Below are 130,381 nucleotides of genomic sequence, written 5' to 3'. Positions count from 1 at the left end.
TTCGTCTTGTAGAAACCGCAGGCTAGCGTCGCGTTCGTTGCAGCTCGAGACGGGCTGGAGGCGATGGTGGCGCAAGCCAGGTGGCGCTGCGTATATCGACTACACTCCGTGTCACAATATTCCGTCTCACTGAAACCGTGCAGTACAGCCAAAACTGCAGGCGGGAAAGGGTGTCCCAATCTGTACAAGAGAAGGGAAACGAAGAACAGAAGAGAAAGGCTGGGAATCCCAGACTCTCGCTCCTGTTGCTCGTTTCCCTCATCTTGAAGAGGTCGGGACACGCTCTCTGCCCTGTAGCTATGGCTGTACTGCACGGTTTCAGTGAGACGGTGAATAGTGAGTTGCATGCAGTACAAGTGATGCAAGGCAACGCCAGGCGAGTGGAGAAAGGGCACCAGGAAGGCATGGGAGGAGGAGAGAATCGCCCTCTCTTCTCTAGCGTTCCTAGTGCCCTCTCTTTCTCCGCTTGGCCTTTACAGCCCCCCTCTCCTGTCCCGCCTACCTAGTGCTCGCCCTTTCTCTCTTTGTCTGCCGTTGCCTTCGCCTGCACTGCACACAACTATAGACCGACACGCGGAGCGTCTCTGTTTACCAACACGGACGGAAGGCCGCGCATGCGCGGAAGCTACATGTGGACAAAAGCGCCTGGCTCTTCGTGTTTTCGCCATTGCGTTGTGTGGCGTGCGCTCGTTGTTGACGTTGAATGGACGCTTCTAGCTTTATTTGTGCGTCGTATTTCCTGAAAATGTATGCCGTACGTTATGCCCGACTATTGGAGCTCGCCACCCCAGCCTGAAAGGCAGCGGTATCGAGACATACTGTGCGCCGACGGCGTTGCCAATAGACGATCCGCACGCCGCAAACAAGGCCTGCTGGACTTCCGACATGAAGTTGCTGCCAACGGAGTCGACGGCTCACGTCGCCGTTTATTTAGTCTTTTCGCCAAGCCAGTTGATGGCCGACACGGTGCAGGTCTCTCGAGGCCTACGATTACTTCGAGTCGGTTTCCGCACCGTCGGCGGGATCAGCAGACTGTGGGTCTGTGGAAGTGTACTTCTTAATTGAATAAATACACACAGCGTCTTCAAGTCAAGGTATGATATTTTTCCTACCCTCATGACCACAAGGCATGACAAGCAGTAACGCTCTGTCCGTTCTGCGGTCTTGGCGGTAACACGTTACAACTAACGGCGTTACCAGGAACGTGTTACTTTTTTCAGTAACATAGTAACCTACTCGTTGCTATTTCAAGTAACGTAGTTACGTTACTCGTTACTACTTCCCAAGTCTTAAAGAAATTACACTTCAATCTTCCGTGTTAGGCGTCAAGCCATGTTAATTTCTGAGTTTGCTGCGCTTTTCTTTGCGTTTTTTCTCGTGAGTATTTAGTTGAAACCGTAAAAAGAGATAAAGTAATTATGTTCAGTTTCTGAATGAACATAATGTTTCTTGATATATAAGCTTATGCATACCTGTATCGTCAAAACTGTAAAACGTGCTAAATCATAATTTAAAAAGTAACGCAGAAGTGCCGTGCGTTACTTTTTATCGGTAGCAGTAACGCGTACCTTCTCTTTGCAAGTAACGAGTAACGTATTTCGTTACTTTTTTTTCTATAACACCTATAACACTGCCGTTATGTCGCCGATCCCCTTCTGCTGGGTAGCACGGGCGTAGCGAGCCTTCGACAAGAGCTTGGCTGGTGCTTTGTGCGCGAACACCGTGGGAACAAAATCCGGGTGGTCTCGATCAAACGACGATTTCCCTGCAGATAAGCAAGCCTCGGGACGAAGCTTGAAACGGAAGCCGCACTTGCCTTCAAGAAAGTGCTTGCCGCACAAACAGTCGTTCGCGCGAGGTGACCATTCTTTTCGATCCACGGATAATATCCACCTTCTGTGCCTTTCAGAGTCTGCCGGGAACTTGTGGAAACTCATTCCGCTACTTTCTTTTTGAACCTTTGGCTGCAATTAACGGCAACACAGCTTCGCGGCATGCTGAAATGCTATGACGCCCATGCTAAACGCGCGCCGTTCTGCCCACACCACCCGGCACCGGCGCGATCGCGGCGCCGCCGCAGCTCCGTGACGTCAATTCCGCGTGTCGGTCTTGCAAGTCAAGAAGGTCGGGCAAGGGAAAGGAAGGCAGGGAGCATAAAGCAGACCGAACGCTGGAAAGGAGAGAGGAAAACCTCCTCCTCTCTCCAACGTTATCTCCGCTTCCTCCTCCCCGACCTCCCTTTCCCTCGCCCTACCTTCTTGAGTTGCAACGAGCTGGTTTCAACTCTAGGTCACGTGGTTTATGAGCCGCGTTAGACAATGTGCGAGAGGGTGAGCAAAGCGTCGAACGTCTATAAGTTTTGCTTGGCCACTCCGTTCGTTACACTCGTCGCCGCGAGGCAACGCATGCATGCGCGTGAACAACCAATCCCTGCAGGAGGTGTTCGCCATTAAACAGCACGCGCTCTCCGTGGTTTGAGTTGCCCCCTCTCTTAGATCTAGTGGCGTAGTTGCATTCATGGCAAATGCCACCAGGTGGTGTTCTCGTCTTTGACGTCCCGGAAAATTTCCGGATGAACAAAGCCCACCTTAACACCGCTGCTTAAAATTTCGATGAAACGTTTAACCACCAATTCTCCAGGTGAACGCCAAAAGAAGGAACGAAGAAGCGCGAGCTCTTTTAAACTTTTTCGAATAGTCTTGCAAACCAACTTGACTTTTCAGAGACGCTAAATTGCACAACCGAAGGCCCTCGTTAAATCTCCAACTTTGTTGTTCGTGTAGCATTTATGCTTTCTAGCACAGGTGACAAAAGCAAGCTCGACATGCTTGCAAGGACGGTGCGACCGCAAGTCGCTGGGGACGCAAGCGGCGGTTCATGTTTGTAAAGAGTAAAATGGTCTTGTATACGCCATTCCAATATCTACAATTCCTCGGCCCACTGCACGATCTCATCAGCCCAGCACACGCATGTTCGACGCTTCGGAAAGCGAGTAAATCACGTGCCATAGGCACGAACAGTGCTAATGGAACCGGCCAGGAGCCCTTTTTGGGAAAGGTATATAACCTCTCCAAAAAAGAGTGTGTGGCCGGTGCCATCTTGAGTGTTCATGCGTATGGCGCGTGCTTTCCTCGCTTTCCGAACAGACGAACACGCACGTGCTGACCTATGAAGATCGCACGCTGGACTGTGATGCTGTAAACATTAGAAAGATCTATAGTCACGGGCAAGGAAAGAAAGGCAAAGAGGAGGCTTCACTTGTCCCGCCTCCCGCGCGAGCTTCGTATACCTTCGACAATGCGTCGGGCTTCTCGCGCACGTTGTCGCACGAACGCCAGGCACGTGCTTGGCGTTCGAAAAGCATGCCCAGCTGTTCTTATTCTGCCAAGGACTATAAAAAAATGACCGCATGTCCATGTGGTGAATGATGTTGATTGAGGCGAAGCTCTGGTCGGGTAGACGCCCTACGATGGACTAAGGGCAAAAGCTACGGACCGCCAGATCCAATCACGAGCCACTTAGAACTTGCGTCGTATTGCGCTTTGATGCACGTATCAGTGCCCGCGTCTTGGATCAGTGATGGGGATGGCGGACAGTGGTTCGAATCGAATAGCAGCGAGTGACTCAACAATTTTACTTTGCAAAGAAGCCGCGAAGTACAGGCTCTTTGCAGCCTCGAAGCTATAGAAATGATGCAGCGTTTTTGGGTTCGGAGCATTATTCGTCCACCCCTAATCAAAGGTAGGCATGTCATAGTTTAGCGTAGAACGTGATTGGACCTGGCGGCCCGTGGCTTTGGCCTTTAGTCCATCGTGGGATGAGACAAAGTATACATGCAACGTTTCATCCACGACATCCCTAGGTCTTAAGTTACTAGGCCCGTAGCTCTCAAGTTTTGAGCAGCGCTCCAGGCGAGCGCAAAATAGAATATTTGGTTCGGGTTTCGAACATGCGTCAATACGCTTCCCCACTAGAGTTTTTATCTACTCCGTTTTAATCTAAGTGCCAGCGTAGCAGAAGCTACAAGAGCGAGCTGCGAGCTTTCAGCGTCCCTGTCAAGCACGCGCGCTCGTGCAGTGCGAGCATCTTTCAGGAGGACGTGCTTTTGCGAGTAGCATCGGCTTCGCTATCACGTAAAGTGAAACATACGTGCTCGCGGAAGCTATGAAAGACGGCAAAGATAGGCAAAGATGAAAGGAATGTGTAATGGGACGCTACGGCCGCGAGCTGCATAATTTTTTTTTTAATTTTTATTTTTTTAGAGGTTTTGTTATCGCGCATCTTCAGATGCTTGCATTCAAACGTGGCACGTGCAAAATCGAACGTTACAAAGCCACCTAGATGGTTCAGCCATCATAACATGATCGCGTCTTGCGGATGCGCTCGTGCCCCCTGCCCCAGGGCAACGGGTCTCTACCACACCTCAGAGCCCACTACTCGTCCCGCAGTCGCGGCCGAGCGGTTAAGGCGATGGACTAGAAACCCATTGGGGTCTCCCCGTACAGGTTCGAATCCTGTCGACTGAGCAAGCATTCTTTTTTCTTTTTTTAAGAAGACAGATGGATGGCAATCGATGTAAGCACGGACGCCGGACGGATAAAGGCTATACCCCAAGGAGCTTCGCCCCTAAAAATATTTACAAGGAACTAGAATTAGAAAGACCGTAGCGAAGAAAACAATAAATAAAACTGTTACTATATAAGAACCGCATGCAGGAGAGGCTGCTCTCACAGAAACAACGCCCCGCCTCATTCCCGATGCGACTAAACTCCGTTCACCCATAAGCTGACAGAGCGGTGGGAGCAACGCACCGGCCGGACCTATCAACAGCCTCACTTTCATCGCCTGACGCCGCTCTCTGTATACGTGTGGGTGTGAGCGGTAGCGTGACCACGCGGCGAAAGATGGACATTTACGATTGGTTCAACGAGCAGGTATCTTCCACCACACTGTCATGCTCGGGGGCGAACAGAGTTCATAGGTGCATTGGGCGTTAAGCCTCCATTCCGATGCTCATCCATCATACAGAAGACACGTTGTCCGCAAGACACGAAGACAAACTAATCTGGTGGCATGCTTCAGGCATGTTCAAAATATGTTTGCTTCGTACATATGTGCGCTCCGAACGTGTCTGCAGGCAGTTTTTGTCCGATCAGGAAAAAGTACGCTTCAGACAGTCTTGTGTATGACGTGACCGCTGCTTTAGCTGGAGCTTTGTTTCCCTGCGCACCAATCGTGGAAAAAAAGTGCTGACGGTTTTCCGTGACACCAGAAAAATTGCGCGCTCTTATCGGAGTGGCGTGGTGACGTCATTTCTCTCTGGGAACACGGGGGACGAAACTTTCCTGAAAAAAAAATGTACCGCGACAGACTATACGTCTAATCACTGTCAGTCCGAGAAACGCAGGGCTTGACTGGTTTCGAGCATCTCATGATCTCACCGAAACCAGTGAGATTGCTACTTCAGCCGACAAGGAAGAACCAATCACAAAACAAGAAGCGTGACGATCATCAAGGCACGCTATACGTGGCTTGCATTGACGCCACGTCAGCAGTCATCGTGGTAGCTTTTGCTTTGTAGGAGCGTCGTAATCAGCAATTAAAATTTCGACGTATATATAGCTCTGCTCGTTGTGACGCGCTCGAGTACAGGAGAGCGGGAGACCGGAGAGGAAAAAACTAGCAAAAAAAGACGTCACGGGTGGGATCAGATGACCCTTCCTCTCAACTACACTGGGATGAGAACGATGACGTCACGACGGTTTGGACAGGTAACAGGCGGCAGAAAGGATCCTCCCATGCTCTGCTGCAATCGCTGCACGCATTTTTTCGCACCGAATGCGGTTTACGTTTAGTTCTGCCCAAATTAAGTGCGGTAACTGAATTCATGGGACAAAAAACTATACAAGTCCGCTCGTAAGTCAGATTTCTCAAGTCATTGCGGAGGGCAAGTCATCTGCCTCTTGCGCAGGGGTTCCATGACATCAGAACGACGCCGAGCTTTGATAGGCTTTGATTCAAATGATAGTCTGAAGATCTCAATGCCTTGAGGTCTACCCACTATTTTTTTTTGCAATCAGCCAATAAGAGCTCAGCGTTCTGACATCATCGCAACCCATGTGCAGGGAGGAGACGAACTTCCGCTCCGCATAGGGAGTTTTCGTAGATCGCGATTCCGCCTCCGCTAAGCCCTCCGCAACGAAGAGGCCGCTACTTAGCCTTTGACTTTAGAGTTCCGGGTATCGTAGTGGGGTGCGGAGTGCGTTGCGGGAAGGCGAAAACGATCTACGAAAACTCCCTAATGAGGTTGAAACACTAGCCAGTAAGAACGTCGAAGAACCAAATATGATCTTAAGGGGCCACGCTCTGTATGTCTTGACTGTAGCGGAGAAACCCTTTGCAATATATTAGAACGACTCTCAATCGGCAGGTGAAGCAATCTGGAGTCTCCTCCCCTGCCCGGAATATGGTGATCATCTTGGGAGTTGGATTCACCCATTTTAATGGGTCTTGCGCGAGTAAAACGCGTGCCTTTTAATACTCCGTTTCACGCATGTTCACACTCCCAACTGTTTCTTTTAAATATTTTTTGCCTGTTTGATCTCGCCCATGTACTCTCTTTATATTACCCTTTAGGATCGTTATAGAGAACTAACATGTCATATATGCATCGGATACTTTGCGTATATGGTGATGAATAGGGTCTAAGTGTTATTTTTTTACAAAAGCCCGCGCGGCGCCAATTACTAAGCCAAAACTTGCAGCCTAGTTGTGAACAAGCTGAAGATATCTCAGTAGTCAAAATGAGTACGCAAATATTTTGTTTGGTTTTTGAATTCGATGGCGAATTTCATCCCAAACCTTTATTCAGACAGTGCATATAGTACAAACTTCTTAATTATTCTGAAGCATAATGTCGCGTTATCTCCGGTGAAAATGTTTTTGGCCTTCGCTAGTGTTTTTATATGTCTGCGTAAGCGGATTCGTAGATATATTAGTCGGCGAGGGACGATTTTCGTAGCAGAAAGTTTATTGCCGGCAATTATTGATAACATAACACAGACATAATACATAAAATAAAACCGCTTTGTATAACACCTATATCTCTGCGTACCTTCCGAAATCTACTAAACTCAAGAAGAGAAAACCGAAGCATTTCATGTGATCGATACACATCTCTCTGTGACAGTTAGTAAGATAAATATTCTTCACGAAGCTTTTCTTAAATGTAGCTCAACTATAGTCAGCAATTCTCATGTCTACGTAAGCGCACTCACAGGTCAAGTATTTGTTGTTGAAAAAGCTTTTCATATTCTCCATTGGGCCTGTACATAACGACCCAATCCGTGGCAGCACTTGAGTATTATAGCACCTAGGACCGTTTGCTCGATGCTAGTTACCTTTAACTGCGGCAAAAAGTTAACCGCCTTTCCCTACAAGGTACATGCAAGTACCTAGCCAAGTTTGACGAGAGCTGGATGCGCGATGCCTCCGTGTTGTATTATATGGGGTGGTAGCTCGTCAAATCATTCCGTGTTTGACAAATTATTCGATGCCTGGCTGTACGGACTCGAGAAAAGCCTCGTTGAAATTTTCTTCCCTGTGCGAAATATGACGCACGACGAAGTTTCACTGCTCACTTCTGAGCGAAGTTCAGAAGTGAGCAGTGAAAGGCGCGCGACAAACCGGCAGCATGGTCGGCCAGCATGTAATACCTGTACTAAAAACCTTCTCCATAAAAATATCGAGAGCTTCGGGATTGGTACGCGGTCTGCTTCTGCGTGCCATCAATGATTGCCCGATCGAGTCAAGACAATTCATTAGGATTCCAAAGATGTTGCCATGTCGACAATTACCGCGTCCCTTTAGGCCTAGGAATGGCCAGAATCAAAAAACGAGCTAAAAAAATGAGTTGATATCATGGCTCATTATTTACAATTTTAATGAGGTAATGCAAAGCAAAAGCGTACTGCACCGTTTATTGCTGATGAACGTGGCCGATAGTGCAGCGACAGCAACATATTAGTTCCAAAGCGAGCAACGCTCGCTGGGAGGGGCACCACCATGTTTCCCCGCCGTCCCTACTCTGCAGATCACGTGACCTCAAAAATTCCCCCTCGAATGGAAATGCGGTTAACTTTCTGCCGCGATTAATGTTAACCGGCTTCGAGCGAACGGGCTCTGGGACAGCACAGTGTTAGGCGAAGAAAACGAAACGTGTTCTTTTGCCGTGTAAAAATGAACTACCTACTAATTCCTGAAAACTGAGGTTTCGCCAGAATGTAGCGCTAATGCTTAGGACAACGCGCGCACACACATAAACACACACACAAAAAAAAAGCTATGGTGACCTGTGCAAAAATTTAGAACCATAAAGCTTACTTTAACTAACGGATAAATTCTATAACCAAAGACGCCGTCGCGAGCCGCAGAAGCAGACGGAGCACTTCAGTATTCTCCGTTTACCTTTCAAATGGCGCAACTGCAGATCACAAGCAAAGGTAAACTAGGACGTCGTTCGCCTGCTCACGTCCTCCTGTTCCACTCGTCATTGACCGTGGCGCAGTCTGCGAGGTGCGCCAGAAAACAGCAGCAATATTCCGCCTGCTTTTACAGCCCGACGGCGCTTTCCTGAAGAAAAGGACGATTTCTTTTTTATTTCATAATTTATAATTTTAGCCTTTTCGGACTTTGACATCCTATTCCAACCGCTAGCACTACACTCCAGAAAAATCCGAGCTTTCGGCGATGCGTAGTTTATCTTTACACGAAGAAAATACGTGTTTTATTTGCTTTTCGCGCCTTTCATCACCCTGTACTTCCGAGATACACACTCCGGCTTTCGATCTCCGATAAGCTCGTTTTTCCTACATGACAAGCAAGGTCATCTATACACTTTAAAAAAAAAGTCTGTGGGTTCGCTTCCATGCAGAGCATAGGGTAATGAGCAAGTGAATCGTTAGGCCCATTTTCCCTGAGCACAGCGCATATTCACGGTCTAATCGCATTATGAGCTTCGTCGTTTGCTGGGGTTCTTAGCCGTGATTGGCTGTCTCGGGTTCTGGAGGAAAGCGAACTCAGACCTCGTTTTAGAGTGGGTATATTTGTCCGGCCCTGTTCCTTCCAATAAATAACTAGAGTTCAAAGTGCGCTTCTCTGTGTGACAAACAGTTTAATAGTATTTAATTAAAAACACCTAACAACGAAAAACTAAGAACAAAAAATAATAAAGAAAAATAAATGTTGTAGTGCATACAGGGTGAACCCGATGGCGAGTTGGCTGTTGGCACAAGTCGGTTAAATAACGATTGCGCTACAATTTACTACGCTGAGGCACCCAATAGTGGTGAATGTATTATTTTGAAAGAATAAAAACATTAATTCACATTAGTAAACAAAAGGAAACCATTTTTCTCTTATGTACAAGCGTCCAGCTGTCTTTTATCTTTGTAAAATCATCAAGTGGCGTTCTGGGCCACTGCAACGCATATTAAACCGAAAAAAAAAAAACATCGAAAGTTTGGTTGACATTTTCTTTTTATTTATTGTTATTTAGACAAAATAAACGTCCCACTCACCTACACTGGATCGTTCGATGGTTTCACACAAATAAGTCTCAAAGAAAACGAAGCTGTTCTCTTCGTCACTTTTTTACTCTGGCGAAATCATCCCTCCATATTTAAAAAAATAATAATAATAATAATATTATTACACGGTTGTGATAATCTCCAAAGACTGCAATGTAAACTGCATCGCAATCTGCACGCCGTCCCTTGAAAAAAAAAACAACGCGTCAAAGGATTCACCCCGTAGTACAACGGAAGAGTCCAAATCAAAGTGACAAAACTCTAGCCAGTAACAGGATGATAAAGACAGGGAGGAGTTTCGGTTGCCCTGCCTCCAGCGCGAGCCTTTGATAACGCTTGGACTTCTCGTGGGCCTCGAGCGTGCACACGCAGCCAAAGCACGCTGGAAGGCAAGAAGCGCGCGTGCGCCGGAGGCCGTCCCTTTTAAAGAGACGCCGTGCCGTTCTTACCTTGTGAGCGACTACACATGTTATGAGTGCCAAATCACTCTACACGAGAGTGTAAAGCCACCAATCTGCAAACGTACAGCTCATAACAACATTGGCTGGAGTTCGCACTCAGTGTTGCATGTGAAGGCTGGTTCACACGTTTGCAAAGGTTGCGTTCGCATGCAACCGAAACGACTGTAACTACCGAAACACCGCAACAACCGTGACTCATACGGATTGCTTCGCGAAGCTATCCGCTTGCCATGCTGTGTACGGAGAACATGTGTCCCGTTGACTTTGTCGTTACGGTAGTATCGACTGCGTGCGAACGCAACGAACGCAGATGTGTGAACCAGCCTTTAGATGACGTTTTGAAAAAAAGCTCCTTCCCTCCCTCCTTATCAGATTTTGAGCTTCAATCTTGCACCAACATGCTTCTGGCTGTTGGGTGCGTTCTGCTGCTTTACATAGTGTTATTCGAATTTTCTTGCAACTATGCTGGTAGAAACTGGGGGAGAGGAGGAAATGAGAGCGCCGAGCTCTGACTGAGATGATCAGTGGGTGATCGCAGTGTTCGAACGCGTTCGAGCACTGCAACATTGATTGCAATGATTAGTCTCTCTACTCAGTGTTCGAACGCGGACACCGAACACCGGATACCGGCGCTTGACGTCCGAATGCGTTCGGACAGCGAGTAGACACAAAGGCAGCCAGCTTTGCGTGTACCCACTAATCACTTTAACCAGAGCTCAGCGCTCAGGCGTCCCCGCGCGAATTCCTCTCCTCCTCTCCCTCATTTTCTCCTCGCAAAGCAGGTCGACGATTTGATGGCTTGGATGGATGCATGCGGTTGAACCCTTTGAATGGGTGGTAAGTAACGCCACCAAGAGAGTATTTTCTTCTTTTTTTTAACGTTGTAAACCGTTTGCGTTCATTTTGTCAGATATATCTCTAAATCAAACGATGAAAGGCAACGAATCGCAGATGGCACTGACTCTGAACAATCTGGTGTTCCCAGGGAATAAACGTCCTGGTGCAGGAAGTAACAACGTCATGAAAAGAAACGCTTTTTGTTCAAAAATGAAGAGACCTCTTTCACGCATGCAGGTCAAAAAGTTTGCAGCGTGGGAACGTTGTGCCCCACAGATCATCACGTATTCACACTGTCTCTCTTCGCCGTACCACTTCTCTTTTTTTTATTATAGCGTCACCTTCTTTTTTTTTTAATGTTTCTTTGCTTGACGTTTGTGAGTTTTTGCCTTAGAAAATCGGTACAAGCTTTGTTGCGACGGCGCGGTGTCAATATATCTAGGCATATGATAACTGTGACTACGTTAGTATTTTCTTTTTTTCTCTCTGCAGCGGGGTGGAAAAACACTTTAACAAGTCTGGAGCGTTTACCTCCCTGCAAGAGCTTGGGAGAGAAAATCACTGCTTTCGGAGAATAGGACTGGGTTAAATGTACGTTTAAACCTCAAAAAGAAAAAAAAAAAAAAGCACTTTGCTTTGCGACACCGAGCGTGATGCTTCACAATACTCAATTTCACAGCGCAAACAGTTTTTTTTAAACAAAAATCTAGACATATTTTTTGAACTCGTCATTCGCCAGGTTTCCAGGTTCCACCATTTCTTTGTGTGAAAGTGGACGCCCTAGGTTCGCGTTCACACTGCCTGTACATCGTACAAAAGACACTCTGCCCACACTGTCTGAGGAGTGCTTCTTCTTTGTACAGGGTGTCACAAAAGAAAATTTACGCAGTCTTTTTTATGGCAAAAATAAACTGAGCATCGCCGAACACTCACTCTCCGCCCAAAAGTAGCGCTAGAGGTCACGACCAGATGCCAAAGTTTCATCCCGATCCAATAACTTAATCAAAAGTTATGTGATTTTCTGAAAATTTCAATAGGAAAATGGAGCCCATTTTTGCCCGTTTCGGTTTCTGGCACCATAGAGCACCACCTGTTTGAAAACTCCATCGGCAGCCATTTTCCCATTGAAATATTCAGAAAATCACTTATAACTTGTGATTAAGTTATCGGATCAGGCTGAAACTTTGGCATCTGGTTGTGACGTCTAGCGCTACCTTTGGGCGGAGAATGAGCGTTCGGCGATGCCTAGTTTAGTTTTGCGGTATAAAAGACCGTGTAAATTTTCTTTTGTGACACCCTGTATATACGACGGTCCTCTTACATTGATGGTGCAAAGAACTGTTTGCCGACATGTTCGAACGTACCACATACTTATGAAGCACCCAAGCTTAGCGACACCGTGTCTTTTGTCTGGTGTATAAGCGGCGTGAGTGAGGCTTGAGGGCTGAGCTCCCTGGAACGAAAAAACAGACGAATTTCGCCCGGAGGCGTTTGCTCTGCGCGCGGCGTCCGAAGAGGGATATATCAACAGTAGGTTGGCCCAGGTAGTCTTCGCACGTATCTCGTTTCTAAGAAAGATGTTGTGACCTTGATGTCGGACCTAAAGCTTACTCCGAAACCGGCAGAGCACCGTGGGCTTTCTTTCTTTCCGGGGTTGTTTCTTGGGACGAGACCGCGCTGTGGTGGACGTGTTGGCCACAGCCGGAGGTCATAGCTGACTGAAATCTCCGCCGTTTCTGGTGTGCACGCCATTGGTCCCTGCAATAGACCTTTCGCTAAATCACTTAAGCACCAAGGAGCATGCTGCGAGCGTAGTTACACGCGCTGCACGTGCTGGCACCTGCAGCAGTGTAATTGTCCTAAAGCAAAAGCCTAACACAAATGGCACCTTGCACGCGCGTTCGTCGACACCTTATTTCGGTTATTAATTTCAATTCTTTTATACGGGGAAGCATACGGTGCGTAGAGCTACATTCAAAGAATTCTCCCTAATGATTGTGTAATTAAGAAATAGGTCTATTCATTAATTCAACTTTTACAACACTTATGCACTAGTCCCACTAAAGCGACAAACAGAGACAACCGACACCGACAAACCGCAAGCAGATTCAGCAAGTACGGCAAGGTATCTTTGGCAGGTTTCTAATTATTCGCGCTTACTAAAGTCCCTGGATCCCGGGAAAGTAGCGCCATTGCCTTCCTTACCTGCAAGCAAAACACAAACAGAACATACAGACGACCAAAACCTCGCAACGCGATTGGCTGATCGGTCTTTGTTGCCATGGCAATTGCCCTTTGGATCATTTTGAATCTTCGAATCTTCAAAGGGAACGTTCTGAACCAGCCGCGATAAGATCGCTCTGGAGCGCCATCGTATTGAAAGAATTCAGTGCAAGTATAACCGTCTTTGGCTTTGTGTATCAAATCAACTTATCAATCATGCTTATCTCCACAGATCTTTTATGATTTCTCATGCTTATACTCACAGATCGCTTACGCCCTCGAAAAAGGTGCCTTCATGGATACGACAAAAGATTTAATGGGATTGTTCTTATTGCATATTTCAAAAGACAAAAACTTTTTTTTTTTTTTTCATGTTTTGACGAATGATGCGTTGGCGGTTCGAAGATGTGCGCTTCTGTCGCATGCGTGTGAATAACAACATGTTGATATAAAAGAAAGGTGGTTATGATGCTGCCTGTCAAGCCATTTTGATTGGTTCACGAAAAGTGAAATGATCAACGAGAAACTGCATATTCAATAGACCACACTCTAAAAAAAGTCTGTGCGTCTATTTTCACGCACACCACTCGGAGAGCCAATCACCGCAACTTACGGAGGCAGATCAACGAATGACGATGCCGAAACACATGATAAGACAAAAAAAAACGCAGTCTGAGTTGTGACATTAAGCAATGCAAGCGTGACGTTTTGCATTGCTTAATGTCACAACTCAGACTGCGCTTTTTGATTTAAACATATGTTTCCGCATCGTCATTCGCTGAGCTGGCTCCGTAAGTTGCGATGATTGGCTCTGCGAGTGTTGTGCGTGAAAGTAGACGCAAAAACTTTTTTTAGAGTTCAAAATGGCGACCACTTTGGTTTCCCAGGATCCAATAACTTTAGTAGTTACTTCAAGAGCACACGTGAAACTGCAGGCTTCTGGAGGCGACACGACGCAACCGGAGGTGAAGCCGGGGGAGACGTGCGTTTTGGGGTGAACACAACTCTAAACGACGACCAGAAACGAACAAAACTAAAAGACGCTATTGGACGGGAAGGGCCGCTGATTTGGCACCAACAGCGGTTTTGGTGATCCTTGGGAGCGTTCCAACAAACAACGACCTTTACTTCCGGCTTCATTTGGTATTTTCTCGTTTTGCTGGCTTGAGCTGGTAAGTCGCCTCCTCTTGTTCCTACCTTTATGCATATCGGTGTCGGAATTGTTTGTCTGTCACTCTACTGGGACTAGGGCATTACAACCATGGCACTCTCCACCATGTACTACAGACTATACAACGCTTAACGTGCCAAAGATCGGCGGCTGAGCAGGTGGGCCTTGTGAATGGGGCCAGCTGAACATGAAAAACACACAGAGAAAAAATATAACATTCGCACCGCTGGACTAGAGACATTTAATTAACATTAACATTGAGGTGGCCCTGTTTGACACTCAAGTGCGTGTGCTATCGCTCAAATTATACGCTCGATAAAGTCGCGCAGTCGCGCTTACACAGTCTGTGTAACAGTTAATCACCAAGTTCGAATTGTTTTTTCTTTTTGGTTATTTCGATGGGGAAGGACAACGGTTGACTCAAGTCTGGATACGAGTAATTTGTATGCATAAAAAAACTATATATAACATAAAGAGCAGCAAGGAGCCAGTCAAAACAAGATAAAAAAAAAAAGGTCTTCTGCTGACTTGTTGCCAGACCTCAAGCGCGTCGTTTAGTGTTGTTCGTTGGTACATCAACGCTAGTTTGTCCGAGCGCATGCGATTTCACCGCTACGCAAATGCAAAGTGACGTACACTTGGTCACACTGTTAGCGCGAACACTACAGCGGTGCTTTTCGCATGTTATTTCGACGAGACATTGGCGGGCATCAAATTCTACCGCTTCTTTAATTGCCCCAAACATTATCGCTTTCCATCATACCAGTATGTTTTGATATCATCATTTTGATATTTAAAAAGAAAATGAATATCGTTAATTTTTTTTTTTATCATTGGCGCGTTTTAATCATATAGGTGCTATATGTCCGAATCAGACCGAATGCACAATGTCGGCTTGCAATATATATGCAAGCCGACATTTTGCCGCTAGAGAGCAGGCAGACGCGACGCCCGACCTAGAAGCAATCAAATATGCGACGTCCGGCCGATACCTGGGCGACAGTCCGATCTGTACAGTACTCACACGACGTCACGCCGATACTGGGCCGGTGGCAAAATAACGGCACGCCAATACCAGCCGGATAAGGGGTCGTGGCGAAAAACTCAACATTAGGTAGATGTTAGGACCAATTTCCGACCGACCCTGACACGGCACTGTATCGCCGTGCTGTTTGGGATACATTCCACGACAGCAGAAAACACCAAAGAGAACGTTTCGTTGCGGCATGTCCTTTTCCTTCTGAGGTATCTGCGAGTTTTCCATGTGAATTTCTGTATCAAGCATTAATCGTGGCACTTCAGCCCCAATTCGCCTGCACCCATGTCCATTTTATCGCTCAGATATATCAGATATGGCACGCAGGCGCTTTATAAGATGACCCCAGGACGTCAACTGCTGAAAGGCGCCCTGATTAACGAAATTAGGAAAAAGTCTTCGTTCATAACCAAATTCCTCTCAAACTTTTGGACCGTGTGCTCGAAAGTTACCCGTATGTGCCGGAGTGCTTGTTCCGTTAACCCGTCCCTTCGGTGCTGAGACGTGCGCCGTGCCCAGGGTGCCGTTCTTGCCGTTGGTGTGACCGACGGACACGGTTCCGATGTCTCGACCGGAAGCCAGGGCCCCTCGTCCCCCCGATGGCTTCCTGAAGACTCGCGTCTTGAGCAGCATGCTTCCAAGACGAGTGAATGGCATCTCCACGGTCACGTAGAACACGGCCGAGATGAGCAGCGTCGTTAGGAAGTGGCCGCAGAAGGCGTACACCTGCCGTGACAGACAGCAGGCCATAATTGGTAAGAACCCGCTCACGCACTAGCGTTTGCTTAGGACCGAGCTCTTGCGATCTGTTACGACGAAAGAACACACTGGCACGCAGGCGCCATATAAGATGACCCAAAAACTGCATTTAACTATAATCAAAAATTTTGCAGTGTTGGCGAATTTAAATGTGCGTACTATCTACGAGAAATGGCCGTTTATAATATTGTCAAATAGTGTTTCGCGCAAAAATAAAAACGATGCGCGAAAAAAGAACACGTAAATATCCGGTAACTGCAAGTGTTCCACGGCTAGCAACTAATGGCGCGAGTGTGTTTTCTGGTGGTAAAAGATCTTAGGAGATTTTAAGGCACACTGTTTGTAAGCAGTCGAAAGTGTGTGAACTAGCAATAACGCCCTGTCCACACAAAGCCTTCCATTCGACATCCGAAATCCACCAAACCTGACGGACGGGCATGGCGCTGAGCAGTCGTCTGCCGTCTGCCATCCACCTGCAACCTTTCTGTGGTAGACGAACCATTTATGTCGTCTCTCATCTGCCATTGGTGGATGGCTGTCGACCCATGGCAGCCATATGAAGAAAACGTCTGTACTGTCCTTTTAGAGCGCAGCTCTTAGGCGCCCGTTTCCGGCTTGAGCGGCGTCGGCGTAACCGCACGGTGCACTATGGGACGCGTGACGTCACTGATGACGTCATCAGTGGCGTCATCGGCATTGATATTGTCATCGTCACTGATGACGTCATCAGTGAGGTCACTGATGACGTCATCTGCATCGTCGTCGTCACTGATGACGTCATTAGTGATGTCACTGATGACGTTATCGGCATTCGAATCGTCATCGTCATCGTCACTGATGACTTTAGTGATGACGTTACCAGTGATGAGACGTCACCAGTGACGGCACTGGTGACGTCATTGTCATCGTCATGTGACCTCATAGGGGTCACGTGACCCCGGTGACGTCACATGACGCCCGTAAGGTCACGTGACCCGCCTTGACGTCACACGACCCCCCCCCCCCAAGTTCACGTGACCTCAAGGAGTCACCTATCCCTCAGTACGCTTCCATCCTCCTCCTCAGGAGCTGCGCTCTAATCCGGCGTTACAGGGAATTGTAAACGGATTTCATTTTTTTACGTGTCTTTTTTTTCCCCTTCCCTGTCTCGGGTTCAGTCATGTCAAGTATTAAGAAGTCCGCCTGCGCACACTCTTTTTTCTGATTAGGAAGTTTCTCTTCTGCTTGTGAGGCCTTCATTTTGTTTGCTTGCGAAGCATTTTGAGCTGAACTACCAGTCTCCGTTCAGCTGTTGAGCTCTCGAGGGTGCTACCCACTGCGACAGATCCCTTCTTCATCTATTCCTCTCTTCCTTCGAAACACCACTGTGTATCCTGAAAAATACTTCTTTCGAAAATGGGACCGAGGCTTTTCACTTAAAATTATCTAAAACTTTTAATATTTTTGTGCACTCCCAAAATCGGCGCCAGAGTATTCTGGTGACCAAAAGTCCGAGACTAAATGACTATTGTATTTATATAAACAGCTCATAACGTAAATCTTTATTCTCTAGTAGAGGGCGTCGGCCTCGCAGCTGCAGAAATCTTCACTTTGACATTTTTAACTTGAACAAATATATGTTCTCTCTTGGTTCAAGTTAAAAAAAGTATGTCGGGAAATTACAGCATGGTACCAAAAATGAACAAGAACACTTTCGCAAGGAGCAGCTGCGCATTCATCCCCCCCCCCCCCCCACCAAAAAAATAAATAATAAAAACAAATAAAAGTAATATAAAACGTACGCTACTATATAATATGCATTCAAGCTCAAAGCATGCAGAGAGCACTGGTACAATACGTTCCACACGCGGGTTGCCTGAGCACCGGAAGGACAGGTGGATCTGTCGCCATGGGTACAGTGTTTGTATAACGCGTCTCTGAGAGGTGCGTTCACCGCGTCTGTATCCCGTGCTGTTGGTTTCCAGATTAACGACGTCACAGCCGTGTAAAACAGCGGTCACACTGCCAACGCAACATGCAAACGACAAGCATAGATGTGTATATACATCGAATAGGCTTGAGGAGTGTCCACAGGTAATTTGGGCGCAGTATCTGCAACGAACACCATGTATTTTGTATGGAGCAGAGGGATCGCTGCTTACTGCTCGCTGTGATTGACGTGTTCGGCGGACACTGTGCCCTATGCGGCGCGCACCTTCTCGTACTGGCTGTAGTAGATGAGGTCCCTCGTCCTGCTGGAGTGGTACAGGATGACCAGAGGGTGAATCAGGTAAGCCATGTACGCCAGGTTGCCCAGAGCATTGAAGGGTTTCCACGATAGCAGAGCCTCGAGGAAGCCTGCATGCAGTATCCAGGGTCGAATTTCACTTCATTTACAACACATGGGAACAGTGAGCCACCTTAGTGTTGAAACCAATGGAGAGTTTTAGAATAGGCCGCCATTCTGCCCCGAGCATCTTGGGGCGTGGCACTGCGCAAGCGCAGAACTCCCATGAGCTCTGTTACGCCCCAAGCTGCACGGGGCAACCAAAGCCTCGGGGCCCGATATTCTACTAGAACTATCTAATGTGGTGCGCAAGTACGAGCGACGTGGACGTAAAAATAGATGTGGTAGGTCCGTAGTTGCACGTGCTTGCTCATACGAGTAGCGACATAGCGGGCGATGGCAATGTCAATGGCATGGAGACAATGTCAGGTATGTACATTTGGCAAATGAGCAAATGTATACATGAACAAAATCAGACCTCTCAAGCACAGCTGCGAGTTTATTAGAGGACCGGTTTTAAAGGAGTAAGCTTAAATTCACGGGCATAAATAACTCTAATGTTTCAGATGTAATTACCGATTCTTGAGGCAAATAAATATGCCAATAATTGACTGGAGTGGCCCTTTACCGCAACTCTAAAAGAAGAGTCCTACTAAGACACCGAGCGTGACATCCCCCCACATACACTAACATCTCGCTTCACACGCGTACTATTACAATATCTCATCTAAGAAACATATTCGAACGTTATCATTGAACATGCTAACTGACTCTGTGTCGCAATAATCGACGGCTGATGTTCCAAGAACGGTAGAAAAGTATCTCTAGACTGCCGCGACGTCACTTCCCATGTCGGGCTAAACTGTTCTGACAGTTCCAAAGCGTCCTCCTGCGTCGAATTGATACCGCAGGGCACCTCATGGCTCAAACGCAGTAACGGACGACTACCGAGTAAATGTAAAACTACTGATACAGCTATCTCGATGACTCAAGATTAACGTAAAGGAAGCACACATAGGTACCATCGATCTTTATCCTATTACCAAGGTTATAATATGCGCATTTTAAGCTCAAATTCGTCGTATGGCGGGAAGATAGCCCGTATTAAAATGACATCCGTTGAATCCGCTGGTAGAGAGGGGGTGTCTAACCTAGGATCTTTAGCGTGAATCACGCAGTATAGGGAGTACACGACCGCGTGCAAAGGCTACAGTGCTCTCAATTATCGCAACCAGCACTGGCTCTTTGTATACCTGAAAAACGCGTGGAGTAGCCGGTTCTAGATCCACTTCACTGAGCAAAGAATTGTCATTAGCCGCAGTCACATCGTATACAAAAGACACTTCGTTCGCTGCAGACATTATCAGGAGCCTGCTTCACACGTGCTTTGAACATGCCTGCAGGCCATCTTTTGTACGATGTACTAGAAGTGTGACCGCGGCCATATGGCAACTCGCCGCTTCCAAATAAGCCCCCGCGAGGTGCGGACAAACACGCAGTTACCAGGCGAGGTGTGGGCACTGCGCATGCGCACGAACCAGATTCGCGTCAAGTGATGCGTCTGCACACGCACCCTGCAGAGCCACTTCAGCGGCGTGACTTTGGAGCCGCGTGTTGGTGAATAGGATTTTCTTTTTCTTCTTAACGATCGAAGAAGCAAGGATAATAATGGTCGACTCACAAGCGCTCCGTTTGCTTACGTTATACGTTGCTTCGAAAGCGACACTCGAGGCACGAATGTTCCGGTGTCTTATAACGTACAACGTATGGGGAAGCGTAAGCAAACGCTCCTGGGTGAACGGGCCTTCTTGTGAACAAATGGCGCTCGCACCTCCGTGGCCCGTGACGCAGGCGAACGTGAGCCAGCTGAGGGCGACGCACCAGGCGACGCGGTGGGTGGCCGCGTACAGCGCCGCCACGGGAGGAGGCGGCAGGTCTGAGTTCCAGCGGTACGCCGCCCACAGTACGGCCACGCCTACGGCGAACGAGCTGCACCAGCCCGTGACCTGTGTGAGCTGGGAGATGAAACACACAAGGAGTAAAGAACTTGTAGTCCTCATTAAGAAAATCACAGACAGCTAAGATAACAAATGGCGCGGCGATATAGACGCTTTGCAGCAGCTGTGCATGGGCGCCGCCATAACTGAACTTCAGTTTTTGTTTCCTCTTACTACATTTTCTTCACTTCATCATTACCATAGCAGGCCAGGTTTTTGCCATCTTAAATTCTATTGCGTCCTTCCACCCAGCATTGGAGTTTCTGAAGGCTCGTCAAAAGCCGTTTCAGTGACTCGGTATCTCCATAAAACAAAAAATGGTCAGCAATGGCGGCTGTAATCTGGCGCGTGTGTAAAGCGTCTATAGTCCCAAAGCCAAGGCGCTTGCGGGATTCGACACTAAGAACATCAAAGAGCAAGCCACGAAGCATGAACATAATAGTGCACATTCTCTGTGCTTTAAGCCGTTGATGACTATGGAGAAATATCAACAATAATTTAAGCCCCGTTGTGAATTGTTGGGTTTTCGAGTTCGCACGGTACTATGTCGCGAGAAAACAAAGAAGAAGGTCGATCGAGAGCCAGGAGGGGCAAGGACCACCACCGATCGGACCAGCTTCTGTATAAATATCTCGCAGTTATTAAATACGAGTGTTTTGTTTTGGCAACCTGACCTAAAACAATTAACTCCGCGAATTTTGTAACAAGCCTGTTGCAAAAAAAATCTGAAGTATTTGCTCTTGTTCGGAAGTTCGGAAGCACGGTCTTGAAAGACCGTGCTACGATGGACGAAGAGGACACCGTCTGTCTGACCTGGGATTTCGCAAACTCTCTTACGTTCTTACGCTGTGTTGAATCGGATTTATTGCCACGGTTATGGATGGTTTGAAGTCAATGACGTATTGGTCCATGGGGAAGTTTCTGAGGACAGGGTAGGTTTAAGCGAGAATAAATTTACTTCCACCCGAAATGGAGCGCATCTTGGACCTATAGTGTGCACTCCAATATAATTTGCCCGGTCCGCGGGTTTTGACCCCGGGACTCCTTCAATACTATATATAGTCAATAACAAGTTAAAAAACACAGACGTGTGAACATAATGGAGCACGCCCTGTCATTCTTCGTTCGAATAGTTCCCCAATAACGCTTTGTCAAAAACATTAACGAGCGGGTACCTTCCCAAGAGTCACTAAGAACGTTCGGGGTCGTCCACCCAAAGAAACGTCACAGTGAAAAAAAAAAAAAAAAGTTCGCTCGTTTACCGTTTTGCAGAGCCACTGTCTTCTACGAAGCGCGTCAAGTGGACGACGAAACCTGAAGACACTTTGAACGTCGCAAAAAAGCTGTCTGCGCAGAAACAATCCGATTGGCATTAAATTTTATATTTGTTCTTGCACATATCGTGTTTCCCAAATCCATCTTGCTTTTTTTTTTTTTGCTTTTTTTGTGTGTGTGTGTGTGTGTGCGATTTGTTTTTGTTGGGCGCTCATCAAGAATTGCTGTGATTGGACCACCACACTCTAAAAACAAGCTCGTGCGTTTACTTTCCCGCAGAATACTCGGAGAGCCAATCACCGTAACTTACGGAGGCAGCTCAGCGAATGACGATGCCGAAGCATAACCTAAAAACGTAGTCTGAGTTGTGACACTAAGCAATGCAAGCGTGACGTTTTGCATTGCTTAATGTAACAACTCCGTGTGCGGTTCTTTGGCCTAAACATATAATTCGGCATCGTCATTCGCTGAGCTGCCTTTGTAAGTTGCGGGGATTGGCTCTTCAAGTGTTGTGCGTTAAAGTAGACGCACGGGCTTTTCTCAGAGTGCACGTGCTCCGCTGAAAAACATACGCGCAGTTATTACTGTTATATTATTTATTTCTTTTATGATTGTACGCGTTACAAAAACGTGGTTCGCAAGAACAGAACGTGTCACCTAGAGGGAACGGCCAAACTGAATGCGCCGCCACGCGTACCGGTTTGAGCTTGACGTTGCGGAACTTGACGATGGAGTAGCCGAGGAATATGCCGACGCAGAAGGCGCCGATGTGGTTGTACGGTTTGTGGTACACGTACGTCACCAGGTTAGACACGGTGCTGCGAGAAATGAAACAAAGGTGCACGCAAACACTTTGGTACACGTCACCCCTTCACCGTCCACGCAATTGTAACGGAGATTCCAGTTCATGTTAAATTCCAAAAAGGCATATCATGTGTGGGGGCATGTACCGAAGAAAACCAACCTGTTTTAATGTCGTTTTTTTTAAACTGATGTAAAGCGCGCTTGACTCTTGCCTTCTTACCTAATTTGCCAGTAAGCTACCATATGCTTATTAGAATAATGTGGTAATTAATGAGCGAGAAGGTATATTATTCTATCGTTCTGCGCTTGCAGGAAAAGGACCCCCTATTCGTAGACCCACACTTAATATAAATAATAACGGCATGGAGCTATAAAGCGTTCGAGTTAAAACATTGTCAACTTAGCCCAAGAAACGTAGGAGTTTGTTTAAAAGATGGCGATATAATTGTATACGATGATTTCAGATGAGGTCGGCCGACCATGGCCGATAACCTTTTTTTTTATTATTATTTTGATGAAAAAAAAAAAGATTTTGTTGACTCAATGCCAATCAAAATAAAACTAACTTTAGTTTTACGAAAGAAAAATATTTGTCTTCGGAAACAAACAATTAGAAGCACACCCTCATTTCGAAGCGCTTTCTCCGGGTTGCGCAAAGTTGGCATTTCGGGCACCTTCCCCGAAACAACTGCTGCGTCTTTAGGTCTAAAAATATTTACTGACAAACTAGGCATACGGGGGATTGACAGAAAGTGTTTACCATGGAGTCTACGAATATACCCGAGGTATTTACCACGAACTTAGCGAGCAAAAATCGTAAACACCGCAGATTGCGCAATAATGCTTAGCGTTGATCATTTTTTTTTATATCTATAAATCATAAGACTCCACTTTCATTTTTGCGCTAAATATCGATGTCCCGGCTAACGGGGCAAATTTACGACAGACGCTCAAATGGGACCATTTGACAAAAGACGGATTATTTTGAAAATCAATTTTAAAAAAGGCCATCTTCGATTTCTTTTGAACTCTTCCACTTTAAGCTCATTGATATGTAATAAAGGAATCTTCAAAGTCATGTTGCATTATTTTCGCGTAATTTATGTTAAATAGCAGAAAATCTAGCCTAATTGAGGCTGCTGCCGTGCCGAACATGCATGCTCATAATTGACAGTTCGAAATTTTCACTGAGCTCAAAAATGCACAGGGGCTGTCAGAAAGAAACAACTTGACGTCACAAAGGCGGACGGGGTTTTTAAAGCCACAATTCTTAGTGCGTCATTTTGTATTAAAGTAGCAGAAAACGCGCACGGTTCCCGCGATCGAGATGCGCCATCATGTTGCATGCTTCGCAGGCCCTGTTTTCAATATCCGGCGTATCGCATGATCCTATAGCGTCCTGGTGTACGCAACGAAAATTCAATGGGGTGACTAGCTGGGACTCCACACTCAAGTCGGACTCCTGACCCGAGGAGCGACATATGCACGCGCCAGAGATATTCGACGCCATCCGAGAGCACGAGCTGCGTGGCAGAATATACACATGGCAGCTCCCCCCGCGAAGGTCTCGTCGAATGAGCAGAGGAGTGCGCGACGAGAAAGACGACATCCTAGACTTGTAACTAATAAACGTTAATTAGATTAATAAATCATATCTTTTATAGAAACGACAGCAATCCCTATAGATAACACTAGAGCAGCCGCGGTGCCTCCACGCGCGGTAATAGAACAACCGCCACGGTGGGCCGCGAAACGCGAAAAGAAGAAAAACATAAAATAAAATAATTCTGGTTCTTTTTTAAAGTAATCTTCTACTGTTTTTTTTTTTACGGGGACAATCGGTCGGACTCGTCCTGAGCATCGCATACCGCATCCGTCCATACATCTTTCATCCATAAGCTGGCAATGTAGTATGAGCTACGCGCTCGCCGGAGTATTCAACCGCCTCGTTTTCACGATCCAATGCGTTCGGGCAGTCTCTGGCTTTTTCATACCGTAGGAAATCCAGGACTGCATGATATGACTCTAAGACTTAAGGTTCGTTCACACAGCTGCGTCGACTGCGTTGCGCTGCATTGCGTCGTGCAGCAGAACGCGTCCCTATTGGCTCGTCGTAAGGGTCGCCATAGCAACAGCTTGACGAAGCCAAACGCGGTCAAACGTAACTGTGTGGACGAGTCTTTAGAGTGTACCAGGTGCTGGGAGAGTCGGTCCTTCGGTACGAAATATGGTTCACGCTCTAATTATCGTGAAAGAAATTTAGACAATATTTTACATTACGTATAGTCAGGAATATTTCGTATGGAACGAAATTTGACGAGTTAGAAACCGGTGTAAACAGGCGGACGCTACAAATTTTCCCGCTTTGAAAAGTTGTATTTTTTGTTTGCATGCTAATACTAATAAAGAATTATTTTAATAGCAGATATAAACAGCCACTAGACAAGCAAATAGTCTTAAAAAGAACGGAAAGGTTTTTTGAACCAAAAGTGCTTACAAATTACTGAAACAAAGAAAGGTCTTTTTGCGTACCTCATTACTATAATATGTTGCCTGCTGAGCTTCTACAATTTCAGTCGCTTAGAGCTGTCAAAAAAAGCTGAGATAATGGTGCATAAACTACGATTTCTAATTTGTTTCATGGACGGTTCCATTTATACTGTGTTTTATAAACTGCGATTTGTGAATTTTGTGTGTGTGTGTGTGTGTGTGTGTGCATCTGGATGTTTCCCTTCGGTGGTTTTGTTCCACCTTGCAAATATGTGTGTGTGTATGTGTGTTTGTGTATTTTGTATACTTATTGCTCATTAGCTATAGCATCTCCGCTGGCTGTCATGCCCCGCGCATAAGCATCTCCTTGCGGGCCTGTGTGTGATTTTGTATTTATTCACGGTGTAATAAAATATTATTATGGTCATTATTATTACCTGAGCCCGCTCTCTCTGCGTGGGTTTGACCAGGATCGTTATCACATGGCGATAGAGAGAGGTATCAATGTTAAATCTTTCACCACACCGCCAGCTTAGAAGTGGACGGAGTCAGAGCCGTTTATACTGAGAGAGTTTTTTTTTTTTTTCTTCAATTTTTATTGGCCTTCATAAAGAGATTTTGACAGCCTGACAACCACAGCAGCCTAGTCGGACAACCCGGGGAGGACTACTTCCGTCCGCCATTTTGTGGCTCTGACTGATGGAACTCTATGTGATTTCTGAGGAATAAACAAGACGAAGTAACGCCATTTTGTGTTATCGCGAAATCCGCTGGTTCTAGCGGGCAACGAGCTTCGCCCATTGGCCGAACTCTCTCAGTATAAACGGCTCTGAACGGAGTATAGCGTTCCCTGCGTTCCCTTGGCTGAAGCTATTTGTATTTAGCGCCCCCCTTATCTCCCTCCCTACATCCTTTCCCTTCCCCACCCTCTCTCAGATGTCAGGAGACAGGGGATTAGAAAGAATCATTTATATAAAAACATGCTTAATTATATTAAAAAGTTTTGCGGCACACCGCAACGGCGGCTCTATCGCAGCGCGGAGGCGCCGCCGGTTCTGTCGAGCCGTATCATAGAGATAAACTGAGATAAACATGTGCAGAGCGGAGGGTCGCTTTTTTTGCGTGGCGTGCGCAGAGACGCTGTACGGCGGCTATTTAAAACAGGCCCTGAGAAGCATGCGGCATGAGAGCGCCTCTCGTTTACTCCTGCGCGTATGCATTTACTGCAACTCGAGTACAAAAACGAACAAAAAATTCCCCCTTAAATCAAAACCACCGTCCGCCTCTGTGCCGTATATTTATTAATTTCTCACCAGCCGTGTGCATTTTTACGTTTTAAAATAATAAATGTGGAAACTATAGGTAGGCGCACGGCACTGCGGTAGCCTAAATTTGGCCATATTTCTCGCTTTAGAAATTTGAAAACTAAAAAATAAAGCAATATGCTTTTTTTTTTCAGATTATGATAGTATACATATTATTCAACCATTGGATTGGAGGAGCTTTAAAAAGAAATTAAAGATGGTCCTTTTTTATTTTTAAAATAATTCGTATTTAGTAAAATGACCCCTTTCGAGCGTTTCTAGCAAATATGTCCCGCTAACCTGGACAACAACATATATATAGAGAAAAAAAAAAGAATAAAATACAGGGCAATACGCTGGCAAAATTTGAAAATTGTAAATGCTAAGCGTTATTCCCCAATGAGCCGTGTTTGCGATCTTTATTTTAAAACTAACAATGTCATTACTCCGTGGAAAATACTTTGGGTCAATCCTCCGTATCTGCATTTTGTCAGAAGATATTTTTAGACCCGTAGACGCGGCAGTTGTTTTGGTGGGAGGTGCCTGAACTGCCAACTTTGCGCAATCCGCAGAAAGCGTTTCTGTTTGAGCTTGTATTTTTTTTCCCACAAAAGCACACAATTGTATTGCAAAACAAAAGCCGCGATTATTTTTTGGTGGGCGTTGATACACAAAATAGTTTTTTTTTTTGCGTCAAAACTATGCAAATCACGTGTCTTACGGCCGAACGAGAGCGTTGGCAAGAACGACTGACGCATGCACTCTAAACACAAAATGCAACGCATATTTTTGCCGTTCTCATTATACGATCCGTATACTGGATATACACACTATGGCGCTTGGAACGCGTCTTCGACTGCTGTTGTTTACCACATCCTCAAACGGGGTCCTTCGATTTACCCCCGATGAAGTATAGAAGTTTTTGTTGCCTGCCGCGATCTTGACGGTGGCAAAACAGCGGAGGTGCCCGTCCTGCCGTAGGTCGCTCTGCGGGCAGACAGTTCGCGGAAGCTTAAACATGCAGCCAGGAGTTGGGACGCTGCGATCACAAGGGGGGCTCCCCGCGTCCGGCCGTCTTCCTTGCCAGCATTTCAAAGACCAACCGTCAGGATCGCGACATTCGACAGCGTGACTCGCCAGCTCCTGTGACGTCATTTGTTGCCGGTTCGGAACACCTTCGGTGCACGGGCGGGACGAAGTGCTAAACGCACCAGTCGCGGACGCGTTCCGGGCACCTTAATGCAGAGGCACTTCCGAGCAAGTAAGGATGCTTTCGCGCTCCCATTTTCACGAACGAGCGACGTTCGGTCGCGAATTAAAGAAGAGCGCAGCAGTCGACGGGGAGTATCCCGCCAGCGGGGGCAGATATCAGAGGTCACGTGCTCACTCGAGGTCCGGGTAGAAGATGAGTCCCGGCGGCAGCTTGGCCACGAACGTGATGACTCCGGAGGCCACGCTTCCCGCCAGCAGCAGCAACAGGTTGATGAAGATGCCGACCCGGGGCCAGCTGCCCCAGGGAATAGAGCGTGTGTCGAGCAACCGTCGCGCTGTTTACAAACAAGTCCTCGTTTGCCCGCACGAGGTGTGGGCACAACGCATGCGCATAAGCCAGCTTTGCGTAAAAACGAGAATCTGCGCATGCGCTCTAGTGGCGTAATGTCAGAGCCACGCGTCGGCGAATGGATTTGCGCGACAACTCGAGCGATAAAATTAAAGCCAGACATGCTCCGAAACCGTCCCTTCGAGTCCGTGGCTCCCATATTGGTGTGCGGGACAACACCAATCGCTGGTCCTTCTTTAACCGGGTCGACCAATGAGAAGGACGATCGGTATCATGCACTGTCTATGAGGTCGCTGTGCCAAGAGGATGACCACGATTATTGGTGTCTCGAGTGCGCAGCGGGTAGTGTACACATAGGCTGCATTTACGTGTATGCGACCGTGGCGCGTCGAATCGAGATTTTATTATTTTGACCAATAGCAGGGTGGTAGAAGAGGAATAGGTAGGAAGTCAAGGATGCGTGTGGGGATCGGTCTCTGTTTCAATCGATGCGCTATGATCGCATCCGTGTAAGCCCAGCCATACAGGAGCTCCTGCAGGGTTCGTAGATTCTCCCGAGTACGTAGATTCCCCGTAGAAAACCCCGGCTTTCTCACCGCACAAATAAACTACGCATCACAAGACGCTCTTTGTCCGCCTAAATGTAGCACTAACAGTTCAAACCAATTGCCTTGTTTTTTTTTTTAACTTACCATTATGAGATCCATAAGGTACGAGAGATTTTCGCAGTTTTGAATGAGAAAATAGCGGTCAACGGAGCTTGTGAATACATAAAAGTTAATGCCGTCTGCAACCGTGAAGGCCCACTATCTTACTGATTTTTTTTACAGCGGAGCTGTTAAGGGCTAGGCTCCCCGGGATCGTGTCCGGTACCAAAGAAATGTCGACACAAACCTACGCGCCATCTATAACCGACAGCAGCAACCAGGCGACCAGTCTGGTTGCCGCCGTCGCTCATAGATGGCGCCAACCTTTCCAGATATAATAGAAAAATGTATAGTTGGCAGAGTTGGTGGGAATTCATCGTAGGAACAGCGCGAAAAAAAGACGAGGACGAAGAAGAAACGCACGTGACGAGCGCAGCGCACGTCACGTGTGTTTCTTCTTCGGCCTCGTCTGTTTTGCGCGCTGTTTCCTACGCCCTTATCAGTTTCGGTTTGGACTCACGATAGGTCGGCCACGTGCCCTTTCTTCGGGAAAAGAAGACCGAGTGAGGAAGGAGCGGCGACGTACGCAGCAACGCGAATGGGTCCGCAACCGCCGCGTGCGCCGAGCGCTTCAGATTCTCTTGTGAAAGAAGAGAAATCGCTCGCCTGGAAAGCCGCCGCCGAGAACAGAAGTTACAGCGCCGCTGCTCTTCCTTCTTCACCAGAGTGGAAAGGCTGAAAGCTTTTTTATCGCTTATAGCTATAGAATAAAATAGCGGTAAGATCTTAACATTTGCCATGTATACAGTCCCAACGCAGTTACACTAGGACGGAAAACGAGCGTCCGGAAATGTGTTGTTCATTTTTGCGGGGAAAAAACACGCGGGTCTGTATTTCCAAACGTCCGGTGCTTTCGAGCAAAATTACTTGCATTCTGGGTTTGTCGAATCATTCTGACGTACAATTCCTCTGGCGCACACTTTAGAGGAAACAGAAGGACAAAAGGGTGCCTGCGTGAGGCAAAACGGTTGGTAGTGCGATTCTCACGCGCTGCGTGCCGCGATTCAGAGCGGGGTGCGGTGCCCCGGGGCGTGACCGTACGACGCCACGGTTCGCCGACACCACCCCGTAACAGTTCGAGAGATTCGCACGCCATCTCGTGTGTTGCTCGCTCAATCGACACTCGTCATGCGTACGGCCCCACACACCTGCGAAAGGATGACAATAAGACCTCTTCCTAACACTAGAAGACTTTTCTACACTCACACCTAGGAACTATTAGCGCCGAGATGTTTTAGTGGTGCCCCCTAAAGCCGGGGTCACATCGTACATCATACAAAAGACAGTCTGCATTCAGACTCCAACCTGAGTCACCGCGAGATCTGTGCTTCGAATGCAACGTGCCAATCGGTTCAAGGAGGAAACTTGGCACACGGCATCTGAACCACGGATATTGCAGAAGGGTATGCACTAGTTGGTGACCCATGTTTGTGAGGGTAAAAGCGCTAAAAACAACGGACGAGTAAAAGAAGCCAACAACACAGAGCGCTACTTGCAACTGAAGTTCATTCTCAGAAAAAACACACATATATATATACACCGTGAAATTGCGACATGTACTACAGAAATGCGACAACACCCAATCAGTGACCGCCTGTCCGCTGTCTACTTTACGAAAGGTTTTAAAAACGCCACCTCAGAGCCAAAGAGGGCTATAGAAGGAGAGCTGACACACGTTCCTTCAACGCACTCAGATATGAAAAAAGCTTCGGATATCTTCCTTGTCATTTTGTTTCGGTTTCGGGCCAAGATAATGGTGTTGTCAAACTTCGGGACACACCCGCATCTGTCACAGTGCACAGCCAGATTTCACGAGGGAAGTATCAAAGTATACATAGGCCAATCGGGGCGTTGTATAAATGATATATGCTCAGGGAGCATGCACTGTCAGTTCGACCGTCGCCCTCAGGAACTCTGGCTGTGCACTGTGACGGATGTGGGTGTGCCCCGAAGTTTGACAACACCATTATCTTGGCCCGAAACCGAAACAAAATGACAAGGGAGATATCCGAAGCTTTTTTCATATCTGAGTGCATTGAAGTAACGTGTGTCAGCGCTCCTTCTATAGCCCTGTTTGGCTCTGAGGTGGCGTTTTTAAAACCTTTTGTAAAGTATATAGCGGACAGATGAACACTGATTGGGTGTTGTAGCATTTCTGTAGTACATGTCGGGATTTCACGGTGTATATATATGTGTGTTTTCTGAGAATAAACTTCAGTTGCAAGTAGCGCTCTGTGTTTTTCGTTTCTTTTACTCATCCGTTGTTTTTAGCGCTTTTACCCTCACAAACACGGATATTAGCGGCGAGATGTTTCGGTGGCGCCCTCCTATGGTTCCCCCTTGTGACGTCATTACCTTGCGAACAACAAGTTCGATGGTGTTTGTAAATAGCATGGTGGAAGCCTGAAATCATTGCGCTCTCAAAGCAACACTGCCAACACCGTCGAAATTAAAGTTCTTTCATTCCTCTTATTTCCGTCGATGGTATACCCTTTCCGACGTCATAGTCAGCTTTTGGGCCAATCGTGGAAGGCCGACCACAGCGACGCTTTCGGTCGCGCACGTCGCCAATTGCGGTGACTCGTGTTTGCAGACTGTCGTTTGTATTATGTATGAGTTGTGTAACCCCGGTTTTATGGTTTCCATCTGTGACATCCCGATCAGGATTTGCCTCGCCATGACGCCACGAGTTGTGATGCTGACTGCTTATCATCCGTTGGGACGACAAGCTTCATGGCATATGTAAAAAGCAACGGTAGAAGCTAGGAGAAATCGCGTTCTTAAACTAACACCGTGGAACTTGACAGTCTGTCACTGCTGTTATGACCGTCGTTTGGCCCATCGCGGAACGCCGACCAAAGCGAGGCTTTTGGTCGTGCACAACCTTACGTCCAGACCACGGTGTAAGATAATACTCTTCAGGTGGGGACAGCGCGCTCCTCGCGCAGTGCAGATGAAGTTCGCTTTTCACTCTCCCTCTTTCTCTCTCTCACTATGGTTTCAAGCGGCGCCGGCAGATGACTCGTCGACCCGTGGGCACGGCAAAGGCGGCTCGTGCCGCCTCATCCTCCTCACGCGCAGAGCTCCAGCGAAGTTGTCCCACGTGCAGAAAGACCACGGTGTACGGGCAACGAGATAATTTTTTTCGCTCTCACACAGTTTCGCCGTTTGGCCGCCGGCGACACTGTCAGCCGCGGGCACGTAGAGTGCCTTCATACACACGCGCGCTTTTGCTTGAGTGGTGACATCTCAGCCATTTTCACGCCCAATCGTTTTTTTGTGCATTTTGAAGTGCGCCCAATACGGTGTTACTCAGCTCGAGCGTGCAGCTTTGGCTAATGCATAGACGCCATTTTATCGCCCAAGTCACGCACCAAGTGCGCGAGAGTGTCACGCGCTGGCACATTCAGTGCAACAATGGATGTCTTCACCCTGAGACAGACAGACATGTAGGCACCCTACGGGCACGGTGCACGGCAACGGAATAATGCGGCCTTTCGGATGCCCGTCGAACGAACACTATCTGATTCCTCGCGCCCCGCGTTCAGCCCCGCCGTGTCCACACCTAAAGAGTATATCTTACACCGTGGTCCAGACGCAGACGATGCTACAAGACCGAGCAAAAGGCCCTGAGCCGTGCTTGCACTGCACGAGCGCGCGTGCTTGCAGGGACGCTGAAAGCCCGGAGCTCGCTCTTGTAGCTTCTGCTACGCTCACACTTAAATTGAAACGGTGTAGACGGTGACAGATTAAGATTGGAGTAGGAGCTCCGCCTCCAGCACGTGCTCATTGAAACAAAAATTGGGTTGTGTGTATGGTTATGCAGCCTAGAACCTGGTCTGCCTTAACGGGCGACGAGACTCCCAAGTGTAGATGAGAAATTTAGCCAGTGCAGTACAACCGCTAACCTGGGGTCCTTAACGTGCATCACACATTAGTGATACACGACCGCACTTCGGTACGATGCTCATCCAGATCGAAACGGGCAGGGGTGGCGATAGACCGATCTCACCAAGCGTTCGGCGCACGCGTGACGCCGCCATAGCTTTAGTTCGCAGGAGGCAGGCAGCAGTGCACAAGACAGCTCGTGCCGCCTCATGTTCCACACGTGCAGAGCTCCAGCGAGGTTGTCGCACGTGCAGAAAGACTAAAGCTCCATCGATGCATTGCGGCAGTGGTGGCGTCACTGATCTCTACTATAGGGGGCTGGATGGCGCTTAGCTTCTCTCCGAGCCTGGCGCAAGTGAAGCCACCGGAAGTTCGATGCTTGTCCCGGAAGTCGGGCGTTCGCTGGGCTTTCTAGTGCATTCGGTCGATATTTTGGACCATGCTCTTTTAAGTTTTTGATTGGGTTATTATACTCCCGTTCTGGACTAAATCCCGAGAATGAGGCATTTGAACTTGGGACATAATTACACTCGATCAACTAGAATCGCAAAATGTCTATATTGCATGACTTACCATGATACTTCTCGGGTCTGCATGCGCTCTTACTGCGCAACAAGCAGGCTTTCTTGAGGGAACGAGCGAAAATCCAGCGCCCTCGACACTTTTCAATCCAGCACTCGGAAGGGTTACAAAGCCTGCCAAGCGCTCACTTCCGGGACAAGGCGCTTACTTCCGGTGGCTTCATACCTGTTTGCTCAATGTAGGGTGCCTACATGTCTGTCTGTCTCAGGGTGAAGACATCCATTGTTGCCCTGAATCTGCCAGCGCGTGACTCTCTCGCGCACTCGGTGCGTGACTTGGGCGGTAAAATGGCGTCTATGCATTAGCCAAAGCTACGCGCTCGAGCTGAGTGACAGCAGATTGCGCGCGCTCCAAAATGCATAAAAGAACGATTGGGTGGAAAAATGGCTGAGATGTCACCACTCAAGCAAAAGCGCGCGTGTGTATGAAGGCACTCTAGCTCAATGCTCAATGCGCCATCCAGCCCCCTCTAGTGGAGATCAGTGGGTGGCGTAGTCAAACTCGCTGGTGAGATTGGTCTATTAAACCCAGTATCCTGGGTTCTGCAGCGCCAGCTTTCGCTCTACGTGCTCCGAGCTGGTGTGCGCTAGTTCACTCGGCCATCGATCCCCCTCGTGCTCACTACCTTTTGCCGGACTTTGGCTGCGCGTCCGTCCAAGCGCTGGAAAAGTTAGAAACCTCGCGCTTGGGGTGGAGCTTCAACTGCTTTGCAGGCTTTCGCGCTCCTGCTTATTCGCCACTCTAGAGGTGGCAACGCTAACTACGGGAAAAGGTTTAAAGGAGAGGAAAGGGGAGCCACTGCCTATCCAAGTGTGCAGTGAAAACTGGTGCGGTCCGGCGGACGAAATGTGAAGCAAAAGATATGGGATTAAATGCGTGGCCTTTGAGTTGTCATTATCGGAGGCTATGTATTACCTGTATGCTGCTGCTGGTCAACAGCGTCCTCTCGTTTTGTCTGCTAAGAACTCGAATTCAACTTTTCTTTTTTGTGTGTGTGTTTGGGGAAGGTAGGGGAAAATGGAGGAAGGAACCGATGTCTTCCGTATCCATCCCCATTAATGGCGTGTTCACAAGTATTTTTTCTGGCTGTGGCATTTGGTTGCTTATGGATGAAGTGAAGAAGAGGCAGCTGACTGTGGTATAATATATTTATGTCTTCAAACAGCGTTCGTGCGTGAGAGCTTGCGTGTTCGCCTAGTGCCGACAAAGTGCACGTTTGATACGCTGTTGTTTACTTGTCAATGTATGGGCTAACTTATTCCGTCGATATTTAGAATCAAAAAAATATTACTCGAACAATCAACAAATGTGACGCTTTTCGTGACCCAAAGAAAACATCGAATGTTTACTTGATTATTACTGCCACAGTGTTTTCCAATAAACATTTCCGTTGGTGTTACACAATTCAGGTTGCTTTTGTATTATCGTTCGTGTTTATAATCGTTTATCTTGCTTCGAAATATGGGACAGGACACAAACGAATACTTCGCTCATGTCTCGAATACACGTAAGGCAATGTTGCCAACTAATATTTTGTTGGCAGGAGTACAGTGCATCATTGTGACAATACACACATTTCACATGCGTGAACGCAGAGCTGATCCAAATGTTGTGCGGTTTGTCAGCGCGAGCTTGTTGCTTTAACCTAAATATCTTCGACAAAAAAAAAAAAAAAATGTTGGGCTGCTGGAAAGCCCCTTGATGCTCCACCTGAACCAAAATTACTTTAAAAAGACCAATTTTCCGCGTGTACGATTCTTGTATTTCACGACAAGTGGAAATCCAGGATAGCTAGGTGCAATATATGCAGCCTAATTACACGAAAATACAGATGTTAGTACTTACTTATAGAGCGGAATGATGATGAATACAGAGAGGATGAAGAACTGGAAGTTGCATGCCAGGTACCATGTGGCCACAAGGCACTGATAGAAAGACAAAGATATACCGTGAATTGTTCGCAGAAGGTACTCGGCCTCCATACAAGCCCCCGACCGAACAGTGTAGAAATTCAGCCTTGGGCAGTGCGGAAGGAATCATTCATTGCCAAGAAAAGAGCTCGAGCGCGCGTTCATATCAAATTGAAAGACCTTCTAACCTCAGGCATGTGCCGCGCTGACATATACATGTTTGTTTTACACAGTACTAAAGGAAACGAACCCCATGGGAAATTTTCTAGACAGCCCAGACAGCTGAGACAGTTAGGGAAGAAGCTTCCCTAAAGCCGCAGTCCCATCTCTCGTAGATTTATACAAAAAAAACAGGATGTCCTCTGCAGACATGACGAAAGCATTATTTGCAGACGGTTCTCAAGCATGTTCGAAGCCTGCTAGCTTCATAGTTTATGCAAACGTAAGCTTCGAACCAGGGGTGGGCAGTATTTCAAATACAAGTATTTGAAATACGTATTTCAAATACTTTGTGTATTTTGCATTTGTATTTAATTACAAATTGGGTAATGTATTTGACGTGTGCATTTAGATACTAAAACGTGGGTATTTCAAATACAAGTGTAATTAAATACAATTTTGTGGGCAAAAATACATCCCTCAAATTTATTGTCGCGACTCATTTTGCTCATCCTAAGACGTGTCCAGAGCAGGAAGAAAACTACTTTCTGCACCAAATGCAGTGTCTCTCAATCAAGCACAAGCGTCTAGTGACTTTGTGATTACGGTGATAGTCCAGGGCAAGGATAGTGACGAAATCGACGTTCACAGGCAGACTGGCTAAACAAGTGCCTGTGACAACTTGTGATACTTTCAGCCTGATTTCCATTCATATTTTTGCCTGGAACATTCTAAATGTGCGGGTCGTCCAGATTTTCGTAACTGGTGCGAGTTGCAACAATAACAAATTCTCTGGCTAGTGCTGCGCGTCTTGGTCGTCTCAGTTCTTTGTTGGTCTAAACCAAAATATAATGGCCAAAGAAAGCTGCTTAGAGCTCTGTAATTTTTTCACCTATTACGTCCAAGCTGATTGCATTTTTTTAGTTATATTTCTATTACGTTACTAGAGCCTCGCACACTAACTCCAGAGTGTGCGATGCAAAATTAAAATGAGATACCCAGAAACCCATTGCAGGTGCCCTGAGGTCGCTGACGCAAATTTTGATGAATGTATTTGGAAAAATATTTGGAGGAGACCAAATACATTTGGTTGTATTTGTATCTTGTACTTAAATGATTTTTGGAGATGTAATTAGATTTGTAATTAAATACATTTTTGACGAAGTATTTTGTATTTGTATTTCGATACATATCTGCATGTGTTTTGCTCATCCCTGCTTCGAACATATGTCTTCAGGCAGTCCTGGAAGGATGATAATGAATATTTCATTAACCTTTATGAAATATCATAACCGTAAGCTTTATGAAATATCATTTATCATTCTTTCTTACTTATGCCTATTTTTTAAAATCTGGTATCATTATTCATTCACGTGTCAAGACACATTAGCACTTTCAGCATTATTTTTTCAGCTCCTCAAAAACAAGGCTGACGTTGGTCAATGCAACGCGAGTGATTTTCGTTTTATTTTATTATGTATTATTCCTTTCTTCCTTCTTCGGACTTCTGCAGTTTGGAATCACCTCGCCCCACAAAATGCTACGATTAAGGACACAATGTGCTTTCAAAGTGTTTTCGTTACACTTTTCTTGTTTTCTTTTCATTGGAACCTTAACTGAGTGTTCGTTTTGTCCCAGGTGTCGTGCTCTATATGGCATATGATCCTGAAGCATAATAAATAAATCGTACACCTCACTGACTAAATTGATAATCTACTCCGTCAATCTGCATTGCCACATCTCAAAGGCATGCCGACCTTTTACTGCGTAAATATTTCACACCTAATTTGCATTTTGCTGGTCTCAGACATGACAAATGAAAGCCATTTTACTTGCATAGACCGCTCCTCTAAGCATGCCACCGACCTGCAATAAGAAAACGTAGATACTAGCGGGTAGTATCACTAAAGTGTGGACAGGAGCACAGCACGACCCTGGTCTTATCTGAGAGAAGCATTAAAATAAAAAAGGATTAAGGGCGACTATACCTTCCGTCCCCGTCTCCGACTCGCCTTTGAAGAGCGTTAAGTTTACTTTCTGATAACGATGGTACAAATATTTTGCCCAATTTTCGGACGTCCTGTTAGATACGGTTCCGCCGATTGGCTGCAAGACACAAATAACATTCCGTGCCCACCTTTGCCCGGACATTAACGAGACCAAATATTGAGAAGTGCAATCAAATAAGGACAGTCAAAAGAATTCCCTCATATCGGTAAAGCCGGAAATAGAGCGCAGTGGTGTGTACACAAAGACACCATTCAGCTGAAATGTACATAACACACAGAATGTTCACTTAGGAAACTGCCTGCGTTTATGGATATACCTGTCTCGCGCGGTGCTTGTGGTCCTGCCATCTTCTAGAGCCTTTCAAAACTCTAAGCAAAAGCATCTGACTTTTGAGAGACGCCCTATCGCCTCCCGTCTCCAGTGCTTCCAGTTGCTACCGCTAGGAGAGCAAACTCTTTAACTTAAACGTTCTAACAATCCGATTGTTGACTTGCCGTTCGAGTGGCCCTTTGAGTGGCCCTTTGACTTTCCATTGATTCCATCCTCTACTAATTGTCGTTTTCTTCTTTCCCTTTGCTAGAGCACAGCGGTGCACTGGTATTTGAAACGTAGTGGTGGTTGTTCACCATCTCCTTGGACTGCCAGAAGTTGTTGATGAAGAGCAAGTTGGACCACCAGGCTCGCTCGCACAGCTCAATCTCGGTGCCCATGATGTCCGTCCAGAAGGGACCGTCGCCCAGCACGGGCATCAGGAACAGCAGGCCTAGCGAGAGCAGTAGCGGAGGGGCCATCCTGCGCGAAGTCGTTGGGCACCATCACCACCGAGCGCTATCATCGAGGAAATCAACTTCTACCATCATCGTCATCACCCTGTTCGTACTCATCGTAGACACCGTCATTATTATGGACGTGGGCTTTGTGAATATCATTATTAGCGTCTTCATTTATCTTCTTTGGGGTCTCGTACTCGCAATATGCATGGAAGTGGGACCCGTCAATTAAATAACAAAAAAAAAAAAAGCCTCTTCAAACCAGCAGAGGCTGCGCGAACATAAAATCTACTTAACTCCGACGTAACAGTGGCCCTAGATGCCAGAACTACAGAGTACGAGAGGACATCGAGCATGCGCTGCTCAAAAGTACGCGGCAGGTCCCAACGATATTGGGTCGGAATGCTCCTTACTTTAAACAACTCTACTCAGTCTAGTGTGGCCCAAGTACACTGGCACGCCACACCACTCACTGGCCAAAGAGCTCATCGGTCGCGGAGTAATTTCAAGGATAAAAACAATTTTTTTCTTTCACTTCTTCCTTCGTAAAACATAAAGTCTAGCGGATATCGGTGTTGACGTAGTAACGGGAGTTACTTATGGGAATGATAGTAACATGAGGCTCAAAAATTAAATAAGAGCGAGAACTTGATCTAGGCTAGTGACGAATGCCTTGACGAGTATAGTGGCTTCGGGTAGTGGCTCGTCTCCAATGGCTGTAATGGCTGCAATCACGGAAATAATCAAACCCTTTAACTCAGGCTGCATTTACATGAATTCGACCGTAGCGCATCGAATCGAGATTTGACAATTTTTATTTGTAGCAGGTGGGTAGAATAAGAAGTAGGAAGACAGGCTGCGTGCGATTGGCCCATGCACGATTTTATGCGCTACAATCGCATCCGTGTAAACGTAGTCGGGAACCCTGCACGTATTTTGTGCTTTGTCTATTCCAGCGCGTGACAATCGGCTAAAAATGAAAACGTAAGAGAGCGGGCGACCTGATGGTAGTTTCTCATAACGCGCCATACCCGAAACTGTGGTAAGAAAAAAGCGGAGTCGAAAAAGAAAAGATACAGGAGGAAAACGTCTCAGACTGCTTCCTCCCGTGTATTTTTCTTTCTCTCCTCGCACCTTGTACGCACCCATAACCACGCACCCATAAACCACGCGACCCCGATCTAGCAGTTGGAAACACTCTCAAATAGAGAGAAAGGGGAAGAAAGAGAATAAACTTTAATAAACGACTCAAGTCTGAGCCGTTTTTAGCCTTCATTGGAGGATGAGGGTGCGTTGTCCTCGTCCTTCTTGGGGTCGGTGGGTTTGGCGTCCGAGGATGGAGTTATTTTTCCAATGTGGGGACGAGAAATGACCACATGGTTGCTTGCAGATCTTTTGGGGGAGCAGCCCAGCTCGCCCAGGAATAGGGGACTGAGGAGGGAAGGAGGGAGGGAGAGAGACGCGGTGAGGGAGATTGAGGCCCCGGGACAGGACCAGTATGTCTGCTCATTGGAGTGGTAGCCTCCGCAGTCATTGCAGGTGGGGCAACCAGATCGGAACTGGATGATGTGCATATAGTTCTCTATAGGACGAGCGAAGGTTTGTACTTGTTGGAAAACAGAGGCCTCCTGTCTGGAGTGGGACCAGGAAGGGGAGGCGCTGGGACCTGAAGCTGGCCATATGTGCAGTTCGTTCCTTGTGATGTTGGGAGCGGTCCTCGCGGAGATGGTATGGTTCCGGCCAGGATGTTGGGGGGCCCTGAGGTTCGCTGTCGCGGGCCAGAGTGTGTACTTGCTCGTTTCCTTGAATCCATTCTAGATAAACTCTAAGTTGTGAACCGGTTCGCATGTATTCGTGGAAAGAAGTGTGGATGTGACTAGTCAGTGCTTGCACCTCAAAGCTGCGGAGAGCTCCCTGACTGTCCGTCTACACAGTGATGGTTTCCGTGGCGTGTTGGTGCAGGATAATTGCTTCTACGATGGCTTGTGTTTCCGCCTCCGCTACTGAAGGAACCCCGGAGTGTAGCCGCGTGGTGGAGGTGGAGAGTTTGACCGTCGTCGTCACGGCCTTGTCGTCGATGACTTGAGCGTCAGTGTAGTATTTGTCATGCGCCGGTTCATGGAGATGGTCCGCTCTGTCTTGCCTGCGTTGCGCGTCTGTAGTGCAATTCATGTTGCGGGGTATAGGGTGAACGACGAAACGGGTAACGTCATCCCAAGGAGGTGGAGTCGGGGGAATGGGAGGTGTGTGTGTGTGGGGGGGGGGGGGGGGGGGGGCAGGTGGTTTTTTCAGCGCCCTAGCAAATGTAGGATGGCTCTGCCATGTGCGAACTTTGTGAGTCGGTGAAGTTAGGCGCAGTGGTGGTTTTCTATCCGCCCATCGAGGGAGTTGAAAAGGGACATGTCTTCTATTTCGAAATTGGGGGTGTAGAAAGGGACTTCGAGGATGTTGCTGGTGCACTTACGAAAAGCCGCTTCTAGGCGCCGGAGTTGCGTGGCCGTGAGCTTCCGGCAAGGGTGTGCGTATTAACGCGCGAGTAGACCATGGTTTCGATTACCTTGCGCAGTTCATGTTCCTTGAGGCCTTGGCGTTGCCGGGTGATGCGCCGGATCATCTAATTCACTTGCTTGATCTGTTTGATAATCAGAGGAGTCCACACCGACTGCAGCCGTTTTGCTGAAAGATGAAGCCAATGCCCTGGATGGGTGGGCGTCGAAGAATCGGTGAGACGTTGATCTGAAGCATGAGGTCTCAATAGGTCTGGGTGATTATGCGTGGATCTTTTAAAACCACAACGTATTCCCTCTTGTTGGGCGAGCTTGTAAGGCTGATGGTCTGGGCGTGAGCGTGAACTACGACGAGACATTTCTGCAGGGTGTCCTCCTGCTCTTCATGGAAGCCTGTGCAGCGCTAAAGGATGATATCATCTTCATAGATTGTGTGATGGAGGTCTGGGATGGCGGATAGCTGGGCTGGAAGATTTTTCAGGGTAAGATCGAAGAACTGGGGTGACAGTATTGAGCCCTGGAAAATCCCTCGCCGCAGCGCAGATGGTTGTGACGGGTTTCCGTCTGGGTCGATGATGAACAGCGTTCGGTCCGTGAGAAAATTCTTGACGTAGTTGAAGAGGCGGCATCCCGGCTGGGTCTCGTCGAGGTTTTGGAGCATGGCGGCAGGATCTACGTTGTCGAAGGCCTTGTGGATGTCCACCCCGACGATCGTACGTTGGTGAGTCGTGCTTTTGTAGTCGTAGAAATCCGTGCGGATGCGGCGGGCAACGTCTTGTGTGCTCATATGCTGGCGGAAGCCTACCATAGTTGGGGCAAAGTGTCCGTGGAGCTCTCGGTGCTACGCGAGCCGTTGGAGGACCATCTTCTTCTTCAGCTCACCAAGACAGGACGTCATGGATATAGGGCGGAGGTTTGTGACCATGCTGGTAGCCTTGCCTGGCTTGGATATAGTGACGACTTGGGCTTCCTTTCATCCTGAGGGTATAGAGCCTGTTTCCCACGCTTCATTGATTAAGACGAGCAATCCTTCCAGCTTTACGTCTGGCAAGTTAGGAAGCATCCCATAGGTAATAAGGTCGGGGCCCGGTGCCGTGTTCCGTTTGAGTTGGCGGAGGGCTGCTGTAAGTACTTGGGCAGAAAAAATGTTGAGTTTATGCCGCCGTCCGGTTCTTTGCCAGGTTGGACGGTGTAGCAAAGGTGTTGAATATTCTGAACGGCCAGAGGATAAAAGGTGTCCCGAATCTACTTTGACATCGTGTTTGACGGTGCATTCAGCGCCATCTGAAGCTTCTTTAACGTTTTATTTACGAGGCTTGTTTTGTCCGAGGAGAGTGCGCATGGTTTGCCAAGACCGGGGAGTGCGGAGTCGACCGTTCATGTCGTCGCAGCTCTAGAGCCAGTTGTGTGTTTGGAGATAGTCTGCGTGATCCTGGGCCGCTGCGCTGAATTCCTCGAGAGCATGACGGAGTCGCCTTTTGTCGGTGCTCCGTTTCCAGACCTTCACCGCGCGTCGACGGCGCTACCACAGGGTCAGGAGGTGCTTGTCCACGTAGAGGTGGTCTTTCCTACGGTGAATTTGTCTATAGTGTGGGCTTGGATAATTGAGAAGAATGAGCGACTCCACGTCTTGTAGCCCTGGTGAACCGTATCGGTGCGTTGCAGTGCCATGCGTGCTTTGGTCCTCGATGGTGGGGCTGGTGCGTGCGAATTGAGGCCTGGGTCGTTTGGCACGGTGCCTGGGTGTGAGTGGTACTCGGACGATGCGGTGGCTGCTGCCTGACTTTTCCGTGGTGTTATCCCAGCAGGCGCCGTGATCGCCGCGGATCCACGTGAGGTCAGGGTTGGTGTCCGTTCCTTGTGTAGTGCCCTGACGTGTAGGATATGACGCGTCGTTGAGGAAGGACATGCGGCGGGTGTTTGAGAAGGCTTCCAATTTTCGTCCCATGACTGTGGTTCGATTGTATCCCCAGCTGTGATTGGGACAATTGAAATCGCCTCAAAGAAGGGTGGTGTCTTGGCCTTCCGTGGGTTCCTGTATGCTGTAGAGGAGGGAACGTGCGGCTGCGGAGACTTCGGTGTCCAGTAGGCGCCCACTACGGCTATACGCTCTCCGCCCATTCGGGCGTGGGTGACGACGTTCTCTTGGTAGGGGGAGTTAAGGTGCGTTAAATCCTGTTGGATGGTGGCTAGGTGTGTTTTTATGTGCGTAGCCACCATGGTGATGGGGGGCGGTGCTGTGGCCGTCCCCCGGGGCCTGTTGGCAATACTCGGCTGCGTGAACTTTTCGTACCCCGGGATAGCAAAGTCGACGTGGGTCTCTTGCAGGGCTATAACGTCGGGTTGGGGGTCGGTACCGCGCATGTATTGAATGAGCGTGTTTTTCTTGAGCTCAAAGCCTCGACAATTCTGGTGCCAGATAAGAAAGCTGTTCTTGGCGTCTCGATGCTATCTGGTTGGGCGTTTATCCATAGTAGGGTGCAGGAGCAGTAGTATTTAGAATTATCTAATGAGTGGAATGACCGTTCGAAAAAGAGCAAGGATGCTTCTTGCCCATTCTGCGTCAACAGATTCCAGCAAAGTGCAGATCAGGCTAGTTGCTGTTTGGAGAAGCAGAAGCAACCCATTTACTAAAGATGTCTCCGTTGGAACGGATGGTGTGTTTTGTTCTGATGAATTGCGCTTACTTGAATCAATTGGGACAGGCTCTATCACTTTGGAAACAATGTGATGTGGTAACTGAGGTGAAGTCGGGCGTGAGTTTGTTTTGTTTTCCTTTGAACCCCTAGCGACTGCAACGTACGAAGCCCTCTTTGAAGGTTGTTTCTCGGGCGTGCTACTCAAGTTTATTTGTGGAGTAGGCAAGCGCTCTTCACCTTTTCTGGCTAGCCCGGGCCATTCGGTTTCATAAACCGCGGATCTAGCAGTGCGCAAATCGACTGCGTGTTGTCTGGCGTAATTCCTGGTTACTGTCTCTGTTTGCCGTTTTAAACATGAAGGTGATGTAGCCATGTGAGCGTCTTCGCAGTTGAAGCACTTTTTCTTGTGCAGAACAGCTGTCTGTGTTGTCACGTGTGACAGTGCAGCGGCTGCATTCTGAATTTTGCTTGCAGGCTGCTCCTCGATGTCCATAACGACCACACTTGCGGCGCTGTATTAGGCCCTCCTTGAATAAAGTCCCTGGTTACCAGACGTGGTCGATGTAAACGAAGCTTGGCAGCGCCGATCCAGAGAAAAAAATCTTTACCACTGAACTTTTGCCTAACCTTTGTAGTCGCGCAACTTTGTTTTCTGGAGACATTAATTTATCGGCGATCTGTGCATCAATGACCACGGTGTCGACGTCCCTGATTACTCCAGTGGCGTAATGTCTAGAAAGGGGTTCGTAAGCTCAGATCTTGACTCCACAGAGCTCAGTGTAGCCTAGGAGTGCTCGCGTTGTCTGGCCATTTCTTGTGTCGATGGCAATGAGAATGAGACGTCTGTTATATCTGTTCTCAAGGATATATTCCGTGCACATATTCTCCAGGGTGAGGGACACCTTTAGGCTGCTTAGCAGTATAAGTATTGTGTTCTGCTCGGCCGGTGTGAATATGACAGTAAGCCGTTCAGGCATTACTGTACCGCTGCAGATAGTTTCAGCGCTATAGGCTGGAACTTGGGCTGTTTCACCTTCGTTTTTTTCTTGACTTGGGCTTGATCCACTCTCTGCTGTCAAGATCACGAAGTTTCATGTCACTAGATGGGTTAATGATTCGCCGTCATGATGTTATGGCACATTGCTGACCTGAGTGATGTCCGCAGTCAAGTTCATGGCTGAGTCTTCTGATTAGGCGATTGAACTGCCACGGGTGGAAGAAGGCTTGATGCAGTGATAGGTGGAAGCGTGTTGATTCGAGTGCAGCGACGTTAAGCCAGCAGACATGGCAAGGTCGATTCATTTGCACTAAGGAAAAAATCATAGTGCTGCAAACCACACCTCCTAAGGCGTGGTCAACTTCCGAACGATGTCAGTTTGTACAGTTCGAACCGGCGGATTATATATAATATTCTGAAATAACAGAGCAAGCGTAGAAAAATCACAACCTTCTTCAAAGATTTCTTCAAACCCACTTCTCTTCAAAAATACGCGGACATCCTCGCTCATTACCGCCACGAACGACGACAGTTCCCGCCACCGCACCCCTACCTATCCAGAGCCGAAGCGACCGCTTTTCTTCGGCTACAAACTAACTCGTATTCCCACGGCACTCTACTGCACGCCATGTACCCCACACTATATCCTGCTGCCTGCAACTTTTGCTCCCAGCCTAGTACCCTGTACCACATGGTCTGGGAGTGTCAGCAAACCCCATCCCTTGCCCCCAACCCTCACGCAACCTACGAGCAGTGGGTGGACCAGCTGACCAGTTCCGACCAAAGGCTCTGGTTCCGACCTCTCAGCCCAGCGTAGCCTGGTGGAGAGAGCCCGGAAAGCCAGCGCGGACCAGGGCTTCCCGGACTAAAGGAGGCCCCACACCGGGCGGGCGCCCAACCATCAGCGCCTGAAGCTCTATTTATTAAAAATTTATTCCTCCTCCTCCTCCTTCTTCAAAGAACTTTGTCTTCTTCTCTCAAAGGATAAATACTAGAGTGCTGCAGCGGAAAACATCTGCTTCAGGCAGCCAACGACGTCTTTTCAAACGATATCAGTCTTTTCTTTTTCTTTTTTGTTGTGGCTCAGTGTTTACTTTGGGAACCTTTATATATATATATATATATATAAAGAGAGAGAGAGAAAGAGAGAGGGAGGGAGATATTTAAACAAACTTGGGCAGTCAGTACTTTACCTTAATAAGAAAGAAAAAAACACGACGGGGTCGTTCTTACGAAGAGCATATAATTGATGTCTTACCTCCAGTACTTGTTAAAGAAGAACCGGAACACGTTGAGCCTTCCCTTGGACTCTTTGAGCTCTTTCCAGTTGGTGTAGACGACGAGTAAACCGCTGAAATGAGGAAGCACCGTTTAGGCCATTCAGACTGCGTCACGGTTCGCTCAATAGTTCGTCATATACTGCAAAACTTTCGAAACAAAAGAAGAAAAAAATCCCGAGTGGCTACCGCCTAACATCATAGTATTTTAATAAAGATACACTCTCTGGTACGTTTATTTTACACATTATTACTTATTAAGGTACAAAAAAGTGGAAATACGCTGTATTAGAACATAACATTAGTATGCATAATACGTACAAGTTATTATAAACCAATAAGATAGAAAATTTTTGTGAGCCCCGTCTTTATTATCAACCGTATTGATAGTTGTGATCATGAGACTGATATTTTAGTTTAACATTTTTATGTTAGAACCGTCCGTACAGCAATTTAAAATAATATTAATTTTAACGTGTAAACCAAATTAAATAATTATGAAAGGTCCTAGCTTTTTTATCCCTTCTGTACGTTACACAAATATTACGCAGATGTGTGGCTCGTCGTTCTTTAAAAAACGAAGATTTACATACTTATCGCACAGAAATAAACGTCTGCAGAGCATTTTTAGCTGAATTTGAGTTGCCCCATATATATATTTTGTATCGTGTTTTCTTAATCAAAAAGCTGGAGCGATAAAAAGAAATTGATTTCAGATGTTGCTGTAATAATCACACTGCATATTTTTTTATTCAATACATCTGCAGCGTTTAGGGGTAATCAGCTGTACTGAATGTAAACAGCGCGACACTTTTCTAAATTACTTCGAAGGAGTACCGGCGGGCATCAAAATGTATGGCTTAGGTTGGTGCATTAAAGGGGCACTTCCAACCACGATACTCGTTTCAATTACATTCCTTTGGTTTGAAAAGAAAACAGAAATAACCGGCGATCGCTTGATCGTTCTGACAGTGACGCGCCATGTACCCTACCCGCCACAGTTGGCCTAAACACATCCACGCTTTTTCGAATTTTTTCCAGAAAAGTTATAGTGATAAACACGAAGTACGCACGTCAGTGTTCAGGGTGTGCACATTGCCCCAAAATAAAGAAAAAAAAACTTGGAAGATTAAGGGCAGGTTTTCAGTCGTTGTAAAAAAAAATCTTGAAAAACGACTACTTGCTTTGAAGTTTGTCGCGCTCTGCAGGGATGAATTTTTTCCAGAAAACTCCCTCACTTTCCCCACACACACACAAAAAAAAAATGTCGACATTTTTTTTTTTTATTTCTCAATAACTTAATATAAAATTACCTTTCCGGGTTTTTCTACAAAATGTTTCAAGCTGGAATTACGAACTAATACTGACTTGAAAAATGACGTGCGAAATCAATTTTTCAGCAAAACCTTTGCCCAGCAAATCTGAAGCCTTTTGCAGAGGCTATGAGCACCACCCACCTGATCAGAAAGAAAGAATCCACGGCCAGCGTGAAGTTGATGATTCCGGAGAAGAAAAAATTTTCCGAGTACATGCCGTGACCGTTGAAGAGTCCGCCTGCGCAAACACTCGTACATCACACAAAAATCAATAAAGGCATGCATCAATAACTATAACCAAGACAGAAATATAACCGCGAACGTTACACGTTATTTTAATAATAACCTGCGTGCTGCCATTTTCGTCTACTAAGCTGTGGGTCACTTTCTTACCATGCGCAATAGTTTTCTTTAGTGAAATATTGTTCGCCACGCCTACAAACACAGATCAGTTAACAGGACTTCACGGCGGTGGTGAGCGTTGAGAAGATCTAGGGACCAACTCTCACTACACATAAAAAAAGATGCTTTCGACAAGGTGGTGCCATACAGTCGCTTTCTCTTTAAACTTTCTTCGTTAGAAATGCATTGAATTTTTTCTTAGTCATCGCTCTCAATTTGTTTTCGCCAAAAACGCCGGCCATCTTTCTATCTCTCGTCTCTCATGGCGTACCTTAAGGAACGGTACTCGGCACTTTATTCTTTTTAATTTACATTATTGACCTCCTTTCCTCTTGACATTTCATCTTCAGTTCGTCTTTTGGCGAAGGACAGTGTTGTTTACCAAATAATAAGTATCCCATTGACCACCTCTCACTCGAAAATGACATTGACAAATTTGCTGCCTGGTAGCGTACTGGAAGATATCTTTGAATATTAATAGGCGCATGCACATTTGTTTTCCGAACTTCTCCTTCCACCTCGCAAGCAACATTAATACTTACACTGTTCAGACTACAAACCACAACTAATATATTAGTGCTTCTTTAACTAATAATATATTTTGGAATGTTCGTGTTGACAAAGTAATATCCTCATCTAATCGCTTTCTTGGTTATATTCGTCGTAATTTTAAAGCGGCCCTTTTCAACCCCAGAAGGCTCCTTTACGTCACTCTTGCTCGATCTGAAGAATACGCTCTATCTATCTGGCATCTCCACCAATCTGTTCACTGTAACGCAATTGAAGCCATCCAAAATCGTGCAGCTCGCTCGTTTTTTCCGATTACTCCCCTTTGTTTAGTGTCACTGCAGTGACATCTCAACTACCATATTTGCTCTAGTAATAGCCGCACTGTTCATGAAGAAAACTTGAAGGTTCACTTTTCCGCGGAGCACGCGAATTGCCAATCACTGCAATCGACAGCACGATTCCAGCGGCTTACAGGACAGAGATAACGTCTTCGCGCGAAGATACCATCTGTAAAGATTGCATTTGTATGGAGAATCGTATTCTCGATCTAGTTATTCGGTTTGTAATTTATTCGCAACGCGATGACTGCGTGTATATGTGTTTTGCGGGAAAGCAGGTGCAAGGGCCTTGTTCATAAATGGTGCGGCTATTACTCGAGTAAATACGGTAACCCTTTCTGATATTTCCTTGTGTCGTGAAATTTTTAGGGTTTGCCTCTTTCAGAAAGTGTATTACTCCCCCTTTCTAAGACAATCTCTTCTTAGCCCACCCACCCGTGTTTCTTCAAGTGTACCACGTAGACAAGATCGCCCGACCCAAGGCCAAATCCACAGCCTATCGGCATTCCCCTCTATCCGAATCCGTCGTGGACTGGAATGTCCTTCCCGGTGGCATCGTCACCACCATCGATAACACCAAGATTTGCCTCGCGCTATCAGCGCCGAGATGTTTCGGTGGCGCCCTCTGATGGTTTCCTTTCCCGACGTCACGACCAGGGTTTGCCTCGCCGCGATTGGCAGGATTTACATCTGCCTTGTCGTGATTGGGAGGATTTGCTTGGCAGTGAACCGGCGATCGGGCATGCAATATATTAATACAGGAAGGAATTGTTTTGGTCAATCGCGAACTTCAATTACAGCAACGCTCTTGGTCGCACGCGTCGCTAATAGTGCGAAACAAAACTTGGCGTTATCGATGATGGTGACGATGCCATCGGGAACGCCGTTCCAGTATGACAGATTCAAGTGGGTGTGAATGTTGATAGGCTGTGGATACGGTCTTGGATCGGGCGATCGTGCATGAGTGGTCTAGTCTTGAAGATACATGGGCGGGTGGGCTAAGGAAAGACTGTCTTAAGAAATGGAGATTAATACACTTTGTGAAGGAGCAAAGCCTATGCCCCTAGGGCTCCTGGGGGTATTTGTAAATAAATGAACAAGCGCATGTTCATATTAGTTGCAGGAACCTGTGATTTGAAGAGAGAAGCATTATATAGCCACCTACATATACACGAACACGCTGTGAACAAACAAGAGTGCGTTTGTTCACACCAGTTGTGGGCAATGCGCGCGCGCAGAAGCCAGATTCCAGTCAGAAAAAGCGTCCGCGCATGCCCAGTGCCGATAGCAGCGCCACCGCGGTAGCAAGACGTCGGAGTGCTGAGTTGATGTATAGGAGGCCCGTGAACATACGCACGCTCCGATCCAGTGCCACTAAGAGTTGGCGCATAAAGAAACTTCATACGGAAGGGCTGGACGTGTTCGATGAAGAAGTAGGTATGTCCGAAGATGATCCACGTCATGGACAGGAAGCGGATGCCGTGCAGCGCCCCGAGACTGCCCGCCTTGTCCTCCGGCATGAGCAGCTTGCGGGCGTTGGTGTGCGCCGAGAAGCACAGCAGACAGTCCAGCAGGACCCCTGCGCCACCGGAGGTGTGAGACGGCGTGCGCGTCGCCATCCCCCCAAAAACGACAACAAGGGGGTGTGCTTATGTTTGTTAGTACACTTATGGCCGTTGTTACACTGCTCATACATCAAGCAAAAGACGCTCTGCAGACACTGCTTGAAGTCTGTTCCTTCCTCGTGTGACGGCCCCGTCACAATGGTCATAAAACCACTGCTGGCAGACAAGTTCGAAGCATAAATAGGTATAAAAAAAAACATAGTTCGCGCATGCTTGAGATATGTCCGTACATGATTCTGTCACCATGTCCGCAGCGAACGCCGTTTCTTTTGGACGGCTTATATGAGTAGCATGACTGCGGCATTATAGAATGCTCACTTGCCAGCGACTCCAGGTGGCGCTGTCTTTCAACGTATGTCATTTTAAAAAGCAAAAAAAAAAAAGATACTATCGACCATACGGGCGCAGCTGTTCCGGCTGGTTTGGTATATTAAGCAAATCAAGGTTGTTTTACTGCGCATGTATGTAAGAGAAATTTGAGATTTTTGTTCGCAAGTGATATGGTGTTTCGCGAAGTCTAAACATTTTTAGCGTCTTTCGGATACACGCATACTTGTGGCGTCTGTCCCCTCAATCCGCTTTATTTGCGTGTCTTTAGAAAATTAGTAGGAAGTTACTGCCTTAGTGAGCGAGTAGTTAAAACATCCTCACGAAAATAGTAGTTTATTCTTATTTTCTTTAGCGTCAATATGCCGGACCGTAAGAGAATCGTAAACAAAAAGTCCGTACATTGGAACCTCTGTGGTGGTCGCCCTTCATAGGTGTTCCCTCGAAGTTTGCGAAGCGACAACTGGATCGCTTGAAATCGCTGCTACACTACTGAGAAAAGTATGTAAAGTTCACTCTAGACACTTATGGGAATGAATGTCGAGTTGTTTATTGCAAAACAAAATCCTCATCAACAGTTGGATAAACGTAGTTACACTGGTGGAGTTTAGTATGTGCTGAAGAAAACTTTTCATCTACAGGGTGTCTAAAAATAACGTAAAAGTTTTTGTTTTGTTTTTCACTGCATATTAAACTACGCTTCGCCGAACGCTCATTCTCCGCCCCAAATGTAGCGCCAGTGCTTCGAAGTAGATGCCACCACACCTATGTATTTTATTTTCAAGTGCATTTTATTGTGTATATCTCCTGCCTTGGCTGCATATTAGCGGCCGGCAGTATCAATAAATAAAAAAAAAAGTTCCAGAAGTAACCGTTTTCTTCTTCACAAATTATAAGGGCTGTTCTGGAAATGTCAATGGGAAAATGGTGGCCGATGGGACTCTCGAATACGTGAGCTGAATAGGCGCCAGTTACCTCAAATGGGCTCTAGTAAAATGCAGTTCCAGGGAAATATCATAGACGGCACCAGCGAACCAGTGTGTTATCTCGCCGTAAGAAATCACAAGAGCTTGGTCGTAAGCAAACGCCGGTGCGTGAATGAGCTTAAAAATGTGCTCATGGCGTGATCTGCGAGTATTGCTCGTTGTTAGTTTGCCCAGTAAGAACCTGAGGGTCACTAGAGGATACGTGTGCGTCCAGAGGTCGATTGTTGTACATCCAAACAACCCTGCAGTAGTTTTTAGAAACAAAGTCCAGTGACCTTTACCTACCACGCTCGGATGAGGAGGGAACCTTTTCTTGAACTTGGCGCTCCTTCAGGAAAACGTCAACGGAGCTTCCTATTACTGTCAGCGACAGGAAGACGAGCAGAAGAACTCTGGATGTATAAGGAACATACGAAAAGATGAAACTAATTATAGTCAATATTTTCGAACTACACGCTTTTTTCTTTTCTTTTTTTTCCATTTACGGAAGGCACATACGTTCAGAGATTCCTGAAGTAAAAAGACCAGGTCAAAATTTTATTTCAAAATATATTTGCTTTATTTTAGCGCAGCGATAACTATACGCTGTTATGTTCAAGTTCTTGGGAAAAACTAAACTGGCCAAGAACACACTTAAAACTGAAGCGAGGGTTTTAATGAATGCGTCGTTCTTGGCCATTGCGTAAATTTCGTTACGAGTAACAACGAGTCCAACGCACTGCCACCGTGCGCGTACTGTGAACTATTTGTATTACTAGCCGTTTATCTGAACAACGAGGCTTCCATATCACCGGTACCTCCCCTCAATGATTTGCTGGAACTTTCTCGGTGTGGGTACGCTGAACTTCTGACAAATATGTATAGCCAGCCCAGGGATCCTGGGTTCGAGCCCCACCCCTGCCCGTTTCGATCTGGATGAGCATCGTACCGGCGTGCGGTCGTATATCACTACTGCGTGATGCACGTTAAAGACCCCAGGCTAGCGGCTGTACCGCACTGGCTAAATTGCTCATCTACAGCTGGGAGACTCGTCGCCCCTGTGAGGCAGACCAAGTTCTAGGCTGTATAAACACACACACAACCCCCAATTTTTTTTATATGTATAGCCACCAAATATGCGAATGCAGTTACCCATTCCAGAGAGGCTTCGTAGCATTGTCAGGCGAAACAGACAGAGTGGAATTAATTGCGACGAGAAATCAAGGATAAAACTTTTATGGGATGCCTATTATAGTTTTTAGAAGGTAATATTCTCCTACATTTCTTTATTTTATAAAAAATGACGCCTTAAATAAAAAAGAACGAAATTAATGATGCATTTACCTTACGTGCTTTACCTAATAAATAATGACGAACATTAAACCCACATAAGCCAGAAACTTCACGTTTTATTAATAATTTAATTTTCTTGATTTTTTTTTTGTTTTTTTTCTTTGTTTAAAGAGTTTGAGCGCGGCCAACGCTATACGAACAAAAAAAGAACAGCTTCTTTCCAAAACCGCACTGCGGTTTTCATTGCTGTTATTATTGGTTTTGGCTAAAATCTGAGCTCTGAAATTCACGTCAAAATATACATATCCAGCACTCAATGAAAGTTTCACAACGTACGCGGATCGCGAGCGAGATAGCGGCCGTAGCAGTTCTGTTGGTGCTAAGGACGAGCTATAGGCGAGCTGACGCCGAGTTTTCACGCTGATTTTTCAACATGTAAATCCCGCACAATCAAGGTTGTCAGTCTTATCAGCATGTAAGTGCGAACTATATGTGTCCGATGAATACCCCCTATACCAGCATGGCGGCGGTGTCTCAACGCCGTAGGCGGATCTGGTATTGGAAGCCCCCTGGTCGCAAAAAGCAAACACGTGAACTGCAGAAAATCCCGATACTGTCTTCAGTCCGCTAAACAAAGAGTATATGTCTCCAGTCAGCAACAGGCGTTAACGTACATGACCGTGATCTGGATGGGTGTCAGCTTCTTGCCGCCGTCTCGCTGGAGGCACTCGGTCACCTCGGCCTTCATGTCGATCTGCTTGACGGCTGACAAACAAAAAATAACACCCAATGATCCCATTCGCGTTGACACCTGGAGAAACACAAAGAGTGACCCGGCCAAAGGGTTTGACAGTCACGCACGTGATGGCGTGGTCCTGTTCGTTAACAGGTGTGATGCAAATTTTAAAAGAAACGTAAATGGGGCCTTCGAGTGGAAGCTACCTTCTGCCAGGAGGCTTGGCTCCATGGCGAAGTGTCCTTTGCCACTCTGAGGCTTCCAAGAGGTTTCTTTTCACGCTCCATTGAGGTTCGATTTCGTGCAGCGGCAGCAGCTCCCGAACCTAAAAGGCAACGGTCGGAGCTAAGCGGTGTTCTGTATATCAGCTAGTCTGAACGCCGCGGTTTCCCCTGTCCGCGCGATAGAGTGAACACACAGCCCCGTAGGAAACAGTGGGTAAAAAAAAAAAAACGCAAATGCCCTGGCTATGAATTCTGGAGAAGCTCTTACACACTTTTTGCTGTTTTAGTGCGCGATGTCGTTATATCGTGTTATCGTCATTTGACCTTCATAAGCTACCCTTTGGGCAACATATTACATATCAGTCATATAAATCATACACTGCCGCACATTCCAAGTTTCCGTGGATTTCACTTGGTAAGCAGCAGTAGCTTACGGATTATGCGACGCAATCCGAAGGGAAACCCACATTTATGCACTAAATCCGGTGTACTCCTTGCGTAGCATTATGGCAGAAGTTTCGGAAACGAGCGAAAATGGTTTTAACCTGCCTTTCTATTTTATACAATCTAGCCAGTGTTGGCGGTAACGCGTTACAAGTAATGGCGTTACCGGTAACACGTTACTTTTTCTCATAACGTTGTAACGCTGTCGTTATATTTTCAAAATTGTGACGGGTGCCGTACTTACGTTACATATTTCGAGTAACATGAAACGTAGTTACGTTACTCGTTACATGTTCCCTTCCCAAAGCTTCAAAAACTCACACTTAATTTTTTTTTTTTTCACGTTTCTAGGCCCCAAGCAAATTATATTTTTGAGTTCTTTTACAGTTTTTGTTTAGTATTTAGATTGAAGCGTAAAAAATATAAGTAATTATGTTCAGTCTCCGGATGGACATAATGTTTCTCGAAATACGCCTTATGCATACCTGTAACATTAGAAGAGTAAAACATGCTAATTCATAATTCAAAAAAGTAACGCAAAGGTAAAGTGCGTTACTTTTTAACGGTAACGCTTTCCTTTTATTTTCAGGTAACGTAGATCGTAACGCGTTTCTTTTCTTTGCTAGTAACGAGTGCCGTAATTCGCAACTTTTTTTTTTGGTAACGCCTACGACATTAGTTCTTGCATAAAGTTAACAAAGCTCAATTTCTGATTTTTTTTTTTTGTAATCAAATATTAGATTGGTATCAAATAAAATAGCATTCGTGTACGCCCCAACTCTGAATCGCGTCGACAATTTTTTGCACGTGCTCACTGTACTTGACGATCTTCTCGATGTCCTCCCTGGAGCACGTGGAGGGCACGCAGAGGCCGATCCGGAACACCACGTGGTTGCCGGGGATACGAAGCGCATTCTTCAGCATCTGGAAGCAGAGGACCAAGAACTTAGCCATTTCGAGCCATTTCGCATACGTCTCGCGATAAAAATCACCAAAAGCGAAAAACTCGGAATACCAATCACTTCTCATCAGTGGCGTAGACTTTCCGTTTTCCCGGGGGGGGGGGGGGGGGGGGAGTGCTGCGCGTTACTTTTTCGCCAGAACTGGAGATTGAAGCTAACGAAAGCACGCTGGGATTCCATTTCCCATGTATTTTTTCAATAAAGGCAACGTGGGTGTGTGTTATTTTGTTTACATGCCACTACTATAGAAGCTCATTACATGGCACGTAAACAGCATCTCGTTAACGATCATGGCCCGGGCCCGAGGGGGAGTGGGGGGAGGGGCTCTGCCTTCTCGGACCTCACCAGGGTGGGCACGAGCCCCGATGGACCCCGAAGTCTACGCCGATGCTCGTCAGGACTAGAACCAAGAATAAGAATTAGCGGTGTCATATGCTCCATGGTCATGTGGCCTCAGTGGCAGAAATGGTGAATGCCTTTTTGTCCTCTGAGATGTGTGTCCAAGGCGCTTGCTTATGAGAGCTTTGTTTTTCTTTGTTTTTACTTTTCGTTTAGTCTTGGCGGGATTTGGCGTAAAAGGTCGTCGTTTAATATATTTCTACGAAGATCTCATTATTTTGTTTAAAACTTGATTTAAAACGTACCCAAGCGAAGCGAAGAACGGAGCACAAAAGCTTGCAGCCCGTTTCCGTCATCCCTGACAACATTCTTATGCGCAGGCCACTTAACGGTAACCACGTGGTCAAAGAACCACGTCACGTGACTACTATCACGCTGATGGCGCACTCTCTGTGTCGTTTTTCTGCATCAGTCTTCATTCGTACATAGCCTCCCCTTCAATGCACTCGAAGTTGTGACAAGGGGAGGCGTTATAGCAGCGGCGTAGACTTTCCATTTTCCCGGGGGGGGGGGGGGGGGGGGGGGGGGGGGGGGGCAGGCTGAGAAGTTTTCCGGGGGGCGGGTGCTTTTCTGCGCAACTTTTTTTTTTTACACCGGCAATTATCAGTAGTTTATTTTAGGGGGTACATTTTACAGCATATGTATATCGCCATGTGTCCGTCGCTGTGTGTTAATTCACGTGCGAGCGTAGCCGTGTGTTCATCGCAGGTACCACGGTGCACGCGCCGGCGAGCACAAATCTGAAATCTTTAGTTTTTTGCTAAACGGACTTTTGGAACAGCTCCGGATGGAGTAGGCCTTCCGGTTGCTTCGTTTTTCTTTTTTTTTTGGTGGGACATTGCAAGATGGCGGCTGCTAAGGAAGCAGACCAAGCGGACGTAGAAGTGTTCGATGCCTCGTTACCTTCTCGCCATAACTGGAAATTGAAGCTAACGAAAGTACGCTGGGATTCCATTTCCCATGTGTTTTGCCAATAAAGGCAACGTGGGCGTTATATTGTCTACATGCCACTACTACAAGCTTGTTACATGACACGTGAACAGCGTTTCGGTATGCTCGGTAAGGGTCAAGGCTCGGAGGCGGGAAGGGGGGAGGGGGGCACGAGCCCTGATGCTTTCCTGTAATCTACGCCTATGCGTTATAGTATATGTCCGTAGTCCCGAGTGCCGCCATTTTGCTGCGCGATGTGCGACCGATCTTCGAGTCCAAATCATATCCTTGGTTACTAGGCTGGTGATCCCTCAGTGAGGTGTCCCACTCGCGATGGCCAAGTGCACGTTTTGAAGTGCGGAGGCTCGCGAGTGTGAAACAGAGCTCACGGCTTTCTTGGGCAGATAGGAGGCGAGCTCCCGGTGCGCCTCGGAGTCGTTGTGGAAGAGGTCGTTGAGGGCCCACTTGGGCGCCACCTGGGCCGTGCAATACTGGCCCCGGAAGAAGAGCCGCTCCGGGAGGGTCTCGTCCAGAACCACGGTGTCCAGGCACTCATCGAAGGCCCCTAAGAAGGCCAGGGTTCCCTCCAGCAGGCCGTCCACGGGCTTGCCGGAAGAGTCCACCACTGCACCGATGAAGACACAAACGCCCTGAAAGTCAGTAACGTCACTGAAACGATGAGGCACTATCGCGCATCACTGAAGCCTCACGAACTATAGCAATCACGAGTTATACAAACCTCGAGATTTTGAACAAGCTCTTACCCAGAGTAAAGTTCCTTGATTAAAGATGCACTTCGTGCTTCCTACAAGTGACGTCATTCTTTGAAGCGTCGATTACTGACGGGCATGTTTTAGGAAGCAAATGCCAGGGCACAGCAGCAGAATGAATATACTCCATTCTGTTTCAGCGGAATGGGCTTAGTCATGCGTGTAGGTGGTCGTTACTAGTAGAAGAAAGTATAAAGGGACTTTAATCTAGATTAGAGCCAGAATGTGAAACTTTAGGTATCAGTCTCTGAACTCTGACTAGACGAGATATGATGCAGCTTCTGGGTATCGAAAATATTACGAAGAACCAGATGCAATGTTACAGCTCCTATTGTACTGTATTCTTTCCTTGCGTCTGCTTTCCTTCAATGCACGCGTCGCGGGTATACCAGGTAAAGTGCTCTCCTCGCCTTGGCTTTGTAAGCGGGTGCGCCACGTCGTGTGGAGCTTGGAACTTGCGCTCCGCGTGCTGCTTAGAAAATGCTGTGCCATTGGCCTTCCTAGTTTCAACGCAAAAGTGCTCGGAACAAAACAGATGTCTATTTTGTTCAGAACGCTTTTGTTCACGCACCACACTGCCCCATAGTACGTGAACGCGAAGCCGATTACCAACGATTTCGCCGTGACGTGTCGCAGCTATCGCTGTGACTGCTGTACTCTGAATCAACGCAAAACTGCTCAATTATTTTTTTTCTTTCAGTCGCCTCGTGTAGACGGCGGAGACGCTGTCGTCAGAGGGTGCTCGGGCGCGCGCCAAGAGGACTTCATCTGGTTGATCGCGTCGCAGCGTTCGCCGTGATGTGTGTCCTCACCTTCATGCGGAATAAGTAATTTTAATTCGAAGATTTTTTAAGGGGGTGGCAGTTAGATTAGTGATATCTTCATCCATGCATTTAGCAACCTCGGCGGACATTAAACAAGGAGGTAATCGTCATGGTAAGCTGTCTATTTGAGTAAACCTTTGAGTAAACACCAATAGTTAACTATTTAATGATTGTTTTTGGGGTCATATGAGAATTGCTGTATACGACGGCAATTGCTGTTAATGACCAGACCAATTTAAATAATTTGTGAAAGGGTAATGGTTATTTTAGATATTAATCAATTAATATTTCACATTTTTTCGCCTGATTTATGAACTGCGCTTAAAAAGAGCGTCGCAAGCCCTGCCAACAATGACGCTTGGAAGAGTGACGCCTTTTCCTTCAATCCTATCGTCACAATCTCGACACCGTGTCCTTGGTGGGCGCGCCGGCGACACAAGCGACCAAGTGACCCAAACGACTTTGTCACTCTTCCACGTATAATTGTCGGCAGCGCTAGATGCGCTCTTTATGCGCAATTTTTAAGAAGGACAAAAAATTAGGAAATGTGTTGGTTAATATCCAAAAACAAAAAAATGCATTTTGGCAAAAACTTTAAATTGGTCTAGCCTCTAATAGTAGTCGCCGCGTATACTGCAATTTTAACATGACGTTTAAAACCAAAAATTAGAAACTTAATTACGAATTTTAGTTCATCAGCCAGTTTACTATACGACGATTATCCCCTCATCTAATGTCTGCCGAGTCTGTATATTCTCGCGAATTAAGGCGACGAGAAGGTGAACAGTGAACTGAAAAATGAAGGTTTAATGGGCGAACTTGTGCCAACCAAAAATAAGTAAAGAAAGAGCGTCGAGGTAGCAGAAAAGCAGGCGGCAATTCGGCGGCGAATCCCGAGAGCACGAGTGACGAGCGAGACTGACCCGACAAGGTTGCGAGTAGCTGCTTATCTACCGCGCGTCACCAGAGAGTTTTAGTAGATCGTTCCGATACCTCCGATAGCCCCGATAACGATACTATGCATGCGCAAGGGAGGCGGTGGCGGAGTATCGGGTATCGTTATCGGAGTCACGGGAACGATCTACTAAAACTCTCAGTATCTCGAAAGTTCGGCAAAGAAGGCTCGAGCGTGGCGCGCTCAGGGCGAGGATGAACTGGCACTTTCGAGATTAACAAAGCAGAGGGAAAGTTACGTCTGGTGCGAGAATGAACGGGAATCTTTTAGAAGACCGTGACCAAGCGTTCCTTTCTCGGCTCTGCGGGCAGCAATATGTACTGTACATGGTAAAGATGGCACTCGTCAAACCGCGCCATGGCCCCCCCCCTCTCCCTTTTTTTTTTCTTTTTACAGCGGAGCTGCTAAGGGCTAGTTTCCCAAGGATCGTGTCCAGCGCAAAGAAATGTCGACACAAAACTCTGGTTGCCGCCATCGCTCATAGATGGCAGTAGCTGTCCAGAGTGTTGTGTTTGCCGGTTGTCCGCTTGCCGCCGTCGCTCAAAGATATCGCAACCTTTCAAACTTTTTCACTTTGGCTTGCAGACTTGCGGCCGGCCATTATTTCATTCCCACCATAGTACAGCTTGGCTGGTCTTCCATCTTCACCAAAGTGGAAAGGCTAAAAGCTTTTTTTATTTAGTTTGTTCTAATTAAAGGTAAACACCGTATATCCTACACTGTGGTCCGCACGCAGCTGACACTACGAGCTGGTGGGACCAATCATACAGCGTCAAAAGCGCACCAACATGGTGTCCGTCATGCTTCTGTAGTTCGTGATCTGTCATCGCTAAACCAACCAGGCACAAGGAGGCGGGCACAATGGCTTGCGCTCTTGGCGTTCTTTCATTAGTCCCATCAGCTGGTAGCGTCGGCCGTGTCCGAACGTAAGCTGAACGAAGTGCAGGCTTTATGGCGCATTAACATCCATAGGTCGCCCTCCGTAGATCGCTCTTGTTCCTTCAATGTGTGCTCAGTGGAAACGTAAATGAAAGAGTTGTTTTTTTTTTCCTTAAAATGGTACGTTCACTTTTAGAAAAGTAACGCGTTCCATTACTCTTGACTCGTTTAATAGGTACTGAAGTTCTCAACTCGAACGTGTTAAGGCTTGTTCTCACAAACGGATCTGCTACCGTTTTTGTTTTTTTATGTAATGTTTTTTCATGATGGCCATTTGTTTTGAGGAAAAATGACGCAGTACCGTTACTCCTTTACTCGTTTGAAAAGTACCGAAGTTTTCCTCGAACGCGTTAAAGGTGTACGGAAACAAAATGACGTGACTGCGAGCTCTCTAAAATCTCGCTTCAAAGTGTGCCAGCGAGAAGCGCAATGCGTATCACGCTCGTGACGTCAAGAGTTACTGCTTCGCCAGGGGTAGTGGCGAGCGTTGCCGCTTGGTGGCGTCAACGCGTGACCATCTCGCCTAGTAGTAATATCCGAGGACTGTACGTCCTATGGCCTACACGTAGCTTGTCCGGAACGTCATTTGCGGCCATGTCGCTATTTTTAGGGTGCATCAATGCCCTTCTGTTTAGGGTGATGCCACCGTTTGTAGGTAGGTAGGTAGGTAGAAAACGTTTATTGGAAACCAAGAACTACGAATAGAGAGATTATCCGCGCCGCGGTGATCCTCGGATCTGGCAGCCTCGTTCTTGCGTGATTATGGGTGATGAGGGATGACTGTGCGGTGGGTCATGAAGGGTGTTTTCATATGGAGTCCCCAAGATCTGACTTGGCTACGAAGTCCAGAAGCGACTGGAGGATCCTCGTCCGGCGTTGGGCTTCGCCCTGCGGGTGCGTCCAATCCACGAGTCTCTTGGGTCTTTCTTCCTCGGGTAGCGTCTTGATGGCTTCCACTCTGCACAAGGCTAGAGCTTGGCATTCCCATAGGAGATGGTCGAGCCTGGGAATGGCTTCTGGATCCTTGCATCTCTGACATCGCGGGTCCAGAGGGACCGCGTACGGCTGAGTCCGTCGCAATTGCGAGAGGTTGATGTGGTACTTGAGCCTTGGCGTGACCGCGCCTCCGGTACGGATGCGCCGAAGTTGAACCGTTTCCGTTCGCTTGAAGGTTTTCGCCGGAAGCGGGTAGTCTTCGGGCTGCCACTTTTCCGCTAGCTGAATCTTTCGCATCTTGCGACATTTACGCAGCTCTTCGACGGGGTCGTAGCATGCCGTATTTTCTGGCTGTTCGACTGACTCTTCGCAGTTGGACGCCTGTTGGGATGGCAGCTGAGGAATTCTTCTCATCCCGCACTGTGCCGCTGCGTGAGCCATGTCGTTTCCTGAGATCTCCTGGTGTCCCGGGACCCATCGTACACTGATTCTTGTGCCGTGCTCCCGGTATAGGCTGAGCGCCGTGTCGAAGAAGGCGTGTACCGTCGGGCTTGCAGTTGCCTTGAGCTTGTACATGTTTCGTACCGCCTCCTGGGAGTCCGTATAGATAATGAGGTTTCTCGTCTTGCCGGGGAGGTGCCCGTATACTCCCAACGTGAACAGAAGAGCCGCTTCTTCTACCGTGTCTGATGTGACCTCCGTGCCCAGTCCGCAGCTAGTGGCAATTTCAAAGGGAGTTGCCCCCTCGCCTCTGTAGAAGACTGCTCCTGCGGCATACTCCTTCCCTTTTGTTGCTCCATCGACGTACACCACTGTGTTGTGCTGGCTTGCCAACAGCTCCTTGACCTCCTTCTTGTGCTGTTGGGCGTACCTTTTCCTGCGGGCTTTGTGTCGCTCCGGGTCCATATTTCTTGGAAGGGGCTTCGCACCTTGCGTGACGCTAATCACATCCCACGGTGCCTTGCTTGGGGGGAGGGGGTCTAGGGTCTCCGGTAGCTTGATGCCTATGTAGCTTGCCACTGCTCGGCCTTCCTCTGTGTGATGCACACCCGCCGTGTGCGTCACTGTCTGCTGCACCAGTAGGTCCTCAATTTCTGGCAAAAAGATGAGTTGCCTCATCCTCTCCGTTTTTGTACTTCTTGGTAGCCCCAAGATGGCTCTTCGTGCGTCATTGAGCATAGCTCGGAACTGGTTCTTGTGACACGACCGTAATGAATAAAATCGCGCCGCATATGTGATTTTCGAGACCAGTGTGGCCATTACTAACTTCCTTGCCGTTGCTTCTCCGGCTCCTCCAGGTCGATGGGAGATTTTTCTGACCAGGTTGAGGCCTTGCTTCCGCTTCTTTCTCATCTCGGCCATCCACTTGTCAGTGATGCTGGGTGAGTTTCCGAAGGTGACCCCTAAAAGCTTGATGCTCTCTTCTCGAACGATTGGGTCCACGGCAAAGGTGAGCTGCAGGTTTCTTTGGACGTTACCGGCCCCGAACACGGTGTATTTAGTCTTTTCTGGGGATGGTCTCATCCCTACTTCTTTCAAAAAGTCGCCGATGGTATTTAGTCCTTCTTGCAGTGCTGCCTCCTGTTGCTCTGGCGTACCTTCATGCGTCCATATAGTGACGTCGTCTGCATACGCCGTCGCTTTCAGCTTCTCGATCTTGTAGAGCCGCCAGAGCAGTGGTGCCATAACTATGTTAAATAGCGTTGGCGAGAGAACTGCTTCTTGCGGCACGCCGATGTTGTTTTCGCTAGTGGGGCCTTCTCGCGCTTCCTTTCCGTAACCTGCCTTTATTCTGTACTTGCGGTTCGCAAGGAAAGACTTCACAAAATCCAATTGTTTGCCAGTGAGCCCCTGCTCTTCCATCTTGCCGACGACAGATTCGTGGGGGACGCTGTCAAACGCTTTCTTGATGTCAATTGATACGATTACTCTCAGACTTCCATCGCTTCGCGGCCGATCGATAACATCGTTGTATATCATAAGCAGGCTGTCGTGGGTACTTAGGTTATCCCGAAACCCAGTCTGCGTGGGGTGGAGTATTCCTTTGTGGCGTATGTTGTGCTGGATTCTGGCCAGGACCATTCTCTCCATGAGCTTTCCCATGATAGAGGTGAGGAAGATCGGCCGTACGTTCGACGGATCTGTCGCGGGTTTCCCAGCTTTCGGAATCGGCGTCACCACGGATATCCTCCATTCTTCCGGGAAATCGCCAGTGTCCCAGATTTGGTTGAACCATTGCAACATTGCTCACCTGGCTGACTCCGGAGCGTTCTTAAGCATGGGGGCGGTGATCCCATCAGGTCCAGGTGTACTCTTTGATCGGCATTGCTTGATTGCTGCATCCATCTCCCATTCCGTGAAAGGCTGATCTTCGGATTGCCTGGACGGTCCGGTATGCTTCCTCCAGTAGGTGCTCGGGTCGGGCTTTTTGGTGGGTTGAGGGAAAAACACCTCCCCGAGCTGCTTGAGGATGTCCTCCATCTTCTCGTTTGACATTAGGGTTATCACGGGAACGGGACTGACTCCCTTTTTTTTACCGTACATTGAGTTGAAAGTCCGCCATACGTCTCCCATGTTTGTGAGTCTATCAAAGGTCTCACAATATTCTATCCATCTGTCGAAGCCAAGCTGGCTTGCGTACTGGCTTGCCTCTTTGGTGAGCTTGTTCACTTTTATGAGATGCTTTCTCAGCTTCTTCTTTCTGTAGGTTGTGAGTGCTGCCGTTCTTCTGTCCCATAATGAGAGAAGATGCGTATCTGGCGTTGGAGTGTCCTCGTCCACTTGGCGCTCGTCAACGGCTATCCTGGCCGCTGTCGTCAGGAGGGTTGCGACGTGTTGGAACCCAAAGTCTTCTCCCTGGTCTTCGATGCTCTTCCGAAAGTCATCCCAGATGATCGTTTTGGTCTGTTTTTTGCCTGGGATGCTCTTGGCTCCGATGTCCAGCTCCATGACAATGGGGAAATGGTCGCTTCCCCAGGCGTCGTCTAATATGGACCACTGTAACTTCCGTGCGGTGCTTGCAGGCGCTATCGTGACGTCGATGATGGAGTCTCTGTGCCCTGCTCCCGTTGCATACCTCGTTGCTCTGCTGAAGTCGTTTATTAGGGCCATATCCGCCTGCTCTGTGATGTCGCGCAGGTCTGCGGCCCCCCTTGCCGTGTCGCCTATCGCCCAGTGTTCTACGTGTGTTTTGAGATCGCCTCCCAGGACCATGAAGTCATCAGAATATTCTTTGCGTAGGTGCCTGATCCAAGAAAAGTCCTTCGTAGTGTGCGGCCTGTTGTACGCCGGGGCTACCGTGAGCCTCTTGCTCGTGGATTGCAGCGCTACGCGTAGCGCCACAACTTCTTGGAGTTCCATACACCACTGGGATGTGTCGATGGTGATGTGTGGTAGCTTCGCCTGCACAAAAACAGCCGCTTGTGCCTGGATTTTCTTTTCCTTCCTGTAGGTGTGCGTGATAGATGGCATGTAATATTGTTTGAATCCTGGTAATGTGATCTGATCCGACTTCGTTTCTTGCAATAAAAGAATGTCAAAAGTTTCATTCTTGAGTCGTTGGACGAGCTCTGCCCTTCTGCTTGCGAGACCGCGACAATTCCATTGTAAGATTCTTAGCGCTTCCTTGCTTGCATCATTGTTGGCTATCTTGTGGCGTGGGGCAGCTGGTCGGTAGAGCCTGCTGGGACGTCAGCATCTGTTGCATTTGTAACATTTGCTGTTGTATCTGTTGCATCTGGGCTTGCATTCGCTGTAATGCCACTTGCCATCCCGTAGGTTGCTGCGGTGTTAAGCTGCTTGCAGTCGCCGTCCCTTCGGTCCTCTCCTCGCGAATTGGATCTCTTCCCCGAGAAGCTGGGCTGTCTGCCTGCTGCTCACGCTGTTTTCTTTGCTGCTCTTGTTGTGTCTTCCTGGCCTCTATTGCTGTCTTGATGTGACCTAAAATGGTGCTTTTTCGTGCCTCGCGACGCCTGCTTTCTTCCTCGATCTTCTGTCGAAGTTGCAGTAGTTCAGTCTCGAGGCGCCTGCATTTGTCGGCGTCCGCTTGATTTCTTGCTTCGATGGCTCGGAGCTCTGTTTGCCATGCCTTGACCTCGTCGTCGTCATCGGCGTAGTAGCCTTTCGGTTTCTTCGCGGCTTCGGCATAGCTTTTGTCATTGTTGCGAACCCGTCGAGCTGACGGTGACCTTCCTTCCGCGCAACGTGATGGTTTGTTTTTCGCTACGTGACGCGCTTCGCGACGCCTTCCTGCCATTCCTGGTGCTACCAGCTGCGGCGCTCCTGCTTCTACTCTTGCGCGCTGGTGAATTTCTCTTGAGTGCACTACTTCTTGCTTCTAGCGGTGGAAATTCGTCTATGGTCACGTGGGGCGGTTCTACCTCCGTCCTCTGCCCCGTCGCCGTGGCTGCTTGCCTACTTGACGGCCCGCCCTTTCTGGTCTTCTGCTGCAGCATCTTGTCTGCCCGAATTTTCGCCGGGCATTTGTTGTCCGTCGCTAGATGCGTGAGCGATCGGCAGTTTACGCAGTACTTGCGCTGGCAAACGTGGCCGTCTTGAATAATGCAGCCGCACTCGGTGCACCTTGGTTTCCTAGTGCACACCATTTCCTTGTGACCCAAGCCTTGACACCGACGACAAACCACTGTAGTAGGCTTGTACAGAGCCACCTTCGTGATGAAGCCATGGTACAGTATCGTCCTCGGTGGACGTTTTCCCTGGAATGTGACCAGTGCAAGCCCTCTGCTGCCCAGTGGCCTGGCGTAGAGAATTTCTTGTGTCCTGCAGTGGAGTGCCTCGTGCAGTTCGCCCGCAGTCTCCTTCGGGTCTACTCCGTGTGCCACCCCTCTACATGTGTCCTCCGGGGGTATTTCGTGGGCGATCACTGTCACTGCCTTGTCTGACGCCTTGAGGCTTCTAATCTTCAGCAAGGTTTGTGCCTGCAGGCGGTCCCGAACTATGGCCGAAATTGTATTCGTGACTTTTGACGTCCTGAATGTCGGCAGTTCTTCCCTTGTGCACTGTGCCTGCTTGATGTTCAGTGCGGTGTAGAAGTTTCTTTGAAGTGTGCTAGTAGGAATACTCGTGAGGTCGTATCGTTCTTGGGCCCTGAAGACGACCACATAGCGTTCCTCTTGATTCGTTAGCCTCTTCGCGCTTGTCGTAGCAAGCGTGTCGACGTCCATCGTTTCTTGCCTTGCCTTGCGCTTTCGGTAATACACTTCTTGCCATGGCTCACCCTCGTAATCAGGACCTCCATAGGTCTTGGATTCCCCTCTTGAACCGCCCTCTGTCTCGTTGACTTCCATGGAGTTCTCGGTGCTGTCCTCCGGTACTTCCGACGTTATGGTGTCGATACTCTCGGCACTCGGTCTTCGAATTCGTTTGTGAAGCCCCTCCCCCGCTTCGCTTATCGCGACCCGCCGTCGAGCAGACTTAACATACGTGGGCCTCGTACCATTTAGCCTGGCTTCAAGGTGGCTTTCACTCGTTGCTCGGGGATCTTCGCTTCCAGGAGCTTCGATGGACCCCCATTGGGATCCGTTGCTTGCTTGCGTAGGGCCTCCGTCTTTTCCGCAGCTGACACCAGCTGCAACGTCGAGTCCGTCCAGCTCTGCCGACACCAGACTTGTCTGGCTCTAGGCCTAACAGACCCCGACTTCTCGATCCGTCCGAAAAGACTTGTCCAGGTTCAGGCGGCGGAAACTAACTTCGTCCGTCAGTGCCAACTTACTAATCGCCTTCGCAGTAATCGCATTTCTGTTCTAGCCTTTGCAGCCTGCGCAAATCGCGGATAAGTAGCAGCTTGACAAATTCGATCGTCCCCCACCCTTTGTAGTGCCCGATGCCAACAGAACGTGCTCAAAATACAAAAAAAAAAATCTACGTAAGCAAAATGTCGCCGCAGCACAGTCAGCGCCAAAAACACGTGCAGGGACACGCTCTTTCACGCGCTTCTGAACGAAAAAGAAAAATAAACGTGTGGGACAAAATGGCCAAATGTTTCCACCCTAAGCAAAGCCCATAATGAAGGCACCCTGGGCATCTTTCGTGCCACAAACGTTCTGTTCACCGTGTTACTTTCACACCGCAAAAGTAGTAGCTGGAGGGAACCCGCAAATATAAATAATCGTTAGTACGTAGCAATGGCGGCGCCTGCTGCGCCTTCAAGCTATGTATATAAGAAACTCCTTCGATCTCCCTGCACTTCCTGCACTGGTGCAGAAAAGTGTAGGGCAGTGTACTCCCGGTCGTACGTAAATACATATGCTGGAAGTACACTGCCCTACACTCTTCTGCACCGGTACAGGAGTTGCAGGTAATTTGAACGAGCCTAAGAACCATATTGCCATATTTGAGCGCGTTATTCATCGCGCGTCCTGGCGAAAGGGGGGGAAGGGGGGGGGGGGGGAAGGGCGTATGGTTGACTTGTCAGGGATTCCCGCGTCCTCAGATTAGGCTCATACCTATCGTCTGCGAAAAACAGCGATCTTGAAATTGTGGAATGCACGTTGCGGAGGCACTATGCAAGTTAACATATGCAACATAGTAGACTCGTTAGCGTTCTCCGCCAAGTCACATCCAGGACTAAGTAACTCCATGAGCGAGCCGTACTGCCGCAAACTAGCGCTGCTTCTTTTATACTCATGCCTGACGTGGCGGCATTCGAACGAAGCATCACAGACCGCCACCCGGCGCAATTTTAAAATCTGTTGATTCGTTTTAGAATACGTTTTGTTGACTTTTCTGCTGGCAGCTCAGAAACTCGATCTAGTCTAGAAGTGTTCTGGGCTGTCGGCACAACATAGACTATATCCAAAAGAAGAAGTGTAAACATCTTGTTTCCGCACCTCTTGAAGGCCTGTTCTCCCGGACACAACTGCCAGCCACATTTTTATTTTTGATATATTTCTTGCTTCGGCGTTCCTCCCCCTCTTTTTTTTTTTTTATTTTTTTCGGAAATTACGTTTTTGATTGCATCCGATCATTGGCACACGCCTTTCGGCGTCCGATATTTTAAGAAGCCTAGCGTTTTGGTGTCATTGTCTTATAACGAAGGTCATCAAACTTGATACGCATGACGGGAGCTTTATGACCGTTTTGACGAGTCAGGATGCGGCTGAAAAATGCCAGTGCCGTTTACCATGAAAAGACTTACATACACGCGATAAAAACCGATGGCACGGGTGCCTTGTGAGTGCAGGCCTTAACTTTGCCCTAAACGTGATGAATAAGTTTTTTTTGTTTCTCCTTTGACTTTGTGTAAACTGCTGGTCGACGTAAAAACAAAAAACGCAAATGCGGTAAAAAAAATTGAAAGGTCAATGAACAAACAGTTGACTTTGCTTTTACTTCAAATGGGAAGGGAAATTTATTAGAAGGAGTTTGACAAACTTGACGCCTGAAATAGTGATAAATGAGCCCATATACTGCAATCTTGTTCATGATGTCGATCCCCGATTGTCTTTGTTGCCGTATCTTGATTGCTTGATGGTGACATAGATATAGCACGATCTCTAATGAAGTATTGTACGTTCCTCGAAAAAGTAGTTAAATACTTTTTACTCGTTACATGGTAAAAAATATCTAAGATATGATAGGCTCCTTCGTTTTCGCGAAAAGCCTAATGCTTCCAGATATTTACGATTCGAAGACGTCTTTTGAAAATCGGGTTCAACCCTTTTTTTCCGAATTCGAAAACTAAATTTCACATGTTTCAATTTTTTCTTTTTTTTTTTTTAACGAAGGGTTTTTAATAGCATTTGCGCTGGCTCCACACCTCGGAAACCAGCCTCTTCGCGGTGGGAAGCTCGCGAGGGGCGTATCTGTTTTCCTCACTATGCGTAGTGCACGTGCTACCCACTCGGTTATGTTTTAATGTCCATAGTGCATAGGAGCTTGGCATTGCGCGAGCTTGCACCAGCAGAGAAAGTTGAAGTATCCTCACTCAGATTTGTAAAAAACTCCACCAGGCGGCGATACACAAACTTCTCGCCGCAAATACCTAGTTTCACCTTATATTGTACCGAATCGAAGGCTAGAAACGCGAGCTCATAGCGTCGGTAGATACCCTTAAAGGGGCACTGACACCCCAAAGGTCGTATTTATTTTTATTGTCTAAAACGATGCAAGTTGCAGTCATAGACACGCAAAAAAAAAAACCGCATCGCGAAAAAAAATTTTCCCGCGCGCGCGCGCGCCTTTTTATTTTTGGCGTTTGATTTTCCCGCGTCTCGCCTCCTCGCTTCTTTTGATCGGTGACGTCAAAAATCAGGAAATTTAGAAGCTTTGTAGGCGACATCTCTATAACATTTAATAACGGCAATCGTAAAACATGTTTTTTAACGCAATTGCGAACGCACTACGGCCCTTCTTTTTGAAATACCAAAAATCGCGAGTTCGTTGTGGTGCCGTCTCCTGGATTTGTATCCTCCAACGGAAAACAGGCGACACCGCTCAAAACCGGTCCGCCGTAACGCCGCCGCTCATTCCTTTCCTCCTCGCTTTGGGTCGCCATGGCAACAGCAGGGAGTGGTGAAAGAAAGTCGACTCTCAGGTCTCCGCGATTTTTGACGTCAAGGCACCGGCGCCGATCGCGCGGGAACTTCGAATTCGGCATTTGGAAATTGTTTTTTTACTTCACAAATACTGAATTCCCCAATTTCAAATTTTGAGGGTAATGTCCCGGCATCGTTTTCAATCGTTTCGGATAATAAAAAAAAATATGATTTTGATGTGTCAGTGCCCCTTTAATGCATGAGAGCTTGTGTCGCCGAGATGTGCCTTACCTTAGAGCAGGGAGCTCGCGCGTGTAGCCTTTCCTGCAGTACATCATAAGGTGAGATGGAGTTTAGAGTTTGTTGGCTTCAGTGAACTGCAGTGATATATGGGCTATGTTTACATGGATGCGATCGTAGTGCAACGAATCGAGCAGGGACCAATCGCACACACTCTGTCTTTCTACTCCTTCCTCTATATACCGACCTGCTACAAATCAAAATGGTCAAATCTCGATTCGATGCGCTACGGTCGCATCTATGTAAATGTAGCCATGGACAATTGCGAGCTTAGGGGTCCCACTGGTGCCCCACGGGCACCAGCATGCGAAGCTTGCGTGTGAACGTTGCCTTGTCAGGCTTGTAATTGCATGCGCTTGCCCGCACGTGCAGAGACATGGTGGCGGCCAGATGCCCTGCTTGCAATCGTTTATAGAGTGCGGACGTAAGGACCAACATCTTTTGTCACGCCTTGCAAAATTCGAATTCCAAACATACGTACCTAAAATTGGGCACGCGAATATAGCTTCGCAAGAAATTGTAAGTCTATTTTTTTTTTTTTTTTTGCATAGCTGAAGACAGAGCTTGTAAAAAAAGAATTAAAATATAGCAAAAACGGCGGCCGTGTTTTTCCTGTGCTCTATACCGCATGTTCGTTGTCTGCATACATATTTGTGAGCTTGCTCACAGATGGTAATTGTTCATATATTTCGTTAAAAGCATTGATTATCGCGATTATCTTGCTCCTCGGCAGCCTCTACTATTGTTTTTTTTAGCGTTTTTGCGTTTAGCAAGCCACCCGCAAGCGAACTGATAAACCAGAGTGCAGATGACAAACGGCTCCTATAAAACAAATATACTACGCAAGCTTCGATTTTTTTTTGTATCTTTAATATTTTATTATTTCCAAGCTGAGCTTTAAAAAAATAAACATAAAACTTTTTTTTGCAAAACTACGTTCGCGTGCCCAATTTCAGGTATGTACGTTTGGAATTCAAATTTCGAAAAGTGTACCCAAATCTGTTGGTCCCTACAGCCGCACCCTGTACGTCGAACGCCAAAATGTTGCGTATATGTTTATTGGGAAGTATCCTTTGCACTTTTGTTTTTGTTTCAAATAGCGGAAGGGAGACACAAAATCAAAAAGAAAGAAGGACAGACACTACCTTCAAAACTTTGTTTTGACAGGGACAGTAGATAGTTTGTTCCTGTCAAACTGCAGTGATAATATTGTTCATTGCAAATGTACATGCAAGCTGTTATGTTGAGAGAACGTTCTCTCAATTCAAATATGTTTAAAAACCGGATAGGATTATGGTAAAGACAGAGGTGGTGAGCATGCAGATGATTATGTAAGCAATAAGGATTAGGGAAAATTTTCGAGTGAGCTTTTATACCATGTTCCATTGCTATAATGTCTACTTTAATGACTCGATTGTGAAAAGAAAAACATTTTATTTATTAAATTTGAGGGATGCTCTTTATTGTAATTTTTTTCTATACAATCCGAACTGGAATCTGAAGAACCTGGATTACAGTATAGGGTGATTTCAGATAAGATCGACCAAAGGGTGGCTGGTCGACATTTTTAAATCAACTGATGTTTTTATATGACATTGTCTAGTGTCTGGTATAAACGAATCCACACTTAGTTTTGACCAGAAAAAAAAAATTTGGAGACAAGAAAAATCGTAAGGCAGGGAGAGGTGGACAGTTGCAATAACGCGCACTGATGGAGGGGGCAAGTTTGAAAGTGAATAATTAAAACAATAAAATTAGGAGAATTTTAAAACTTTTTACAAACAAACTATGGGTACAACTTGCTTGTAATATAAAGTAATAATATTTATTAAAAATTTATTTAGTTTTCTAAAAATTGCCAAACATGCCTGCTCGAACGACAAATGGCAAACTTTGGAGGTCTGTATCTCATGAAATAATTTAATCATTATGATATAATTTGCAGATATTATTCTACTAATATATAGCTAATATTTAAAAAATAACTAAGGTATCTGTGTGATACAATAGTTGGGATATATTTAGTCAAACATGGAAAAAAAATCAAACAAAGAAAAATTCCAATGCGAATAAAAAAAAAACACCACCTTCGATTTTTTTTAAATTTGGGTACCCTGTTATACTCTATTTCGGCATTCATTTCTATTAAAAACATGTTGCATCATTGCACTGTGAAAGAAGAAACAACTCCCCAAAGTAGGGTTCTTTTTCAAAGCCTACACTTAGCAGTGTCCTATACTCTCGGTGTATGAATGAATCGTGGCAAGCCGATATATTTTATCCTGCTCGAGGATAACATTTTGGGATTTTTTTTATAGTGATCAGATAAAAATTATTAGTAACCACCAACAAAAACAGTAGGTTAAATACCCCGTGAAGAAAAATGTGATAAATAAGATGTCCCTGCATTCAAAATGAGCTGTCCTTGGGAAATCAAATTCAGCACTTTACGCTAAGGTTTTCCTCGCTGTACCCATTTAATAAAGTTGCTTCCAAGCAGATCCGACTGTCCGTGCTACATATACGTCACAGGTCCCTTCTGTTGATGACTTGCTGAGCCGCCACGCGTGCCAAGACTGAATGCCAGGGAAGGCGCGCACCGTCAGCCACTCTTCTTTTTTTTGTTCACGATACCGAACAACCTCATTTTCGTCCAGATATACAAAATGCACGCCTTTCAGTTTCTTTGATAGAATGCTCACCATTGTCCTGGCCGTCTGAATTGCGCTTACTGAACGTTCTCTCAGGTTGTTCAGCGTGGCCTGGTGCTTCACGAGTCCGCCAACTCCGTCACATGCAATTTTCCCATGTCCAGATGCAGAAAATAACCACTGGGCTTGTGGGCAATCGTCCTTTGCAAATTGGTGAAGCTAGTAGCGATTCTTGAAATGACTGGCGGCACCGTCACTTACGTACGTCACGTACGAGTATACCGCAACGTTGTCTTCAACCCACTCCTTCACTTTTTCTAGAGCCAAGCAAGCGTGAGCGGCGTCGTGACACAGGTCCTCACTGATGATGGCAAAGCTGTTTGTAGATTTTCTTGTCGTCACTACACATGTAAATATCGAAACTTGTTTTTTTTTCCAGTGATATGCTTGCACTTCGTCAGGAAGCAAGCACGATGGTCCAGTTTTCAGCAAAGTCAAAATGAAAGACAATGCTCCCGCGTTGCATGCACTGTTTTGCATCGTAGATCGCTTTACCTTGCGTTTGCCGGATATGGTTGTGAAGTACCCGACTTCCAACCGTCACTTGGATGACTTTTAGGAAAGTCTCAGGTTCCAAAGTTTTTTTCACAAGGTCGCCGGACTCCCATGTTGCAAGCACAATCTCTTCATCCTCCGGGATATCAAGTTCCTGGAGTGTAAGAAACTGGCCTTTTGGGCAGTGATCACAGTCTCCTTGAAGGCACAGTTCTGTTGCTGGGTCGCACAGAAATGCCGAGTTCATTTCACCAGTGTTGAATGTTGAGCCTGTAACGTTCTCTAGAGCGGCAATACAAAGATAATAATTGGCGCAGCGCACACAAACGCACACTTCCTGGTGTGGAATACATTGGACCCATCTATGGCGCAACGAATAAAATTTCGTTAGCCCAACGCCGGAATCGGGATGCTTGTCTTTGTATATACGGAAGGCCTCTCGTATTGAGCGTGTCATGAAGCGCTTTGGCACGAACGTTTTCTCTCCGTTGAGCATGACAGAGATGACGTCCTTCTGGTTGGGACTTTGGCGCGAACATTGTAGCTCGTCTTTCGTGAAGTACTCTAGGGCAGCAGACAGGTTCTCAGGGCTCACCTTGCACCTCGTGTAAGGATCCGGCTCATACCACACGCCATGCTTTTCCTTGAGTTTTCGGGATTTACTGATGAGGTACATTGAGGCCTGTGGAATCATCTTTTGAACCTCATTCTTCGTCAGTGTTGACGGTAGGAGTGTAGGCAGTTGACAACGTTCCCGGAGAGAGGTGGTGGTTTCAAAGGCCTGCCGAAAGTTGTCCACCCACTCAGTGCATGTGGAGCATGTTGGTTCGGACGACCCCGATGGTGCGTCCCTGTCGTACGCAATACGTAGCCTTGAGCGTATATTCTTGACAGCAACCTGCTCCAGTTCTGTCTGCTTTCTCTTGACATAGGCAGGCCTGTCCCGACTTCTTACGACGCTTGATTTTCTCAGCGGCGACACATCTGTAGGTAGTATGCTGCGATTTAGATCTTCAATTGCTTCTTCAGCTGGCACAAATATGTCAGGGCACTGCTCTGAGCTTCGCATCGAGATCTCCTTAGTGATGTGCATGAAGCAATGGTAGCACAGGTAGTCCGTCGCACTCACTTTGGTGGAACAGTCAGGCGGAAGAATTTGCTTCAACGAGTTTAGGTCCAACTCGCCAACACTTCGAAAATTCCGCTGCTTTGGTATAGTCTTTTTGTGTTTGCAAAAGTAATCTGCACAAAACACTCGTTCGGAGCTCCAGGACGTCTTCATAATGTATACATAAATAATAGAAATTAAACCCCAACTGATGGCATATAATTGCCAAGTGAAAGAACTACTGGGTGCACAAGTGACAAGTCCGAGGCTGAGGAGCTCACTCACTGCAAACGTACATTTGAAAAGAGAGGTCACAACTGAGGCTGTCGGCAAAGCTTGATCCACGTCAAAGAAAGAAAGAGGGAAAGTCTCCAGACAAAAAATTGTGGTCAGCGGCCTTCGAAAAAGACTTTCCGGAATCGCACTGTCGTCCCTTCACGCGCTGATATGAAAGCACCCGAGCTTCTACCACATGGTTCATGACACAGCCTGAGCCATGTCGGCGACCGGTTCGCGTGGGGTTGGCGGTGGGGTTACGTTGATGGTCACTCGGATTAGCCCTTGCTGTACTGAGCTACCGCCTGCAGCGCCTTATCGCCGGCTGGTGTCAACAACGAGAACACACACACCCTGTCTACACCAAAACTACAAGCGTTCACCGCACACGCGTCGCCGCCGCTTTTAAGCTTTTGTGAAATTGCTTTCTTTTGCCGCGGAGAACCGCCTTATCTTAACTACGCGCCTGAAATCCTTCCAGGCGGGCGTACACAATATCAAGCGTTTCGAGAAATGCCCGTGGAGTAGAACTATGGGAAAATTCGGAGCCCGCGATGTCGATATCGTCGCCGTTGTGTTAGTACGCCGTCGCGTACTGCAGTCCCCCGTTGGGGGAGGGAGGGGGGGGGGGCGGTCTTACTACGATAACATGGCGACAGCGTTTACACTCTATGTATTTACGCGAGGCTCGAGTATTTGGGGATAATGCTGCCGGTTGGTGTGCCCCTTTGTGCCTGATATTATCGCCCGTGACGCCAGCGAGTGAGATGGCGACAGGCATGACTGCTCAGTAAACAGGCGTCGGCGGCCATGTTTTGCTGGTTGAAGCGAACCCCCTTGTCCTTGACAGCGAGCGGGGAAATGCGAAAAAAAGATTGTATCGGCCGTTTTGCCAGAACTGGCGACGAGTGTCGTCTGCGGTTTCCGGCAACTATTTTGCCATAATCGTGAGCTTAGCGAGGAAATGATTTTTGCTAGCCACAGAACACTACCACGCAGAAAGGGAATGCTTGAACATGTTTTTGTTCTGGATATATATCAGGGATATATATGAGAGAGAGAGAGAGAGAGAGATGAAGGTAGAGCGGAAGAGGGAATAGCATATAGTGTCGCAGGAGAATAAAGTAAACAAAGTTCCTAGTGGCCGATGGCTGCATGATCTTTTCTCGGATCACTAGTCCGTAAAATGATACCTCTTTGTACACAGTAGTTTCTCCTTAATTTAAGTGTGTGAACGATTTCTTTAGTTATCATTGGCCTCATCTGAATAAAAATATATAAAAGATGTGTGTTGGTTTCATGAAACTGGAACTCAGAGTCAGTTCTTGTATAAAACACTGCTAAGTGTAGGCTTTGAAAAAGGACCCTACTTTGGGGAGTTGTATCTTCTTTCTCAATAAAATGATGCAACATGTTTTTAATGGAAATGAATGCCGAAATAGAGTATAACAGGTTACCTAAATTTAAAAAAAATCGAGGGTGGTGTTTTTTTTTATTCGCATCGGAATTTTTCTTTGTTTGATTTTTTTTCCATGTTTGACTAAATATATCCTAACTATTGTATCACACAGATACCTTAGTTATTTTTTAAATATTAGCTATATATTAGTAGAATAATATCTGCAAATTATATCATAATGATTAAATTATTTCATGAGATACAGACCTCCAAATTTTGCCATTTGTCGTTCGAGCAGGCATGTTTGGCAATTTTTAGAAAACTAAATAAATTTTTAATAAATATTATTACTTTATATTACAAGCAAGTTGTACCCATAGTTTGTTTGTAAAAAGTTTTAAAATTCTCCTAATTTTATTGTTTTAATTATTCACTTTCAAACTTGCCCCCTCCATCAGTGCGCGTTATTGCAACTGTCCACCTCTCCCTGCCTTACGATTTTTCTTGTCTCCAAATTTTTTTTCTGGTCAAAACTAAGTGTGGATTCGTTTATACCAGACACTAGACAATGTCATATAAAAACATCAGTTGATTTTAAAATGTCGACCAGCCACCCTTTGGTCGATCTTATCTGAAATCACCCTATAATTTGTTTTTAAAAACCCCATTCCGTCCCGATTCATTTATTTATTTATTTATAGAATAGAGCTGGTCGTCTAAGTGAAAACGAGCATTCTTACCTCTCAAAGTCGGGAGCCTGCCATAAGCGTCCACTTGATTTTCATCAACCATATATTTCGACGTATTTTTTGTTTGTTTGATTTTCTATTCGGGTCATAGAAAAGCGAAAACCTTGGCGGATGAGGTTGGAACATTCAACGGCACAAAAACCGACAAATTTTCTAACTAAACAGCTAAAAAAAGAAAAAAAAACTTAAAGTCGGTACGCAGAATAACATGTGGCCCGGCCTGCGCGCGCGCGGGGTTGTGGGATCGGTAATGGTGGGCAGGCGCGCCTCGTTTGAACAGCGTTCTCCGTCGCTAAGCGCCGGTTGCCAGGCGCGACGTCACTCCTCAGGCAAGAGCCAAGAGGCAGAAAGAGGTCATCGAGGGCAATAGATGGCCAAACCCTTCCCCTATCGATGACTCACCTGACCTCACCTTTCACCATAAGTCACCGCTGCAATGCATCGAGGGAACTTTAGTTTTCTGCTTGTGCGACAACCTCAATGGAGCTCCGCGTGTGTAGAGCACGAGACGGCACAAGCCCTCTCGTGCACTGCCGCCTGTTTAGTGCGAACTGAGTTATGGCGCCTTCACGCATGGGCGGAACGCTCGCTGGGATCGGTCCATTAAGAACCCAACTTCTTTATACGCAGCTATATTTTGTCTTTCCCTGTGGTCTTTGACCAATGTGACAGATCGTCGACACGAAAGAAACACGCTTCGGCATGGGCGTACCAACCGGGAGGACAATGGGGGCGTTTGCCCCCCTCTCCCCCCCAGTTCTCAGAGAGTGTGTGTGTGTGTGGGGGGGGGGGGGGCAAGGCATGTGTCCCCCCCCCCCCCCCCTGAGACAGCCGCCACTGGGCAGGGCAAACACTGGCCGGCGGCGCCCAAGGGATACCAAGGGCAGGGGGGGGGGGGGGAGTCTGGTTTGCCCCCCACTTAAAAACAAGTTGGTACGCCACTGCGCTTCGGTCAGTGTCTGCACATTTTCTTTTGTGTAATTTATTATATTTCGTTTACCTAGACGCAGTCGACGCTACCAGCGCGAGCTCCGGGCTGCAGGCGCGCGCGCTCGTGCAGTGCAAGCACTGTTCAGGGCCATATGCTCGCGGTTGTAGCATCGGCTGCGTCTGGACTGAAGCTGAAACCAACGTTAGCTGAAACGAAGTATAAGGGGTATTCACTGGGCGCATATCTGTGGGTGATGTCTAGAGCGCATGCTCAGAACTGCTAAGGGCAGCAATCTTGAGGGTGCGAAATGCACGTTACAAAAGAACTGTGGAAGCTCGCCATCAGCACGCGCTCAGCAGTCGTGCACACAGCTATGGCCGCCAGTGAATACTTCCTATAGTCACCGAGGCTTAACAGTAACTAATTACATTTGTCCCAAAATACAGCTGCGTATAATGCTTAACTATACTCTATTATGTTTGGGCCACAGTAACTGAGACGGATACCTAATTATTTATAATTTAGTAATTTTTACAAGTCTTGCTTTTTTCATAGCAGTCCTTCGTGTCCTTACAGGGGTGAATGCCTAGGACACATTTGTTCGCCTCTTCTCAACCCACATAAAAAGAGAAGAGCGCAAGAAGTGTTGTTTTACTCTCTCTCTCTCTCTCTCTCTCTCTCTCTCTCGTGCGACTCCATGCAGCGCCTTCTAAACGGCAGGTCCAAAAAAGAAAAGAAAAATTGACGTCGCGTCATATAGTTCTTTCAAACTTGAAATGGCGTCCCTGCCCCGCCCCTCGATCAGTGTCCACGACGAGCGCGCTTGTTTCGACGACGCGGTGGTACACGGGGTACAGAGCGACAAGCGTCACGCCCATCATGCTCGACTCCGATTTGCCGACGCTCACGAGTTCTCCCGCAGAGACCCGAAGCTCGATCCGCGATGCGGCTGCGACGGGCCATTCGACGCGGTCCTTCGCAAAAGAGGCAACAACGACAACACCCAAAAATGCCCGCTGCGTGGAATGCAAAGAAGAGACCCATTATAGAACAAATCAAAATAAGGATGACGTCGCGCTCGGGGTCGCCGGCGAAGCTGCCAGCGAGTCTGAAGCCAATGCTTGGTCGGAGCATATTTCTTTCTCGCGCGCATGAAAACTGTCCGTGCCGGAAGCGCCGGACGATATGAACGGCGTGTCACTGCGGTTTTGGGGGCGTCGGAGGAGGTGAGACCGCGCTTCCTGGAACGCGGGAACGAATGAACGCGCGCCTTCGGGGAATAACTCAGAGGTGGCTTACCGTGTAGACATTGTATGCGCCAAGAAGCTCGGGGAGAGTTGGAGGCGAGAGCGCGCTGGGGATGCCAGAACGCCGAGCTTCTTCGAATGAGTAGAGACCTAAAACTAGGAGCCTTTATCTCCACAGGACGCGCCGAACGCGCTTGAATGCGGGAGTACAATAAACGCCGGAGACGCCGGAGTTATGCGTTCTAACGCGTTTGACGAGTGTATACGGAGAACAGGACTGTGTTCCAAAATGTACTCGATCCTACTCCGGAGTAGTACCGTGGCGTTTCAAAACTTACTCCCGCTTACTCGATGACGTCAAAACTCGCGTTCCAGAAGCGGGTTGTTTACTCCGGAGTGATTACTCAAGCTACCCCCCTCGATCGGTGGGTGACGTCGTATCAAATCGAGTAAATACGTCAGGTGATCTGTTCGCCGTTTGCTTGTCGTCTGTTTTCTGCACCCACAGCCGTTGAAACTCGTTCAGTCCGTCGGCTTTGGTGGCAGACGTTCGGAAAGACATAGAATGAGGTGCAGCCATTTATGAGTTGTTATTAAGATTGGCTGTTTACAACGCACGAATTCACTGTGCACCACATCCAGACCGTGCACCTTCCCTAGGAGCGAGCGTAAACAGGAGCTTCTTCGCATCCTCGTCCTTAGTGTTGGAGGAAACTCGTATTCATGTTCAAGGCTGAAAATGTTCGAACGCAGTAGAGGATGCGGAAGTATTTTTTTCTCTTTTTTTTCCGCAGAGTGTGTGCAATGAGAGGAAAGCGCTTGTAAAGCAGTGAAGGCTTCGGAGATTACATTAAATTACCAGTCAACAACCCAACCCCATCTCCTTCCCCAAGAAATATAGCGGTCTTGAAGTTCTCTTCATATCCAGGTCAAAGTCAACGTAAGTTACATATCACTGTTGAGAAAAACCCCTGGACAGCTGTATCAGTACACCGTGTGGAAGCAATATCCGAAAAACGTAAATGGTGCAAATTATGATTCCTGGAACGTATGTGTTTAGGTCACCTGGACTAGACCTACAGCAATCGCGCTGATTAATACAAATTAATCATTGCCTGTCTAACTAAAAAAAGAAAAAGTAATTTTAATCTCAATATTCACCCCGAAAAGAAGGTGACTAAAAGGAGCTTGTGGAGCCACTTCAAAAGACACCGCGTTGTTACTGTCAAAAAAAAAAAAAAAAAAAAGACTTCGCAGCTATTGTTTTTATCGTTTCTTCGAGTAATTTCTCCATGATCGAAAGAAATCGTCCGCTCTATTCCGCCATCGCTGCTATGTTCTCTCTTTGCCGTAGCCCAAGACGAAGCCAATCCGCGTAGTATCCAAGTGATGATCCCGGCCGATCCAAAATCAAGTCGCGGATCGTATACTCGCAATGTCACATGGCCTTACCCTCTGACGTAGGAGACAGGTTACTCGGGTAAGATTAGACACATAGTCAATGGCAGACTTTGTCTCCACTGCTCTCGTCGAACCCGTTCGAATGCGAGAGCCAAACACCGGACGCCGGCGCTCCGCGTTTTAACGCGTTCGACGAGTTCTCTGGAAACAGAGGCAGCTATAGCTTTAGGTCTACCCACTAATCCTTCCAATCAGAGCTCGGCGTTTTGACGGCCTTGCGCGCTCTTGTCTCCTCCTCTCTCTCAGTGCCTCGGTGCATTGGTATTTTCATTTCTGGTGTGCCCAGCAGTTTCCAGCGACGTAGACGCCACTTTGCGGATTTCGAGTCAACTACCGGAAGGAGTCATCTTGGCAGGTGTTTCAGCGTGACGCACTTGCCCTGTGCTCTTTTTGCCCTCTGTCTGACCGGCGTGTTAACAGCGGCAAAAGGTCCGAATTTGTAGAATATACAGCGTGTCCGGATTCTCGAACAAGGCTGCCTCCAAGAAGAGAGTCGCCAAATAATGCACAAAAATTTATGGGCGGTTGCTTCCGACACAGGGAGGGCAGTGACTGGTCTTAGTGAAGCTTCTTTCCTTTCGAACAAAAAACGTCTCTTCCTCAACATATGAGACAATGCCATGCCAACTTGCCGCTCGACCTAAACTTGCTGGAGAGACCGCGCAGCGTTCAGGACAGGTGTGATCTGAGATCCATCGCCTGCAATTTCACTTACGTAGATGGCATAAAAATAAATATAAAATATAAGACATCACGAAAAAAAAAAGCTAGTTATTTATTTGAATGGTTAAAAAAACTTGGTTTTTGCGTGTGCGTTCATAAGCTTTCGTTTTTCTTTCTACTTGAAAGACAGAAATATTGCGTTAAAAAATGCTTCCAGGTTTTTTTTCTAGGCTTCGCGGCAGAGACGGTGGTGAACATGACTTGAAGATGAAGGGACAGGGTGAACTTGACGTGACCCTCACCAATATCTTTCTCTAGAAGCAGGCGTATTCAAATGTCTCATGTGTTTTGTCCTGGCACAATTCGGTTGAAGCATAGACGGTCATTGAAGCCACGACTTTAGTGATGACGTTTTAACAATCTCCAGTCTTGTTGGAGTTTGCAGCACATCAGAGCAGGGGACTGGTAGCCGAGAAGCGTCCCTGAAACTCCGAGAAAGTTGGACGTTCGAAAAAGAATGAGCTCCCAAAGGGCGTTTTCAACGGCCTTCCAAGGTCGCGGTTCATCGTCTTTTGCCTCAAATGGTGAATAAAAGCTATTCTGCCACCGCTTATCACCGAAATTGCTGTGCTAAACTCACTGCTTTTACACTGTGACCTCTGAGGACGACCCTACCGGATCGACGTCTTCAGAGAGGATCTTGGAAGGTGCGATGTCTTGAATGAAATCGCCGCCTTTGGATTCTACCAGATGAATCAAGTATAGATGCTGACCCTTCGATCTGGAGCGGCCAAACAGCGGGTCTTGGAAGCCAAAAAACTCAAGGTAAAGAAGCTGCAGTGTTTTATGCTCGACCCTAACAGCACTGAAGTGCGCTTCAGACTGCTCTGGGTGCTCTTCCATGTGCCCCACGAGGTCTTCCGTAAGGTCTTGGAGCACCACGGGAACGTGACTGTACTTGCAAGGGAAATATGGCGTGCTGACGGTTTCGAAGGACTACCTTCCGGCTGCCTGAACATACACACGACACAAATATTACATCAGAGCCAAGGAGGGTCAGTTTCATAACTGTTAGGGCACACACAGCGGGTGAAAAGTGCAGGGAGTATGTAAAGAGAAATATATACGTAGAAATTATAATTTTTTTTTGCGATAATAATAATAATAATAATAATATTAATAATAATAATAGTAGTAGTAGTAGTAGTAGTAGCAGTAGAAGTAGTAATATATTATTATTAGTAGTATTATTATTATTAATCGAATAGTCTTGAACCCTTCCCTGCTCCTCTTCAATAGATTTCTTAACTTACTCGATTTCTTTTTTATTCTACTTACTGGTTTTTTTATGGAGTTAGTGGAACGGTAGTTCTCTTTTTCGTTAGAACAGGATATCTGTGGTTGTTGTTTTCATGTCGAACGGTACGGTGCAAAGCCCTTTACATTAATACGCTGTATTCTTAATGGCTGGTAACAAAGCATGTGAATATTCATGACGGCACGTATTGTAAACTGTACAAAGGGAAGCAAGGTACTTGCGATCAATTTTTGTCTTCTATTTTTAGCATATTTTTCTTCGAACGGCTCTTGGTTCTTTGTATTGAATTTCCTTTTTGGGTAAGTATGCAGAACGAAACGGCTGGCGCAGTCAGCCACTGTTTGCCCGTCAGATGAGCGATTCAGCCGAGCGTGTAAAAAAGCTTACAGTCGACGGCTAAGTCGTTCGGCATCGACGACTTCGTTCCCCACCAATCGCAGTCACCTCTTCGAGAGCGGGGGCTTTCTCGCTCTGATCTTACGCGTTCTTTAAAATACTCCTCGCCCCAAATTCCATAGATATCGAAGATATCTCATCTGGCAGCTCGCTGCAGCCATAAGAAAAGCCCACGCTACGCTGAAACCAAAGGTATGTCCATTGCGAAATTCCGAAAGACGTTCACCCTAGTGATATAACGACAGTCTCAGATGCCACTATAAGACCGCATTTGCACTTCCTTGTTCATTCAACGAAGTTTTTGACACGCTTCTGTGATGTCCCATTGATTTTTATGGGTAAACTCACTATAGGCGAACAGTAAACCATTGCTGTTCGCCAACACGACCGCGACGGCCATCCGTGGCGACCCAAGTTGCATTCAACAGTGTCACTTGCTCCAAAACGTGCCCTGCTGTAACCACTTAGAAACGCTCAGCTATAGGCTCCTTGCACTGACGTCACATCGCACACATTTGACCACCAAGTAAAAGGAGGAGAGAGAAGCTGCTTTTGTAAGAATTTTGAGTGACAGGTTAACCTTCTATAATCTTCTGGGAGGAGAATGGCGACGCCTGTGCAAATCTGGGAGGCAGAAAGGAGGATCCTGATAACAGGGGAGCTCCTTCTTCCCCTCTTCTCTGGAGGGCAACGGAAATGACGTCCTGTGCAAGCCACGTATAACAAAAGAGCTAGCACAATAACGCTGAACCGTAAAAAAGGGCTAGCGCAATATTTGTGCTTGTGTGTGTTGTATATTTGTTCTGAAGTCTCGGCTTTTGGTAATGTCGAACGTTGACTAGCACACCTGTCTATTTGCCGTCATTTCCAACACGAGATTATCCGCGCTGGACGACGTGACTCCCATCGAAAAGACAGTGCTCACCCCGAGAAATAGGGCGAAAATATCGAGCGAATTGTTGAAATTACTTTAATAAACATCAACCTTTCAGAGGCAATTACACCTCTAAAGGCCCGTTCACACTCTTGCAACCGAGTACGACCGAGAGAGACCAGACCGGTTTTTAAGCCTCTTGCGATCTCTTAAGACCAGCTCCGCTGCCTCGCATCCGGTCCTAAGGAGTCGCTCTCAGTCGTACTCGGTCGCAAGAGTGTGAACGGCGCTTTAGAGTTTTGCTTACAACATAGGCTCGTCTTTCATCGTATTCTTGGTTCTCCACATGCGTGTCTCCTCACTGATTATATAGCGTCAAAACTTAATGCGTGTATTCTGTTTGTGTTATGTTTTATTTTTGAGCAAGATTACAACGCACTCGGTTTAATGAAAATTCGTTAGCACAGTAGTATTCCCCGGGAACGCACAATGTGAGCTACAATGCTCTATTTAACTTTTTTCCACGCCTGCAACCAACTACTACTCCCGCCCCCCCCCCCCCCCCCCACACACACACACAGACCTCCTCATGTTTTACAAAAAATTAAAAAGCGCACAAGACAAGGACAAGATGGAGACAATGTTTAACCAACTAGGCCCAAAAAATCATTTTTCTACACCTCATTCTCTCAGGACGACTCGAAGAGGCTAACAATATAATCTAACGTTCTTCTTTCAGACCTAATCCGTAGTAAAACATTTTTTCTTTCAAACTGGCAAGTACACGAAATAAATTTGGAAGCCTGTTGTAGCTCATATTGTCAGCGATTGTGCATCTACGCTCGATTCGACCACTTCAACACTATGTCGGCTTTACCAGTCAGCCTACGGTCCGTGACGTCTCGGAACGAGCGTCCCGGTCTTCTCCTGTCTATGCACTTTTGTTGGCAAAAAAAGTACAGAAAACGAAGCGTAAAAGCAACAATAACTTAAAAGGCGGAGGTGGACTCTTAAGGTTTATGAGATGCGGTCGAATCAAATCCGATTCGGCGAAAGATTTTCAGCAGCAGCCACTTCTCGCCCGACTGCAAAAAAAAAAAAAAAAAAAATTTGGGGGGCGCCGCGGCCCAGATTTGTCTATCCGTTTCAGGACCGGTTCGTATGAAATCTCTCGAGGAATGCCTGAAACGAACGGGACCCCCAAAGAGCAGGTGCGTCGCGGCGAAGCTCTGTTCACAGGAGTGGATGCCAGAGATGACTGAATTACCGCTGGGTATTGACCAGGGATGGGCAGTATTTCAAATACAAGTATTTGAAATACGTATTTCAAATACTTTGTGTATTTTGCATTTGTATTTAATTACAAATTGGGTAATGTATTTGACGTGTGTATTTAAATACTAAAACTTGGGTATTTCAAATACAATTGTAATTAAATACCATTTTGTGGGCGAAAACAAATACATCCCTCAAATTTATTGTCACTGTCCAGAGCAGGAAGAAAACTACGTTCTGCATCGAATGCAGTGTCTGTCAATCAAGCACAAGCGTTTAGTGACCAGGGCAAGAATAGTGACGAAATCGACGTTCACAGGCAGACTGGCTAAATAAGTGTCTGTGACAACTTCTGATGCTTTCCAGCCTGATTTCCATCCATATTTTGCCTGGAACATTCTAAATGCGCGGGTCGTCTAGATTTTCGTAACTGCTGCGAGTTGCAACAATAAAAAATGCTCTAGCTAGTGCTGCGCGTCTTGGTCGTCTCGGTTCTTTGTTGGTCTATACCAAAATATAATCGACAAAAAAAAAAAAAAAGCTGCTTGAAGCTTTGTACTTTTTTCACCTATTACGTCCAAGGTGATAACATTTTTTTAAGATTATATTTATATTACGTTACTAGAGCCTCGCACACTAACTCCAGAGTGTGTGATGCAAGATTAAAATGAGATACCCAGAAACCCGTGGCAGGTGCCCCGAAGTCGCTGACGCAAATTTTGGGGAATGTATTTGGAAAAGTATTTGAAGGAGACCAAATACATTTGGTTGTATTTGTATCTTATACTTAAATGTTTCTTTGGAAATGTAATTAGATTCGTAATTAAATACATTTTGACGAAGTATTTTGTATTTGTATTTCGATACATATTTGCATGTATTTTGCCCATCCCTGGCATTGACTATGCCAATTATAATAAAAAGAAGGAGAGTGACTGAGTGAGATAAAAAAAGAAGAAGGGATATCCTGGAAACGCGCCAGCTACTCCGTAACATCAAAGTGAAACCATCCATCTAGTCTCTACAATAAGCTGAATTTAGCTGGACTGGTGACGTTACAGCAGTGTCATGCTGACGATCGCCGCGTTCCTAGCGATGGCACGAGCAGCAGAGGTAGTGGATAGGGCAGACGCATGTGTCTGCCGTAACTCCCTTTGCTACAGACGGCCAGCCAACGGAAACTCCGGAACTCACAGGATGTTTCGCCGCGACGACGGCGATGCTTCCCATTCCTGTCAAATGTTTGTCGGTGCTTCTGCAATCACTCACCAGGATCGCGGCAATTCGTATACACGAAGTTCTTGTGACATAATTGACCGCCGTTTTGTTGAGACTCCGACGTATGACCCCCATATAACGCTAAATATAACCAGTAGGAGAAGCATTCTATATTAGAGCACACCCAACTGAAAGCCCTTGTAGAACGCAACCCTGCCCGATGGGTCAATCCAAATTCGTCGGCGAGAAACTGTTGAGATTGCTTGGTCTGCGGCCTCAAGACCGGAAACGAAGTCCGAGTTTGAATCGAGCAGTGATGGATCACACAGGCAGCAGGTAGAGAAAGGTAGAGAAAAAGAAAAAAAGAAGACCATCCATCTCGGAACTTGTTTAACCCTTCAGTCACATCAGCGAATCAGGATATCGGCAGATGTAGTACTGCCGGAAGTCCACACGTCTTCTCCTTTCGTCCTGCGAGGATGGAGAAGCCGAGTTTGAAAACGAAAAGCGTACAAACGGCGTCCGATGTTTGACCGGACCCATTTGGACTGTGTAGGCGAAGACTGACAAGTAAGATTTTGACGAGCAGCGCCTCTGTACGTGGCTAGAACTGCGTAACTGCAGCGGGAGGTTAAGGCTGATGACGTCATATTAGGCTGCCTGGAGCGCGCTTCCGACAGTTTTCTTTAGCGTGTTACACCGACCATATTCCGGATGGCGGCTTTTATAAATACGTCACAAGGACCGCCAAACATAGGTGGGTGCGCGCAGTGGCGTTTGAGTGTGATCCACTGCCTTGCAAGTTGCAGCCATTTGCGACCGCTTACAACGAAAGAACAAACAGGCGCCACCTATCGGGTAGCCCTGGAACACATAGGATCTGCGTATATTTTACACATTTCTTCACCGCGTGCTTGAAATATAGTTAGGGGAATGTTATAAGCGACAACTTCTCCTAGCTACTGCGTAGATTTGATCTCGCAAGTAAAAAAAATATTGAGTCTGTACGCTCGTGTTTACCTCAAAAACCGTAATAAAATTTTAAACAATCCGGCTTTTTGAGGAGAATTATTAACTTCCCTTTTTATGTGGTGATTTAAGACATAAGTAGGCGCCTTCTCGCTTAGCTACACGTTATATTATCGGGATGTATGCGTTTAAAACACCAAAAGTACTTTTTCTTCCCCCGACAACCAAATCCTGCGATTGAACTACTTTGCTCACCATATGAACCATTCGCAGAACTTGATTTTTTTCTTATTGTTGTGACAACGAGTATAACTCACACGTAGATCGGAGATGTTCATGGACGACCTAAAAGATGGCGCCACTCTACCAATGTATTCTCTTGTCAAAGTCTGCTACGTTACAACTCAGTCGATCACAGTCAAACATGTTGTAGCAATCCTGGCGGTCGGTTGTAAAGGCACCGGCAAAGACGAGTGGCCGCAGACGTCATTATCACCGCGGCGTCCCAACCCATAGCTACGGTTCATTCCGGCCCCTGACCGGCTAGAGAGCGAGATACAGCAGAACAGTTATCTATCTGCCTTCTCTCCCGGTGTTACAGTGGCTACAAGGTACCGGTGTGCCGCCGCCAGGATGGCGCAGAGGCAGGTCACCAAATTGCTGAAACGACGCAGCCATTTTGGGAATAATAGTGCCTCAAAAGGGCGCCATTCGCGACAGTGTCGTTCTGAAATTCGTCTTTTTTGAGTGGTACGTGCGGCGTTAGGAGATCATCGCGGTAATATAAATTGCTCTGTTGATGCAAACTGTCAAAGCAAGTAGGACGGCCGAAAGCACTTCCCGCATCTTCCGTCAGGCACTTCGGCAAAGGCTAGTCACGGCCAGACTTTTGTGGTACTCACTACGAGTAACAAAAGCTTTTTGTAGTCGATTACATTTTGAACAATTTGATGATCGTTTGAATGAATTTATCAGATAGTAATCACTAAAGTAATCTTATTTGTTTTGGGAGTAATGAAGTTATCTCCTAGCAGTTACTATTTTTCCCTCCACTTCCTAATGGCGCCCCTTTGTTTCGCCAAACTTCCTACCAAAGATTTCTCAAACTAAGTCTCCAATAGGGCAACGGCCTACCAAGAGTGATGGATGTAGAAGATAAGTACTTTGTGAATGCACAGCACGAAAGGCCAGTTTTCAAACTGGCAGAAAGGTGTGACGTTTTGAAACTTCTGATATAATCGCAAAAGTAATGGTTACCTTTTCAAGTAACTATCAATTACTTTTCCTATTATATAATCAAGTAATATAATTGAATGTGTTTTAACCAAGCGTAATAGTAATTGCACTCGGTTACTTTATCGAAGTAGTGTGTACAGGGCTGGTAACAACTAGCAAGATTTAACAGGATGACATAGCTGACGTGTCGTTTCTCTAAAGAGTAGCTTTCTTGGTGACTGTAGTCCAAGCCAGCTCGCCTGCATACGTAGTCTTCTTGTAGGGTGCGTTCCCTTCTAAAATATTCAATGACGTCGAGGTGTGCTGTAACTGGTGACTTGCGGCTCAGTTGTTTCCGACTTGCGGAAACATTTTTAAATTTCCGCCTAGTATTCAGTTCTCTACTCGCGGCAGAATTTGAGACAGAGAGAACACATCGCGCTTATGCTCTGTCTAGATCAGCGCGGATGTGTGTATTTGCAAAATTGAAGCATGAATCCTGATGTTGCAATTATTAATGAGACTTGGTTGCACAGCCAAATACCTGACAACGATGTTTTCCTGGTGGTCTTAAAGTTTTCCGACGTGATCGCGGTTCGAAGGGTGAAGGGGTCGCTCTCCTGGTGAAGGACACCCTTTCATGCACATCCATTGAGCACTGCCGTTACTGTGAAATGGTTTGGATTTCTAAACGTTTTTAGTCAGTCAATGCTTGTAAGAATAGCTTATAGACATCCTGAGGCTATTATGATGTGTTACGAAGTTTATTCGGGTTCCTTAAAAAAATATTTAAGAAATTTTCACGTATAATATTAGCTGGGGATTTTATTTTGTCAGATATAGATTGGAATTTGCAATCGAAACCTGTTCTGGGAACAATCAAAGCTTCCTGTTGAAATCACTTAAAGTAATAATTATAGTCAAGTAATCATGTGTCCCACGCGTGTGTTAAAAAAAAAGAGAAAGCGAATCATGGCTACATCTTGTGTTTTTTTCCGGGGTCGAAAGAAGTTTTTTTCCAAGTATCAATCAGTATCAATCCCGGATGGAATATCTGATCATGCAAGAGTGGTCTGCGACTTATCTGGACCGCAGTATGCGTGCAAAGAGATTGAAACGAAAAGTTATCGGGATTTCACCCAGGCGAGTGATTTTAATATTCTTCACATCTTGAAAGGTGTTCTAAATATATATATATATATACACATATATATATATATATATATATATATACTTTTTTTTACGAGGCGAACAAGGAATCAGAAAATAATCTTTGGCTCTATCCTAAGCAAGTGTTCCTTACATGTAGTGACAAGCTCAAGAGCGATCAGCGAAAAGAAAAAAAAAATCGCAGTCCATGGGTGACTAGCGATATTTTACATTTAAAACGCAAGATACGTCCAGTTAAAAGGTTTCAACAAAGTTTAACATTTACGCTTTCTCCTCATTGTCAAAAGCTACGCGCCCTTGTGTAAGTGTCTAAATATCGCTACTTTATTATTACAATGCACAACTTCCTGAAAGGAGCTCCAAAAAAGTTTTGGGCGTATTTCAGAAAAAAAAGTTAAACTATTATAAAACTTAGTCAGTGGGCTGACGCTTATCGACGAAGTAAGCATCGGAAGCGAGTTTAATATTTTTTCTTCTTTTGTGTACACAGTTGATAACTTTGTTTTACTTTATGCCAGTTATGGGGACCAGTGACTTATTGGTCTCTGCGGAAGGAATTTTCGACAGTCTTTTACGTTTCGTGCTGCCCGGACCAGTATACCTAATGTTATTTGTTTTACAAAAGTACTCTGAATTGTGTTCTAAGTTTTTTTACGTGATCTATTCTTGCAGATTAAAAACTTGTAGGGTGGCAAAAGATTGGTAAGTAGCCAAGGTAGTGCCCATATATGAATAGTGAAAAAAAAGTATATGCAACAGACAAGCGTCATTGCTGAGTACACGTAGAAAGGTTCTCGAGCGCTTCATTTTTAAGTATATAATTACTTTCCTAGAATTTGAGAATTTGAAACGTTTTAGTATATGATCAACGTGAGTTCCGACGAAGCTATTGAACAATGACTCAGATTCTTAACACGGTTCACAGTTTTACTACAGTGATGAGATAACGACAGGGTGACATGTTTTGTTTCTCTAGATTTTGCAAAGGCGTTTGATAGTGTTTCGCATCGTAAGCTATTGCATAAATTAAAACAAGTACTAGATAATGATCATTTCTTGAGGTGAATAGAACCTTACCTCACGAGCCATAAACAATCTGTGTGTGTAAGCAGAACTAATTCTGTAAAGTTAGACGTTCTTCCTGGAGTGCCCCAGGGTTCGGTACTCTGACCGTTGCTCTTTTTTTAATGACCTACGAGAAAGTTGGCCCTCAATACCGTGTCCATTTTTCGCTGATGATTGTGTATTGCTTTCTAAGATGTCTTGTGTGCCTGATCAAAAATGTTTAGATGAGAGCATTTAAATGATTTTTTTTTTTTGTGATGTCAACAGTGGCAAATGAGTTTGAGTGTTAAGTCTTGTCTGCAATTGTCGATAACACTGAAGACGGTGTCGCTTTTTTTCATATACAATTGATAACCAAGTTAAAGTTGCAGTTACGGAAAATGTATCGTAACTGCGAAATCATATAACTACCAATACTGTAACTGACTACAGTCAACGCAATACCGTGGCGTCATTTCGCTCCTCCGGAACCCTAACGCAGAAGTTTGGGCTAGTTGGGATTTTATGATACCAGAGCAGTGTGGGTACTCCCTTGTTCATGTACCTTCTAGTTCTTGGCCATGTTCTTGCGCTGTTTTAATTTGAATACTCCGGAACCCTTGTTTCTCGATGCTGACCAATACCTTCTAGAATAATGAAGGCCTTCGAACGCCCCACTCTTCCTGTTTGAAACAACATCGCAGTCCGATGGCACCAACTCAGCAATTGGACCCGATCCCGATGCCGAGAGACCTTCGATCCGTCGAGTGAACACGAGACCTAGCTGAGTACTGACGCAGCACTTGTTTCCAATCTGTGTCTTTGCTCGATCTCAATCTGAGGACGCCAAAATTTTAGTGCACAGGCCTTGATTATTCTTGGTGGTGTTGTCCCGATCCACGGTTCTTCGTTTTCTTCTCTTTGCTATTATCTATTTCATTTTCCTTCGTTCGAAGACGTTTGATTACTTACTTTACAGATGGGTAGATGAAAAAAAAATATCGAGGTACACCTAAGCATTCCTTATGAGTTGTGAATGCGAAAACGTCCGCTCCCTACTTCGTCTGCCGCGTACTTTTCGTCACCGGTCGGCGCGTGGGCTCCCCTGGTGACCTTGGACGCTCCGTGCTGATGGACACGCAGTGCCATGGGGTGAGCGGTCGTGGAAACTGGAGAGCGCAGCGGCCAATGGAAGCCCCGTCGACGCGCGCCAGCCAATGGAACCGAAGGAAACTATCTGCCGTTTTCGCGCTTCAGACTGATGACGTCATCTCCCTCCAGGAGACAGTTAATGCTGTCGCATTAAAAAAGTAGCGCAATAAGGTGCGCGTGATTGTTCCCTGCTCAGATCGATGCCTTACGATTGCATTCAGGGGATCGATAGCTTTGCATGAATACGGTCGTAGCGCATCGAATCGAGAGGAACCAATCGCACGTACCCTGTCTCCCTACTTTTTTTTTCTCTTCTGCCCATTTACTACCAATTAAAAGATCGAAATATCGATTCGATACGTTATGGTCGCATCCATCTAACGCAGCCGGTGGCCAAGTGGGCTAGCGCACACCAGCTGGGAGCACGTGGAGCGAAACCTCTCGCTGCAGAACCCAGGGATCCTGGTTTCAATCCTCACCCCAGCCTATTTCGATCTAATGAAGTGGCAACACCAGGAACAGCCCATGGCGTTATCATGCCCGTGTCCCACTGGAGCGACAGACAGAAACAAACGGCAGTGACATGTCTCAAACCAGAGTCTTTCGCGATTTGAGAGGCTTTTTAGAATAAAGGAGGCTCTGCTCAAACACGAGCATCATGCAAGCGAGGGTATCTTTGGAAGACTTGCAATCGCTCATGCTTACTTCACGAGCACCGAACGACTAAACGCCTGCCAAAGGTACCATCGCGAGCTTGCTGCATGGGTTTGAGGGTTGTCGCTGTCTTTTGTTTCTGTCTTTCGCTCTGGTGGGACACGGGCATAAGGAAGTACTCACTCTGCTTTGAGAGGCGTGGCGGCAGCTGACAAAAGAGTGCAAACGAAAAGCAACGGAAAGGACGAAGAACAGCCTCCTTCGTCGAACCTGACAAATTTTTTCTACAAACAACGTGTCAGAGGACGTCATATCTCTGCTTTTCCAGTGTGCTTGCAAGGTTAAGGAGCCCACTCATTGCGCATTTTCTACATGTTATTTGTTGGTGCGAACTAAATTAATTTCGGAGCTGTAGCGTAACGGCCTAGAAGTAATTACTGTAATTACGAGCAGTTTCACGAACTATTTCACAAATTTACAGCGAAAATTGCAGCTAATATAATCTGCAACTTGGCTACGTTTTTTGGGTTTTTTTTTTAGTAATTGGTAGTTTAATTTAATTAGCCTTTTCTTTAAAGCTGCATTCAAATACACAAATATGCGTTAATTCACCGAAACAATTTCTTAGCTAAATTTGAATGAGACGAGTCCTCGGCTGTGACTTACCGGATAAATCATCTGTGTGCAGTGTGACTCTCTGTAGTATGTGTGCGAGAGGGTGGGGAGTGCCTCGGCACTGCAATTATTTCTAGAGCACAACAAGAAACAGTTTTTTTTTTTCATAATATGAATGTACGTAATTTTCTGCTTAAATGCAGCAAAAAGTAAAAACATTTTTTTTATGTTCTGCGTTCCTAAGTTAAATACAGTTAACCTATAAAAATATTGTGGATAAAACTAAACTACTTTTGAAGAGTAACTTTTTTTTACATTTAAATGATATAACATTGTGAACTGTTGGTTCTGCTAATTATCGGAATTACGGCATATTTGTATGAGACCTGACATAAAGGCACGCAAAAATTGGTTAGCCGAACTTAATTTAAATTACGTTTGGCTAAACACTAACCAAGGGAAGGGGTGGCGCTTTCAATAACTGAATCTAATAATTATTAGATTCAGTTATTGAAAGCGCCACCCCTTCCCTCCTTCCCTTCTTTTACTGTACACGGAGTTCATAAAATTAATTTGGTTAATTTAGTATTTTCTAGATATACAACTTGTTTTTCTAGCGATTCAGATGTAAGTAAAAAAATAAAATAAAATACAACAACAAACGACGTAAGCCCAAGAGAAATCTTTGCAAAATGTACAGTTGTAAGTTAAAGCATTAAGGAAGCTTGATTTGAAAAGTAGGTTTTCATTCGATCAGGATACAATGGAGTAGCACGTACGCCCTCTTTAGTATTAAACTCTCCGCTAATGCACCAGCTAAAGAACTTTCAAAGATAGCTTAAAAGATTAATCGATTGTTGAATTTCCATTTCCGCATGTTTTTAATTGTCGTGTCGTCGTATTTTTGCTTATTCCGACTTGTATTCATAAAAAAATCCGTGTCAAAACGAAAATAAGGAAAAGGAAATGAGCCAGATAAAAATTTCTGCGTATTCTTTGTATTGGTGTCTATAACAGTTATCCCAGGTCTTCGTTGGTGGCTTTCGCATATGTCCGATTTGCCTATCTGCCTATCAACAAAACAATGCCTACAAAATGTATATTATTTTAAGCCGAAACAGACAACTGAAGCGGTTGAGGTACGCAGTCGTGTTTCCTTACTGTCCGCCATTAAACGGAGGGGCCATGCCGTGCTGTATAGAAATTACCTCTAATTTCGCAGCGAGAACCCGAAAGCAGTCTACGTGACATCGCTTTGCGCCTTCTTCCAATAATCCATATTATTTCGAACCAGATTAACAGACAAGACGTTGGAAACTCGATCCTGGTAGAAACGTTCCCACGAATTTCCATTTCAAGTTTTCCTCCCTCAAATGAAAGTGCTTCAAGTTCCTCGTGGGTTCCGATTTGATATCGTACACGAAACTAATAAGGTCGATCGAAATGAAGGCCATATCGTACCTTTTCAAAAGCTCCTGCATGCATACTACCCCTCAATGCACTCAGAACACCAGTAGTCGGTTTTCCTCCAACTGGTTTCGCCAGTCAGGAGAAGCGAGCGGCTTCCCACCTCAAAAAGGGAGAGCGAGAGTTGCCCCCCTAATTTTCTTAAGTTGTCAAAGGCTCTATGCGTAGCAAGAAACAATAATTCGCGTGTCCTCAATTTTCAACGTCAAGCGTTCTTTCCTTGCAGGTATTGGTTGCGAGACGAACGACATGCCTTCGTGGCGTCCTCTGAAGATCTGTACCAGTGACGTATACCACCAGGATTTGCCGGAATGGTTGTAATTTTTAGTGAATTTGCTAACAACAAGATGGACGTTGTGAGTAAAGAGTTCGGTCAATCCTCGTAGTCATAGCACTCTCAACAACGAAACTATCAAGATTTACGTGTTTTGACGTTAGCCCTATTTTATCGCTCAAAACAGTAAAAATCCCGCGAAAAACGCAGTAGTGATCCATTTACTCGTCGCGGACGGTCGACCCCGGCGACGCTCATGGTCGCAAACGTCGCCGATTTAGCCAAAGTGATCAACTCGTTGCAAAAAGCCTCCTCAAAGGCATAAGGCTGGCTCATATATTTGCGACGGTTGCTCCCACAACAACCAAAACGACAGGAACGAACACCGGAACAACCGTGGCTCATGATTGCTTCGTGAAGCTACCTCTTGTATCGCTTGGCACGTCGTGTACGGCCAACACTTGTCCCGTTGACTTCGCCCTTCGTGGGAAGTCAACCTCCACCTGCTTGTGGTGCGCCCTGTCAGGCTCTGGCGAAGCATAAAAACCCTTCATCTGGGGAGAGGAGGCCGCTATGGGGCTGCTCTCAGGAATGGAGGGGACAAAGAGGATCTGGTCAACCCTATAGCCTACCCCGCTGGAGGAGGGAGCCCCAGAGGCGGGGAGCGCGGCGTGTGACCTGTGGCGTGAGACGTGGGGACGGCGTGAGCACGCATGACGTGAAACATATGACACGTGTGGCCGCATGACGTGTGACGACCCTCCCTGAAGAGGGGGGGGGGGGGGGGGGGGGGGAGTGTGACGTGAAGCGGGTTGACATGTGGGGCGCGTATGACGTGGAGCGGCTTATGTGAGGTCGAGACGTGTGACGCGGGACGTGTGACGTCGCGTGACGATCCGGACGGGGCATCCCTACAAGGGGAAGGTTGACATAAAGGTAGCGCCTCTCGAATCTCCCCAGGGTGGGAGACCCCCCGCATGGTGGTGGGGGTGTTCTCCAAGGTGAGCCGAGAGATATCAAAGTGATCACTGTGGCGGTACCGCCTGGTTCAGTTATGGTAGCCTTGCGGTATCGTCGACCCATTTTGCTACACACTCATGCCCTCTTCGTCCCGTACGGGGTCGGATGGGGGTCGGGGTCTCGGGGTTCTCTTCCCAGCGGGTCCTTCCTGGGTCGTTCGCTTGGCGACGCCCTGATTTATTTTTACAATAGTTAGTCCCCATTTGGCTTTTTCCTGACAAATTACCACTTGATCACATGATCCAATTCATTTTTATTAGAATTGGCTTTAAGTCTGCAGTGCCTCACGGGGGGAGCGGACACAGGGGACAATTATTTTACATTCCTTTATCGAGCCCCGACCTCAAAATATGTCTTTTCTGTGGCTGCGAACGCAACCGACACGAATGTGTGAACCGGCCTTATTCACACGATAACGGTTGACTACTTTTTACTCCTTTACTACAGCACGTGAAGGTCCATTGACACAATTGCGTGCGACTACGCCCGACTACGTTAGGACAAACTGCGAACGACATCACCGAAACATACGCGTGATTCGTATGTCGGGTGCAAAGATTATATCTTTTGAATCGATTAGCATACAATGTCTATAGAATTACGCACCGTAGTCAAACGCAGTCGAGCGCTACTCTTTGCATCGACCGTGCCGCAGTTGCCAATAGATTGTTCCAGGTCCGTCGCTGTCATATCTCTGTCTGATAGCGATCGCTCGTAGACATTGGGGAAAGGGTTGGGGGTTGCTTATTTGAGAGCTTTATTAATCGTGAGAAAATGACACAATCTACACCTTATCGTGGGATCTTCCTTCGACTGGCGCGGTCAGAGTTGGAGCGCACTTTCCTGTGGGACAAAGACGACCTGCCATTCTCGAGTTTCATTCATGCATTAGCATTTTCGCTCCGGTAAGTTGTAAATGGTTTCTCTCGCTGTTCCAACATACGTGTCTTAAACTGCAAGAAGTCTTAGCCGATTTTTTTTTTTTTTTTACTTTTTTCAAGAGGTTAGCGTTAGTCACAGCTGGTTTTCCTCCTTCCTGGCGAGAAGAGTTTTATTTACGTGGCCTGCTTTAGATCCTCTTAAGATGACTATACCTGCTACACACAAAAAAAAAAAAACGAAAATGAAAAAACAATTTTTTTTAAGTCATGCACGAAAACTGAGGCTATCTTTAGACAACATTTTTATGACTTCCTTAAAAACCATAGGTAAGCGGTGACAGAATATTCATTTCTGTGATATTTTTCACGTTGAAAGCTGAAAGTTTTAAATGCAATCGTCCTATCCATTTTTGACGTTGCAAATATAACTATGGAACATTTTCTTTTTCTTTAATTTCTAAGTCTACTTGTTTTTAATTTTTTTTTTATTGTAACTCAGTAAACCACGAAAATTCAGACCAGTAGTTTCTGATATTTTATTCGTTCTAAGGTAATTATTTTGTAAAAATACCTATAACTACCCTTGTTAAAAAAAAAAAAAATCATGTTTTTATATCATAGTCAGTAAAGCTCTCAATATTAAGTAATTGTATTACGTTCTGAATGATATGCGTGACTTCAATTATTTATTCTTAAATGCAATATACAGCAATTCTGCAACATGTTCGACGCAACTGTCACTAGTCGTGTTTCTGACTCGCGACATGGTGCTTTAATTAAGTACCAAAATTTATTTAAATCATCGAATCACACACAACCATTGTCGATTCGCCTTATGGTAATTTTGGTTCCATAACGCGTATATCCAGCAATGGCCGGGCTAGAGCGCGGGTAGAGGACGCGCTTTTCCCGGCCGTTTTATCCAGCAGATTTAAAAATCCACTTTGTTTTGTTTGTTTCGCTTTTCTGTGCAAAATCGGATTGCGTGTTTTTTTGTTTTTTTTTTCAGTAGTTTAGAACTGCATCGATGTAACTAACACATCGAATGTTGGGCGCCTCCAAAGAAATTTTAGGCAGGTATTTCATAACTGTCGGATGGATGGATGGATAGTAATGGACGCTATATCCTTCGTAACGGGCGGCACCTTGCGCCGCCTAGCATATCAGTCAGTGTTACCAGGGGGTAAAATTCTCAGGCGGAGACTTCAAACTTGCTGTAATTTGCGAGTCTTTGGTTTCCTGGCTAGGGGAGAACCAAACCGGACAAATTCTAATAAAATCTGGGGGAAATGCCTCGGGACCCCAAGCAACAGAAAACGCTGCCGATGCCGCGTTTAGGTAGCCATGCAGCGCTTTGTGGCGCGAACGATCGCTAGGTTGAAGCAGAGCAGTACAAGCTACGTACAGATGCAAGAGGAGTTTAAAAACTATAGCTCACAGAAGTGCAACCAGCCAGGGAGTACACATAATGGTAGCACGATGACCGGCGGACGCCTATCCGAGCAGCGCGTTGGCGGCGAAATTTATGTCTGCACTTTACATCAGTCCTTTGTTATTCTGTCAAAACGTGCACCTTCCAAACTCAAAGAAATATTTTTTTTTGGACAACCAAAGCTTGTAAAGACTCTTTTGCACAGTGGATCTACTATAGCAGCCATGACGACATCGTTGTTATTACGATGTTGTATTACATCACTGAGTGCTCATTAACGTCTCGAAATGTGCAATTATTCTTTCTTTGCTATATCATGGAGACAATTTGGCTGTTCATGAGCACACAAAATAAATTAAGAACTTCGATATTCATGCATATGATGATAATGATGATGACTATGATGGTGATAATTGTTATGATGATGATGAACTGTATGCACACTTGTTTTTTTGTTTTTTTCTTTATCTTGATATGACATTACAACAAAGACGGTGACCTTCGCGGCCGGCTGGACCGTTCTGTTTCAGGTCCAGTAGGCGCAGTAGCGTCTGCTCACGTTGTGTTATGTTGCACGAGCTTACGTCTACTTACATCGAGAATTCAAGGATTTGTTTTTTATACCACGTACGAAGCACGGGGATTCATAATGAGCCTTTACTATATCTTCGTCTTATTGAGCACGTTGAACACTGCATATGTACCTGAAGCTCACTTGGCACACTTACGTTCTTCTTAATACATTTATTCTGAATACGAATGCTTAATCTCCGACAGGTGTGTTTTTATTTTTATTTTAGTGTGTTGTAAACCTGAAACATTTTACGGGAGAGACTGGCATCGTTACCACTTTCCGATCAGGCAACACTGACTCAATAGGTGTTTTGCGGCTATAATACAATATAAAAGCTGATTATCTTACACTCCTTGTTTAATAGAAGCTTGTCGCGCCACTTGATTAGTTTTGTACTGTTGTGAATTCTTAGTTGTAATTCTACAGTGTTACTGAATAGTGATATACCTACTTGCGCGTTTCATGGTTCAACCGTATTTGCTCGCTCGTAGTTTTTTTGTTTTTTTTTCCTCTATTTTACATAATAATTAGCCCATGACTCGTTTCAACAAATTCGAGTCCAGCCCTGAAAACTTTAATAGCAATATTTCTGGATACGGACGGAATGTTCGGGAGTGCATCGATGATTTTTTTTTTTTTTTTTTTTCCTTTTCACGCTGATATGTTAAATATATTTTTCTTGTCGTTTGTTTTTGTTTTTACTTTGCTTTTGTGCTGCTTTATTATCCTTTTCATTACGCCGTACATACACTACTAAAGAGGCGTATAGCTTCTTGTGTAGTAGTGAAAATAGTGCAGTGAATTAATAGCGTATTGTATGAAGGCAATTCTAATTGTAACTAGCTATACTCAAGCTGTAACTAGCTAACTAGCTATACTCAGTTAGTAAAAGAAATTAAAGTGCCTTATAATATTATTTCAAACTTCTTATTATGCTTCTAATTTCTCACGGGAGTCTCTCTTGGGAACGTGAAAGGGGTTGCGACATCTGTTGAGTAATTTTCTTTCCGTTACCACCCCCCCCCCCCCCCTTTTTGTAACATTTCAAACTCTCAAATAAGTAATAAGCACTATTGTTTCTTTTCTTCTTTCTTCTTAGACACTTTCTGGGTGTTGTGCTTGAGCGTTCTGGGGCCTAATAAATCTTGGGAGCATAGTGCTGATGTACTCTATACTCAACAGTGTAAATAAAAGGAAAACTTCAACATGCGTAAAACTTTAAACGTATTGGTTATGTTACATACCGGATTAGAACAGTGTAGGTACGAAAGTGGGGCCACAGTAAACCCGCTACGGTCCGGAGCAGAAGCAAAAGTGCAGCGCAAGAAATACAGCACCGCTGTATCTACTCACGCCGAGATGTTTCGGTGGAGCCCTCTTACGGTATCCGTTCGTGACGTCACGACCGGAATTTCCCTCACCGTGAATATACTCCTTTTCACCTCAAAAACCGTAGTAAAAAAAAAGTCCGGCTTCTTGCGGATAATTACTAATTTACCTACCCATTGATGTGGGTAATAACTATATATGTAGGTGCATTTTACATTACACATGTGTTATCTTATCAAGACGTACACATTTCAAATGCCAAAAGCATCGCTTCTCCCTCCGACAACCAAATCTTGCAAGAACAACTTCACGCGGCGTATGAACAATGCGCAAAACTGCCTATTTGGGGGGGGGGGGGGGGGGGTGAAAACGAGTATAGTATTTATTATCAGTAACAAACTACAAGCTCTTGGGGCCGAGTGGGCTAGCGCACACCAGCTCGGAGCACGTGGAGCGAAAGCTCGCGCTGCAGAACTCGGGGATCCTGGGTTCAATCCCCACCCCTGCCCGTTTCGATCTGGATGAGCATCGCACCGGCGTGCGGTCGTGTATCACTACTGTGTGGTGCACGTTAAAGACCCAGGCTAGCGGTTGTACTGCACTGGCTAAATTGTTCATCTACAGCTGGGAGACTCGTCGCCCGTCGAGGCAGACCAAGTTCTAGGCTGTATAAACATAAACACAACCCAATTTTTCAACTACAAGCTCGACGCATGTGTAAAAACAACAATGAAAGCTTAGAGTCATCGCGTTCTTAAACCAACATCGTCACAGTTGACACTCTGACTTACACTGATTTTCGTCGATGAAAGAAAAAAATATGGCAGATAAAAACGTGGCAGTGAGCGTTTGACCAATCTCGAATTGCGACCACAGCGACGCTTTTGGTCGTGTCGCTAATAGTCATAGACAACAATGGAGGGCGTGAACACTTGTGTTCACGCCTCTTGTCTAATACCCCAATCGAATCGGTTGCAAAGCACTAATAAGATGCTTCGCCACGCCCTTCATTTCTTAAGCTGTCAGTGACTTAAATATATTTCTTTCTTCCTGAGCATAGTCATGACTGAAGACATTGTCGAGATCGTGAAGTCGTCCACGCCATTTTTTACACCCTCAAACTCGTTATGCACCCTTCATTTTATTTTTATCCTTGTCTAAGGCGACGCGATAACTGACTGCGTCATTTACAGCTGCCTCATGTGTCCGCCGCGATGCATCGCGTCGATAAATTTATAATCGTGTGAGCAACGAACGCAGTAGAAGCAGGAAATCGACATCACCGAATATGCCTGCTTCCCCTTTTCATACGTGACAAAAAAGAAAACAAAAGAGTAAATAGCGACCTTGCACGTTCTAAAGTGTAAACGGCTACTTCATTAGTAAGATAGACATTCATCACTGCTGGCAGACGAGTCCTGGTGGATGACCGGTAGCCGCGTACGTCTAAAGTTATCTCGAAGAATAGAGAAACAATGAAGCGAATGGCAGATTGAATTATCGGTGACCAGATACACCCAAAAACAACAAGAGATTCGAGTCGAGTTGTCCATGGTACTCACGTCTCACAGCCCAGCCCTTGAGCTTCCTAAGGCCCAGAAAAACCTTCAGATAGCTGGCCATGCAGTCCGCTCCGATCTCCACCTCCGAACTGGCCCGAACCATGAGCGGGAAGATCTTCTGAAGCACGGTCCCGAAGGTCGACGTCATGTTGCGCATGAATCCCTTCCACGTCAGCTTCTCGACCGTTGGCTCCGACGACACATCGAGCGGCACATCCGTCGTCTCTTCTTCAGCGACGGTCGCCGCCGCCTTGACGAAGCAGATGCTGAAGACGCCGATGAGGATGCTGAAGAGCACCACCGCCCGCTTCATCCTCGAAGCCGGCCAAGCGCGGGGATTACCGTCTCCACCAGCGGACCAGGTTCAATGGACGTGGAGTAGTATCGGCGAGCCCGACTCCGAGGCAATCGGCAGATGGGGAGCGCGCTCGATGCACCGAATCCGGAGAAAGGGTCCAGAAGCGGTCTCTCGGGCGGCTCTCCCTTTCTGTGGGGCGACGCGGGCGAGTTCGCTCTTCTTTTTTTCGTCGGGCGGCCAATGGCGGCCGCTGTCGAGGGTCCTGCCCCGAAATCAGGCCACCAGGAGAAGTCATTATATTCGGGGGCTACCGACGTCGTCGTCGTGAATCTTCCGCGCTCGCTGCCGCCACCGCCGCCGCGGCTGCTCCCGCCGCATCCCGAAGAACTGGCACGGGCCGCGCCGAAGAGAGGGGAGAGGCTCCGTGTGAAAACAGCCCTGCTTGTCGTTTGCAGTGCTCACCGGAGAAAGGGATATTTCCTTTCTAGTTTCTTTTTTTTTTTTTTTTCCTTTCTGCTTGGATGAAAGTCCTGCTTCGTTCCCTGCAGTAGGTTCTCCTTTTTCCTTTTTTTTCTTCGTTTTTTTTTTGAAAGAAGGAGAGAGGGAGTTTGTGTGACGAGTCTTTTGAGAACCCCGCTGCGCACGTGCACGTGTTTGCACACGAGAAGCGAGATTCGCGTGGACCAGCAGAAGACACACGGACTGCCGGCGCACAGAAACAAGGACAGGCACAGAACGTGCCTGCGCGACTCTGCCCGAACATTTGTGTTGAGAAAGTGGAATGGACAGAAAGAGATATTCAGATTCACACTTGCCTCCCCACGTGTAGGGTTGGCGTACCATGTGGCAACGCCTTATGTGGCAGGACGCACGCCACGCCATCCAAGGAATCATTCTCTCTAAGCATTACGCTTCGTATTTTCGTATGAACTTTGATTCCGACATATACACCATGTTCAACATGAACTGCTATTTTGGACATGAACGATGATCTTGGAGAAGAACTGTTATTTTAAAGAAAAATGGCCATCTTGGACAAGAATGACCCTCTTCAACAAAAACAGCCGTCTTGGACAAGAAGTGGCATCATGAACATGAACGACAATGTTGGACTGTAGAGGGGCCATCTTGGAGAAGAAATGGCCAGCTTGAGCAAGAACGGCCATCTTGGTCGAGAACGGCCATCTTAGACAAGAACGGCCATCTTGAACAAGGACAGCCATCTTTGACAAGAAGGGACACATTCGACTTTATGTCCTAGAAGAACATCTCTAACTTGGGAACGACTCCACCTTTCATGACCGTGATAAACTGCTGACCTGTAGGACAGCATGCCAGGTCTCATCAGGTCCGTAGGCCCATTCTAAGAATACGCCTCTCAACTTCGAATAAACGCCACCGACGAATCGCTGACGAACGTCAGAGAAACTCGATCACGTGAAAACGTCAAAGTTGACAGTATAATGGATCGCCATTCAGTTCATCCAACCGCTCCCGGGAGTCCGCGTTTGATCAGAATAGGCAAATTGCGAACTTTTCCTAGTAACATCGGTAACTTTCAGACTTTCGTTCACTCGAAGGTTTCTGTACCCACTCAGGGCATTTCCCACAGGATGAGAATGCATCTCTCACCGCAAATTTTTTTTAAGAAACAACGACACATTTTGTGTGTGTGTGTGTGTGTGTCTGAGTCTGTGCGTGCGCGTGCGTGCATGCTTGCATGCGTGCATGCGTGTGTGTGTGTGTCTATGTGTGTGTGCGTGTGCGTGTGCGTGCGCGTGCGCGCGCGCGCGTGTGTATGTGTGTGTGTGTGTGTGTGTGTGTGTGTGTGTGTGTGTGTGTGTGTGTGTGTGTGTGTGTGTGTGTGTGTGTGTGTGTGTGTGTGTGTGTGTGTGTGTGTGTGTGTGTGTGTGTGTGTGTGTGTGTGTGTGTGTGTGTGTGTGTGTGTGTGTGTGTGTGTGTGTGTGTGTGTGTGTGTGTGTGTGTGTGTGTGTGTGTGTGTGTGTGTGTGTGTGTGTGTGTGTGTGTGTGTGTGTGTGTGTGTGTGTGTGTGTGTGTGTGTGTGTGTGTGTGTGTGTGTGTGTGTGTGTGTGTGTGTGTGTGTGTGTGTGTGTGTGTGTGTGTGTGTGTGTGTGTGTGTGTGTGTGTGTGTGTGTGTGTGTGTGTGTGTGTGTGTGTGTGTGTGTGTGTGTGTGTGTGTGTGTGTGTGTGTGTGTGTGTGTGTGTGTGTGTGTGTGTGTGTGTGTGTGTGTGTGTGTGTGTGTGTGTGTGTGTGTGTGTGTGTGTGTGTGTGTGTGTGTGTGTGTGTGTGTGTGTGTGTGTGTGTGTGTGTGTGTGTGTGTGTGTGTGTGTGTGTGTGTGTGTGTGTGTGTGTGTGTGTGTGTGTGTGTGTGTGTGTGTGTGTGTGTGTGTGTGTGTGTGTGTGTGTGTGTGTGTGTGTGTGTGTGTGTGTGTGTGTGTGTGTGTGTGTGTGTGTGTGTGTGTGTGTGTGTGTGTGTGTGTGTGTGTGTGTGTGTGTGTGTGTGTGTGTGTGTGTGTGTGTGTGTGTGTGTGTGTGTGTGTGTGTGTGTGTGTGTGTGTGTGTGTGTGTGTGTGTGTGTGTGTGTGTGTGTGTGTGTGTGTGTGTGTGTGTGTGTGTGTGTGTGTGTGTGTGTGTGTGTGTGTGTGTGTGTGTGTGTGTGTGTGTGTGTGTGTGTGTGTGTGTGTGTGTGTGTGTGTGTGTGTGTGTGTGTGTGTGTGTGTGTGTGTGTGTGTGTGTGTGTGTGTGTGTGTGTGTGTGTGTGTGTGTGTGTGTGTGTGTGTGTGTGTGTGTGTGTGTGTGTGTGTGTGTGTGTGTGTGTGTGTGTGTGTGTGTGTGTGTGTGTGTGTGTGTGTGTGTGTGTGTGTGTGTGTGTGTGTGTGTGTGTGTGTGTGTGTGTGTGTGTGTGTGTGTGTGTGTGTGTGTGTGTGTGTGTGTGTGTGTGTGTGTGTGTGTGTGTGTGTGTGTGTGTGTGTGTGTGTGTGTGTGTGTGTGTGTGTGTGTGTGTGTGTGTGTGTGTGTGTGTGTGTGTGTGTGTGTGTGTGTGTGTGTGTGTGTGTGTGTTCTGCAAGCCTGGATTGACAGTTTCCTTGTGTGAGGTTGTGCTCAAGCTTATACGTTTCTTAAATTATTTCATTATAACATGCTGCTGGGTTTGAACTTTGAACCACAGTCGGTGGTTCGGCTTTATAGAAGAGTAGTTTTTATGTGTTTTTTTTTTATTCGCACACCGAGTCAGCGTTTCTGACGCCATGCAAAGGCGGTAGTACTGGTCGTGGAACGGCGCTAAAGTGGTATGAGTGGAGAGTACGTGTGTTCAATGCCTGCTTCGTCAAAGTAGGCTGGAGGTGATGTGCGTAATTCATGATTCTCTCCGCGTTGTGGAGGAAACACCACCAGTGCGTGATCAGCGCGGTGTCGCTGATGCTATCTGTCACATCACATATGGTACACGGCCCCTTATTCTATCCAGTCTCAGAATTTGCTGTCTAGGAGCAGAACACATAATAGATCTGGAAGTTTTCTCGATATCACCCTTTATTAAGGTGCGCTTGTCAGGGTTGGGCAATATCGCGATACAAATGAATCGCGATATTGCCCAATTTTTATTTAGAATTACATTTTAGAAGAGGAGGAAGGAACGCCAACCAAAAATAAAAAGGAGCCCAACGTTTCGAAACCTGCTTGGTTTCATCTTCAGGGGCGACTGTGTGCGCGAGGAGCAAGTGGTCTTCTTTTACGGCGGTGGACGTGATGTTTTCGCGATCGTAATGTGGCTGAGCCCGCTGACGTAAGCGGACGGTAAAGCGCCAAGCGACCGATTGATGTTTTGCGGTGTGGTTTGGATGTGCCATGACTCGACGAAGAGCCTTTGCCGGGAATTGGTCTCAATGTCGAGGATGCGTGTTTTGTCGAAGTCAATGCGGTGGTCATTCGAGTCACTGTGTTCCGCAACCGCGCTGCGCTCATGATCGAATTTTCGCACGTCGGTGCGAAAATTCGATCATGAGCGCAGCGCGGTTTTTCGGAAATTTCCTCCAAACGCAATAATTGCAGTCAACATTCTGAGTCTTTGTATATATAAAGTAACAGGGGGGTACATTTCGATACACTGGCGTGAAGCATGGAACAGCAGGTTTGGAAGCATTGTGGGTCACAGTCTTGAGCCACCCAACAGCGTGGAAGCCCATCGATACCTAACGCTCGGAGGGATCGATCGTGACCGTAAAGACGGCCCAGTCGGCGCTCCTCCTAAGAAGAGGACCATTTGTCAGCGCTCGTCAAAATGTAACGACGTCTTAAAGGGGCACGGAAACGAAATTTTAGCGCCGATCTTTCTGCATATGTATGGGCTAGGGACAGGCACCACCTCGGAAATATTGCCGCGCGCAAGGCTGAGAAAGCAACGCTCGGTCACGGTCTTCCAGAAAGTTCCCGTTTATTCATGTACCGCACGTAACTTCTATCATTTATCCCTGCTTTTGTTTTCTAGAAAGTGCGTGTTCATTCTCGCCCCGATCACGCGACGCTCGAACCGCTTTCGCCGAATCTTCGAGATAGCGGCGCACTCTAGATAAGAGGCCGCCCGCGACCTTGTCGAGTCAGTCTCGCCTCAGCGTTTGATCGTGCTGCTTCGCCGCCTTCGACGCCCGCGACGCTCTGTTATTATCTTTTGTAGCCTTTTATTTTTGGCACAAGTTCGCCACATTAAACGTTTATTTATTCCTGTTTATTTCTTGTTTATTAGTCACCACCCGTGATATTTTGGTGGAGGTGCGGGGTAGCGCATGCCCGTAGAGCGTTCCCCTCCCAGGGCCCGCAGTGCAAGCCCGATTCCAAGCCCTGTGGCAAGACCACTCAACGCGGAACCTGAAACTCGGACCAGTCGCCGCACCCAAGGTCTACACCCGGAATACGGACTTCTGCCACCCAGGACCAGGCAGCCTACGAGGCCGACGATGGACGACCAGCAATCGCAGTCCCCGACCGCCGCCGCCGTCGTCTACCTGCCTGTTGCCCAGCGAACCCCGACGACCTTCCATGGCGAGACCCACGAAGACGTAGAGGACTGGCTCCTGCACTACGAACGTGTAGCACGCCATAATGGATGGACCACTGAGCAGCACCTCCAAAACCTCTACTTCTCCTTGGAGGGTACCGCGAGGCAGTGGTTCGAGAACCACGAGGCGTCGCTTACGTCGTGGGACACCTGTATCGCTGGCCTGAAGGAGACATTCACGAACCAGACACGACGACAGCGAGCGGAAGACCTCCTTCAAGTCCGAACTCAAGGGCCCAACGAAACGGTAACCAGCTTCGTTGAAGACGTCCTCCGCCTGAGCAGCCGCGCCGACCCTCAGTCCACCGAGGAAAAGAAGCTGCGTATCCTGATGCGCGGCGTGAAGGACGACATTTTCGGTGGCCTCGTACGCAACCCACCGACGACAATTCAAGAATTTGTAACCGAGGCGACGAACATTGAGCGTGCACTGCAAGCCCGAGCCAGCCACTACCAGAGGCTACCCGGCGTCAGAGCGGTTCCGCCGTCCGCTTGCGACCTTGGCTCCAGCATCTCCAGCATTCGCGAGATCATCCGGGACGTCGTCCGGGAGGAAATTAAGAAGCTCCTGCCTGCTACCCACCAGCCGGCTTCGGTGTCAATAGCCGAAGTTGTCCGCGACGAGGTTCAGCGGGCAATTCAACTGGAGGCTCCTGCCAACGTAGCTGCACCCGAGGAGCCCACCGTGACCTACGCCGCAGTGGCCCGACGGCCACCGCCTCCTCCTCGCGCCTATGTCGCGCCGCCCCGACGCCAGTCTCCTGCGCCGCAGCACGACCGACGCCGCGACGACCAGCCACAGTACGCCAGCCAGGAGCCCCGTGTACCCCGGAAGACCGATGTGTGGCGAACGGCCGACCGACGCCCGCTCTGCTACCACTGCGGGGAAGCCGACCATGTGTACCGCCGATGTCCATACCGACGACTCGGGCTGCGCGGATTCCACCCAAACGACCCGCGCCCCCGGTATGGTGAACGCCCTCGGGAGATCGACGAGTACCTGCGACGACCCCAGTCCCCCGAGCCTGCGTTCCGCCGCGAGTTCCGGTCGCCATCGCCCCGACGTCCAGCTTCGCCGATGCACCGACCCCGACGTGAAAGCCTGTCACCCCTCGCTCCTCACCGGGGAAACTAGGCGCGGCAACCCCTGGAGGTGGAGTTGCCGAAGACAACCGACGTAAAGAGCCTCCAAGAACGACGGAGCGCTCCCACTCTCCCGACCCACGCATCACAACGACGCTCCTGCATCGGTGTCCAACAACCTGAACGTTGTGATCGACGGCCTCGACGCATCGGCACTCGTGGACACCGGAGCAGACTACTCAGTCTTGAGTGGGAGGCTCTCCCGCCGCCTTCGAAAAGTCATGACGCCGTGGGAAGGACCCCAAATACGAACCGCCGGAGGACATCTCATCACACCAGTCGGGAGATGCACTGCTCGCGTCGAGATCCACGGTGAAACGTGCCCTGTCAAGTTCGTCGTTCTGCAAGACTGTTCGAGGGACGTTATCCTCGGAATGGACTTTCTCTGCGAGTATGGCGCCGTCATCGACCTCGGAACAAACCGGCTGACGCTACGAAAACCTGCTCCACCAGCGGATGAACCCCAAGCGACGTCACCCACGGTCCGAGTCCTCGCAAACCACGTAAACCTACCACCGCGGTCGAGTGTTTTCGTACTTGTCGGGATCGATGAAGCTTCCTGTGGCGAAGTTCTTCTCGAGGGAAGCCTCCAATTGCTCCTGGGAAGAGGCATAGGCGTCGCAAGGGGAGTAGCTGAACTTCAGGATGGGCGGACTGTGGCCCTCGTGACGAACTTCCGAAACGAAACGCAACACCTCACGAAAGGTGCAGCCGTGGGCCACGTCGAGAAACTCCGAAACCCCGCCGAAATCACCGCGATTACTGACGAATCCTCGGCGCCCCAGCAAGACAGTACGTCGCCAGCGCAGCTCGACATTGACCCTAAGCTTCCGGACCCTAAACGGCGTCAGCTGGCTAACCTCCTCGCCGAATACCGCGACTGCTTTGCGACGTCGTCGAAGGTGCGCCAGACCGCGGTTGCCAAGCACCGCATCGTTACCGAGGACGACGCGCGCCCTGTGCATCGATCACCGTACAGAGTCTCCGCTAAGGAAAGGGAGGTGATCCATCAGCAAGTTCAAGAGATGCTGAATGACGACATAATCCAACCTTCAAGCAGTCCATGGGCCTCTCCAGTCGTGCTGGTTAAGAAGAAGGACGGAACTCTTCGGTTCTGCGTGGACTACCGGCAGCTCAACACGGTTACGAAGAAAGACGTCTACCCACTCCCCCGCATCGACGACACTCTAGACCGGCTGCGCCACTCTCGATACTTTTCATCGATGGATCTGAAGAGCGGCTACTGGCAAATCGAGGTCGACGAACGGGACCGAGAGAAGACAGCCTTCGTCACGCCGGATGGACTGTACGAGTTCAAGGTGATGCCCTTCGGGCTGTGCACGGCTCCAGCAACTTTCCAGCGTGTCATGGACACCGTACTGGCAGGACTGAAGTGGCAGAGCTGTCTCGTCTACCTCGATGACGTCGTAGTGTTTTCCAGCGACTTCGACGAGCACTTGCGACGACTCCGAGCAGTTCTCCAAGCCATACGGACCGCCGGACTCACCCTGAAGCCGTCAAAGTGTCGGTTTGCCTATGACGGACTAAAGTTTTTAGGTCACGTGGTTAGTAACGAAGGCGTTCGCCCAGACCCCGAGAAGACTCGCGCCGTCGCGGCATTTCCAGCGCCGACAGATAAGAAGGCCGTGCGAAGATTCCTTGGACTTTGTGCCTATTATCGACGCTTCGTTCGGGATTTCGCAAGGATTTCCGCACCACTTACGAATCTCACGAAGGACGCCGAGAAGTTCGAATGGGCCGAGGAGCAACAGCAGGCATTCGACGAACTGAAACAACGACTCCAGACTCCTCCTGTGCTTGGACATTTCGACCAGGATGCGGAAACAGAAATTCACACTGACGCAAGTAACGCGGGACTGGGCGCAGTACTAGTCCAAGTGCAAGAAGGCATCGAGCGAGTCATCGCCTACGCAAGTCGGACATTGTCCAAGGCGGAGAAAAATTACTCCACGACTGAGAAAGAATGCGTTGCGGTCGTCTGGGCAATAACGAAGTTTCGTCCGTACTTGTACGGGAGCCCGTTCCGTGTAGTCACGGACCACCACTCGCTCTGCTGGCTTGCGCACCTGAAGGACCCGTCAGGACGCCTCGCTCGATGGAGTCTTCGACTACAAGAGTTCAACATGACAGTGGTCTATAAGTCAGGCCGCAAGCACAGCGACGCCGACTGCCTGTCCAGAGCCCCCGTCGAAACCCCTTCCGGCTGCAGCGACGACAATGACGACGAGTGCTTCCTAGGAGCAGTGAACACCGACGATATGGCACGACGTCAACGGGACGATCCTGAGCTGCGCGCATTAATCGAGCACCTGGAAGTGGGCAGCAGTACCGTGCCACGTGTCTTCTCACGAGTACTGCCGACCTTCGCCATCCGACAAGGTGTACTCTACAAAGAGAACTTCGGCGGCAACAGCACACCGTGGTTGCTGGTAATCCCTAGTGACCTTCGAGAAGAGATCTTCCAAGCCTGCCATGACGACCCGACATCCGGACACCTTGGTTACAGCCGGACACTGGCCCGTATTCGTGAAAAGTATTACTGGCCGAAGCTCCCCAAGACCGTCCACCTATACACACGATCATGCCACGAGTGCCAGCGACGCAAGAAACCGCCGACGAGGCCGGCCGGACTTCTGCAGCCCATTTCTCCTCCAACTACACCCTTCCAGCAGATCGGAATGGATCTACTTGGTCCTTTCCCGCCTTCGACGTCGGGGAACCGCTGGATCATCGTCGCTACAGATTATCTCACGCGGTACGCCGAAACGAAAGCTCTTCCTTCAGGGACTGCTGTGGAAGTCGCCAAGTTTTTCATCGAGTCCATCGTCCTCCGGCACGGCGCTCCCGAAGTTCTGATTACAGATCGCGGATCTTCGTTCATGGCCCAGCTGACGCAAGAGATCCTTCGTCTCAGTGGCACCGGCCATCGTCGAACCACTGCATACCACCCGCAGACCAACGGGCTGACCGAGCGACTCAACAAGACAATCGCCGATATGATCTCTATGTACGTCGACGTAGAGCACAAGACGTGGGACGAGGTGTTGCCCTACGTCACGTTTGCCTACAATACGGCGGTTCAGGAGACCACTGGATTCACCCCTTTCCAGCTGGTACATGGTCGGAAGGTAACGACCATGCTGGACGCAATGCTGCCCCATGAGCCATCTGACAATGAGAGCGACGACGCCCAGGCGGTTGCTCAACGCGCCGAAGAAGTCCGCCAGCTCGCCCGACTCATGATTCAAGACCAGCAACGCGTCGACGCTGGCCGCTACAACCTTCGTCGCAGGGACGTTCACTTCCAGCCCGGAGACAGGGTGTGGGTGTGGACGCCCATCCGTCGCCGCGGCCTCAGCGAGAAACTGTTGAAACGGTACTTTGGACCATACAAGGTACTTCGTCGCCTCGGCGATCTGAACTACGAGGTGATGCCCGACGGAATAAGAACATCATCACGCCGCCCACCACGACCTGAAGTCGTCCACGTCGTGCGCCTGAAGCCGTACTACGCTCGATAGGACTGTGGATTTTATGTGTTTCAAGTGACTCTTTAGTTTGCCGTTCTTTTTATGTGCTTTGTTTTGTTTTGGGATGCATCGGGGCGATGCACTTTTTAAAGGGGGGAGTAATGCCGCGCGCAAGGCTGAGAAAGCAACGCTCGGTCACGGTCTTCCAGAAAGTTCCCGTTTATTCATGTACCGCACGTAACTTCTATCATTTATCCCTGCTTTTGTTTTCTAGAAAGTGCGTGTTCATTCTCGCCCCGATCACGCGACGCTCGAACCGCTTTCGCCGAATCTTCGAGATAGCGGCGCACTCTAGATAAGAGGCCGCCCGCGACCTTGTCGAGTCAGTCTCGCCTCAGCGTTTGATCGTGCTGCTTCGCCGCCTTCGACGCCCGCGACGCTCTGTTATTATCTTTTGTAGCCTTTTATTTTTGGCACAAGTTCGCCACATTAAACGTTTATTTATTCCTGTTTATTTCTTGTTTATTAGTCACCACCCGTGATAATATCAATATCTCGCTGTAAAACACAGGAGAACTAATTCTAAACCTAATTAAACGATTCCAAATTCACATCTGGTGGATGGTGGGAAAGTTCTCGTGACATCACTCGTGGCATAGGTGCAGCGCCGTTCTGCGGCAATACGGCGTCCCGGCAGAATTAGCCTAGGCCTGAACGCATTTGCAAAGCCTTGGCGGAGAAATCCAAAGCGTAGTTGGCCACAGTGAGCTCGTTCTTGTTGCGGCTCTTTGCACGACACGAGCCGAGCATGCTTCTGGCACGGCCGGAATTAGTTGCTGCAAGTAGCGAGCTGCGAGCCGACGTTCAAAAAAGATATGTTTGAACTACAAGAGTGCCAGCAAGAGCCGCGCAAATACCGTTCACACTCGAAGCGGACACGCGCGTTTGATCGAAGTGCTGGATTCGCTCTGTTAGACCGCGTTCCGGTACGCGCTTCTGGACCGATCTTTTACGATTGCAACTCGATACTGACATGACACTCGGCAAAGAAAGGTTGGACCGACATCGCGTAGCTCCCACGAACTGCTATAGCTCGACAGTGACGTAGCGTCGTGTCAGAATAAAAATGACATACTAATAACAAAGTGTACATACCGTGTTGCGAAGAAACAAGGAGATAAAATCAATGAGAGTCCCTTTTCGACGACAGCGTTCGTCACCGCTATCTCGAAAAACAAGGAGATCGAGATGGACAAAGAGAAAAGATTGACCTTTGAAATTTAGTTCAGGGATCAAACTATTCATCTGGGAAGGGTCCACCAGGGTCGCGCGGACATATTCCATACAGCAGGCCAGCCGGTCATGGGCAGACGGTCTTGGCCAAGGACCGCCGGAGGAACGGTGCGCCGAGTCGGTGTTGCTGCTAGGCCTACTATATTTTGCCGAGCTCGCTTGGTCGGTAGAATCGTGGCCGCTGTAGCTCTTTTCGGGTGTTTGTGGATCCTGCGTTCTTGATCGTCGTGGTCTGTTTCAAGTACTCCTTCCTTTTTTTCTTGCTGGTTGAAGTCGGGACGCACGAGAAGAGCACGTAGAAAAATGATTGTTCTTTGGTCGTCGCTACCAAGTAACTGAGCGACGCTGTCGGCCATGTTGATTTGATCGTAAAAAGTGCGTAAGACGAAAATTATGCCTGGAGAAGGGGATCTAGGGGTCCAGCTCGCTTGCCCCTTTGCATTTAATTGCATTATAATTGCGTAAGACATTTTCGGAGCTGTCGTAGCATTCTGTCGTAACCTGCGCAAAAGTTACGACAATTTCGTTTCGAGAATACGGGTTTTCTCTCAAATTTGTCGTACGCGCTTTTTTCGTCGTGAGTTCGCTTTGAGAATCCGGCCTCAGAGCTGGTTTTGTCAGTGGTGCCGTGGTTGCCGACTGGCCGTGATGCAGCGTGCGTGCAGCCCTTGCACATCTCAAACGGCCACGTTGTCACAGGTCGTAAATCGTCGACGCGCAACCAAGTGGCAACGCTCGTAACCACAACATCCACTCCGTAGCCTTTCCAGTCTGGCACAAGTGACGTCACGAATGCGTCCAATATCCCAAGACGCATCGCGCTCTCCGATGGCTGATTTTTGAGCGCGCGCCCAATCGGGCCCCTCAGGGTGAAAAATATAGCCATCCGTTCAAAATACAAACGCGCGGTTATGATTTACGGATTTTATTGATCATATTAAACATATTTCTGACCATAATAGGTGTATTTCAAGTTTCGCTTCAGTATCCCTTTAAGAAGCTCCGTGTGGAGTATGCCGCAGGGGTGGCAGCAACTGAGGACTTCCTGTGTGCTGTGTTACTTTTCTTCATGTACTGAGAATGTTCACGCCAGTGTGTTGAAGTTCGTCTCCCTGTTTCATTTCAGTTAAAAAATATATATTTATATATTTATATATATGGCAGCTCTTCAAACATACGACTACTGTGGTGAGGGCCTTTGCGGGGTAATTATCTCCCATTTCAAAATGGAGTTCCACAAGAAATATGTTTCCTTACCTCTTAGGACCTTTTTTTTATGGAAATTTTGAATGCTATTTTTAGCGGGCGCTTTTTTTTTTTTTTTTTTTTTTTTTGGGGGGGGGGGGGGTTGTAGGTTTGTTATTTCGGGGTCATTTATTCCTGCACCCCATAATTTTCGTACACCCCATTTTTTTCTATTCAGACCTTTATTCCTACACCCCAACCTTGTTGCATAATGCAACAAGATTGGGATGCTTTTGACATGCATGCCATAAAGTCAACTCGAAAATAAAAGCTCTGCCGGTACACACGGGCGCTGAATCGTAAACAAAAACCAACTCTACGGAATTAATGTCAACGGCATCCTTAATATTGTGGCATTATGCTCATTGCAGTAGAGCGTGCGCCGGCATCTCATGAATCGACTGATCAACTACGTCCAGGGGGGATCCCATGTTTCTGTTTACCCTCGTCCCCTGCCACGTAGCTCACATATCCGGAATGGGGACGATAAAAAGAAAGACATTGCAATCTGGAGCGCGTAAAAAAAAAAAAAATGATGAAGAGGCAAAACAAGAAAGGTTGACACTGGCGACAAAAATGTGAACATTGAAACCCCTTTCCTTATTACTGTACCTTTATTTTTCTTTTTTTTTTTTTTTCTTTTTGTTATTACCGCAGTCTTTGGTAATTCTACAGTTACCCGAGACTACAACTGCCTTCGCCACGCAACCTCCCAGTTGCGTGGCGAAGGCAAGGCAATGTTTATTCTGTACCAGAAGCTTCCTGATTCAACATGGCCACAACCACATGAAAAATGTTTCCGACGAGAGGGGGAGCGCGCATGCGGAGCTTTATTCGGCGTTCAATTGAACGCGCAGCCGTACCTTTGATTACGTAGCCCCAGAAAGTTGCCCACGTGTATAGCCCACTTTAATTTATATACATTCAGACAAATAATCCACGGCTTCAGGGTCAGTCCAGTGGCGCTAGGATCGAATCTGAGGTATACGTCATGCATCTACTCAGTCTGTCATCATCCGTCTGAATCTGCATATCCAGCCGTGCTAAAACTCCCTACCACCAGAGCGAGCAACAAAATAACCGCGGTATTTTTTTTTCAAGGTCACGGCCTTAACGCTGGCACGTTTCATTATGTGCGTGTGTGTGCGTGTCGTACCTGTGTGTGTGTGGAAAAGACGGGTCGGTGGGGGGGGGGGGGGGGGGGGGTTAGGTGGAGAAATCGTGGGTCGTTACCTTTCCATTCAGTGACGATACGAAGAAGCAAAAAAATAGAAAAAAAAACGACCGAGGCTCACGGAACGTTCCCTCGTTCGGCGTCTCTGTGCAAACGACTGGAAATAGAACGGCCGTCAGTCAGCGATGACGAGAAAAGCTCTCCGCGGAGCGGTCGTTGTTGCTCGACTCCTCAATCGGTCGAGCACCCTTCCAAACGCTGAATTCCTCTCTAATCGGCCTCGATAGAACGCCCAGAAAATACTCGGTGTCCCCGCGCAATGCAAGACTAAGAACAAAATTTATACATTCGCCGCTTCATCTTCAAATCCGCCGCTGGCATCAAATAAAATAAAACTAAAAAAAAAACGCGTTACGTCGAAAGAAAAAAAAAAAGTCGGATGCACAAATTATTACGACTTGCAAACGTGGAAAATGGCCACTTCCCTCTTCACTCTAGTAAAAAAGAACACCCGTGCGTCTTTCCATTGGCTATTCCGCAAAAAGGTTTTCGTTTTGGCAGCTCTCATTTCGGATGTCGGGGCGTTTAGCGCGCGCTTTCCTCCTTTGCGCGACTGGGAAGTACACGCTGCTGGGTCGCTTACCGATATTAGAGTTTTAGAATAGGGGGTCTAGACACTTTGGGTTCCCCGAGCAGCTTGGGGCGTGGCGTTGCGCATACGCAGGACAAACGCACGAGGTGCGCAAGCAGCAGGCGAACTTCCACGCCGTATAATCTTCCGATTGAATATAAATGCAGTATGCGCAGTACGAGGGAGTGTTCATAGCTGTGTTCCCGTGTTATGCTCGCGCACTTTCTGGCTGGCCGCGAGCGAGCGCTGGCTGGACTGTGATTTAATGCGCGTGGACTGTGATTTTGGTACACAGCGGAAACGTGCGTACAACCAAGAGCGTCTCAGTGTGTGCACCACAACGCCAAGACCCACGTGCTCCTTCTTTTTTCTTTTTTTTTTATTCGTCTGCGAGATTTGGTACTAACGTTCCACCACCCTTTCTTTCGCCGGGTCCCTAGTCGTCGCCGTACGTTTCAACGAGCTCTTCCTCGTGGGTCTCGATGTTCTCGTCCGTGGTACCGGCCTCGTCCACGTTCCGGCGGCAGTCCTTCTCTCCCGTGGGCGACATGGTGCTCTGCTCTTCTTCCTTCCGGGTCGTGAACTTGGTGATGACCGTCTTGCCCTGGACCGTGCGCTTCTTGGTCTTCAGGCGCCGTAGAGTCCTCGTCTCTCCTGGGCCCGGCGCCGTTTCCTGTGATCATTGATCGGTGTCGATGATGGAAAGAGGAAAGAGCTAGCCTGGACGTTTGTCCTGGCAATGCCTCCTAGTTACCCATGCCGCAGTGGTGTGTGTTCTTCACCAGAGATGGCAGTAATGATATTACTGTAATAAAATTACAGTAATTAAATTACTTATTGTGTTAATGAGTAATGTAATGGAGTACTTTTCTATACTTCGTTTCAGCTTCGGTCCGAGCGCGGCCGATGTTATGAGCCGAAGGGCAAATCAAACAGCGAAATAGTCACAACGTCATGGCATGCTCTCTGCAGTTGATAGGACCAGCCGGTATTCGCCGTCTCTCTCTGCGCGCTCCTCCGCCGGCTAGTCCTATCAAGCGCAGAGAGCACGCCATGACGCTGCGCTTTTTGCGCTGTTCGATTGGCCCTTCAGCTCATAACATCGGCCGCGCTCGGACCAAAGCTGAAATGAAGTATAGGCTGGTAATTTAGTAATGTAATTAATTACTTTTGAGCAATATTTCGAGAATTTATTTTGCATAATGAAATAATGAAACAGAAAGTTCAGAGCAAATAAACGACAGCCATCTGAGCGCAAAGCCTCGTACGAGGAACAGGACAGGCGCACAAAGGCGGGCTCGAGACGTGAATGTGACGGAGAAAAAGCTTTTGTGTGATGACATCACTAGAAGGCCCCGCCTTACGAACTCCAGACAAGAGAGCTTCACGAAGCCACGTCACCATGATGAACCTCATTACGAAGGTATTATACTTCGTTCACTCCTAATCTGACAGTGCAGTAGGTGCTACAAGCTCACCGTAACCAGTCAACCACCTTCCTTTCATCACCAGTCACCTAGCTGTGTTTGTCCTTTGTCCCTCTTGTTCCCCTTCTCCAGGAATTATTTCATCATCTGACCTCTTCTCTGCGCGTGAGTTTGAGCGTAGTTACGTGGAGAAAAGAAAGACGTGTGACTGTTCCAAGGAGCTCGTAGCTTCCACAGCACTGTCAGCTTAGGAGCGAACATCTTATAGGCTACAATGTGATTGGAACATCACCAATGAGGTCAACACATCTTTAAAGCCGAGAGGAGAGGACATTAAGGCCCCCAGCCTTCTTGGTCTTTCGCCAAAGAAAGCTTCAATTATCATAAGCAAGACACGACGGGAATGAATAGTTAATCCCAAATACCTTGTCATATCCCCAGAAAGTTTCGTGAATAGCCTTGGCAAGCAAACATGTTTTTAGTCAGAGAAGACGGGAAGCGAGCAAAGCTGGTGCCGCTTGCGGTATGGCTCTCTGTCTTTCCTTCGGGAATTTAGACGGAAAGAAGCAAACGAGCAGATTTCCCGTCCATTCATTGGGAAAGTGCAGATATTCGAAAGTTCGCGGCATCACTTTCCTGAACTGGCCACGCCTCTGCCCAGCTATGGCCCCTTATAATCGAGCGGCCGTGGCCCAGCAAATACTCAGCATCCTTGTGTCACAACGCGGAATAACGATAGGACTCCTCGGATGTTTTGAAATGGTACTCCTCGAGAGAAATGCGTGGGAACGCAACAAGCGCGCTTGGGAGAAAAGGATTAGACTATGTTGGAGTCGGAAGGGAAACCTTTCACATGGCGACTTCTTATAAGAACGATCTCCCACGGACAGTAACTTCATTGAAATCAGAACACAGAATCATATCACCATGTTTTCAACTAAGTACCTTCACTTTTGAATAAACAGCCAAACAGGGGAGTCGTCTGTTTTCGGGTCACATCTAAAGAAGAGGCTAACATTGTGTTTAACACTTCCGTCGTGTGCGCTAGCGGAACGATTATTAGTATGGTTCGCAGTTGAGTCGCATGAAGCATGTTACGGTGTAAACGCGAAGTTCTGGTGCATATACTATAAATAAAATGAGCACAAATTACTGCCTCGAGGTATTTAAATGTAATGTCAAAGTAATTTTACTTTCGGAAAGTAATTGTAATGTAATGCCATTACTTTTTGTCTGCGGTAATTTGTAAGTAATTTAATTACATTTCCGCTATTTTCCAACAAAAAGTAATTAGAAATGTAATTTAATTACTTTCTGAAAGTAATTCCGCCATATCTGTGTCTACGCCCCGGAGGTCAGCACGGGGCACTGGTTGGATACGATTGGTGCGTCAGCATTCGGACGAGACTTGTATCCAATCAGAAGACGAGTTCCAGCCGAACACTGACGCCGCGTCCAAGCTGCGCCCTATACGTGTACCCCTTTATTCGCCTCGGAATCGAACCGTGTCGCCACCGTGCGACCGAAATTGAAAACATGCGAAACCGGGCACGGCGCTTCGGGATCTCGGAGGCCATGAAGCGGGGATACCGCCGTGCGTCGTCTGCTACGGGCGCACGTTCAGAAGCAAGGATCTCGACGACGCAAGTCCATTTTCGGCTGAGCTGAGCCCGCCTCACTAAACGCTTGTTGTTTTTGTTGGCGTTCCTTTCTACTAAAGGTTGTGTTGTATCGTTTCACGTGCGTGGAAATTCAACAAAGCGATTACAATTAAGTTGAATGCTTCCATAATCTTAGTGTTGTGGTTTGCATACAACTGCTGGTCCCACATTTTTTTTGTTATATTGTATAAACCATAGCTTATATAAAACGTTAAATATTGATTGGAGCTGTGGTTTAATTAGACAATTATCCCGACTGATCGCTACACCCTTTAATATACTAATCAATTAATAAATCCGTCAGTTGATGTTTCACTGGGAAGCGTTTTAAAGTGAAGTAATTTTTTAAGTTATTATTTAAACAGTATAATCACCCTCGATGACACTCACAATCATGCTGGAGTGGTTTACCGTGCAAGTCTGGGTCCTAAAAGAAATAAAGATGCCAGAAATATTAAAGCAGGCATTTGTTACTTTTTCATAACTTTCTCCAATTAAACGGTAAAAAAATAAGGAAAGACATTTACAATTTTTTGTAATACGAAATCGGAGCGCAGCTCTTGAGGAGGAGGTGGGAAGGGTACGGAGGAGAGTGTATGCCCCTTCTACTCCTCTGTAGCCTCTCTTCCTACCCTCATCCCCACTCCTCCTCCCGTCCTCCCGCCCTCCTCCTCTACTCCCCTCCCGCTCCTCCTCCCCTCCTCCTTTCCTCCTCTCTCCTGCTCCTCCAGCTAAATTTAGCTGGAAAATTGACGCCACGTGACCTCATACTCCAATTCAATTTCCCCGCTAGCGGGGAAAATGACGTCACCTGACTTGGTGTCACGTCACCAATGAACAAATTCAGTTTTTCCGATAGATTTAGCGGGAAAATTGAAGCCACGTGACCTCAACAGGAATTCGATTTCCTGTTAAATTTATCTTCGGAGAATTCAATTGCTGTTGAGGTCACGTGACGTCAATTTCCCGCCAAAATTAGCGGGAATTGAATTGGTGTTGAGGTCACGTGACGTTAAGCTTCCCGCTAAATTTAGCGCGGTTACGCTTACGCCGACGGCGACGGCAACGCCGCGAAACAGGGAAACGGGCGCCCATAAGAGCTGCGCTCTAAAATCGCAGTTAAACATCACTCGAATAGCCTGAAGGTTAATCGATGAACTGCCCAGTTCCGATAGGCGTTAGGGGAGGGCGGAGGGTGATCGGAAACTATCGTGAGAGTCGCTAGCCCTCATGAGTAAAAGAGCCGCTGCGGCCGATGCCGTCTGCGTCGTGGTGCGGGTCTTCCTGGGAGTTGCAGAGTTAACCATGTTTGAACAGAAGATTAATTAACCAGGAAATTATAAGATTGACCTTTTGACATCCGCGGCCCTCACCGAGAAAATTAAACCGGGAGAACCCACACTACCGATAAAAGCATCTAATAACACGCACTCTACGTCGTTGCACGGTTACATCTCGAGGCAGATATATTAGAACAGTTTGTTTCACTTGCTTCAGTTGTCCTGCCAACGAATAGTTTCTGGATCATAACTAGAAGAGGCACTCTCTCCTCATCGCAACGTAGCAGAATTGTTCCGACTCCGAAAAAACTTACCCACACCATTACACAGTAAAGGGCAACATTGGCCGCAGCGGAACTCAATAGCACGATAATTTCCGATACCGCACTAACTTCTCTTCATGCTAAGTATTCATATAACTGCAAAAGCCAAAAGTTATTTCTAAAAAAACGCATAGAATCTGCGAGTTCACAGTTAACAGTCTTCTATTATGTTATTCGGGTTGGAATTTACTGTTATGTTGAATTCCCGCGCTGGTGAGCCGATATGTCTATTTGAAAAGAAACAAATATTTAACATAAATATGCAGTTCACCCGTACACAGGCATCTGTCGTAATGATCCATACTTCCCAACAGCTGCCTAGAGCAGACGACGCATCCACACGAGCGATCATTTAAATTTAGGCCGTACAAGGGCAACACAATTTTAACATCACTGAAATATCTAACGGTACCGCACCATTGTCCGCTGAAATCGTTTTCCCACCGGTAGTGTGCGACAAAATAAACGCAAGGATCTACACCGTCCAGCGCGCGAACGTGCAGAGCCTATGGGGCGGCCTAACTTCTACCGCCGCTTTGATGACGATGATAGTGCTACAGTATAGGGCCACGTCTAGGTCGATCTCGAGGCCAATTGTTGACGCAGAAGATTCAGCAACTCTGCAGCCTTGCCAAACGGAAACCCCGTTCGGCTCTTTTCTTCTTTTTTCTTAGAACATTTGCGGGTGGGAGGAACATTCTGAAGTTTTCAGACTGCGCTACGCCGTGTCTCTATTCCCGAACACCGTGGGCAAAAACGTGGACACGTTATAGCGTCCAAAAGACCGCCTGAGAGGCGTAGGGCACCTGGTACGAAGACTTGGCGTTTTGCTTCTCGGCGAACCGCTTCTTGTGGGCCCCGTCCAGGCGACGGCTGAAGGCGCGATCGTTGTCGACCGTCTCCTCTTCCAAGCGCTTCTCAACTCCAATGTCGACCTCGTTCACTTCGTCGTGGTCGAAGACCCGGTCGCCGGGTGTCTGCTTCAACGTCGACGGAAGCCTGGAAAGCAGGGACGCCGCCATATATGTCAGGCCCGAGTACTGCACTTTATACTCTTTGTCAAATACTTTAACAGGTAGTCGTGGCTAGCAGGAAGAACACGGTAAGACACCACAAAAGCATCTAAGTTAAATTCGTTTTTTTTTTTTTTTTTTTTTTTTATTATTAAGAGGATTAGTTTTTACAGTTTGGCTGTCTATTATAGTCGCCGACAGATAAAGAAACCGGGCGTGGCGAGTCAACGGGCGTCTCATTATCTCCCCGTAGCAAATGAGATTACTGCACTGGCCAACAAGACAGCAGAAGAACCAATCACGAAGCAAGAAGCGTGATTATAATAATAAGCCACGCCCTGCGTTTCTAAAGCTGTCAACGACCCTTTTGAGTGCTGCTAAATCTACTTTAAAAAGAAAGGAATTGTTGCGCACAATACAAAAGGTAAATTTATGTTCGCGAAAAAAGAAAATAAAGAAATGAAAAAAAAAGACGGCGAGACAGGTGTGATAATAAATTAATCTTAGGCTACCTGCTCATAGCGGGTTTTTCGATTCTCAGAGGAACATATTAGCGAAACCAATTTTAAGCTAAACCGTGTCGTTACGCACCAGAAATCAAGTGTTCGTGTTCGCCGCGTTGTGTCAGAACGACGCTGGAAAAAGAACAGGTGGGTGTGCGATTCAGTACTACGACAACCTGTGAACAACGTTTACGCGGTTAGATAGATGCACATTTTGCGTGTTAGAAGCACCTGCTTCCGAAGACAGGAGGCCACATTTTGATTTCTCAAGCAGTTTACCCTTGGCGGTGACCGTTCAGCCACGTGGAGGGGCGAATACCTCTGCGTGGACTTCCTGTGGGCCGGGAGGGCGCTCGTGTACTGTCCGAGCAAGGAGACCCGGTTGTCCCCTTCGGTCGGCTGCGCGACGCCGCTGGCTTCCTCGATGATCACCCGGAGCTCGGGCAGCTCGGGCACATAGGGCGGGTAGGACCCCTTGACGGGGCCGTCGGCGGGCCCCTCGTCGGCGCCTCCGCCGTCCGACTGGGCCATCGCGCAGCGACTCCGACAGACGCCCTTGGTAGACTACACCATCTCCTCCTCTTCTTTGTCATCGCCGTCTCGTCGGCAACCGCCTCCGAAAGCCCGTGGTGCTTGATCGCAGAAATCACGGAACTTGACCAGCGACAATCGCGATGCTAATTTCTGAATAGCCGAGGGGTCGGAGTCAATGTCTCAAGGTTATTCGCGATATATCAACACCACATAGATCTAAGATGCGTTGTAGATGTCCGGATGCATACCATATAGGGAGTATTCACTGGCGGCCATAGCTGTGTGCGCAAATGCTGAGCGCGTGCTGACGGCGAGCAGGCCGACGGCCGACGGGCAGGGGGGGGGGGGGGGGGGGGGGGGGGGGGGGGGGAGATCGGTGGCCGAATGGGCCAGCGCACACCAGCTCGGAGCACGTGGAGCGAAAGCTCGCGCTGCAGAACCCAGGATCCTGGGATCCTGGGTTCAATCACCACCCCTGCCCGTTTCGATCTGGATGAGCATCGTACCGCGGCGTGCGGTCGTGTATCACTACTGCGTGGTGCTCGTTAAATACCCTAGAAATTAGCGATTGTTACCCACTGGCTAAATTGCTTATCTACAGCGGAGACACCAGACGTCCACTAAGGCAGGCTATAACTTCCGGCTGTATAAGCATACACACAACAATTTGCTTTTACTCACGTAGCCTGCATACCCTATTCCTTGCGGAGCGCTAGAAATGCGACATGAGCGAAAGGTGCTGCTAGATTTTCGGTGACTAGTGGTGGACGTTAATTCGTAGTACGAACTCTGAGAATCACTAGAAAAAGCGTAATTACAGCGCTGGTCGAAGACCTGAATGCTGACTCTCCCAGAGATAATACCACGGCACAAAAATTGCAGAGTATATATATGTGCATTTTCTTGTGTTTTCGTTTGATTGCCAATAAAGCAATCCTCTTCTAAATGTTTCACTAAGGTAATAGAGGACCTTATGCAGACGCCATAGATGGGTACTTGTTGGCAACAAAATTCTTTCATGGTGTCGTTTTTTTTTTGTTTTTTTTTTACGTGGTGTTTAGATATTTATCGCTGGGCAGCTGGTGAAAAGACACGCCAGGAGTCTTCCCCGAGTTTGAATGACAAACAACACAGCACTAGACCATCGCTGAGGTAACCGTTGAGCAGGAGGATGGAACTGAGGCTATAGCTGCTCCATTTAACAAAAGCACCACAAGATATGGACATAATGTAAGAGACACACCGGCGCTTGCGCTTTGTCTCTTACTTTATGTCCTTGTCTTGTGGCGATTTTGTCAAAAGGAACGATGTACCAACTATAGACGCTTTATACACGCGCCAAGTTACAGCCGCCATTGCTGACCTTCTCTTATCTTACCGAGATGCCGAGCAACTGAAACGGTAGTTGACTATCCTCTACAAAGGCTGATGCTTTAGAAAAAGACACAGTTGAATCTAATGTGGCAATAACCTGACCTGCTATACTAAAGATGAAGTGAAATAAACGAAATAAGAGGAAAGAAAAACTGAAGGTCAGTTATGGCGGCGTCCATGCACAGCTGCAGCAAGGCGTCTATACTCTGTTTCACCTTATGATGTACCGCAGGAAAGGCTACAAGCGCAAGCTCCTTGCTCGGGGCACATCTCGGCGGCACAACCTTTCGCGCATTAAGGGCAGCTGCCAATGCTATGAGCTCGCGCTTCTAGCCTTCGCTGCGGTACAGAATAAGGTGAAACAGAGTATAGTCCATCTCTCACTATTGACTCTAGCTGGTATTCAGTGGCTGCCATAACTGAGCCCCTTGCTGCTGAGCACTTGGGATGCATTAAGTAGCAACTTGCTTTGAGCATGCACTGTGAAGTATAGATTATAGTTGGCTTGAAGCGCCCCCACACTGATGGGTCGTCATGCCTTTTTCCGCGCCGGAAAAGACCCTCAGAGAGGAAGCGATATCGCCTATCCAGTCCAGCCGTGAAAGGGCAGCCCAACTTTCCTCCGCCCTTCAGAATGCATTTACATCGTGCTGTTGTATAGATTTACGTTGCCTTTTATTTCCCATACTAGCATATGCTCAAACAAGGATCGCCAAAAAGACGAAATACGCGTAAACATAGATCCTGAATATGTATACGACGACCGGAACTTTGCCCTGCAAAAATGGCGACAGCGGGAACCAAGGCCATGCGCAGAAACTTACTGGAAAAGGGTCAGTTGGCTTTCCCAAGTGATGTGCGGAAAAATAGGCGCTCCAGATTTTTTTTTTTTTTTTTTTTTTTTTGTGTAATACAATTTTCGATGTGAATGCATGTGGACTGCCCCTGCAATGCATTTAAAGCACCAATTGACTGACCTCACAACTAGTGCATGATATTTTACGGGCTATTAAGTGCGCATCGAATCAGGAACATCACTTCTCCTTGCAGTGATTTCCGGACCACTCCGGAATCATTGGAAACGTCTGCGCTGATAGCCCTTACAAAAATGATCAATGAGTTTCAATTGAGTTAGTTTCTAATGTACTATAAAATCAATTGAAACTTAATATAAGCTCGAATTTCGCTCTATTTGAAAAGTTATAGGCAAATTAAAATTACAAAAACAAGCAAAAGATACCCTCCCTCATAACGTTATGGTCCTGTCTTGGGCTGTGTTCCAAAATTTACTCGATCCGACTCCGGAGTAAAAGTTTCGTACTGTGGCGTTCCAAAACCTACTCGAGCTTACTCGATGACGTCAGAGCTCGCGTTCCAGAACCGGGTTGTTTACTCCGGAGTAATTACTCGCGCTACCCTCCTCGATCGGGGGGTAAAGTCGGATCAAATCGAGTAAATACTGTTCGTCGTCTGCTTTCTGCGCCGACAGCCGTCAAAGCTCGCTTGCTCCTTTTTTGGTGGCGGACGTTCGAAATGACAAAGAATTAGGTGCAGCATGTGTGGTTATTGCGATTTGCTGTTGTCAACGCAGGAATTGACTGCATTACATCCAGACCGTCCACCTTCCCCGGGAACGTGTACTTGTTATTATCTGAGTGCGAGCGTAAACAGGAGCTTCTCCGCATCCTCGTCCTCGGCGTTGGGGGAATGCCGTAATCTCACGTTCAAGGCCGAAAATGTTTGAACTCGGTATATGATAATGTAATATTTTTGTTTCCTCCAGAGTGTGTGTAATGAGAGGATAACGTTTGTAAAGCAGTGAAGGTTTCGAAAATTTCACTGCAATCACATTCGCGTCAAAGCGAACGACAGTTTCATATTCTGGAGAAAGCACCCTCGCGCTGGACCGCTACACCGTGTGGAATATATTTCTGCAAAACATAATCGGTGCAAATTACAATGTGTGGAATATATGCGTTTAGGGCACCGTGACTAGAATTGCAGCGATCGCGCTGATTAAAGGGACAATGAAGGCGATTTTATTAAATTTTTTTAAATGATGTTTTTAGGCTTCTTGGGAACCTGGCATACTGCCCAATTTTTATAGAGATTTGTGACGCGTATTTCTGTACCTACGAAAGAACTGAAGAAACCGAAACTGAACTATCTGCGTTTCAAGTTTTTGGGCCTCTGAAAACGGAGGTGACGTAGGGAGTGACGTCACATGTGAATTGTCGGTACCGGTAGCATTTAGGGCGTCGAGACTCTGGTTACCGCGGTGGGTTATAGCAGCGCGGTGGCGCGGTCGTTTCGTCGGACCAACATGGACGGCAATGCCGCTCTCGCGAGCGAATTCGGGCTCCCGTTCAGTGAGCTGACACCAACAGAACGAGAGATGCTCCTAAGGACACGGAACTCTGGAATTCCTCTTTACGAGGACGCCCCAGAATCGCCGCCGACCCAGAGTAATTCGCCTCACACCTACGCCCAGACTCCGACTAACCTGAAGGTTCTGTTCAAAGTCTCCTGACCGAAAATGTAGCGAACAAATTCTGACGCCATCGCCGAGACCTCTGCGCAAGACAACGCTGTTCAACCAGAGACTTCGCAATGCTTCATTGCTTGGGAGTAGGTGAAAACTAGCGTCGCCCGAACGATCATGGGTCTTCAGTCTAAAGTTTGAACATCCTTCAATAGCGCACAAATTTGGCATGACTACCGCTTTGCAGAATCCCTCGAGTGCCGTGTTCCTGGAGTAAACACGGCACAGACATCTGAAACCAGAACCAAAGAAACTCCCGCGTGCTCCGCGCTGTGTTCTTCATTTTATATATTTTGTTTGCCCATAATTTCTCGTTGCCCGTTTCGCGTGCAGTGTAGCAAAGAGAAAAATAATTATGGTGTTTTATTTACGGTTTAGTTATCATTTTCGGTTCGATTTATAGTTTTCATTGTTATTCAAGTGGAATTAGAACAGTGTTCACAAAAACCACGATCCAAAGCGTGACCGAGGGCACGTTTCTCGTTTCGACCAATCGCTGACACGTCTCTTGTGACGTCACGCTTCCAGGCCCCGCAGGGTCACGTGACCTCCACTTCTGCTGGTTTCTCCCGCAACGCTTGGGGCGTCGCCTCGATCGATCCCGGTACGATTATAACCGTGACTGTTTAATTGATTTGCGCGGCACACAAGCGCCGGTTTTGGCTGAAATTTGGGCAACGTGGCCTGAGGCGTGCCGGGAACCCAGTTCAATCGCCCACAAAATATCCGAAATTGCCTTCATTGTCCCTTTAATAAGAACACATTTTTTTATGTCTAGCTGTAAGGAGTAAGTAATTTTGATCTCAATATACAGCTCAAAACGAAGGTGAGTAAAAGGAGCTGGTGGATCCACCTCAAAATACACCGCGTCGTCATTAACATTACCGTTCTTCGGGTGCTTTCTCCATGATCAAAAGGATCGTCTGCTATTTTCTGCCATTGCTGCTGTGTTTTCTTTTTGCCGTCGCCCAAGACGAAGCCAATCCGCGTAGTATCCAGGTGATTATCCTGGCCGTTCCAAAATCGAGTCGCGGATCGTTTACTCGCGATGTCACGTGGTATTACCCGCTGACGTAGGAGGCAGGTTACTCGGGTAAGATTTGGAACATAGCCTTGGGTGGCCGTGAACTAGAAGCGGGGTAGTGAGCTCAGCGAGCGCTCACGGCTGCCACGCTTTGTGCCGACGGCTCCAGAGGGCGCCTGGGCTGGATAGGCTGGATGAAGCAGGCGGCCGGGGCATCTCGCAATGCATTTGCTGCGTGAATAAACACTTTTTGTTGAAGCTTTCTTGGCTCAAAATGTTCGCCGTTTTGGGGCATGACACTCCATTGGTAATAAATGACAGCAAACACAGGGTAAAAACTAGTTCAGAACGGGAGCCACTTAGCGCTGCCAAAACGCCAAACGGTCAAACAGCAAGCCAAACCTGCGAAGGTCTTCGGAAAGCCCGAAACCGGTCGGATCCTCCAGCCCATACGACCGAAGCGCCGCCGCGTACAACCGGGACCCTTCCACGCTCGCCGCTTCACAGCAATGCGTGGCGCGCGTCGGCGCCTGATCCCACTACCCCTTTCAAGTTTGCCCGCCTTTTCCACCACTTGGTGGCGGGTATGTCGACGGGTCATTTTTAGTTTCCGTACTTTCTAAACTACATTTGTGTCTTTACTCAGCTAAAATACTGAACAAACCTATTTTCATAACTACTTGAAACGGTTCGCGCCCCTTATGTTTTGTATTTCGACTTAAAAACAGTTGAACATGATTGTAAACCTGAGACTGGGGCAGAAAAGAGAACACAACAGAAGCTAGTAAAAGAGGAGGCAACGTCTCAAACTTTGAGACGTTGCCTCCTCTTTTACTACCTTCTGTTGTTCTCTTTTCTGCCCCAGTCTACCCCAGTCAAGGAGTTTGAGACGTTTGAGACGTTGCCTCTTCTTTTACTACCTTCTGTTGTGTTCTCTTTTCTGCCCCAATCTCAGGTTTACAATCATGTTCAACTTACACAAGCTCGCCTGCACTCTGACTATTTTTTCTTTAAAAACAGTCTTTTAGCGGCTCTGCCAGTCGTAAGGCAGAAGCTGACCAGGACCGACAACGTCACGATTTCGTCACATGCCGCGCGCGTTCGGCACCACGGGGTGCCCCGTTGGAAGAGGAGGTTTCCGCGTCGATCAGGCAAAAATATGACGCACTGATACTTAGTTACTCTCCCCGTACGCACTGGGTTGCCCGAACCACAAGAGATATGGAAACCGCAAAAAAAGGTAGACGATTAAATAGGATTGCAAGGCCCCTTTGAGAATTCAATATATGTTCTTTTGAATGTCCGTGTTAAGAATGCAATTGAGTTTGTTCATTAAGAATGCAATACTATTATTTTGAATTTACTCATTAAGAATGTAATGGAGTTTGCTCACTATGAACTCGATGTATATATATATTATTTTGAATTTAGTCATTAGATATGCAAACAAGTTTTATCATCAAGAGCTCAATGTCGATTGTTTTTTTTTAAATTTACTTATTACATTTTCAGATTAGTCTCGTTATTGAGCTAAATATAGATTGTTTTAAGTTTACTCATCATAAATATAAATGAGTTTTGTCATTCATCATGTTGAGCTTAGTCACTATACATGCACTTGAATTTTATTACTGGACAAACATTTCTTTGAGTCCTCATCAGAAATTAAAACTAGTTTTGATCATTGAGTAATTGACATCAGCTGGTTTGCGCCCTTTGCTGTTGAGGAACCCAGGAAGGGCACAGCTGCAAATAACCATGAGCATACGTATGTCTCTCAGAATAAACTTATTTGCTAAGATTCATTTGTGCAAAAAATCGAATCCAAAAGTTTTGACACCTTCAACAGCATATAGCGTGAATTATAATAACTCTAAAGCCGGAGTCACACTGCTTATACATCATACAAAAGGCCGTCTGCATGCATAGAGATTCGAACGATAGTCACCAAGAGATCCGTGCTTCGAATGCCACATGGAAAAACTTGGCAGGCGGCATTCGAACCACGGATATTGCGGTGAATCGTGTTTGCAAACTGTCTTTTGTATGATGTGCGAGCAGTGTGACCCCGCCTTCAGATCACTGACACGGGGAAAACAGCAGGTAGGAGCTTCACTTGTCTCCCCTCAAGCATGAGTCCCCCCTTCGAAAACGCTTCAACATCATCGTGCACGCGCACGCTGTCAAAACACTATGGAAGGCATGGAGCGCGTACTGAAGGCCGGGTGTTTGAAAGACACGTCATGGCGTTTTCACTCTGCCAGTGGTTGTAGTGAGATTATTGAGCCTATTATACTAGTCACATCGTAAAAAAAGAAGAAAAAAAAAAGAAGGAATATAATATTTTAAAACCAGCAGCGAATGTGTCTCCTCTTGTCCTGAGTAGTGCTATGCAGAGAAGCGATAACATACCGACTAGGAATCGCTTTCGTGGATTTAGCGACTGCACAGAACAATTATTGCTTGTACCATTTTTTTCTTCTTTTTTTTTTAATGTTGAGTTGCAATTTGGATTTTGCAAAATAAGGCTGCAGAAGTGTTGAATTGGACACTACGAATTCCAAAACATCACTCATGGCGCGAGCAAGCGAGGGAAGTAACGTCACGATTCTCTTCGAACAGTTGAGAATAAGGGGAAGCGGCCTCGCTTCTCACCTCCTCGCTTTGGTTCACCTGCTCGAGGGGACGAAGTGAAGAGGAGAGAGAATGAGAATCGCGACTTCACAACTCTCGTCGACCTCGTCGGCCGTGTTCAATCGTGCTAGTCTTTTAAAGAATTACGGCCATCCGTTGGATATATCACTGTATGGTGATGTCTTTAGTCTTTGCAGCGTCCCGCCTATCGCTCCAGACTTGTTTTGTGAGCTCAAGATTTCGGTTCAGCATCCCTTTAAAAGATAGAGTTTAATGACGTAGAAACAGTGTTTATCATTTATCAGACTTCCGTTCCTTTTATGGGCCTCGTTTCCCCCATGTTCCATGCTTTAAGGAATTATAAGATAAAAATTCTCAAGAAGTTGCAGGATTCCTTTTAACATAGTTGCAAAAAATTTTAGTGAAACTTAATTGCAAAAGTTATATTTACTAAATTGAAAAATTTGTATTGAAACACTATTAATTGAAACGCGGTGGCCAATGTTATGTGACGATTCAATGGGAACTCATAAGAAAAAAAATTGAGTTTCAGTTGATACTCAACGCTATGTATTGCAGTAATTTCCCTACACCCCCCCCCCCCCCCCCCTTAGAAGGGTGGAAAGGTGTACACCCCCCCCCCCTTTTTTTTCTTTTTTTTAAGGCGTTTTTTTTTTAATTTGCAACCAATTCTGTATTCTTAATGCCCTTACCAACCCCCCCCCCCCCCCCTTAATTCCAATTCCTGGGGAAACCCCTGGTGTATTGAGTGGATCATGTACACTTTCAATTGAAACTCGTTTCATTTTTTTTTTTTTTTTTTGTAAGGGAAAGCTTCTAAAGACAACCACGAGAGCACGGTACGTACTTCTTTATCTATTCCGTTTTCAATATTTATGGAAAAATCCGCAATATCACTATTAGCACCTTCGAAGTATTGATCTGAGCACTGATTGCGGACACCACGGGGACTATTAAGGAAACTTGAGACAGTGGTACATCGTTAGCGGCACGACGTTGAATATGCTAAATATATCCTCATAAAATTGGCAAAGCTGACTCTCCTGAATGTTCATCATGCAGAACAGTACAAAGCATGGAGCACGTCCCCTGTGCCTGCGGGGATTACAGCATCGAAAGGAACGCACTGAAGACTCGCCTGCAATGAAGAGGACCAGGAGGACTTGAAACTCCTGTTTGGAGCCTGGAATTCTACCAGAGATAGTTACAAAGGCACGGAAGCTGTTTTACATTACATGAAGAAGAGACATCTTCAACGAACACTTTAGGGTACTGCAGTGTGCTGAAAAGTTAAGTAACACTTGCC

General features: G+C 47.1%; 1 protein-coding gene across 1 annotated transcript; it reads right to left on the bottom strand.

The window, feature by feature from the left end:
• Positions 1-15,735: 15,735 nt before the first annotated feature.
• LOC8029675 (nose resistant to fluoxetine protein 6-like) lies at positions 15,736-100,699 on the bottom strand. The gene is made up of 15 exons (XM_029993201.2): positions 100,387-100,699; positions 56,078-56,313; positions 54,213-54,321; positions 52,668-52,758; positions 51,007-51,113; positions 49,189-49,362; positions 46,675-46,771; positions 45,199-45,291; positions 37,654-37,819; positions 34,794-34,873; positions 27,598-27,717; positions 22,310-22,430; positions 20,172-20,355; positions 18,269-18,411; positions 15,736-16,041 (listed from the first exon to the last, which is right to left on the bottom strand). Exons 1-15 carry the CDS (start codon positions 100,697-100,699, stop codon positions 15,736-15,738), a joined length of 2,340 nt encoding a protein of 779 aa, XP_029849061.2.
• Positions 100,700-130,381: the final 29,682 nt, after the last annotated feature.

Source organism: Ixodes scapularis, unplaced genomic scaffold, assembly GCF_016920785.2.
Source record: "Ixodes scapularis isolate PalLabHiFi unplaced genomic scaffold, ASM1692078v2 PGA_scaffold3__209_contigs__length_174095766, whole genome shotgun sequence".
NCBI classification, from domain to species: Eukaryota; Metazoa; Arthropoda; class Arachnida; order Ixodida; family Ixodidae; genus Ixodes; species Ixodes scapularis.
Note: the sequence above shows the minus strand (reverse complement) of the source record. Positions and strands in the feature narration are given on the sequence as shown.

Coding starts and splice junctions, on each gene's coding strand:
- LOC8029675 (XM_029993201.2), bottom strand. CDS start 100,699: ATGAAGCGGGCGGTGGTGCTCTTCAGCATCCTCATCGGCGTCTTCAGC. Junction 34,874..37,653: donor TCTGGCAGTCCAAGGAGATG/GTGAACAACCAC, acceptor TCTTTCTATCAG/TGCCTTGTGGCCACATGGTA. Junction 16,042..18,268: donor ACTACAGCCAGTACGAGAAG/GTGCGCGCCGCA, acceptor CTGTCACGGCAG/GTGTACGCCTTCTGCGGCCA.